The sequence below is a fragment of the Microtus oregoni genome, unplaced genomic scaffold (genome assembly GCF_018167655.1).
Source record: "Microtus oregoni isolate MIOR12 unplaced genomic scaffold, Mior012 000055F_ref0000237, whole genome shotgun sequence".
NCBI classification, from domain to species: domain Eukaryota; kingdom Metazoa; phylum Chordata; class Mammalia; order Rodentia; family Cricetidae; genus Microtus; species Microtus oregoni.
Window position 1 is genome coordinate 8,768,405 of NW_024543831.1, and position 144,179 is coordinate 8,912,583.

Below are 144,179 nucleotides of genomic sequence, written 5' to 3' on the forward strand. Positions count from 1 at the left end.
ATATATTTAAACATCTGTAAGTAAGACGCGGGCCTGCAGAAGACTGAGGCAGGAAGACAGAGTTACGGGTCAGCTTAGGTTGTGTAGCAAAAAACTAAGACAGATTAAAAATTAATAGATGAAGAATAGATCAAGTTAACACCAATCAAAGAAAGCAGCAGTGACTACACTGATTTTTAGATAAAGGAACTTTCAAAGCAGAGAAAGTTGTCAGGGATATTAAAAGGTTATCAGAGGATCTCGTGTTATAGTAAAAGGACCATATTTTCCAGAAGATGAAACAATATTTAATAGGTATGTGCACCAAAGCAGGACACCAAACTATGTGTGACAATATAGTAGCAGTAGTAGTAATGACTGTAGAGTTATGTACAGCTGCTAGGAAAAAAAATCAAACCAAAATATTATAGCTGGAGACTTCAACACTTCCCTATCTGAGGTGGTCACATTCAGATCAGTAGTGCCTGGTTGCATCCACCAGCATCCTCAGTCCACAGGAAATAGTGAGCATCCATAGACTGTACCACCCAGCAACAGAAAGCACATCCTTCTCCTACTCACATAGAACATTAACCAAGAAAGGCCACATTTGGAGCCATAAAACACACCTTAACAAATATCTAAGTCTGCAAGTCCAAGCATCCTCAGACCTGCAATGGAATTAAACTAACAAAGATAGAAAAATACCAAAGTCTAGTTGAATAACACATTTAGCAATGTGTGTGAGCAAGTGCCCTTGCAGTGTGGTTGAGCATCTTTTATGATTATGCCCAAGAGCAGTATAATTGGTTCTTTCCTGTAGTAGGTCGATTCCCAGTTTTCTGAGATTTCCACTGTGGAAGCTGATTTCCAAAATGGCTGTACAAGCTTGCACTCCCACCAGCAAAGAAAGAATTTCCCCTTGCTCTACATCTTCTCAAGCATGAGCTCTTGCTTGTCTTTTTTTATCTTAGCCATCCTGACAGGTGTAAGATGGAATCTCAGAGTTATTTTGATTTGCATTTCCCTGAAGGCTAAGGATGTTGAAAATCTTCTTAAGTCTTTCTTGGCCATTTGAGAGTCTTCTGTTGAGAATTCTCTATTTAGATCTGTATCAAAATTTTAGTTGGATTATTTAGTTTCTTGATATCTAGCTTCTTGAGTTCTTTATGTATTTTGGACTTGCTCAACTATGTTCATAGCAGCTTTATTTGTTATAGCGAGAATCTGGAAACAACCTAGATGTCCCTCAACCAAAGAATGGATAAAGAAAATGTAGTACATTTAAACCGTAGGTTATTTCTGTTAAAAAACAAGGACAGCTGTTAAAAAACAAGGACACCAGGAAATGTGAAGGCAAATAGACAGAATTAGAAAAAAAGTCATCCTGAGTGAAGTAACCCAGACCAAGAAAGTCAAACATGGCATGCACTCACTTATAAGTGGACATTAACTGTAAAATAAAGAACAACTGTGCTGCCATCCACAGACCCGGAGAGACTAAGTAACAAAAGAGGTCGTGGATGGATGCCAGCATCTCCCTGGGAAGGATAAATAGAGAGGATTGTGAGTGGACTGAGGGCAGGTTAGGATGGGAACATGAGTAATCAGGTTGTGGGTTGTGGGGAAAGAGTACTAGAAATAGGGTGCATTTTGGGATCAGATAAAACCTGGTGCAAGTGAATTTCCCAGGAATCTACAGAGATGACCCCAGCTAAGACTCCTAGAAATAGTAGATTTGTAGTCTTAACTGACCGTCTCCTAAGATAAGACTGGGGCCTAACCCAGTTGTCATCAGAGAGGCTTCATCCAGAAACTGATAGAAACAGATGCAGAGACCCACAGTCAAACATTAGGCAGATGTCTGGGAATCCTGCAGAAGAAAGGGGGAAGGATTGTAAGAGACAGAAAGGTCAAGGACACCACAAGCACAAGACAACTCACAGAATCAACCAACCTGAGCTCACTGGGGCTCACAGAGACTTAACCAAGAACCAGGGTGCCTGTATGGGACTGACCTAGGCACTCTGCATGATGTAACAGTTATGTAGCTTGGTCCTCTTGTGAGACTTCTAACAGTGTGAACAGGAGTGGACTCCAACTCTTTTACTGACTTTTGGGACCCTACTCCTGATGCTGGGTTGCCTTGTCCAGCCTTAACACATGGGGAGGTGTTTGGTCTTGCTGCAACTTGACATGCCATTCTTAGTTGATATTCATGAATGGTCTGCCCTTTCCTGAAATGGATGAGTGGATTGAGGGATGGAAATGGAGGGGTGGGAGGTGGGAGGACTGGGAGGAGAGGAGGGAAAGGAAACCATAAATAAATAAATAGATGGATAAACAAATAAATTTATTTTAAAACAACAAAAGAAATGTGCACAAGTCAAGGAATGAGTCTCAATAGAAATTCCAAGTTATCTTTAACTAATTAAAATGGAAAGCAATATGAAAATTTGTGGAGTGCAATAAAAACAAAGCTCATTGAATTCATGCAATTGAACTCATTGCATGCCATGCAGATATTTAAAACAGGAAGGATCTAAAGTCAGGAATATGCTTCTACCTAATGAAACTGCAGGTCGAACAAGTCAATCAGAAGACAAAAAATAATAAGAATTTATATAAAAATCAATGAAATTGAAAACAGAAAATCAATAGAGAAAAAAATCAATAGTCAGCATCAAGAACGAACCCTAATATAAACTACAGACTCTGATCTGGCTCCTCAATGACAGCCAATGCTCCCTGGGAGAACGAGGCCGATAATGGGGGGAGGCTGTCAACGTGGGAGTAGGAATATTTCTATGCTCTCGCCTTTTTTTCTTTACTGTGAACCAAAGTTGCTCTTTAAAAATATATATACTTTGAAAAAGCTTTAAATCAGAAAACTGTAAAAGATTTAATATATTCTAAACCAAGATAGAAAAAGCAATGGGAAGGAAGCAATTAAGGGAGAGTAATCCCCACCATCCCATCCCCATCCCACAAAAATTGAGTGTGTAACCGACCGACAGTGTTCCTGAGAGGGTGGACTTAACACATTAATTGTGGCGAAACAGAAAAAGATTAAGTAGAGATTAAGTAGGTTTTCTTTAAGCTGCAGAATTTATCAAAGCTTCTCATATACATGCCTAATAATGTACAGTGTCACTTGAGCAGACTTTCCAAAACACACTTGGCTCTGAAACTATATTTTCCTAGAGGATCTTAAGGGACTGGTGTTGCATATGGCATGCTTTCTAAAATATGCTGTAAAGTGAAACATTGCTTTTGGAATGTCTTCATCTAACTTCTCAACTTTCTTTTATTTTGTGCACTGTTTTTTAAAATAATAAGCACTTTTGCAAATTACCAGTATCATTCCTATAGCAAATAGGCAAAAGGTTGATTTTTAGCTGTTTTTTTTTTGCCTATATAGTGTGTGCATGTAAGGTGTGTATGTGTAGTTATGTGTGTTTTAGACACACACACACACACACACACGAATGTATGTATGGGTCTTCCCACACATGTAAACACCCCAACAAAGCATCGATGGTTTCCTTCTCTGATATGGGATTCCCTCTGCATGCTGTGAATATGTTTTATTACCATTGGTTAATAAAGAAGCTGCTTTGGGCCTATGGCAGCACAGAATAGGGCAAGGTGGGAATTTCAAGCAGAGATAGAGAAAAGAAGGCAGAGTCAGAGAGACACCATGTAGCTGCTGAAGGAGACAGACACCCCGGACCCTTACTGGTAAACCATGTGTCTCGTGGTAAAATATAAAATAATAGAAATGGGTTAATTTAAGATATAAGAGTTGGTTAATAAGAATCCTGAGCTAGTAGGCCAAGCAGTGTTGCAATTAATAGAGTTTCTGTGTGATTATTTCGGGTCTGGGTGGCTGGGGAACAAATGAGCAGCCTCTGCCTACACTTCTCCCTGCCTTATTGCCTTGAGACAATATCTCTCATTGAACAAGAAACTTAAATTTTTGGCAAGACTGTATGGCCAGTGAATTCTTCTTTCCATGTCCCCAATGTGTTGTGACTGTCAGGACCAGTCAAGCTTTGCTTTTCAAGTGAGTTCTGGGGGTTCAGAATCAGGTCTTCATGCTTGCCAAGAAAATGTTTTCACCCTGTGAACATCCCCCCATCCATTCACTTGTAATTCAAGGAAAAGAAGGGTTCACACAGCCCTGAAATAGAGGAATCATGTTGGAAGGATGCATTCCCATGCACCTCTGTGGAGAACTGTAACACAAGTGTGTAGCCTGAACTAACAAACCTGCAGCCAGTCAAAACACCTAGGAAAAGGGGCAGGAACCCCAAGTGATTTGTGGAAAAGATAAGTGTCACAGATTGGGATTACCCCTGAAGAATGAGCAAGAAAATGACTCATGCAGTGGAGAATGAATGATTAGTTAATTAATTTTCTTTCTGGCTCATGAAGCAATCTAAATTGTGATGGAAAACACATTTCTTCTGCCTTTTTCTGTTCCTTGTTGAGCAATCAAGTTGTTTTTGAAGAATGAAGCCTTTGACCAGCAAGAAAGCTAAGTGGGATACGTCATGTGTCCCATGAAAATGGATTCAACACTGTTCATGGTCACAAAAATTAAAAAAAAAAAAAGATAGTGCCATTGGATTTAGTGACTTAAAATATGGGCTTCAGCTCCTCGACTTGATGCTGGCTCTTGCATTCCAAGCTATATGTATTCTAATGAGTACTTTAATACGCCTGAGTACCAAGTTGTCCATTTATGTAGCAAGCATAAAAATGCAAGTCACTGTGGGGGAAAGGTGGTTTCTTGAAGTTTGTGATATTATAACAAATGTTTACTATAGTCTTTAATACCCAAATCTTTAGCTCCATCCTGCAAAGTTATCTCCTACTAAGTGATTAGATATGAGCATTACCATGTTATTTTGATATTCCAATGATAAATATAATCTGATTTGGCTTGGGAAACAATCCATATTTGGTTCAAATCTTAATTCTCCTATCTCAGTGAATTAAAAAAAATAAGAAAGATAAGGAAAGGACATGACTGCTCCTAGGTGTGGTGGAGGAGACGGTTTATTATAGACATGTGGGATAGTATACAGAGCAAGAGACATAGATATCTGGGGGAGTTCAGAGTAGACATGATCTTAAGTCATGTGAGGAGAAGAGAACAGGAAGGGAGAGGGGGGAGAGGAGAATTAGGTGATTCAGCCAGGAGGCCCAAAAGAGTGGATGAAAAAGATCAGATAACTGAAATGGCTGGATGATATAGGAAGGGCAGCCCAGCCCCTGGGCTGGAGACTTTAGGGTAAGGGGCAGGATACGCCAGCCAGGAGGAACCCTGTAACAGGTAGGGACTGAGGGATGCTGGGAGAACCTGGTGGCCAGGTCCACTTTAATGTGGTAAATAGATAACTCAGCCTTTGGCCCAAGTTTGAAACCTAACACTCATCAACCCACATGATTATTTTTGAGCTTGCCTTTGTGTCTAAAATGAGCATGATGAGGACTGTAAAGAGCACTTGCTGTTCTTGCAGAAGATTCAAACTCAGCTCCCAGCACTCACACTGGGCAGCTCACAACCATTGGTAACTTCAGCTCCAGGGGAATCCAATGCCACTGGCTTCTGTGAACACTGGCATTCGTGTGCACATAACCACAGACACACACGCACACACACACACACACACACACATACATAGTTAAGTTTTTTTTTGAAGGATCACAATAATGCCTATTGCATCACAGGAGACTGAGTGAGATGTATATAAAGCTTACCTGACATATGCTAGGCACCCAGCAGATTTCATTCCCCCGTTCACATTTCCTAGAAAGTCAATGTCTACATTTTTACTCTAGAGTCCACAATCTTGTCCTGAATTATTTCTCTAGCTTGAGTTCCTAGCATATCTCCTCTTGAAATATTTCTTCTTTACTCCTGTCTCTAGCTTGTTGGAAGTATATACTTCAGAATGGAATTGCTGAGTCAAATATAATTTAGATTTAAGTTTTTGAGAAAACACCAAATACACTGTTTTCCAACCCTACCATTCATGAATGAGGACAGAAAAGTTTCACAGGGTAGTTAGAAATATTCTATATGTATGGCCAAGGGAGAAGACAAAGGAAATGTCTCAGATTCTCAAATGTGCAATATAACAGAGGACTTTGTGGTCAACCGTGTGGCACTGTCTGTAAGTGACTGGTTTGGAATAAAGTTGCAGGCCATTGACTGGATTTGAAGAGAGCAAAAATAGGATAGTGAGCTGGAACTATAAAGGCACATGATTGCAGGAATGACCAAGAACTGGTGAGGGGTGGAGCAGCTGAGACGTTAATGAATTCAGCTCTAGACCCAGTGAGGTACGGGTGTTCACAAATGGGTGAGTCTATTAGGCACTCAACAGTGAGCTGGGGTAGAGATAGGGAACTCATTAACAGTTACCCAACTAGTACTATATGCAAGAATATGATATGATTACGACCACACACAGTTCCAAGAATACTTGGATGATGGAGTAAATCCTTGAGTGTTTCTAGGGTATGGGGGAAAAAAAGAAATAAATCTATAAAGATCTTTGATGTGGACATCAGGAAGAAGATAAGCCAGTGACTTTCAAGGAGAAAGCCCTGGTCAAGGTCTGCCACACTGACTCTTACTAGTATTCTCAATTCTTTTACTCTATGGTTCACACTCATTTGACAAACCCTTTCTCTGAATGAATTCAGTCCACTTTCCAGAATCCCCAAAGAGAAACCCTACCTTGACTATGTACCTTGACTACCCATGACTATACCCTGAACATGACTTCAACACAGTCTTGGCTTTGATTAGTCTTTAAAACATATTTAACGCGTTTTACTTACCAGCTATCCTCCAATACTCAGATGCTTCCTTCAGTTCTCTGCAGAATTTACTGATCCCCAAACTAACCAGAGAGATATTTCCTGAGTCCCTAACCTCAATCCGTATTTAGTGCCCTTACTTACAATATGTCAGGCAAGCTTTCTGCCTTACCCACAATTCTTTCCTGCTCACCTTTTATAATAGAAATAAGTAATGTTGTTCTGTATTATTGGCCCCAGCATCTTCAGCTTCTTTATCACCCCCCCCCATGCCTTCCCTTCAGTATTTACATGAACTTACTTGGCCCACCTAGATTTCTTCTCTAGTTTCTGCCTTCTCCTTTCAACTCAGCCGTACCTCTAGACAGAGTAATGCACGTTCATTGTATATCTTCCTTCTCATTTGAAAAATCTAGCCCATTCATGTCCCTCCAGCTGATCTGTAGAGGATCATCAGTACACGCACACATGAGCACACAACACACAGCTCCGGTTGGTAAATACGATAGAAATTTTCCAGTCTTACACTTCTTGATCACTTTTTCTTTTTTAGAAACATTTCCTCTGACCTTGTTCGCTAAATGAAGATTAGCATCTCTCTCGTTCCTCACCCTTAGCAGATCTCGCCTCCTGCTTTGGTAATAGACTCCATCTCCCTCTGACAGGGACTGTTTTGTTTTTCTTTCTATCCTCTGCTAACCTATAAAGAGAAGCCTTTAATCCTCCTCTTTTCTTTTTCCTAGTACAACTTAGTCTCTGGCAGTTTGGCTTCTTGCAGTCTAAGACCCCACCCACTATTTCCCTTCTCCAAAAACTGTTATATTGACTTTAAAAATGAACCCACTTGGTGCTGTACATTTTTCTCTGAACTCATTATCTTCCTCCCCTTCCTAGTTTTTCACCTTCATTGATTTACCAGTTATTCTCAGTGGCGACTAGGTTGTATATTAGATAAAATCATATATCTAGTTGATTTCTCAGAGAGTTCGAGCCTAATGTGGGCAAGTTATTATTTTTTTAGAGAACCCAGAATTATACTAAAATATTCTGATTTTTATACTTGGCGGCACGATTTTTTAAGTGGGTGTATCTGGACTCGCCCTGCAGGCCATCGGTTTGCACCGTGTGGCTAGGGTCTTTGGAGAGCAGCGAAAGTGACTGCTGTGTGCATCTTGGTATTTATAAGAACTATGACCGTCAGCTCATCAAGTGCCCGATGCCATTGTCCTGCATATGAAGAAGCATTGCATGAAGTTTCTTTGATAGTTAAGTTTCTTCGATACTATTCATTCTGATGATTGGCAAAACACTTTGGTTTCCTTCTTAGCATTTTTGTAGGCCTGCTCCTGGTGTTTCCCTGTTGCTAGGTGTTGGCTATTCTGAATATTTTTGCGTGAAAGCTTGTTTTACAATATCCTAGGTGCATCCTGCTTCTGTCGGGCACTGTTCACGCTGTTCAATGGCTTGATCATCAGTGTCATGTTCTGGTGTCACTGTTTCCTACAGCATCGTGTTTCTGGAGCATAGAAAAGTGGTTTGACCATCTATACAATAGAAGTACTAGTTCAGGGTTGTCTCTTCCTCGTTATAACATCTCTTCCACACTAGACAGAGTAATGATGGCGTTGAAGATGGTTTGTATAATATTGCATTTATTCATTCATATAGAGAAGTTTTTGAAAATTGCTGACAGCATATATACTTGGGTGCCTGGAATAGAGACGACAAAATACAACCTTTTCTCTTAAGGCAAGCGAAGATATGACATAATATAGTGTGGCGTGAGTTATTCAGAGAAGATAACCTTTTTACAGGACAAGAAGTGGGCCAAGTGGTTAAGGAGAACATGGGTTCTGGAGCTGGATCGTCAGTTTCCAAGTCACCAGCTAATCTTAGGAACACTGTTTAATGTCCTCGTAGCCTACTGTAGTCTCACATGTGAAATGGAGGGATAAACGGAACCAATCCATCAGATTATTATGGATGGAGGTTATGATATCTGTAAAATGCTTATAGTCTAGCACAAAGTAAACACTCAATAAAGGTTTCCTGTTGCAGAGCAGAAGTTACACTCAGCCTGGGTGTGGGAAGGGAAGCAGTCTGGAGATAGGTAAGGTGGGGAGACCTTTCTCAGGTAGATCCTAATAGAAATCCTGAGGATTTCCAGAATAGGTGATGCCTATGCCCTGGATACTAGACATTTCAGGTTCAGGTCACAGGGTAGACATGTAGGTTGAAGGTTTCCCGGGCTGTAAGAACAGGTTCAAAGTCACGGCGGCGTGACAAGTCAGGGTGGGCTTCTGAAAATATGAAGAATTCAAGGCGGCAGAGAATAGGGTGAGGGTTAAAAAGACACAAGAGACAGCAAGAAATTGAAGTGGGGGTGGGGCGTCAGCGTTTCATACTGTACTATGACATTTTAGATTTGTAGTCGGCATCAAATAATGCTTCAACAGGGGAGTGATGGGATCAGAGTTGGGATCTACTGTCACCTGTTCCAACCCCAATTTCTTGAGTAGCCTTGCCTCAAAACTTAGGTTGTGGGTGGGGGCGTAATTTTCTGTGCCAACTTGTACTATTTAATCTCGGGAATAAAAACACAAATTGAGCAGTGAAAATTTTCCACGTTCGCAGTAAAGAAAAGAGTACCTTGATTTGGGGCACCGGGTCTTTTACCACAGAGGTACGGTTTGAGTGACAGCCCACACTCTGTTGACCCTTCTGGGTCTTTCTCATATCATTTATGTGTTTTCTTAGTTTATTTAATCTAACAAACATTTATTGTGTTAGACACTGCTTTAAGTATTGGGAGTCAACAAAGAACAAAAAAGTCTACATGCTTGCAATTCTTGGAGCTAAGTGAACTATTTGGAGATAAAATAATTGAAACAAAAAATGAGGCAGATTAAGAGAAGCTGGGAGTGTCCATTCACCAACGAATTAAGAGATTAAGGAGCCGTGAGGATGATTTCAAGTTAATGAACAGAACCACAAAGCCCTCTTTAAAAGTGACACAAGCTAGTGGGGGGAGGGGTCCCTTCTCTGCACAAAAGCCACAGCTGTAACTACCCCTTATGCACAGATGTGTGAATGTATGACATTTACGAGATTTATTAAGCTTCCCTTTAACAATACGGTATGGACAGTGCCTAAAATTAGCCTGTGTTTCCGCAACAATTTTGGGGTTTGGTGGTGGTGGTGTGTGTTGGGGAGTGTGGGAGGGGGGCGGTTTGACAGCATCCTCTAGCTTCAAACACTGCCTGCCAGAGTTCGATTTCTTACAATCTGCCTTAATAACAGCCCAAACTGACTGGAACCCCCCCCCCTTTTTTTCCTTGTCACAAAAACAGGCCAAACCCGTAACAACCTAGCATCCTAGCTGTGTCCTTAGTGATTTTTTTTTTCACTAGTTCTGATTCCAAGGAAAGAATGCCACCTACCGAATCATTCCCACCAGCAGCCAGCCCTGCAAAGCGCGAGCACTACTTAACCCTGGTGTGTTCCAAATGCCTACTGATTATTATTTAGTCAAAATAAAAAAACAAAAAAGAGTCACTATACGGGCTATCAGGAAGCTGGGCTCTGAGCGCGGTTATCTGATAAACGCTTCCACATATTGTCGCCTTCTCAATAGCCATGCCAAATTTCAACCTCTTCTCTGCCTGCATTTTCCTTCTAATTGGGCTCTCTCCTCCAGAGTGCAGGCTCCCTGCAGCCTGCCGCCTGCAGAAGCCGGTGGTGCAAACCTGCAAGGGAAGGAAAATTGACTGCTTGCTGCCCTGAGACTGCAAAAGCCAAGGCCGGCCGAGGGTTAACCCAGACAGGCTTAGCTAGCAAGCGTTCGAGATTGCACCCGAAGTCGGGCGATGCCACGGGGGCTTCCAATTTTTTCCGACTCTGTCACCAGGCCTCGGGCGGGGAGGGGGGTGGGGGGTCCCTTCCGCAGTCCCCCGCGAAAGCGAGGCTAGGCAGGTGATCCCTGCAACTCCTTCCAAGCGAGCCACGGTCGCTTCGGCTCCCGCGCTGCAGCTGCGCGGGAAAGACGCGGGCGGGAGCAAGCGAGCGGACGGGCGCGCGGGGCTGCGACCAAAGGCCGCGGTGCGTGGCCCCCGGCAGCGAGGACTTCGGACTAGGCTGGACCCGAGGCGCCCAGCGAGGTTGGTGGCTCCTGCGTCGAGCGCCAAAAGCCGAGAAGCCGAGAACTCGCGGTGGCGCGCACGGGAGGCTAGGGGAGGGCGGCGGGGGCGGGGCGGGCGCGGAGGGGCGGGGCGGGGCTGGCGCTGACGGACGGGCGGGCGGCCGCGGGGAGCGCCTGCAGCCCGAGCTGAGTGCGGCGAGCGCGGCGAGCGCGGCTCGGGCCGCGGTCCATGGCCCCGACGGGAGGAGCGCCGCCCGCACCCGCATCCGTATCCCGGCGTCCGGCCTGAGCGGACCTCGCGGCGCAGCCACCCTGTCCTAAGCTTGGGATTGGCTTGCAGATCTTCTTCATGGAAGCGATGTCTCCACAGCAGGATGGTCTAGGGGGGCAGCCGGGGCGCTCCTCCTCGCTGACAGGGATGTCTCGCATCGCGGGAGGCCCCAGCACCAAGAAGGTGAGCCGGGGAGTGGGGCACGGGCGCGCGCCTTCCACGCGTGCCTGGCGCTGAGAGGGGTTAACGGTCCCTGCGAGGCGAGGCGAGGCGAGGCGGGAGGGGGGGGGGGGCGGTGTCACCTCCCGGAATCCCCTGCTCCCTCTGGTGGAAACCGGTCTCGGAAAGCCCCTTGCCTCCCACAGGTCCCTCTCCACCTCTGATCCCCGAGGTGGCCTTGACCGGGCAGCCTGGGGAAGGTAGGGGTCCGGGAGGGTACACGCCCAGCCCAGGCCTCCAGGGGTGTCAGAGATGGGTGTCGTGGACCACACTGTGGGACCGGAGATTCGTTCAACTGGCCTTGACCTAGGCTGGATAGCGGCGGGTGGGCAGCTTCCGGAGGTATCAGCGGGGCGTGGGGGACTTGGCCCGGAGCCACCTCCTGCGAGGGGACCCTGCAGGAGCCTTTGGGGGCGGCGCCCTTGTTCCCTGTCACACCGTGGACCGGTGTGGGCAACTACTTGTAGCATTTGCTGGTGATTGACTGGTCCAGGGTGCAGAGGGAGGATTTCGATGGAGGTCAGGTGTCTGCAGTACTTTGCCGAGCAAGTGCACTGTGGGCCTAGAGCTTCTGGGCTCCTGGGAATTGATTTGGGTATTCCTGTAGCCATGTCTGTCCCCCCTTCCTCCAGCACAAAACCTTCCGATATTTGGCCATATTTGTTCCTTACGGTGGTACAGCCTTTCCCAGCTTCTCTGGAAACAAGTTGCGATGAGAGCTCATTCTAGATCTTCTCTAACAAATATGTGAAGACGTTGCATTGCTATAATTAGAGACTCAAGGGGATACATGGGCTCCCTGCATGTACGGATTTTATGGCCTTTCATTAATCTTCCCACTAGGATGGTGGGTTGGCTGGAGGTCAGCGCAGAGAGGTAACATCTGTATAGAAATGTATGTGAGCTCCCAAGGACCTTGGCCCTGTCGCAGAGCCATCTATGGGTGTCTGTGAACTTGATGTATGGGCAGGAGTGGAGGCTCAGTCTTTGATGTCTGGAGACTGATGTTTGTCCTTGTCGTTTTATCACCCACCCTTCAGAGATTGTGTGTGTGTGTGTGTGTGTGTGTGTGTGTGTGTGTGTGTAATTCGTTTTTTTCCAAATAAAACGTGAAAATGCCAGGATGTCCTAATTTAGAATGGCAAATGAACATTAAGCAATTGGCATAGATTTAAAGCATTTTCTGTTTTTGTAAACCTAAGGAATTAGGAAGAATCAAGCATTTGTTTTCCTGAAGTGCGGCCCCTCCCCCGAGGCTGATTAAGCATGCTAGCATAGGGGTGGTGCTGGGGAGGAGCCTCAGAGAGTAGCTTTATCATTTTCAAGCCTCAATTGTCCTGTAACTGAAGGGTGACTGTGCCCTTTTTCCTGTGTTCTTTTCTCTTAGCACAGCCACGGTCACAGCACACACCACGGTGTCCTTCATTCGAAAACAGAAAGGACGAGTACATTGCCTCATCAATCTGTACTTACCCAAGACTGCTGAGAAAATTGAATGAATGAATGGTGGCACATAGGCACGATGGTGTTAGCACTTAGTGTACATTTCTCCCGTGCTTACAGTTCACATTGGTTCCCCGTAATCTAGACTGGGTTTCCAACACCTTTCCTTGCTCTGCAACAGCCAAGCCATCAGAGCAGCTACTATCCTCCCAACGTGTCTAGAATGTCTGCCCTCCATCCCCACAGCTGCCACTGCAGTCCAGGCTACCCCATAGCCACCTCGAACTTCTGCCTTTGCAGAAACTGCCCCCTGACAGCTTTCCTGTCTTTCTGTGATCCGTCTGCATTTAGCAGCGCCAGGATGGTTTTTTATTTGACTTGATTGGGGTGTTCATTTGCTTACAGTTCTGAAAGAGATTCATTCTGTATGAGTAGTAAAATGCAGGTCCTTTCCCTGGGTCCTGACTGCTTCTCCCACCCCTTTACACTGCCCCCTTTGGTATGTTCTTCAGCCACATGGGCCTTCATTTTCATACACCAAGTCAAATTCATGGCTATTTTGAGGTTGTCGGTGTTATATTCCCTTTGCGTCTGCCCTGAGAGTTGGCTTCCTAGAGGTCTGTCTGTCTCCTTCCTCATTAAATGGAAGCCACCTCTTGACAGGCTCTGTGCCTTCTGCTTTTTTGGTTGTCTCAGCACTGTACCTGGCATTTTCTCATCTACTTGTTTCTTTCCCATTACCGGCACCCCTCCCAACTGTGTCCTCAAAGCTAGGGCCTGCTTCACCATAGGTGTTTCCTAAGCATTCCTTGGGTTCTGCAAAGCCAAGAACATGTGCAGTGTGGCCCTTGTCCTTAGAATCTGTCATTTAGAGAAGGACCACCAAGCCTTAAAGAAACAGGTAGGAAATACTTTCGGTTTGCAGGTCTCATGGTCCCTGCTTAATTCTTCCATTACAGCTCCAAAGCAGCATGGACAGTATATAAATGAGTGGACTTGATTGTGTTCCAGTAAAACTTTATTTATAAAAACATGTAGCAGAGGCCAGTGAGATGGCTCGTCAACACTTGCTGAGCAAGCCTGGAAACGTGGGCTTAATACCCTAGAGCCCACAGTAAGGTGGGAGGAAAGAACTGATTCTACAGAATTGTCCTGTGACCTCCACACACACAACACATACATCATTCACACACAATAATAATAATACACACATACATACATACATACATACTTACACACATACTCTGTCATTCCTCAGGCCCTGGTAGGGAGCAGTGCTTTTGGGTGGGACCTGGTCAGGTGATGGACTTTTATCTAGTGTCTAGTTCAGTAGCCGCATGTGTCTGTGCAACTCCTGAAGTGTGGATGGTACAGTTGCAGAGTTAAAAGGCTCCCTTGAGTTTATCTGACAAACAATAACCTAACATATTTAGAATTTATCAGTCTAGGGTGTGATGTACATATTCACTTAGAAAACTGACATATCCCTAAGAAATCATCCAACTGCTTTATGTCACTATAGATTAAATGTGCATTTCAACTTACGTGAAATATGATTTTATGTTTGTTTTTGCCTTTCTTTTCACTATAATTTTATCTCCATCCTTCTTTTATTTGTATGTGTTAATGTCTTTCATTGCAGAATGATAAAGATAAAATATTTAAACTTGGAGGTTTCATATTTCATATGTTTTAGATTTTATATATAAGTAAATAATTCAAAACCATTGTGGATGACATTCAGGTCTCAATATAAAATTCAGTCATGTCTCATAAGAACCTTATATGCATAATCTGAAAGTAATTTTGTTCATTGTTTTTAGTATATTTTGGTCTTCACCCATTACAGGAGATGTGGCATAGAATGTTTCTCTCTCTCTCTCTCTCTCTCTCTCTCTCTCTCTCTCTCGTATTTTTATTGAGCTATATATTTTTTTCTCCACTCCTCTCCTTTCCTACTCCCTCTCCTTCTACCCTCTCCCATGATCCCAACACTCCCAATTTACTCAGGAGTAGAATGTTCTCTCATATCTTAGATCAATAATCATCAATAATCAGGAAGTTTCAGGGTTGGAAGCAGTTTTGGATGCCAGGTTGGGAACTATGGATGTTTACCCACTCATCTGGTATCTGTGTTGCTTCCAGTTCGTGGCTGTTAGAAATGAAGCTGCTGAGAGCCCGACACCTCGCACTGCATGGAGCCATGCTTTCTTTGGGTAAATACGTAGGCAAGGGATGACTGGATCATAGTTAGTCATATACTTGACTCTTCAAAAGGCTGGTTGCTTTGTTGTGAAGTGATTTTATATTTCCAGTAGCAGTGTATGGTAATCCAGTTTCCACTCGCCAACACTGATCACCTCTCTCTGGTTTATTGTCATCCCCGGGGGTGTGAAGTAGTGCCTTGTGATCTAGATCTGTACTCCTCGATGATTCTGAGTATCTTCTCAATGCTTGTCATCCACACATTCCCTTTGGAGAAACTGCTCTTTATCTTGCCAGCTTTCGTTGGGTTGCTAGCATTTTTATTACTGAGGTTTGAGAGTACTTTATACATTCTGAATTCAAGTCCTTTATTGGGTATGTGCTTTTCAAAATATTTTCTCTCTGTGACCTGTAGTTTTTATTTCTGTAGCCTTGTTTTTTCAAGAGCAAAAGTTTTTCATTTGGTGAAATCTAACTTGTTCTCCTTTTTCCCTTTAATTTGTCTTCATTGTAATCAACTTGAATTTAATTTAAATTTATATAATGGTATATATTCAGTGGTTACAGTATTGGGCAGCAGGTTTAGAGGGAGAGCTTAAAACAATAACAAGCAATTATTAAATGGCTTATTAAAACACTATCCTAGTAGGGGGCCCACAGCTTTAATCCCAGCACTCAGGAGACAGAGGCAGGTGGATCTCTGTGAGTTTGAGCCAGCCTGGTCAACAGAGTGAGTTCCGGGATAGGCAGAGCTACACGGATAAACTGTGTCTCAAATAATAATAATAATAATAATAATAATAATAGCAAATGAAAAACAAAACCAACCACGATCCTGATTTGAACAGATGTAGGTATTCAGATGGACGCTCTACACTGGACTGTTGAAGGGAAGGAAGGCCTGTTTAAAGTGCCCTTTAATTCTGTAAAAGGAAAAGACTTACATAAAACGGGTTTCAGAACGTGGGGACAGCATCAAGTCCAGAGGTCTTAAGGTGTGTCTGTCTGAGCAACTAGCCTGTAGGTGTTTTATAAGAAGTCAGACTTTTTATTTTATGGCCTCATTTATTATTTTAACCACAAGAATTACCTAGCTGGATAACTTGCCTTTATTTGCTACTCACAAGATTTGCTGGTTTTTAGAGAAAATCCCATCTAAGTTAGAAGACAATGTCTGTTGTTGGGGGGTCTTCAGAAGAACCTACAATAAATTTATGTAGCAGTTGCTAGACTGGGGCTCTCAAATGTAAGTACAATATACACACGACAATTTAAATTCTTCTGGAATAGTATGTTCTTGGGGCATGTCCATATTTGTCCTGGACTGTCCTGGAGCCCTGGAAGCCCATATTAGAGTCACTTCGGTGTTAGGAATGATTTGTGTCGTACTCAAGCGCACTGGCCCTTTGGCTTCGCTTAATAATTAAAACCTGTTTAATGGGTCAAGAGGTATTGGAGTAGGAAGGAGATTTGTCGGCACAGAAAACCAGACAAAGGAAAATAGCTTGAAAAAATAGTTCTAGCATCTCCAAAAGCAGTAACTGCAGTCACACACACTGTTGTTCCCTCTCTGTGATTTCCTGGGTCCAAATCTGTTTATAGCATTTGGTGGGAGAACACCCCCCACTCCCCACCGCCCACCCCCACCAAGAGCTGACTGCTTTAGCCAAGTGTGTGTCTGGTACTGGGCCTTGAATGAAATGCCTTAATAGTAAGCTTCAGTCTTACTCCAGTACCGAGTAAGACAAGCCCCTGTTTAAAGCTGTGTCCTTCTGAGCCCTTCCCTGGTGCTACTCACAGAGTGAATTGCCTGAAGCCAAGGAAGAAGGATCCTTTTGTTCCAGCCACTGCAGCCTCTGGGTAATGTTAGGTAAACATTGACTAGTAGCGACCACTGCTGCCACATTCACAAGCCTTAGTATTTGTGCACCCCTCTGGGTTTGTGCCTTGATGTCTGCCACTTTCTGATGCTTCATAGAAGGAAGGCAGATGTATTTCAGGAGCTCTTCAGCCGGGCCTGATGTCCATGTTGATAGCTCAGCCTATCAACTTGCCTACTGTTGGAAAGCCTGGCACATTCTGAACATAGACTCGAGACTATGTTTCAAAGATCTGTGTGGATGCCCCGCCTCCTGTGTCTCTGATAACTGCTGTGGAAGAGGATGTGTGAGAAATGTCACTGAAAGTTACATCAGTAAACTTAGAAGTCGTGAGACTGAGTTACATTATATACGTGTATATGTATATGCATGTGTATGTGTGTGTGTTGTGCATGTGTGTGTGTGCGGGTGTTCCCACGGAGAGGCTAGAACAAGGCATTAAGGGTCTTCCTTTATGACTTAATAATGCCTTGTTACCTTGAACCAGTCTCACGGACCCCAAAGCTTGCCTTCCTATGGGGTAAACAGACTGGCCAGACAAGGGAACTCCCACCATCTGCTTGTTCCAGTGCTAGAGCTATACACACAGCCGAGCTCATCTTTATAGGTGGCTATTGGGGATTCACACACAGGCAGATCCTCATTCTCGCAGCACCAACAGTTACCCACTGAGTCATCTCCCCAGCTCCAGTTCAATTTGAAGATCGAGTCTCATAGATTAAAATGGGTAGTTATAACTCATAGACCAAAAATTCACAAACCATAGCTACCTAAAGAGTGGGTGCAATTGCTGTTCCTAGTTTTGAAATACAGATTGCAGTGAGGCGATGCTTGCTTCCAGGGACTTCAGCATTCTCTCTGGTTATGGATTATCAGGATCTGCAAGACAAACAGCAGCACCTTTGGTGACCGAAGAGGAGCAAGAATGCTGAAAATGAATTGTTTCCTGTTAATGAATGAGATGTCTCGATTCTTTCATGGCTTGTGACCTTGTCAGGATATGTTGGATTTTTTTTTTTGGATTGTAAATGCATCATAAGTCTGCACCACACACAATTTACTGGGGACATGTAATTATACAGCTTCTATTTTTTTCAACCTTTGTGGTCACTAACAGTGCTACCAAAAATGTATTAAGACAGTGTATCAACATATATATATATATACATATATATATATGAACATACACTTATGTCATATATTTAGTTTTTGAAGACACACACACATATATATATATATAAACACATATACATAAAACACACATTATATATAATTTTGTAACTCAGTTGAAGTATCTTGAAATACACCCCTCATGTCTCCAGAGATATGATAAAATACATCTAAAAATAAACTTGTACTGGAGGAAAAGTTGACTTCCCTGCTGTTTCTGTTGGTTTTCTCCTATTCAAGATTATAGAATTCTACAAGTCCCATTATGTTGAAGACCCAGAGAGCAGACTGTCCATGGTAGTCACAACCCTAATGGTTGTCTGAAACTAGGACCGGGTAATATTTAGGCTTCGCTCTCATATGGGAGACTCTGACACCATTTGGGGGACAGGAGCAGCAGAAGAGGTCACTAACTTCTGCCATTCAACCCGATGGTGCTTGTAGGCAGCACAGCCCAGTTTATTTTAAGTTTCGTCTCGACTGTGTTTTCTTCAGGACAAGTTTAGATTAGAAACATCCAGCCAACAGCAGAAGCAGCCCCATAAGCACTGCGTGTCCGTAGTGCGCTGAGCAACCCTGACCTAATTTTGACAGACACCTGTCACACGGCATAACTGGATGTAGAAGCTGTTTTTAGACATCTGGTCACTCAAGAGGACTCTGAGAATGGAAGGTATGTGTTGCCCCAGAAGCTCACGTATCAAGATCTAGAAAACTCCACTTCTCCACAGCCTGTGTTTGCCTGCTTTCCCTGGGACTTTGTTTGCAGCAAGGAATGCCTGAGAGTCTCTCTTCTGCCTCCCCAGTCACCATTTTACATTTGACCTTGAACAGTAACCACTCCCAGATGGTACCATAGAGAAATCTGCACAGACTCTGATCTATTTCTCTTCTCACTGGTGCACTCCGGATGTTTTTTCTTTTTTGATCTTTGTGTCTTTTGAATTTGATCATGCTGTCTTTTGTCTCTGCATTTGGAAAATAAAAGGATAAGGCTCTCCAATCACTGCAGTGTTTATCATACCTTTAGGCCCTTAGCCCTCAGACAGGTGGGTATTGAGGTGGTCAGACTGCGGTGTCATGGCTGTAGAGGTAACTATCTTCGTGGTGGCCATGACGTGCAACTCCGCAGCAGAACCCTGCTCTGTAAGGCAGAGAGCACTGGTGGTTGACCTGCGTACGTGAGTGCTGCTGGAAGGGAATTGTGGTCAAGGGTTGGAACCAGTGGCTTTGACAGAGACAACGGTCCATGCAGTTCCAACGCTGGTAGTGATGATAGAGCAGAATCCATTGTGGAGAGGGATGGAGGCAGAGAGCAACGAATGTGTAAGGGACATCGTGATGATCGCACTTGCTATAAACACTCCTGGAAGTCTGTGCCCCAGTATCACGCTCCCTTCTGATTCAGGAATTTCATACAGAGGGAGAGAGAAATGGGGGGGGGCAGATATTGGGTCAATTTTAGAGAAAATTTGAAAAATTATGTCATAAAATTTGGGCTCAGATTTAAGGCTGGGATGTCTGCTAACCTAGTGCTCACTCTTCTATATTGTATAGATTCTTGTGTTTGTTTTTGTACTTGAAAGTAATGATTGTCTTGTGGAAAGAACAAAGAGCCAAAAGTAAAATTGTTTCCATCCTAATGTCAGCTGGAATGTTAATCTGTTCACAGTAGTCTTTACTGTGATGTTTATTTGAGCTAAGTGGTGAGGCTGGTTCTGGATGGAACGGTTTGTGAGCAGATAGAATATTATATTTAGCACAAGCTGAATTGACAATAGCTGGGACCATCAGCTTGCCACCGTGGTCAAAAGCTTGTTGTGATAGTAGGATCCAGAAGCAAGGTGCAAGGTTAAAAAAAGTTCTTTTCCCACTGCAGAGCCAGTGTTTTCCCACTCTAATTGTGCAGTGGCTTGAGTACGTCTCCACAAATAAATACTACAGGCATGCAGGGAGCGAGAGAGAATACACAAACCATCCACAAAAGGATTACGAGTCAAATTGGAGTACGCTAGTTTGTAAATTTGATCCAGTGTTTTTCTAGCTGTGAAAATCTGTACTTTAAAATGTTCCCTCAAATCTCTCATTTTAGTGTTATTCTTGTTTACTTTAAATGCTCAAAGGTAATGTTAGCACCATTTCTGTGAAGTTTGAAATGCTTGAATTTTTATCTCTAAACAAATCATGAAAGCTTGCAGTCCACCTCTGACTTAAATTCTTCATCTGATTCCTTACTTTTGATAATGTTTATTTCCGTTTACTCACTGGGAAAACTAAGAATGGCCAGGTCTGGATTCACATGTAGAGGTGAATAAGGCACTGCCATTGCACTTGGTTGACAAGAAATTAAAATTCTAATACAAACCTCTAACAAGAACCTATCTGTAGCGTTTACAAAGAAGGGATTCTTTCTAAAGACCAGAGAGGGGGGGACACCCTGTGGAAACATATTCCTATTGAAGCTTCTTTCAATAGAAACATAAACATAGTTTCAAAGAGTTTAGATGGAGTTACCCTATAATGGGGAAGGGACAACAATGTCTCTTCCAAAAGTATAGACTGTCAGATAAAAAAGCCCAATGCCAGATATGTGGTTTCCCTTTTATGAGCTGTTGTTTGGTGAGGTTCTATAGGCACATTGCCCCCCCACCTCCAAAAAAAAAAACAACATGGACATTGTCATGGCTTTTGGTTGCCCTCCAGAACTTGGTGGTGAGATCCAGTTGCCAAGCACACTACAATACTTGAGTCAGAGACCATGGAGGAGTAAAGCTGCTACCAACCTGGAAGTTTCATCCCTACTGGCTAGCTTTCAATTGGCTGGCAGACGCTATGTACATTACCAGAGAAGAAAGGTAATTGACAGTTGTACCCAGCTGTGAACCTGTGAGCTACAATGATGACTGGCCCAACAACACATGCCTACTAGTGAAATTGGGGCAAAAATGTTATGGGAGTAATCAACCATTTTCTGATTGAATGTAAGGCCACAAAGTGAAACTCATGTCTGCTTCCTTTAATTGTCCCAAGGATCTGTAAGTGGGTAAGTCATAATCCGTAGTAAAAACTCTACTACTATTATTCTTCTAAATGGACATGGTACCCAGCTATCTTCTTTATACCCGGAAATTAGTGCATGTCTCAGCCCTCTTCAGAGAACCTTCTTTGTGCAGAAATAACAGTACAGAGACCTCTAGATGGCCAACATGCAGAGAAGGAAAGACTGTGGCATGGCCAGCCCAGAATGGGACATCTGTCTAATACCTCTTCCCCCCAAACCTTGAGGGTAAAGAAAGATTGGAGGAGCGAGAGGTGGTGGGTGACTGCGTTAGAACAGTGTTTTCTGGACATGACAAGGCTGGTATCCACATGAACTCAGCAGCTGTGACTGCCAGACAAAAAGCAAGCATGGGTGGCGTCTGTAGTCCCACTCCTAGCTGAGTAGCTATTGGAAAACTGGAGGCTCCTAGGAGGAGTTGGGTTGGTTTACTTCAGGGAGCATCCCTTGAGTTACTGCCCATGCTCCAGCAGATGGCCTGCATTCACCCACATGCTGGACTAGGTGGACTCAGTGGATTGGTTTTTTGTTTGTTTTGTTTCTTTAGAGCACATGAAAGTTGGAAGAAATAGTGGTTGGGAGAGGGGAAGAGTTATAGGAAGGGAAATGGAGGCAAATTTGATAATAATTTTAATATTAAAATTCAATATTTTTAAAGAGACAAACACTTTTAATGACCCAGTATTCTTCGCTAGAAAATACTAGAACAGTAGTGGTTCTCAACCTTTCTAATGCTATGACCCTTTAATACAGTTCCTCATGTTGTGATGATCCCTCAACCATAAAATTATTTTTGTTGTTACTCCATAACTGTAATTTTGCTATTGTTATGAACCACAATGCAAATATTTTTGGAGATAGAAGTCTGCCAAAAGGATAGTGACCCACAGGTTGAGAAAGGCTGTACTAAAGGGGAAAGTGTATTTTGTTCTTTCTTTTACTGAATATCTTTTTAAACAATAAAATATGAAGAAAATTTTCTGGACCAAAAAATGTTTTTGAGTTGCTGAAAACGACAGCTCTTTCTTTAAGCTGCCTGTTTGTAAGTTTACTCTCCTGCATGTGTCCACCCACGTTAGCCACCTGAGGGGCTCACGTGCAAGTAATGGGAACCACTCTCCGACCCGACAACTTTTGATGACTCGCCACTAGAACACCTAAGGGTGGATGGCAGCAAACGCTAACAAGTGGGCAGGCCAGTTCTGGAGATCACGGGAGAGCTGCCAAGCCATTCCCACAAAGAGCAGTCAGTTTTCCCTTTCGATGGAGTATACTGCAGGTGGTGGTGGTAGGAATATTCTAACTTCTGGTCATCAGTCAGTTTGCTGGGACAGAGCCTAATGGTTTAGTAGACAGCTAGTTAGATTTTTTTCTTTTAATTTTGATTGACCACACAATTAAAATGCTACACAGTTCACCAGCTTCAGTGTACAAGTCACTGGTTTCTAGATTGGTTCTTTAATTATACATTGGTCTTAGGAAGCTTTGATTAACTCATAAAGGATCAGTACAGCTCTGTTATCTCCCACTGCCTCATCTTCCCAAGCTCAGGACAAACACTAATGTACATTCTGTTTCTGCAGAGTCTTCTTGTCCTGAACAGCTTCTATAAATAGAGTCCATAATATATGGGCTTTTGTGACTGTTTTACCTAAATTAGCATAATGTTTTCAAGGTTCCGGCATGTCATGTCATAGCACCTGTCAGTCCTTCCAAGTAATATTCCATGTGTAAACCTGTAATGCTGTGCTTATTTATTCATGAGCTCAGGAGACACAGAGTTGTTTCTGTAATGCTGCTGTGGGCATTGCTGTGCAAGCCTTTGTGTGGACACACATTTGCATTTCTCTTTGGGGCATAACCTTGGTATGAATTGCAGGAAAAGGTCACTGTTTGTAGGAATTTTACCTATTTTCAAGAGTAGCTTCCCAAAGTTGGAATGAGACAGCGGTGGGTAAGAGTCCTGTGTCTCTGTAATGAGAAAACCTTCTTATTGTTGCCATCCTAGTGTGGATAAAATTGGTAGCTCATTGTGGCTTTTATTTCCCTGGTGGCTAATAATGTTGAACAATTTTTCATGTGTGTTCATATGTCTTTGTAGAAATCATGTCTTTCACCTGATTTCTACTTGGGTAATTTGCCTCTCTTTCTGAGTTGTAATATATTTATATATAGCTATTTATATATTCTAAATACAAGCCACTTAACATAACTATAATTTACAAATGATCTCCATTCTGTGCAAGTATTGAATATTAACGGTATCAGATTTACTGGTTTTGTTCTTTTGTTGCTTGTGGTGTTACATGAAGGAACAATTGATTGCCTCATAAAAGTAACCAAAGTAGCTTGTATTTTGTAGGATTTTTATAGTAACACACATCTTTCATCACTTTTGAGTTAATTGTTGTATGTGGTATGAGATCCAACCCTAACTTCCTTCCTTCACATGGAGTTATCCAGTTATCCTGGTACAGTCTGTTGATGAGTAATGAGTCTTTGCTAAATCCTCAGACCGATTGTTGACCAAGTAGCACAACGTGAGGGTGACGTGGTGCTTAAAGGATAGCTTCCAGTGCACAGCAGTGCTGCTCACTCTCTAGTCCTTTGCAGAGGCCCCTCTACTGAAGATCGTCCCTCCTCCCTCCCTTCCTTCTTCTTTCCTTATTTCGATGGGACCTCACAGTGTAGCCTCTAACTCACAGCCATCTTCCTGCTGTAACCTCTCAAGTGAAAGGATGATAGGTGTGCGCACGATTCCTGGGTGTTTGTTTTCTTGTCTACGTGTTTGGGGATGGTGGTGTTGATGTGGTGAATGCCTGGACTTTAAAATTCACATCACTCCCCTCCCCTATTTATTGAGTTCATCTATGCCACACATTACACTGATCTTTGGGAATGTAAAGTCAAGTTTCAAGAGATAATTGCTGAAGAAAGAGGGCAAGTTTGGAAGGGAAGGTAGTGCCTGTTCTCTAGAAAGCGGCAGAGAGATCGTGTCAAACAACAACAGAAATTGTATAACTTTTGAATAGCACATTAAGTGAGATGGGAACACAGAAAGTTGAAAGTATGATGAATTCGACTGATTGAACTGACTTAGGGTGGGAAACGTCTTGCAGATTAGTTGGCAACATCACTTAAACTTTGAGTTATTTTTGAAAGACAAACCAAAACATGAATTACATGCTTTTCATTCCCATCTGCAGTTGTGACCTCTGTCCGTTTGCTCTTGGGCAGAATAGTTTTTTTGACCTGCCAAACTAAATATAGCCTCAGAGGAGACAGCATAAAAATCAAAGATTTCATTTCTCCCTAATGTCCTTGCTTGGCTTATCAAATAAGTGGCTGCTTGCAAAGCGGGCCAGGTTTTAAAATGCAGTCGCTATTTTCTTTTATACTTTGTTGTAAGATCGTATCCTATTTGGGGACAGTGTAGACAGAGATGCTAGTTCATGTTTGTTTGATTTTTAGCACACATAAAATTCTTGTTAATTTTGGAGTTGCTTCACGAACCTAGATGGGTGGTAAAATATGAAGCACAATTTCCAAAAGATATATACAGTTGCCTTTTAATTGAACGTATGTTTTATGCATTTTTCTTTTTGAACATTTTATTTTTTAAGATAAAAGATTACTTTTCAAAAATATTTCCTTCCCAAATTGCGTCCACTACTATGATGTCACCTCACTCTAAAACTAAAACACTTCAGAAAAAAATAGAATATAATGATAAGTGGAATAGTAATTTGTAAGCCAACAAAATATACAGTGTCTGCAGTTTACTGTTGGTTTCTCATAAAACCAAGTCATGATTGACCCTGGAATAGCTATACCTTTTGTTGGTCTAATATGGCCTGACCTGACAAGCTTACATGACTTTTTATATTTATAAAGGAATAAAGTCTCATCTTCTAATACGTTAAATTTTGTGTTGTTATAAACAAATAGAAAATTCGAGTCCTTGTTACCTAAGAAAAGAGCAGTGATTTTGTAGTATCAGAGACCCCATAGACCTTTGGTTTTCATATACAAGCAAGGGAGAACTATGGATTTTGAATGAAATAACACCTAAGTCAGTGTATCTTCTGTTATATCAGCTGCTCCTGAGACTTTTATTACTTCTGGACAAATGAAATCCTGTGAATCCTAGTCATGTATTGCCTTTTCTTTCTTTCATTTCATTTCTGTCTTTTCTCTCCCTTTTTTCTTTTTTCATTATTTTTGCAAATCCATGGAGAATATCAGAAATAAAAATATTTAATGCCCTAGAAAACTGCAGTTCAAGTGTTCTTGTTTCCTAGACAATAGAAACCCATAGAAGGGATTGGATTGTCTTGGATTGACTCCATCAGGAATAAAGTCTGAGACGTTTATCAATAGTAATATGTGTGTATAATCTGATTTCATCTCTTTCAGTATGGCTCAAGCTGGATGAGGTGAGTTCAGTCAGTGTTTGACCCTTCATGTATCTAACAGTTGGTGTTACCTAGAACACCATCTAATCACTGTGTATACAGGCATTCTTTCATGTTGTTTTCAAGAAGAAAAAAAAAATCTGTATCTAAAGATACCTTTACCAAGGAACATTTGTAACCATTTTTTTAATTACTTATTTGCATGTTTTACAACTCTCTCAGGAAAAAAAAAAGGTCCTTAAATCAGATAGTTTCTTAATCATCAGATTCTTAAGGAATCCATTTCAGAATCTTTGTAATTCTCTGAAAAAGTTAGTTCACAGCTTTTGTGAATTTAATACCCATTAGCCAAGGGTCACCTTTGAATCTCGTTCCACTGCTCTTTCCCATTCCCTGTCTTTCACATGGATGGATGCCCGTTCCTATGTGTAACAGCGCTACACTAACATGGAAATCACTTCTGAATGAAGAATCTCCCTGTTATTTTGTGTGTGTGTGTGTGTGTGTGTGTGTGTGCGCGCGCGCGCGCGCGCGCTAAGCTCTTTCTTCACATTTTATTTCATTTTATGGCTCTTCTCTGAATTCTTTCCAAATGTCTTGATCAACCCAAATGCAGAGCTGAGAATTAGAAGTCATGTACGAATTAAGAACTACTCTAGGACTTTTGTCTGCTGACGGTGATGTTAGAGGACACCAGTAAGAAGTTGCCACAGCAGCAGGCCTCAGGGGTGACCCCACAGAGAAGGTCAGCAAGCCCTCAAGGTCAAACAGGTAGCGGGGACTCCAGGAGGGCCAGCAGGATTGTCCACATTTTAAATACCACAATGACAGAAATTAATCATGAGAATCAAGATGGGGAAGAAGTATCAAGACAAAGCCAGAGTGGAGTCCTCAAAAAAAATCAGAAATATATTTGATGAATAATATTAACCTATAACTTCATTAGTAAAATGAACCCAGTCTTCCAGTATTGAGTCTGTTCACATAGGAAGACAGTCACTCAGTGGCAGTGGCAGATGTGGGGGGGGAGATTTGAGGGTATAGTATACAGATAGGAGACAATGATGATGTGCACCCCAATAATGAGGCCAGAGTGCCAGCAGCATCAATAATTTGAGAGATTCCCTAGGAACATCATGAAGTTTGGGAGTAAGAGTCATACTAAATAAGTTTCTTATTCAACTAGATGATGATTCTTCTGCCCCCGTGTTATCATCTTACGTTTTATTTACCACCTAAGAAGTGGTTGATGCTTTCATGAGACATAATGAGATGCTGACCCTGACCACCCACTTAGCTTTGTATGGTTTCTACTAGAGCCGTGTCCAGTTTTTAAACATGGCAGTTCCATGGTCTCAGGCAGAGGAGAGACCTCTGGCCATGTTGGGGAGAGGTTATGGCAGGAAGAATGGCTTTTGCAGTACGGTTTGAAGTTTCGTCATGGCTGTTGTGACTCATGTTAATCTCACTGGTCAGTCTCTAGAAGCAGGCTCCAGCTGTATCCATGTCTGTTAACACTCATAAGCTTCAATTAGAGAATAATTATCTGGATATCCCATACTGAATAGATCCTCCTTCACCACAAATTTTTGGTTAGTAAAAATAGAGAAGTTGAAGTATCAAGTAACTTACTACTTGTAAATTTTCTAAATGAAAGATGAATTTTTCTTAAAAGTTACAGAGAATGGGTGCACTTAAAAGGATGAATACCCATTTGTGTAAATATTTAAATGTAAAATAATATCAAGAGTTGATTGCATGTCAGTTTAAGAGTCTGATTGCTAGACTGGAGAGATGGCTTGATGGTTAAAGGCACTGGCTGCCCTTGCAGAGAACCAGGACTCAAAACCACTTGTAACCAGTCCAAGGAATCTGATGCCCTCCTCTGGCCTCCATGGCCACTACATGTGTATGGTCTGCATAGGTACATGCCAGCAAATACTCATACACATAAAAATCAATAAATCCTGCTTTTAAAAACAGTCCTCTAACCACTATGATTTTGGCTTTAACTAATTCTCCTTCATTTTATTTGACCTCTCAAAATCTTTTCTTCCACTGAAGCCTGGTTGAGAACACATCATCACCATAAAATTGTGTCGAAATTATATCCCCCAATGTTAGCTTGGAATATGAATAAAATGGTCCATGTCTACCTAGCATAGTTGTTGCCAACCTGTGGGTCATGTCCCTTTGAAGGTCAAATGGCCCTTTCCCAGAGGTCAAATATCAGATATCCTGCAGCTCAGATATTTACATAACAATTTATAACAATAGCAAAAATTACAGTCATGAAGTAGCAACAAAAATAACTTTATGGTTGGGGATCACCACAATGTGGGGAACCATGTTAAAGGGTTGCAGCATTAAGAAGGTTCAGAACCGCTGCTCTAGCATTTAGCATGTATACAAAAGGCTGTGATGTTGTTTTTCCTTATTCCCTGACCATAAATACTGCCTGTGCCTCATGTTGATACTTGTGGTCCTATTTTAGATGTGGCAACTTTAGATCCTTAATGGAGGTTGTAGACTCTTTGATAGTCAAGACAAAGCTTGCTAAATTAGATTGAAAACCAACATTTACTTCCTTCACAAGCCATCTGTTCTTTATTTTTTTTTTCTCAACAGAAAATGAAAACACTAGCAGAAAGGAGGAGGAGTGCCCCGTCCCTTATCCTGGACAAGGCCTTGCAGAAGCGGCCAAGTACGAAGTGAGTACAAGGCTTCACATTTACAGCTCCACCGTGCTGGGGGCTTTGTGTCATTGATGAGGTTGTCAGGTAATCTCTCTGTAGGCCTGAGGGTTATTTATCAGCACCCGCAATTTCTGCTTGATGATAGACTATGACCTGGGAAGTTTCCTAATAAGATATAGATAGATTTAGAAGTAAAGCGTCTACCTGGTTGCTTGTAAACCGAACATAGTGACTTTCACACCACACAGCTCACAAGGATGGAGGATCAGAGTCTATTTGGAAAAATTAGAAATCCCAGTATTGACAACGGAATGTTTACATTGCACCCCCAAATTTGCTTACTGTTTATCACAAGGTAGGACCTATCCATGAATGAGGTAATTTTTTTACCAATTACATTTGTGAATAAATAGACCATACTAAGGTTATTTTCTTTAAGAGGTTCTTATAGACAGTACTGTAAGTTAGTAAAATTTGAACTGGAAAGCTAAACTAAATATTAAAAATGGCCATTTTACTTATTAAATCTACTTTTCAAGGAGGATTTTAAGAGTCTTTTATAATGTGTTCAAATTTAATTACTATTTAATCACCAATTTGAGGCTTGGGGTTTTGTTTTATTTTTTGGTTTTTGTTTGTTTGCGTGTGTGTGTGTGTGTGTGTGTGTGTGTGTGTGTGTGTATGCGTGTGTGTGTGTGCGCGCATGCATGTGTGGGTGGCCCACATGTGGGTATGGGTACATTTGTGTGCATGAGTGTGTGTGGAGGCCAGAGGTTTACACTGGGTATCTGCCTCAGTCACTCTGTTTACTGTGGCAGAGTCTCTGAGCACAGAATTTGCCAAGGCAGCTGGTCTCACTAGCCATTGTGCCCTGCCTCACAGTTGTCCTGTCTCTGCCTCCCATCCCTGGGATTGCATGCAGGCTGCCACTGCCACCAGCTTTTTATGTGAGTGCAGGGGATCTGAATTCAGGTCCTCGTGCTTGCCTGGGAATCATTTTATCCAGTGATCCATCTTCTTGGGTCCCTAATTCATTGATTTTTTTTTTAAATGGCATTTTAACTCACAGACACTTTTTTCTTTGAAATACAACTATGATGACTTTCTGCTAAACCATAAATCCATGTGAAGAAAATCTCCATAGCCTGTATTTAAAGTGAGGGTATAACTGTAACCATTTTACAAGTGGCATGCTAACTTAATAAAGCATCTATTTCATCATAGCAGGTTTTTGTGAAAAAGATACATTTCCAATCCTATTTAATGAAATATTCAAAACACTTAGGTCACTTTTTTTTTCTCAATTCTCAAACTAAGTCCTTTTTGACTTGTGCCCTAAATGCATACACTGCGGTCAATGGGTTAGTAAAGAAAGATAAACTCCTTTATTCAATGGGTGCCTAACCACAATTTAATTAGGGAGACGCTCTTCAAAGTAAAAATGCAGTAGAGTACTTCATTGTCACTTGTGACTTTAGATATTTCCTTTAATATGCTTCTGTGTTAGTGTGGATAAAAGGAAATGGCCTCATCCTCACGGTTTGGTCCTGGTACCTAGGAAACACAGGAGCGGGTCTTTTAGGGGAAGTGGAAACAGAGAGAAATGCAATTCTCAGTATAGCACTGTCTAGCTCTCTGCATACAAAGATAACCTTTCACAGGGTTTTAAATGAAGTTTATTACTGGACACTTGTAGGCTCGAAGTGTAGTGGTGATCTCTGCTAAAAGAGGCCTTGAGTTCAGTGTCAGCAGATAGACATTGTCTTCAAGCCCAGACAGGCATTTATATAACATTGTACTGAAACTTACAAACATAATCAGCTCCCTGATGGTACTAACCTCTAGGGGGCACTTGGAATTGTGTGGAGGTTGGCTTTGCTGAAAAAATGCAGAGGGCAGCAAGCACAGAGGGTGACAGACAGAAGGCATCCAGCCAAGTGGAGTCTGGTGCTCATGTCCCTTGTGAATGTCCCACATACAGCGTATTTATGGAGAGAAAAATTGCAGATGTTGTCCCTACCTAGGATCTGAATGTTTCATATAGAAGCACCGTATTTTATTCTCTTTAACTGATACTACGTTTTCCAGAAATGCAGCTGTGTTGTACAGCAGGAGATGATTACACTTTGTACCCTTTTGAACCATTTTTTAAAAAAAATCACTTGGTAGTACCACATTTGGGGGTATTCGTTTCATTAGAGGGTTCTTAAATGTAAATACATACATTATAAGTAGATGTAAACATTTGAACCCTAGTTGTGCTTTAGTATAGTCATGCCTGAACCTGTCCATACCGAAGAGCATGATTTATAATTGCACTCTGGTCTTCTTCTTTATTGTGATCAAGGTTCTGATTACTATTTTACAATTAAATTTACATGCCATTTTACATTATAAAAGAAATTAAAATAGATGTGTGCGTTTATATAAAATAGGTGATCCATATAATAAAGGGACATCCAGTTTAGTAGATTTAAAAGCACAAATAGAAATAAACAGGTAAATGGCAGATCAGAAGCCGCATCAGTGCAAAGGAAAATAAATTAGGGTGTAAATTGATGATTGTTTGTTTAAGAAAACAGATAAAGTCCACTTGGACTTTTCTTCACAAGCAGGAGGCAAGCTTCAGTGCCCAGTTGTACCACACTACTTAGCTTAGCTAGAGTCAGCTGTAGCTACCGAGGAAGTTCTCTCACAGGCAGGCAGCGCCAGAGGCAAGAGAGGCGAAAATGCTACCAGGTACTGACCACAGCCTGCAGAAAGAGAGGGCTGTGGAGACAGAACCAGAATGTGGCCTAGGAGCCTAACTCCCAGGAAGGAGATCCTCACCAGAGAGGGAAGTGCACCTCCCTGACGGTTGGTCTAGGATCACTGGAGAGTCCTGTGGACCACAATGCAGCTGTCACAGTCAGACAGGCCTTCTTGGCCCTCTCAGAGCCTGGGAGGAAGCTCTCTGTGTGGAAAGAACAATCCCCCAAATCTCAGAAACAATGAGGGAACTCCACAGGGGATTCTGGCAGAAGCAGACTTGGCCACAGAAGCCCTTCTCTTCAGGAAGGATGCATCGACACAATGTGTCTGAATTACTAAGGCTCTCTTCCCTCCTCCAGCCCATGAATTCTGACAAGAAAGACGAGCCAAGGGTAGACAGGAAGCTTCTCTCTCCAAATGTAGTCACAGTACCTTATATTTGATTTAATTGCTTACTTTTATCATTTAATTGTTATTACTTTCTTATTTTAATTGTTATGTTTAAAGCTTGTATTCACCAGAAAGTGCTTAGGAGCACCCTTTCTCTATACTTAAAAAATCTTACCTTCCCTATTTTCTGGTACACTATATATTAAGCCTGTATTGTATACATTCCATCTCATTCTCACTCTTCTCCATTTTTCTCATTGCCAATTCACTTTACCAGTTCCCTGTTCATAGTCTTAGCTCTAAAATAAATACTATAAATTGCATTTTCCCTAATCAGTACCAGTATCCCGCTGTCACTATTTCTGAACCTCGTTGGAGACACAAGAGAAGTGCACATGTCTCCCTACTGCATATTAACACGGTAACTGCTGTCAGATCCTTTGTCATTGCCAAGGTCTTCCTCCTAAAAAGCAGTGACAGTGCCAAGTGAAGACAGCTCACCAGGAGGACCCAGGATAAACCAAACAAATGGAGAAGGATAAGAAATCTCAGGACACATCCTCCGAACAGATACACAAAACACAACAAGCAAGACAGTAATCTACAATGGCAGCTCCACAAACTCACCGCCTCTGAACACCAAAACCTGAACTAAAGTCTCAGGAGGAGCTCAGAGTCCTGCTCTTAAGAAGGACTGACGACTGCAGAAAGGACCCCGGGTAGATACGTGAAATCAAATCGGGACCTAGAAAGGAAGTTAGCACAGAGGATGAACTGCTCTGAGAGGAGAAATTCAAACACATGGACGAAAATTCAGAAAGGAAATTGAGACTCAAAAAAGAACCTGTGTAAACAAGTTCTGGAAATGAAAGAATCATCAGATAAAAAAACAAAACAAAACAAAAAACACACAAAAGCCTGGAAAGCATCATTCAGAAAGCAAGAAGCATGGCCCTGCCGCAGCCAGGGGCTGTAATGATGTCTGAGGTTCCTGTTACCATCGAAGGCCATGTGGACGCCCGGGGCCTGGTGCCATGTTGGTGTCTAAGGGCCACACTGCTGCCGGGCCCTTGCTGAGCTCAATGGCCTGCACAGCCACCTGGGGCAGTGGTGATATCCAGACCCGGCTGCTGCCAAGGACCCTGTCTGTGTCTGTGGTTCTACATGTGGAGGGTCTGTGTTGAAGTCCAAAGCCCATGTTGCAACCAAAGGTCACAGGGAAGCCCAGGGTTGGGGCCGCAACCTCTGGCCCTTGTTAGTATCCGGGAGCCATGCTGCCACCTGAGCCATCCCAATCTGTTGTCCAGGCTGAGCTCCTGCTGAGGGCCATGTCCATGGTTGAGCTGCAGCTGATCTTTGTTGATGTCTGTGGCCTGTGATGAAATCAGGGCCATGCTGCCCCAAACTTTGCTGGCCCTGGGAAAACTAGCTCTGCCTCTGGCTGGACACTGCAGCAAGAGAGGTGGCCCCTGCACTATGGAGAGATGTCCCTATCCCTCATCACAGGCAAGGGAGAACTGATCCTGATGACATGGGTGTAGAGGAGCTGGCTCTGCCCCATCAGCTGAAGCAGGTGAATCCAGTAGCCTGAACTGACCAGCTCAGCTACCAACCGAGGGTTGGCCCACACTAAAATCTAACCCATATAGCACCTCCTGGAGCTCATGAAGAGACAGGTCCTGTGGAATGATACCCATAGGATCTCCATGAAATGGGACAGTTGTGGGATATCCCAGGAGAGTTTTCAGTTAGGATCCAGTGATTAGGATATACCAGAAACCAGAGGCTTTGAAACAGACCAATGACTCATTGCAATGAACATTTGTTAGTCATGCTGATTGGACAAAAGGATATATACTATGTGACATAACCACTGTCAGTACCACCAGAACATGAAGAGGTGTTGTTCAAGAGTCAGGAAAGGAGAATCAAAGAGGGTTTTGTTTTGATCTTGTTTTTGTTTGTTTACTTGCTTGCTTGTTTTTTTTTTTATTTTGGTTTGATTTTAAAAAAATTTTCTTTTGGGATGTTCTGCATGGGTAAGGGGAGGATTAAGGGGACTGGGAGGTGAACAGAATTGGAGTACATGATGTGAAATTCCCAAAGAATCAGTAAAGAAATTGTTTAAAAAAACAAGAAAAACAGATTTCAGGGTGGTGGAGGATGAGGTCAAGACAACAATCCACTCCAAGGTATGTGAAGACAAAACCTGATGAACATGACCAGGCTTTCAATAACTTTGAAACAGGTTCAAGAGAACAAACCTAATAACTCCTGAGAAGAAAAAAATTGAGATAACATCTAGAGACATCAATTAGTTTATTCCATAAAATTTTAGCAGGAAATTTCCCAAACCTACAAGGGAAAAAGTACAAACACAAGAGGCATTTTGGACCCGCATTAGGCAGAAGGAGAGGAGAATCTCTCTACCATGTATCATGATCAAAATCTCAAAAAAAAAAAAAAAGAAAACCAAGCAAGAAACAACAATAAAATCTATAAAGGAAAAACACCAAGTCACATACAGAGGCAGAAATGGCAGCTAGCAGACATCTCTCCTTAAAGTTCTCATTCATTAGGAAAGCATTATTTCTGGCCCTGAATGTAAGTGACTGCCAACTAAAATCTCTATATCCAACAAGGTCACTACTTAAAACTGAGAAGAAACGGGAATGTAACACAAGTTAAGGCGCTTCATCACAGCCAAATCAACTCTGCAGAATCTACTTAAAGCAATACTACACACAGAAGAAAAAAAAAAGGCAGTTTTTGCCACAAGAGCATAGGAAAACATAATTTCATGAAAGGGATAACAAAGGAGAGCCAGGAAGGCGTCATCCTGCTCAACACAGTGAGACAGAAAGCTCTTGGTTCTAACAGGTCAGGAAGACGAGAGCTACTGCCAATCCAACCAGAACATCAAACACAGAGACTGTAGGAAATAGCAGGGCTTGCTCAAGAATCACCTTGAGGACAAATAGCCATCACTCATCAGTTAAAAGACAAACACAGATTAAATTATAAAAACAAGATCCAACTGTCTCTTGTCTCCAATAAAAGACACCTCACTAATAAAGTCATTGAAAAACTGGGAGTCAAGGGTTGGAAGGCAGTTTACCAAGTGCGTTGTAGCCATTAACAAGCTGGTGTGGCAACTGTCATTTTGGGTGAAGTAGGCTCCTAACCATTGTGAATCAGGTAGTGAAAGGCCACTGCATTTTATTTAATAAAAGGAAACAATTCACCAAGAGTGCATATAAGCAACTTTTACCAATTGTTAGATCATGTGTCAGCATACCCAATTTTATAAAAGGAATACTGAAAGGCATGAGAGGTCAGATAGGTCCCAGTATGGTAATAGTGAGAACTCCAGTACCCAATGCTCATCTTTACATCAGTCTTCCAAATTAAGACTGAGCACAGACACTCCAGAGCTAACATACCATAGATGGACTGGATTGCACACATGTCTAGAGAAGATTCCCTTAACAATTAGGGGATACACATTCTTGCCAGTGGCCCATGGAACCTTCTCTAAAATAGTTACATTAAAAACCACAAAAGCAATCTTTAGCAAATACAAAAATGTTAAAATAATTCCTTGTATCTTATCAGACCATCAGAGAGTAAAACTACAAATATGCAGTAAGCAAAAGTCACAAAAATTATGCAAATCTTTGGAGTCTGAAGAGTATACTTTTGAACAAAGAATGAGGTCATTGAGAAATCTAGAAAGAAATTTTAAAACTTCTGAAAGCAAATGAAAACGATAGCACAACCTATCAGAACTGGTGTATAGCCATGAAAGTCCCTGAAGGAATGTGTATAGCCTCAAGTGTTCACTTTAAAAAAGAAGAGGAAGAGGAGGAGGCAGAGGTAGAGAAGAGGAGGAGGAGGTAGAGATGGAGAAGGAGAAGAGGAAGAGGGGAAGAAGTAGCAGCTTATGGAAACAAGAAGCCAAACTCAAATATGGCAGATTGTAGACAGGGACTGTTCCTTCGTTCCTGGCTGCCCAGACCAAAAATAATCATTCAGAAACTATATTAATTAAATTACTGCTTGCCCAGAAGCTTAAGCAAATTGCTAGCTAGCTCTTATATCCTATCTTATATTTCTATTAATCTGTGTATTGCTATGAGGCTGTGGCTTACCAGGCAAAGTTCCAGCATCTGTCTCCTCTGGCAGCTACATGGCTTCCCACTGACTCCACCTTCTTCTCCCAGCATTTAGTTTAGTTTTCCCGCCTAGCTCTACTCTGCCCTATCACGGGCCAAAGCAGTTTCTTTATTCATTACTCAATAAAAGCAACACATATACAGAGGGTTTCCCACATGGGCAGATGAAAAGAAATAATAAAGGCTAAGACAGAGATAGGTATTTTAAAAGAAACTGGCTGGTCAGATTGCATTCACAGCTGGAAAATGGAGAGCTGTGAACTCACTTCCTCTTTATTCAGTTTGCTGTTGGAGTGAGTCTCCCAGGTTAACACTTTCTGTTCCTCAGAAATGATCAGACGTATCTTTTCCTGGCGCAGTGGGCTGTTTCTTGTGGCATAATCTGGGGAATTATTAGAAGGTTTTATTTGATGAGCCCTTCATGTTCTAGTGGGCTCTGACAGGGTGGAACTGGTTTATTTTGTTCTCGAAGAATGGCAGATGCACGTGCTTTCTTCATTCCAGCTTGACTTAATTTGCTCATTTCAGTTTTGACTTGGTTTTAGCTTTCCTTTTGGCACCAGAAGAGCACAGCCTACCTAGTAGATGCTGAGTTATAGTTTTTGTCCCTGTCCACAAGGATAGCAGGCTGTGCTAGGGTGTCATTGCTGTATTAGACTGCATACTTCTCTACCTTGTAAAGCTGAGAGCTAAAGTTCTCTAGAATACTTTTGGCAGTGGATGATTGATTTTCCTTTAGAACAATGAACAAAAAAAAAGGAAGCCAAGAAATAAAGGAAAGAAAGAAAGTAGTTGCTGTAATTGAAAGACTTTACAATACAGATTTAAAATAAGTGAAATCATAGCTATTTTTCCTGGCTTGAGCTCTGACTCTTCTTTGGCAAGCTCTTCCTCCTCTTTGAGCTTTACTTTCTTTATCTGTAAAACCTATTAACATAGCTATTATAATACATTTTACGTATTATAGTTGCAACATGAGCTTTTGTTAAATACACTTATCGACATATATAAATCCTTGTAGTCCCAAGCCACATACATGTCTTAGTAGCTGATATAGCTATAGAGCTTGTCTTTCCAATTTGACTGAGTGATGAGATCATATTTTATACTCTTCAAAATCTGTATGTTCAGTGCATAAACATTAGTTGAATTCAATACATAATTCCTTTCTTGTCTAGCTGAGTAAGAGCCCATGACTGCCTAAGAAAATCTAGAATGGTCAGTACCGGGAAAAATCCTGATAGGAATGGCAATTCTTGAGTAATTAAATATATGTTTATTCAATGCTTGCCTATTTATAATGTCCTCTGACTCAAACCTACATGAATAAGGGTCCCAAACAGGAATATGTCAAGGGAGAGGACCAGAAATAAGAAATAAAGAGGTCAGAGAGCTGGGACCAAGAGATCTTCCATAAACACCAGCTTATGCCATGCAAGTTTATTAGGAAGTACAGCATTTTAGATACCATTTCGAAGGGGAAAGTGGGCCAAGGTCAGCAGAAAGCTAAATCAAACAATGCTGGCAAAGAGAATACAGGATACCTCAGACACAGTTGCCGATAGCCATAGCCCTTCAGGGCAGAAAGCAGGGGTTCCTGGGACTTGAGATCTTAACTCCTTCAAGGCCTTGGCCCCACCTCCAGACCAGCCCTTGCCAAGTCTGCTCCTGGGCAAGGGCACACAGAACTAGCATTCCCTTTGTCCTTTCATCAGGGCCTTTGAGAAAGTCTTGGGTTGGCCTGGCTCCCAGCAGTCTGCTGTCAGGGGCCAATGCCATTGGTTCTGTTCATCATTCCTACTATAAGAAAACACAACTAATGGATTCTAATGCCCTGCCCAACTTAACCTTGGTAGAGCTACCTGTTCTTTCTATGTCTTGGGGCTTCTCCTTATCATCAATTATATCAAAGGATTAAAGGTCAGAGGAAGTTAGTTGACTGAGTCTTTCATGTTCTTTCTAACCAGCCTCCAATTCTACAACTTTTGGTTTTAAAATTTCCCTGTGTTTCCAAATGTAGTGATGCACACCTTTGATTTCAGCACCCAGGAGCAAAGGCAGGAACATCCCTGTGAGGTGAGGCCAGCTTGGTCTGCATAGAGCGCTCCAGAACAGTAGAGTGAGACTCTGTCCCAAAGGAACTCTCCCTCTCTTTCCCTCTCTCTCTCTCTCTCTCTCTCTCTCTCTCTCTCTCTCTCTCTCCTTCCTCCCTCTCGTCTGTGTGTCATGTATGCACGTGTATATGGGTGCACACACCTATGCATGAAAGATCAGAAGAGGACACAAGAGTATCCAGCTCTGTTGCTCTCAATCTTATTCCCTTGAGACAGGCAGGGTCTCTCACTGGAACTGGAACTAGGCTGATAGCCAGCAAGCCCCAGTGATCTATCTACCTGTCTCTGCCCTACTCCCCTACTCCCTGCAGTGCTGTGGTAACAGGCACATGGAGGTGACCTTACCTCCTTAAAGTTTTAAAAGTTCAAATGATTGTCTAGGGAGGTAGCTCAGTTGGTAAAGGGCCGACTTGGTAAGCCATATTTATCACCACACACTTGTAATCCCAGCTCTGGGGAGGTGAAGACGCTTGCTGGCCAACTAGTATAGCTGAGTTGGTGAACCCTGGGCTCAGTGAGAGATGTTGTCTCATAAAGAAGGTAGGTGAAGAACAACTGAGGAAGATAGCTAACCCTAACCTCTGACCTCCACATACATACATGTGGGCATTAGCATACACGTGGTATCCCCCTTCCCTCCAGTAACTCAGTAACATACAGAATAGAAATGGTATGTGCGGGTCTTGCATCTCTCCCATTTATATATAAAACTTTTTTAACTTAACTTTTAAATAACTTTAAAAAATGTTTCATCCACATGTATAAATTTGTTTTTACTTAACCTATTTCCTTTAATACATTTGGGCACTTCTTAAAATCTCTGAGTGTGTGTTGCACTAGGGAGAAACAAGTAGTAATCTCTCTCAAAGGAAAGGCTGAACATTTGTTTCTGTGGGGTCTCTGGTCTGTTCTTGTCAGCCAGCTTCTACAGTGCCCTACCCAGTGACTTCTGCCCCTTGGTCACAGGCATGTCTGATGTCATCACTGCATCAGAATTGCACTGTGTGACCAGTAGGTTTTAGCAGAAAGTGCTGTTGCCACTAAAATGAGGTTATGAAGACTGACCTCCAATCTCGAATGCTCTCATACTCATCCCTGATTTGATTTGGGGGCTTGAGAGGAAAGTCATGCATTATCAGCCCTGTGGGGAGACCCCCAAGGAAAGAAGCTACCTCCCCTTTCTAACTGAGAATGAAGGGAAACACTACTATTTCGTCGGAAAATGTTTAGTAGGATTTATCAGTGATGTTATGTAAGGGTTGTATTTTCTTGTCTGGAAACATCATGAATTATTATGTTAATTTATTTAATAGCTAATATGCAGAGTTATTTAAGCATTCATTGCTTTTTCTGAGTTGGTTTTGGTAATTTGTGCCTTTCAAGGGATATGTCCATTTCACTCTTGTCACCAATTTAATCATAATATTTTGTTTTTGAAGCAAAATATGCCTTGATTTTTTATTGGTTTTATTGTGCTATATATTTTTCACCATTCCTTTCCTCCCCCTCCCTTTCTGCCCTCTCCCATGATCCCCACACTCCCAATTCACTCAGGAGATCTTGTCTTTTTCTACTTCCCATGTAGATTAGGTCCATGGATGTCTCTATTGTCTAGGTTCTCTGGGATTGTGAATTGTAGGCTCATTTTTTTTCTTTGCTTTATGCCTAAAAGCCACTTCTGAGAGAGTACATATTATATTTGTATTTCTGGATCTGGGTTACCTCACTCAATTTGATGTTTTCTAGATCCATTTATTTGCCTGCAAATTTCAAGATGACATTATTTTCTTCTGCTCTGTAGTACTCCAATTTGTAAATGTACCACATCTTCTTCATCTGTGTTTTTGGCCAGAGGGCATTTAGTTTGTTTTCAGGTTCTGGCTATGACAAATAATGCTGCTATGAACATAGTTGAATGCATGTCATTGTGATGTAATTGATCAATACCAAAAAGTGGTATTTCTGGGTCTTGAGGTAGGTTGTTTCCTAATTTTCTGACAAATTGACATACTTATTTCCAAAGCTGCTGTACAAGTTTGCACTCCCACCAGCACTGGAGGAGTGTTGCCTTTACCCTTTATCCTATCCAGCATAAGCTATCATCAGTGTTTTTGATCTTGGCCATTCTTACAGGTATAAGATGGAATCTCAGAGTTGTTTTGATTTGCATTTCTCTGATGGCTAAGGATGTTGAGCATTTTCACCTTGGTATTTATAAAGTATGCAAAAACAGCAGCTATACCATTTTCATTTCTGATATTGATAATCTCTTATGCTCTTTATTAAGCTAAAGGCATTGTTTTATTTTTATTTTCGAAGAACCAGGTTTTAGCTTTGATGCTCTTCTCTGCTGTGTTCTTTGGGCTTCATTGGTTTATTGTTTTCTTAAGATTTAAGTAACTTATGTAATGAAGCATACACAGCCTGCAATGTGATGAATTTTAATTTGCTATACAAACATGAAGCCAACACCACAGTCAGATAATGAACAATGAATTACATGGCCTCCAAAGGTTGGACATGTTCCTTGTACTCATCCTCTCATGATTGCTCCACTAACACTTAGGCAGTCAGTGGTTGGTGTAATGTCACAGAGTTTCATTTCTCTTTTTGAGACTTTAATAAAATACTTGTTTTTAAAAAGAATAAAGGGAAAATTGCTGTGGGATAATGCTTTTGTACACTGTAAAGATTTGTCACTCATATTGGTTTAATAAAATATTGATTGGCCAGTAGCCAGGCAGAAAGTATAGGTTGGGCAACCAGGCTAAGAGCATTCTAGGAAGAAGAAAGGCAGAAATGTACTCACCAGTCAGGTCAGATACATAGAAAACAAGATGAGAATGCCTCACTGAGAAAAGGTACCAAGCCACATGGCTAAACATAGACAAGAATTATGGGTTAATTTATGTTGTAAGAGCTAGTTAATAATAAGCCTAAGCTAATGGGCCAAACAGTTTATAATTAAAAAAAATACTGTATTACTTTTTACTGCTGAGTAATATTGGAGTCTGAGCTCACCATTGCTTATGCCTTTTAATATGCTGGTAGACAGTAGAGGTATTTCTAGCATGTACCAGTTAAAGTTGCTTTGCACATTCATGTGCCAGTATTTCCATGTATGTGCATTCCATTTTGTTTTTATTTTTAAGTATCACTAAGTTTAATATCTGTATTGTATGTTAGGTGTATACATTAAGAAACTGTCAAATTATTTTCCAAAATGGTTGTGCTTGGGCCTGAAAAATGGGATGGTCAGTAAAAGCACTTGGTAGAAGGAAAGAACTAACTCCAGAAAGTTGTACTCTGACCTCCACCTGCTTCACATGGCGTGAACATATTCCTATGGGTATATGTGTGTGTCACACAGACATACACACACACTCAAAAAAGCAAACATAATGACTATACCATTTGATTTTCCCAGTAGCCACATATGTACCTATCTTTGTCAGCACTGTCAGCATTAGATATGGTCAACCTTTTAATATTGAGCATTCTTGTGTGTTATGTCATTTTATCTCTTATATATTTTTATTTCTCTGGTTATTCATAGTATTGAGCATCTTCTTATCAGCTTATTTAATATCTGTATTGAATTTGGTAGAATTCTAGGTTACGTACCTTAATTTTGATTTCTGTTGAATTGTTTGGATTGTTTTTGTGTTTTAAGTGTTATTTATATGTTCCAAATACTATCCAGTATAATGGCCACCACTGACAATATAATCAACTGAAATACCATAGATTAACCTCCCCACTCATGCCAGCTACATCTTAAGACCTCATTGGAATGCGAACAGTTATACAATTCTGATAAACTATTTTCATAATCTCCATATACCAGATTTTTGCTTGGCATATGCTTTCTGAATTTTTTATCCAAATATAGAGATAATTATTTTTTCCCTCATAACAACATACTTCAAAGAGCCAGATTTTAAATTTTAATGAAGTCCTGCTTACTGCTCATTTCTTTTACACCTTTGTGCTATGTTCTGTCATTTCCTTTTGCATTTCTTGTGCATTATTTTAGAAAAGTTTACATTTAGGACTACGATCCACTTTGGATCATTTTTATATATCATATGAAATGAGGGTCATATTTTAGTTTATTGCATATGGTTATCCAGTGACTTTCACCACTCTTTTTAAGAAAGTTCCTTTTCCTTGCTCAGTTTCCTTTCCTCCTTGGTCACACAGTCATTTTACTTTATCTAGGGCATAACTCTTATACTCCATACCACGCTTGCTAATATCACACCTATCCCAGTAGATAGGTGTGATATTAGCCTTGAAATATTTCAAGAGTCAGTTACAAGTCCCTCAACTTCACTGTTGTGTTTTTTTAAGCTGTGCTTTACTTTGTTTTTCCTGTTTCTTGTTGATTATTTTAGAACCTATGCTCATCTGTAGCAGGAGAGCGCGGGCCGCATCCCCCCCACCCAGCTATCTTAGCCCTCAAAATAACCACACAGAAATTGTATTAATTAAATTACTGCCTGGCCATTAGCTCTGTCCTCTTATTGGCTAACTCTCACATCTTGATTAACCCATTTCTATTAAATCTGTGTATCACTATGTGACTGTGGCTTACAAGAAAGATTCTAACCTACATCCATCTCAGGCCAGAGATTCATGGTGTTGTCCACACACTGCCCTTCTTCCCAGAGTTCTATTCTGTCTTCCTGCCTACCTGAGTGCTGCCCTATCAAAAGGCCAAGGCAGTTTCTTTATTCAACCAATGAAAGCAATACATAGACAGAAGAACCTCCACACCACTCATTCATGTAAATATGTTAATCTGCTTGTCAGTTTTGGTAAGATTGTTGCTGAGATGATAGTGGTAGCTTTTCACTGATAGTAGTGTGGGCAAAATTAACATTTTTTACTTCATTTTTGAATGTTTATTGTCTTTATACAGAAATACACTTGACTTTTCATATTGCTCTTATTCTAATATATTTCTAAATTCATTTATTAGCTTGAGTTAGTTTTTTATGACTTCCATGGAACTCTACATAGACTAACTGTGCCACCCATGAACAGAGCCCCATGCTGCTTCCCTCTGATCTGAACGTCTTCTGTCTCTAGTCAGAATCCACAGTGCAGTGGAGAGACTGGTGTTAGTAGACATCTTCCTTTCCTCCCTGGAAGTGAGAGGAGACAGAAGGCATCCCTGCCATTCCTAGAATGCTTGTGATGAACGTCCAGCTCTGTCAGATGCATTGTAAGCTTCACCATCTGAAAAGTCTTATAACCTCCTTTTATTACTTCATACATTATATTGGTTTTATGTGAAAGCAGCCCTACATGAACAAAACCTTCCTATATCGTGATATAATACCATTTACGTGACTTACTGCTGAATTCAATCTGATGAGTACTTTTAGTGTTTTATGTCTATATTTCTAAAAGATACTGATCTGTTGTTTTCTTTGCTGGTACTGCCTTTGGCTTTAATATCAAAATAATGATAGATTTGTGAATAACTTGGGAAATATTCTTTTCCTTTCAATTTTTTGGGAGATTTTATATAGAAAGAAGATAGTATCTTTCTTAATGTTTGATAGAATTCATCTTTGAAGCTGTTGTGGGCCTAGAAGTCTGGTTTGTATGTACGTGTGTTTTGGAAGTCTGTGATTACATTAAGTTTCTGTATCAAGAATATCTGAACCATTTCTTTTTCAGTAAGCTATAGTTTGTTATATAGTTAAGGAGTTTTTTCCATTTTATCTAAGTTATCAGTTATATAGCCATGTTTGCCTCATAATACTCTTATCCATGTAATATTAAAATAGGTAGTCACATTTATAAAAATTAATGCTGAATTAATTATGTATATTATGTATTATAATGTATATTTTATACACATTAATAAGATATATTTTATATGCATAAATTATGAGAGTTACTGAAATTTTCTTCAACTGTACTGTCTTCAGTTAACATTTGCATATCATAATGACTTTAAGAAGTCAAATTCACTAATTTGCAAACTTCATTCACTGTCTTTAAACAGCATTTTTCAGTTAAATTCTGAGTATGAATTTCTTGTACTGCTGATTTTGTCCCAGTGTTTTCCCCCTTTTGTCTTAGATAAACACATGTTTTTCATTTATTATATAAAAATGAGTTTAGGGTTATGTTTGTGCACCTGGTCACTGAAATGGACTAATTCTTTTTGGGCTTAGGAATTATTTGTTTTTATTAAAAGATAAATAGATGAAGACAGGAAAATAAGATGAAAGTCAACTCTTAAGGTCCAGCAAACACCAAGAGGGTGGGGTGACTTTGTAGTGGAATACCCTGCTATATTTGTGTGAGTCATCACAGTGTGCCCTGACATATCTGTGTTGAAACTGTGCACACTTCTGAACTGAACATCAAAAGTCTGGAGTCGAGAATCTCCAGCATAAAAACTGTTCTATGGATGATATATTATAATTTTACATTGTATCACTTCAAGGTTCACATTAATTTCAGGCTGTCTCATCTGGCCAAGGGAACCTCATATTCTTTATTAAGGTGTTTTTTCCTCCTTTGTAATTCTCAGTTTCCAAATTGATATTACAACATGTACTTTTTTTCATGTTAATTATGGCAAAAGAAATTTTTAGTTTTCACATGATTTTTCAATGTCAGTAACTTAATTATGCCATTGTATGTTCCAAGTTCTATAAGTATATTTCTTTATTTTAACCTCAGTAGACAATAAATACTCATTAATTATCCTAATCTATAGAAAAGAAAGCATTATACTCAATTTAAAGATTAAAGTGCACAAGTTAGTAAATCCTAGAGCCAGGATTTAAATTCTGACTCAAATCTCATACTGTTGACTTGTTGTGCTGGATAGTTTTATGTCAACTTGACACAAGCTAGAGGCATCTGACAGGAAGGAGCCTCAGTTGAGAAAATGTCTCCAAAAGATCAGACTGTAGGCATGCCTGTAGGGCATTTTCTTAGTAATTGGTGTGGGAGGGTCCAGCCCACTGTGGGCAATTTCACCTCTGGGCTGGTGCTCCTGGGTTCTATAAGAAAGCAGGCTGAGCAAGCCAGTAAGCAGTACCTCTCTATGGCCTCTGCATCAGCTCCTGCCTCCATGTTCCTGCCCTGTTTGAGTTCCTGCCCTGACTTCCTTCAGTGATGAACTATGATGTAGAAGCATAAGCTGTTGGAGGCCATGTGGGTCCAACACAGATTCCCTAACTGGACTGGAACGGAGTCGCGAGAAATAAACCAACACAGCTTACAATAAGCCAAATAACCTTTTCCTCCCCAGCTTGCTTTTGGTCATGGTTTTTCACCACAGCAATAGTAACCCTAAGACAGTTGTGGTCATAAAAAGAAAACTTCAGACATTCTGCCCATTGTTCAAAGGTGCCTCTTGAAAATACAGAGATGAGTCCAGGAAAACAAAGGTATGATTTTTGTCTTTTGTAACTGGAAAGATTTTCTAAGGTATTTATTTAAGATCTCTTCACTGCCCTTTCATTTTATGAAGGGGAATTTGAGGGTGAGAGTCTGACTGTTTATTTATCTCATGATAGACCACCTGGTCCAACAGCTTCTTAAAATAAACACTTGGAAGTTTAATATTAATTACACACTGTTTGACATATTAGCTCAGGCTCATTATTAACTCTTATAACTTAAATCAATCTATTTATATTAGTTTATATTTTACCACGTGGCTCATGACTTGTTACCGCACATCTTGCTTCTCTGGAAGCTGGTTGACTCCACTTTCTTTTTCCCTTTATCTTTACTTGAATTTCATGCCTGGCTCTATTCTGCCTTATTATTGGCCAAATTGGCTTCTTTATTAACCAGTGGTAATAAAACATATTCATACCATACAGAGGGGCATCCCACATCATATAGACATGAAAGAGTAGATGACAAAGAGACCAGTGTGATCAAGCACAAGGCATTCATAGGGTATATAGCAATAGTTTCTGTTTCGTTTTCTAGGTCATTGAAAATGTGGGTAAACTCTTACAATTCCAAGAACCGGGGAGAGGTCAGGATATTTGTCCTGAAAGATTATGCTCCTGGAAATAGCAGCCCCATCTTTCTGTAGAGATCGTGAAAGGCTACTGCAGGTGGGCTTTCTAAGTAGGCCCCACCACTGGGATCTAATGAGAATGGCATGAAGAAAAGGCTGACCTGCTGGCACTTTCCACCCATCCTCAGATCAAGCCTGGAGACCCAAGCACTCTGAAAAGCTGGCCAAAGAGCACTTCATCTTTCCTTTTAGCCCTTGAGTTGATGTGCCTGTTCACATCTGTTCCCATGGTCTGTCTGTAAGTCAGGATAGTTTGCTCTTTTCTGACCTCTCGGTAACTGGGAAGTACTCTACTCTCTGAGCAACCACACGGAGTAATGAACATTCAGAAAGACGTCTTCTCATTGGGAGCATCGTCAACATCACCTTCAACCCAGCACCATGGTAGGGCACTGCCCCATACTAAATCAAAACTGTCCAGAACAGTAAATACTTAGTGTTTTAACAAGCTCTTTCTGTGGTTCTGATGCAGAGGGAAATTTGACAGCCACTGTCCTAAGTCATTGTGTAGATGAAGACTTCCCGAGCAGTGGCTAAGCCTTGGCCAGGAAATGAGATAGAGATACTGGCATATTAAGTCTTTGAAAAAAATAAGAACATAAGGAAACTTTCTGTGTATATTGTCCTCAAATTTCTTTTTCCTAATGCAAGTGAATAGGTTTATCTGAAATTCTTGAGAGCAAAACTACTTTAGGTTTTTCAGATTTCAGAAATTGTGGATTTGAAACTTTGAAATAATCAGATGTTTGAGGATGGACCACAACTCTAAACATAAAATCCATTTATGTTTCATGCACCTTGCATATATTGGCCTGAAGACAATAGGATAATGGCTTCAGTGCTCCTGAACTCTGCTGTTGTCTGTCATAAGGGGTCAGGTGTGAAATTTCCCATTTTGGTATCACTTTGGCACTCAAAAACACAACAGAATTTTAGATACAAGTGTATTTTGGATTTCAGACTTTGGACTAGGCTCATGCAATCTATATTATATTTGGTGCCTTCATCTACTATGAGTCCTAGAAGCAGGTTTTTATTTGACTCACTCATCCTCTAAAACAATACCTGGCCGTTGTTCATTTATTTAACAAAGATTTTAGTGACAACTGTGTATCAGGCACTTTTCCAGGTGTTTGGGTATATAAATGTAAGATTTCTGCTTTCATGGATTTTAAATTCCAGTAGGGGAAAGTGAATAACAAATAGTAAAAGTAGACTAGGATATTAGAAAGTGTTATCTGATAGGAGAAGTTAAAACAGGTCAATCTGAGAGTGAATAATTAGAAAAACTGGGGAAGATCTCTTTTATCAGCCATATGGTTGCCAGTCCCAAAGAGCTCTACTGGTACCAGACACTGGGCAGAACAGATGTCAGAGATAAGCACTCTCACCCATTCTCAGACCTGAATTTTCTGTAGCTACGATCCTCGATGATATCTGCCTGGTCCCAAGGAGGCAAGGATCACACACACAGAGACAGACAGAGACAGAGACAGAGTAGTTTTATGAGACTATATAAATGTAAAACTCATCATTGTAATTTATTTAGCTGACATTACAGTATGTGTGTTTCCTATGATCTAATATTTCTAGGAATATTGTGAATATAGACAAAAACAAAAACCAAAAAATACCCCAGTGGCTTCATGGAGCATACATTAATATTCCAATCCAAAAAATAACTAAACCAATTATACTGCACATATATAATTCTCTCAATCCTACCCAGTCCAGATGTCACAACTAATCATTGACTGATAGACTGCCATTACATTCTCATTCAAACCACCACACCATGTAATCCATCTCTACCACTCTTGCATATATCCCCACAGTCCTACTAAAATGATACTTGTACATCCATGTTTGTTTCTATACTTTTGGGAATAGCTCAGAATGAAACCAAGCGAGATGTCCACTCAGTGGAGACATGGATTAGGAAAATGTGCTACACATACACAGTGGGGTTTTATTCACCTGTAAAGAAATGTGAAATCATGGCTTAGCAGTACCAAAGAGCTCCACAACAGCCCAGAATGGACGATAACAAAGGCTTATTTATTGGGAGATAAACTCACAGTGAGGGTGGCGATCGCAGTCCTCTGTGTGTGAGCTGGGAACTGGAACTGCATCCAGCAGAAAATGGGTCATACACGCTTTTTATCTGCACTTCTAGTACATGAGACCACACCCAAAGCAGAATGATATCTTAAAGACTATCGGCTGAAGGAGTTTCCACAACACATGACAATAGCAGAAAATGAATGCAGCTGGAACTCATTAATTAAACAAAATATGCCTAAGTCAAAGACCACATGTTTTCTTTTATATGTGATCCTGTATTTTTAATATCCATCCTCCTTTCTGTGTATGGAGGGGGCACTGCTTTAGCATTGTGAGCTATACGGTCAGAGAAAGCATCCGATGGCATTGTATTAACAGTTTCAGAGCCTGGAAATAAATAAGGCCCACAAGTGTGTTTGCTCAGTTCTGCCATCCCGGAGCTATACGGTCAGAGAAAGCATCCGATGGCATTGTATTAACAGTTTCAGAGCCTGGAAATAAATAAGGCCCACAAGTGTGTTTGCTCAGTTCTGCCATCCCGGGTGCAATGTGTGCTCTCTGCTTTGGTAAGGTAATGCTGTCATCTTTGTAATGAATAACTTTGAAAAATTACCAGCTGAACTGTCAATGGTTGTTTTGTCTAGCTTTTAATCTGTGCTTTTCACAGGTTTTTAACCTAGCTTTTCACACTTTAATAAGCATCAGCAATCATTACAGAATTCTACTATTCTCTTATTATTAACATTTTTTAAAAGTTGGGTAAAATAGAAACTAAACCACCTATTAACATTATGTGGTCACTGTGATTAAACTCTTGATAATTTAAACATAAGGAAGAGCATTTTGAGAACGACAATTTTAATATGATGGTTGCTCATTGACTGATTGGCAAACATCCTTCTCAAGAAGTGTGAAATCCGGAGGCTGGAGAAGGCACTGAGTGGTTAGGAGTGCTTCTGGCTGCTCAGAGGACCTAGGTTTGGTCTCCAGCACCCATATTAGGTAGCTCACAACATTCTGTGACTGTAGCTCCAAGGTAACCACGTGATGCCTCCCTTCCTAGGGCACTGTCACCCATACACACACATACATAATCATAATTGAAAATAAGAAACAAATTATTATTTAAGGTCTGAAATCATTGCTGATTCCTCTGTGAAGTGTGTGACCTTGTGTTTTCCTCTGTTCACCCTTTATCTTCCCACATAGTTGTCTGGAATGACTTTCTGACTCTTCACCTCCTTAACATGTGGATTATATGTTTTACTGTTATATTATTGTTTTATATATAATTACAGGACTTTCTGTAAGCGAGTATGGGTGTTACAGCTCTTGAACAGCAACGATATCCTGACTTATCAGGAAGCCAGGCTATGCTTAGAGTTGCAATAGGACAGTTCTGGAGGGGTAGAGCAGCAATAGGACAGCTCTGGAGGGGTAGAGCAGCAATAGGACAGCTCTGGAGGCTGGAGCCAGAATAGGGACAGCTCAGCCCTGGAAGAAAAGGTGTCCTAACTTGTCGGGAAGCCATGCTACCTCGAGCTGCAATAGGACAGCTCTGGAGGCTGGAGCCGCAATAGGACAGCTCAGCCCTGGAGGGAGAGGTGTTCTGGCTTGTCAGGAAGCCAGGCTACATGAAGTTGGGATGAGGTGGAGAATGGTCTCCCTATAGGATGTAGCAATACCACTCTTCTCCTGGAAAGCCACTACAGCCGAGGTCTGCTCTGTCCCCTTAAGGGAATATCTAGCAGAGTTATCTGCTTCTTCTTTGGCCCAAGATGTTACTTCTGCTAAAGGTGAAGCCCCTGCAGAAATGTAGCAATCTCCACTGCTCTGGCAAAAAGTTGATACTTTTTTCTGCTCAGTCTTGCTCAACCTCCCTAAGGGAGCCTCCCAGCAAGGTTCTTCTGTTTTAGTCAGCCTTGCTCAGCCTGCCCCCAAGGGAACGTCCCAACAAGGTCTTTCAGCTCAGTCCCCCAAAGGATATCCCAACCAGGTTCTATTCTGCACTGGTGAATGAAGATCTTCACCCAAGACTCTTTTGAGAAAGAGATTTATTTGGAAAGGAGGAGTCCAGGAGAGCTGCTGTCTCTGCCAGGGTGGTGAAGGACAGCCAGCAACTGAACAGACAGAGGGACTTGTATAGGGCTTCTTAAGGGCAGCAACTGAACAGACAGAGGGACTTATATAGGGCTTCTTAAGGGCAGCAACTGAACAGACAGAGGGACTTATATAGGGCTTCTTAAGGGCAGTGTTTTCCCAGGGAGAAGTTTCTCTGCTCAGGAACTGGTTAATTTTCCCTGCTCAAAGATTAGTTAGTTGGTCAGGGGCAGAGATGACTCTGATTTCTGGGCCAAACTGTGTTTCTTTCACTGGTCCTTTTTAACGTTTTGGCTCTAATTCCAGGGCCAGGGCATATTTCTTTAACTGACTGATTCTAGGAACAAATATTCCTTTGACACTAGTTTCAGAGTCAGGGCATGTTTCTTTGGTTTGGGTTCAGGGATAAGGTGTTTCTTTCCCTGGCTCTGGTTTTAGATCCAGGGCGTGTTTCTTTTACTGACTCTGGGTTCACAGTCAGGATGCTCAGAAATTGTTTGGTTTCCTGCTTAGAAATTGGTTTGTTTTATTTCTGTTGATCAGGGACAGAGTTGGCTCTGGTTTCAGATCCTGTGTGTTTCTTTCCCTGGCTCTGGAAGAGTGGGTTTCTTTGGCTGCCCCTTTTACCCGATACTTTCAATACAGATTGATGATAGCCAACATTTGCCTGGCAATTTTAGAGTATTATTGTTTTATTTACTGTGTTGGTGACAGTGAATTGAAGTAGTAATGATGTAACTAAATAGGTTAGGTTTATGGAAGGTAAAGGAGTCATTTAAAACTGCAAAGTATGATATCATGTCTTTAGGTTTTGTTTGACTGGGATGCCCCTGTGCTAGTGCCTTGCTGACCTTGTCACTGTGGCTGTATACTATATTTTGAAGTTAGATAATGTGATAGTTCTGGCTGAGTGGTTAAGAGCACTACGGCTGTTGAAGAAGACGAGATTGGTTCGCAGCACCTGCATCTGTGTTCTTTCTGCATATTTCTATGGTCTTTTGTGTTTCCATACAAATTTTAGATTTTTGTCCTATTTCTGCTAAAAATATCATTGGAATTTTGATGTATGTTGTAGAGTCTATATATTACTTTTTTGGAATCAAAAATATTCACAGTAGTAACCCTGGAATATGGAAGGTTTTTCCATCTTTCATTTTTCAGCACATTGAAGTTTTCCTTGTAGAGATCTTTTATCTCCTTGGTTAGGTTTATTATGAATGTGCTATTTTTACTAATTTTGTTCTTAGCAGGTTTATTATTGTACATGAATTTTGGTATCCTACAACCTTACTGAAAATATTTATCACATCCAAAACTTCTATAGTAAAGGACATGGATCTTTGAAGAGTAGAACTGTGTCATCTGCAGCTTTTTGTTCTTTCTCTCTTTGTTTTCTCATTGTCCTATGTAAGACATAAAATACTACATATACTGCATAAGAATCAAATGAGGAGGTGCCCTTAACTTTTACATTTAAGGGAAAATGTTGTCAGTTTTCTCTCATTTAGTAAAATATTGACCACTGGGTTTTTTCATATTTAGCTTTCATTATGTTAAGATATATTTTATTTATTACTAATTTCTTCATAACATCACAAAGTGCTGTTAAAACTTTTCTAATATGTTTTATGAATATATAGAGATAACCATGTGATTTATGTCTTTATTAGTACTGTATATTACATTTTTTGAAGATGTTGAATCAACTATGTACTTCATAGAAAGAAAGCAATTTGGCTCTGTTGTATGATTTTTTTAATTTTTCATTATTCCAGGATAATGTCATACATGAATCCAGTATCTTTAGATTACATTTATCCTGGGCTGCAGAGATGGCTCAGCCATTAAAGGCTGGGCTCACAACAAAAAATATAGATTACATTTATCCTGAAATCCTCCAACTGCTACCAGATCACCCCACCCACACCCCATTCCCAACTTCATGTCTATTTCTTTATTTACGCATGTGTGTATGTCTATGTGTGGGTATGTGCATATGAGTAAAATGCCTACTGTGGTCAGAGGTGTCAGATCCACTGGAGCTGGAATTATAAGCAATTATGAGCCTCCCATCATGGTTACTGGGAACCTGTCTTTGGTCTCCAGCAAGAGGAATTCACGCTCTCAACCACTGAGTGATCTCTCTAGCCCCTTCCTGTTGTTGGAGGCCAGTTGTTCATTTCCCAGCTGCCCAGACTCCTGAAGTAATCACACAAAACTATATTATTTGCAATACTGCTTGGCCAATAGCTTAAGCATATTTCTGGCTAACTCTTATATTTTTTTTTATTGAGAAAAGGAAAAGAAAGTTTCCCCCTCCTCCCAGCCTCCCATTTCCCTCCCCCTCCTCCCACCCTTCTCCCCCTCCCCCACTCCTCTCCCCCTCCCTCTCCAGTCCAAAGAGCAGTCAGGGTTCTCTGCCCTGTGGAAAGTCCAAGGTCCTCCCCCCTCCGTCCATGTCTAGGAAGGTGAACATCCAAACTGGCTAGGCTCCCACAAAGCCAGAACATGAAGTAGGATCAAAACCCCGTGCCATTGTCCTTGGCTTCTCCTGAAACGACCCTATCCTATAGCAATACTGACGAATATCTTGCATATCACCGTAGAACCTTCATCTGGTGATGGATGGAGATAGAGACAGAGACCCACACTGGAGCACTGGACTGAGCTCCCAAGGTCCCAATGAGGAGCGGAAGGAGGGAGAAGATGAGCAAGGAAGTCAGGACCACGAGGGGTACACCCACCCACTGAGACAGTGGGGCTGATCTATTGGGAGCTCACCAAGGCCAGCTGGACTATGACTGAAAAAGCATGGGATAAAATCGGACTCTCTGAACATGGCGAACAATGAGGGCTGATGAGAAGCTAACTCTTATATCTTAAACTAACCCATTTCCATTAATCTGTGTATTGCCATGAAGCTGTGGCTTACCAGGTAAAGTTCCGGCGTCTATCTACAGTGGGGCTAAATGGCTTCTCCCTGACTCCACCTTCTTTTCTCCCAGCATTCAGTATAGTTTTTCTTGCCTACCTATATTCTACTCTGTGCAGTCCCAAGAAAGTTTCTTTATTAACCAATGGTATTCACAGCATGCAGAGGGGAATCCCACATCATCTTCAAAAAGTCAAGAGACCCTGGACATCTAGATGTCTAAAGAAAAAAAGATAATTATCCAGATAGAATCAACAAACAAAGAGAATTATGGCTTATGAGCACAGGTCATCTGAGGGTAAGAATCTCTGAACATAAACTAGAATAATAGTCATGATTCACTTAAAAATCAAAGCAGGCTTTGGAGTTGGACAACGGCTCTGTCCTTCTCTAAATCCAAGCATGTTGTTAAAAGAAAAATTCAGAGTTTCTGTCTCATATCAGGAGCCATCTGGTATGGGTCAGAAAGAAGAAAGAATTTAGAAAAAAATTTACTTTTTTTCACACCTATTTTTGTCTCTATTGTATCTTTCATTGAAAATATGTCTGTATAAATAATGTTTAAGTTTTCCACAGTGAAAAATAAATTTTCCTGCAGTAATTTTTGAAGTTTCCTGGAAGAAAATGGGGCCCCACAACAACCACTCCTGTTTTGGGTACCAGGTGCTCAAGATGGTTCCAACTTGGTTAACTGAAATGGTGCACCTCTTTGCAACATTCTGGCCAGAACTCCAAATAGAAACCTGTTGAGGGAGCTGTGGGCTGCATTCCTACCACCCCAGCTCCTGGCCGCCTGGCTAGCTTATACCGCGAAATAACAATACACAAATTGTATTCATTTAAACACTGCCTGGCCCATTAGCTCTAGCTTCTTACTGGCTAATTCTTACATCTAGACTAGCCCAGTTCTAATAATCTGTGTAGCCCACGAGGTGGCTTACCAGGGAAAGATTCTAGCCTACGTCCATCCTGGGTTGGAGCTTCATCGTGTCTGCCCCAGAGAGGAGAGGAAATGGTGTCTGAGCTCACTTCCTCTTCCTCCCAGCATCCTGTTCTGTTTACTCCACCCACCTAACGGCTGGCCTATCAAATGGGCCAAGGCAGTTTCTTTATTAGCCAATGACCTTTCTCCATCAGAAACCTCAGAAAAATCCTACCAAATACTCAGAGACTATTTGCAGACAGTAATCTTGAAACTTAAAAATCGTTTTACTTTCACAGGATCCCATAGAAAGAACATCACCCCCATGACAGAATTAATTCTGGAATTAATTCTAGAAGACAAAGTCCCCTCTCCCAACAAAGTCTGCCTCAGGGTTAAGGACATCAATTAGGGGTTGATTATAATTAGTATAGGGTTGAGGGTTGGCAGGGGAATTATGTAGGCTCAGGGATCTCTTTAGAAGAAAAAAGGAAATCGGATTGGGTAATAGATTAGTGTGAGCTTACTCACAATAATAATAATAGTGAGTAATAGAGTGAATACTTGTGAGCTATTATTTACAGGCAATTTACATTGGTATAGATTCTTGTATATTGATACAAACTTAAATTATATTAAATATGTTCCTGTTTTTTATCTATAATATTTGTATACCTAGGCAAAGTTATTTTGACATATTATATGCATGCATGTATCTACCTCTGCTTTAGACATTTTGTATATTGATATAATTTTAGGATATATTTTATTATATCATATTACCTCTGATCAAGATACTTATACATTGTTTACATTTTGAGGTCATTGGCCTCATTTTTTGCACAATTGTTTAAAATTGTTAAATATTCTAATATGAAGTCTTAGTCATTAAGCTATATAGGTATTAAGAATTATAGGTCAATAGTCATCCATGTTTGTCGTACTTATAGTTAGAATAATCTGGTTCTTTAGATTATAGAGATTATATTCTGCATACATAGGTAATCTTCAACCACTTCAAAGAGCTGTAGAATATGGTATTTAAATAACTTAGGGTTCTGTTGACATGAGACACGATTCCTCCTGGGAGTACTAATCTATTCCTGAGAGAATGTTAAGCACCAGAGACACTCCACTTGGAGTTTGTTTTCTTCTTGGAAAAATTTACCTTTGGGCAAGGAATTGCCCATGCCTTGACCACTGACAAAATGCATGATGTCCAGACAAAACAAGCAGGATACAAGAAAAAGGACTGTCAAATCTTGCCAAGACAGGATAAGATGGTTTTGAAAATTTTCCTGCCTCTGAAAATGGTCTGTCAGTTACTCTAGGCCTTAGCCAAAGTTGGTTGCCCCAGCACTGCAAATGAGACTTTGGGTGATTGCACAGGTAGACAGTTGTCTCTGTCATTTTTTGCACATTTTGAAAGCTGCTTAATTGTACTTCCTGCTTACTCAAGTAATATTATTTCCCTTCTCAGGTCTTCGATAGGGTTGAAGACTAGATAGTCATAGTTACTTTTCTCTCATGTCTTGGCCAAGTTATTTATAATACAAGACTTAGACTCCTTAGGATAGAATAATTTGAAACATTTATCACATGTTTCTTGTTATATTGTTTTTGTTAACTGTAATTCTAATTTTTATACTTGGTATTTGTTCTTATTGTATATAATTTTGTATTAGGCTTAGAACTCTTTTATTTAAACAAAAGGGGGGGTGCTATAAGAAATCCTTCAGCCAGTTTCTTTAAGATACCTGTCAATTTGAGCGTGGCCTCTTATACTATAAATGCCAGTGTAAAGCACCCACTACCTCTCTCTTCCGGCTGCTGGATTCCCCGTTCAAGCAGAGGACTGTGATTTGTGAGTCTACCCTTAAATAAATAACCCTTTATTATACTCAATTCTAAGCTAGTGTGGGATTTTTTTTAGCGTCCATCTTCACCTTCCTTTATTAACTCATTTAGTGCAATTAGTACTGCCCATATGCACATCAGTATAGGGTGCTAAAGTTGCATGGGTATAAATGTTGTAAATAATTCTATTAAATGATAGCTGAAAACATTTTATTAGAATAAATACAACTTCTGTTCTATGTTTCTAATTTTATTTGATAACTTTTCAATATTTTCCCCCAAACTGTAAACAATTGTCTTGTAAAATTATTAGTGAATGAAAATTTGATAATACAAATTGAAGTAATTGGTTCATATAAGCCCACCAGAATTATTCTTTTCAAGGTCACTTGGAGACCATTATAGTGCTTGGGTAGCTAAATTATGAGCACTGGACACCCCAGTCTCCCTCCTTCTTGGTTTGAACCCCAAAACTCAATACTTGAAACTTCTCTCCATTTCTCCTCACTCTTATATGAATCAGTACATTTTTATAGCTTTGGAAAAACTGCTTTGATAACTAACTTAACGTGTCAAAAGCCAGATTCCTTGACTCTACCTCCACTGAGCTGCATCAATATTCCCAAGCTCCAACTATATCTCCAGAATAGAACAATTTCTTGCTGTCTTTGCAAGCTCTCCTTTTTGCATGCTGCTGCAATACAATGCACCAAACAGATACACTTATGATGAAGTTTAATTCATAATTAGGTAAAACAATATGTTAACAACAGCTAATAAATAATAATTATTTATGTATAATGTATAATTACATTGATACATTATAAGAAAAGCTATGTGAATGCAGGCTTTCAAAATATCTTCTTTGCTGCCTTTACATATCTTGTGACATTGCGAAATGATACTGTATCTGTGCGATACAATGAATGATTACAGGCATTTTGATATAGCATCAGTCTATTACACAAAGGTGCCTGAACACTGCACTGCAATATTGTGACATCAGTCGGAAATGAAGACAAAGTGGCTAACAATATATAGTGTGGATACACAAGAGGAAAACATAATTCACAAACCAGATTAGACGAGGTGGGGCAGAGCCCGTTTTTAACACACTACTCAAGATGGCGTGTAGTTTACACTCAGAAACTGTTTGTTCCTAGAATCTCTGATTTCACAATTTGGGGTCAGGTAACTAAAACTATAGAGCAAAACCATGAAGACAACAGTTTGTTATGTGGTTCCTCCCCGTGCTTGCTAGTCTTAATATGCCAACTTGACACATACATTAAAGTTATGTGAAAGAAGGGAACACCAATTGAGAAAATGCTTCCATAAGATCAGCTTTAAGGGATTTCAACTTATCTTTTGATGTCTCAAGAGAAACCTTAAGACACTGCTTATTCTGGAAAGTGCTGCAGGAGACTTGGGCAGAAGAGTAGTCAAAGCTTCCTGCCAACCTCATTCTTCCACTCCCTGGATCCACTCTAATTGAATCACCTCATTTACATATTAACTAAATATTGACATTTTGCCATAAATGACCTGGAGATCATAGATAGCTTAAGGCACTGCCAGTAGTGTACTACCTTAAAGACTTTATCATTTGTGGTGGCGCACACCTTTAATCCCAGCTCTCTGAAGGCAGAGGCAAGCGAATCTCTGTGAGGTCAAAGCCAGCCTGGTCTACAGAGCGAGTTCCAGGAGAGGTTCCAAAGCAGAGAGAACAGAGAAACCTTGTCTCGAAAAATCAAAATAAATAAATAGGCAGAAAGAAATTGTTATCTATACACAAAGGAGTATGCTTATAATTCTCACAGTTTGGCAGACTGAGGCAAGAAGATCACTTGAGACCAGGAGTTCAAACTCAGCCTGGGCAACATAACATAGCAAACCTGCCTCAAAAGAAAAATGAAAGAAATTCGGGTAGTGTTTTTAACTTTAGTAAACTCATAAGGTACAGCAGAATGACTTAGAATGAAGTGTGCTGACTTGTTCCTTCCTACATGCCATTATATAACTGTTATCTCAACCAATCCACTCCAACGTTAGAGAATTGAGTCACTGTGTTGGTGATCTGGCTCATTGTTGAATCGGTAACCGTTCTAACATGTGGTTCCATCATAGTGCAATCAGTGTATACGTAAGTTGCTGAAGTCATTTAAATGTGTTTGCATTCCTGATTCAAGATGATCCAAATTAATGTTACTTAGTTCATAATGGAGATAGATAGTATTTTTAAGTCAACAGGCTGCATTAAAGGGACAAGAATCAGTTTGGCTTTTTATCCAGTCCTGCATTGAGGCTGACTTGCTTCTTGTCACCCTTTCTTTTTTGCAATAGAACTATTCTTGCAAAGTTACCATCTCATTTGAAGTTCTGTAAATCATATTTCTTTCTGTTAAGCGGGATGCGTCATTGTGTATAATTAATGGTTTATTAAGTCTTTAAAGGCAACAATCACAAAAGCTTTTTCACTAATGTCATGCCAGTGCCTTGAACCTGGCAACTTCCTAGTCATTGTTGTTGAATCACTTCTGTGTCAAGGCTGTAAAGAAGTTATGTGCTTTATTCTTTGGAAATAGTCTTTCTATGTGGGGGGTCTGATTCTTATTAGTGTGACTGTTTATTGGTGTCCATTTTCCTTCATTTCCTTCTTCCATCTTGCTATTCTGTTTTACCTGTGCGCCTTCATTTTTGAATATTCATATCATATTACTATACTTAGTATATGATATACTGCTGATTGTGATATATCATAGATACTACCTGACTCTAATCATTATTTTTGCTGATTAAAGTATTCCTTCATATGTTTCTTGTTCTTAAAGGCTCTTCTCATTCTGCTTATCCATTGTTCCATCTGTCCTTCCATATCCTTTTCCTGACTGAATCCATTTTGATTGTGATACTAACATTATCACTGGGCTTTTTTGCCATAATCGATGACTAAATTCATGCTCTGTTCATTATGTTGTCTAGTTAATTTGGAGATATATTTAGCACACTGCACACTACCACTTCATGGAATTTTTTTAGTAATTTGAGTGTGACTTTTATTACAATGATGAGTATTGAGACGCACCGTCACCTGCTTGTTTACCCATTAGCAAGACATAATTGCTTCAGGCTATATTTTCAGATTTTGTTTTATTGCTGAAATGTTCAATATGGTCACAAATATCCCATAAACAGGTTTTAATCCTGAATGAGATAGATGGCTATCACTAGTGATTTTGTAGCCTCATTTCAATGGCTATGTTCTTTTGTTTTAAATTATATCTAGCCTAATTTATTCTGAATGGCTCAGCAGGGATGCCCCTGGAAGATGATATAGATAGTTGTATCCTGGCATGTTATAACCAGGTTGAGCCTAATTAGAAGACAGTTTACATTCTAAGCTCACGTGCACTCTGCATTTAGAAGGTACGGTCTGATAGAAATTAAATGCAGAGTGAATGAAGGAGTCAGCAAGAAGTGTAGTCCAGTTAAGGGTCTACTACAAACTGCAGAAGCGGTTATGAGGCCCCGGTCTATATAATGTATTTTTTATTAGCATGCTCTTAAAACATTAAGAGGAAGCAAAGGAAGGGTGCTTATCCATCACTGGTGCGGTGTAAAGTGGAACCGCTGCTGTGGTGAAGTCTGGTGGCTCTTCGGTAGGTTAAGTATAGAATTGCCATATGATTCGGTGCTTCTGACTAGAAGCATTGTATATGTATCCGTACACTCAACATAGAAAATGGACGTTTTCATGGCACCATCAGTCATACTAGCCAGAATGTTCAAACCACTGAAGTGTTCCTCGGCAAATGATTTTTACAGTATGTTCATACAGTGTAACATGTAGTAATCAACACTTGACAAGCTACAGGATGAACCTTGAAACTCTCATGCTGGCCTAAAGAGGGAGACAGAAAAGAGCACATACAGTATGGTGTGATATATGCAAGTAAGGCAGACTCATGGAGGGGCAGGGCTAATGAGCCGAGGCTTAGGACCTAAGGCTTCCCATAGGGCTGATATAAATGTCTAAGAACTAGATAGTGATACTGTTTGCACATTGTGCTTATTGTAAATACTAATGAATCTTACATTTTAAAATTATTAAAGTGCAAGGGCTATAGAAAGAGCTCGGTCAGTAAAATGCTTCCCACACAGGCATGAGGACCTGAGTGTGACCCTCAGCACCAATGTTAAAGGCCAGGCCTAGTTCTGCATGTTTCTAACCCCAGTACTGCAGAGGTATAGGTATAGGGTTCCTAGAGCTTGCTGCACACAGAGTGATGGGTGGATTCCCAGGTATGGTGAGTCCAGGCCCCAGTGAGAGACCCTACCTACATCAGGGGACGTCTAGCTCCCACACACATACTCTGCACAGCTTGCATATGCACACAAATACACAAATTGATATGAAAATTTTTATTTGTATTTTGCTATAATTTTAACAGAACTCAAAATTACGTCAGCATTTAAAAACAGCAACACTTAAGGGAAAATCACTGATTTAAGTACTTTGAGAGGCCCAGAGGTATTGTATACTGCATAGGACCTCAGAAATATAGCAAACTGCATAGGTAGTAGAGAAGGAAAGTGGCAAACTGTGTGTGCAAAATTTACTGTTTTTGATACCTCTCTGTGGTCCAAACAAAATGATCGTGAGTCAGGGCAAGTTCAAGGTCATTGTGAGGAATTTTCCGAGACACTGCCTCAATATAAGAGTGAACAGAGGGCAGGGGACGTGGTTCAGTGGTAAAGTGTTAGCCTAGCAAGCACAAGAACGGTTCAATGTCCAGAAGGCATCAAAGAAAGAAAAGATGAATAAGGACTGGACAGTAAGGCTTATATTCTTGTAAATTTTATTTTCATTTTATCTCTGCAGATAATTACAGTTTAAATTGTCTATATTTTTAATAATTGTAAATGTGTTTTTTCATCTTTTTTTTTTCTTCATTGTTGAATTGCAACATTTCTAACCTACATTTACTGTGACGGTTTCCCTCTCCCTGAATTTCCCTCCTCTGTTTTTTCCCTATATTACAAACACAGCCTAAAAACCTGCGGTGTTTGGGGTAAAGGCTAAATAAGATTCTTATAAAATGGAAAATGTCCTTCCCAGTTTTGTAATTGAATACTCCTGAACTTCCTTGATATAGAACACATGGTCTTGATTGACACACTTCCTTTTCTTGGAGTACCCTTCAGTGTTTAGTGATCTGTCTGCCCATCCATCCTTTAAGACGGGGCCCTTCAAGAAACTTTCCTAACTCATGCAGTCTCAGATAAAGGCCATAGGTTTGCTGGGCCTCGGTACCCTAGGTGTCTCTCACAGCTCATAGTTTACTTGTTGATTCCTCGGTTGGATTACTGACATCCTGACACCAGGGACAGTATCTGTCTTCCATGACTAAACACGCAGGTACCCAACAAAGCAAACTTTAACACTGTTGCATGCCTTACACGGTATTCACAATAAATGCTGAGTAAGACTATTGAAGACATAGAGAACTGAATCTAAGCCAAGAGCTGACAAGCAAAGACTGATTTAAGAGAGTTTTCATGGTAGACATGACATTTGGAATGGACTGTGAAGTAGGGCAATGGCTTGAGGAGGCAGATTGTAGTCAATCGCTACTGAAAAGTGATTTTGTCCTAGTGTGCCAGGACTTGGGCTGTATGGGTCCTATGTAGTATATTGATTATCACTTATGAACACATGTATTTCCCAGAAGTGTTCCGCAGTTTTGTCTGTTTTGTGGCACTTTGTGTTGGGGGTGTGGGTGGGCCATGAACAGATGAGACAGCACTGTGTGGAGGTCAGAGGACAACCCCAGGGGTCAGTCCCTTCTTCCCTGGGCCAGCCTCTTTGCTGCTTGCCTCTGCGGTGCATGCAGGAGGCTAATGGACCAGCCAGCATTTGGGAGTTTCCTGTGTCTCCCCCATCTCTCTGTGGGAGTACTGCTATCACAGGTGTGTTCTACCACACCCAGACTTAGTGCGGTTCTAGAGATTCAAACTCAGGAGCTTATACTTACACCCCACGCCCTTTACTTCCTAAGAGAGCTCCCCAGCCACTCCTTTGTGATGTGATTTATATGTAAAACTTTATCTAAAAGTCGGAGTTTTTTTTAGCCCAATAGCAAATATTAGGAAATGTTACTATGGCCAGGTTTCAGAGAAGTTACATGGTTTTAGCAACAATTAGGTCTTAAAAATCTCTTTGCCACTCAGAAAGAGCTTCATAAATGCTTTACAATGGTGTGTTATGTGTTAGTGCACAGGTCTCAGCAGGTTAATCTTTAGACCATTTGCAGTACTTAACTTAGATCAGTTTAGAGATCTGTTAATTATAACTGGTAGATCCTATTCAGGCTATATTAAGAGTTAAATAGAAGGCTTACTGTTCCCATTTCTAGGCATTGATATTACCCCTTCCCATTTCTATATTACAAGAAACTAAAATAATCACATCTCTTTTGCACTCAGAATAAAATAAATATTTCATAACTGTTTAATAATAAATACACTTTCAGTAGAAAACACTAAAATTCTATTTTTTAAAGACACAAAAGTTATGTGTTTATCCTTTTAGATGAAAGTTGTTTCTAATTATTTGAATGCTAAGTGATTGGGTTTTTTTCAGATGTACTACAACATGTATGTTAAATCAAGGCTCTCTTTGCTAGGTCTTGAAGCCTTTTGTCACACAGAAATCTTTAAAATTACAGACTGTCAACTTGCATGTTGCTAAAGTCACGCAGAAAAGATGTTTTTTGTGGGTTCTTCCCAACAGGAACACTAAATCATATTTGAATGTATATTAACTATGAGTTAAATGTTTTTATTCTCTGTGGAAATCCTTTGTTTTAAAAGAAAAACCATTTTAAAAGTCGCCTACATTAACCCTTGGCATAGGCTAACCTCAAGGAAATAATAATAGCTCCTGAGTTGTTTCAGGTTAGTGGCTGTTGTTCCTAAAGTCTCAGCTTTAGAAGTAACCATTTAGATCAGGGCTTAGGGCAAACTATAGCCCAGACAGGTGCTTTGTGTACAATATTACAGGGCCCCAGCCTCCCTTATCCGTTTATGCATTATCTGTGCTTGATTTGGCAGTGTGGGGTTTGTGAAGACGTCTTCACAGCATGAGCTCCCTTATGGCAAGGAGCTGCCATCCAGAAGAGGGTGAGGGATCTCCTGGGGAAAAGGATGGGGCAGTCGTGTCTGAGGGCTGCAGGTGCAGTTGGTGTTGCTGGGAACATGGCAGAGGTAGCGAGCTCTGTCTCAACTTGGGCTCTCATAAGCAAAGACTCTTTAGTGACCAGCAGATCCTGGGTGTGCAAAGCAGGCTGGCTAATAATGACTTGTGTGGGATAATTTTTACATTATTGTGTAAAATGGTTAGCCTTGGCATTAGTCTCAACCCGCAGTGAAGAATAAGACCACCCAAGGACCCGCATATAGCAATTATATACTGACGAGAGAAGGTTACCTTCTGGGGTGATGGTTTTCCGTGTCTGGGTTTAGTTCAGATTTTACAAGTGAATGCATTTGCCAAAACTTGGTGGATATGCACTGAAGATTTGGTCTCGTGTATTTTATTCTTGCATAAATCTTAAGTTTTAAGCGAGACAAATTCTAAGTAAATATTGGGCTCTAGTTAATGACACACATCCTCCAAAGTGGCTAAGGCTGAAATGCCGAGAAGGAAATTAATTAATGCCCCCACAGTAAGAAAATGGACTAGGATTTGACGAGCCGCTGTGATAAATGTTAATGCTAATGTATAGGTTGGATTGTACATCTACTTATTATAAAGGTATTTCAATCTTAAGATATTTTCATAATGAGGCAGCAAGAAACTGCTGTGTGCAGAAGCAGCCGTGAGACCAGCGAAGACACGAAGCCATTACTTTAATGAGTTCCATGTTTCATAAACAACTGTCAGTCATGACTACAGAAACCTTTGTCTTGTGGTTGAGCATCTGACTGACTGATTCATTGCATGTGGTCTGTTTCAGAGACAGTCCTTCTGCTAGCATCGACACGTGTGCGTTTCTGTCATCATTCATGAGCTCCAGTCGGACTCTGCTGATTGATGGGCCAGTGGAACTTCAAAGAGGCCTGCAGAGGCAGGAGCGGCATCTTTTCCTATTCAATGACCTGTTTATTTCAGCCAAAATCAAGTAAGTAACTGGTATATACTGCGAGTAATCATTATAAAGTTTAATTTCCTCTGACAAAGACCACATTCTTCACTCGGTGCTTACTGTAAGAACGTCTGGCATGTATTAAATGCCTAATATCTTTTTTAAAAACTGTGTTCATGTTTGTAGATAGGTGTTTTGCCACATGCGTGCAGTGCCCGTGAAAGTCAGAAGAGGGCATCAGATCCCCCTGGAACTGGAATTACAGACAGTTGTGAGCAAACATGTGGGTGCTGGGAGTTGAAGCTGGGGCTTCTGGAAGAGCAGCCAATGCTGCTAACCACTGAGACAGTGCTCCAGCCCCTTTAGCTAGTATCTTTAATAAGGTGCTTGTATTTTTAAGTTGTTTATTAAGTGTTAGTTTAGGTCCTGTTTGTGCCATAACTCAAGTAACATAGTAGGGGCAATGAAGAATATGTTCCTCCAAAGCCGACATTCTATGGTAAGTGATGTAACAGTTTGCCTCTTAGTGTGTGTATGAAGAGCTGTAGATAGTGACCAATACTAGGAACAAAACTTAGATGCTGAAGTAGGAAGTAAAAGAAAAGGGCAAAGAATTTTTAAAGGATAAAAAGCAACTAGCCATTAAAGACTTTGAGTGTGTGAGCTAAATAACAAATTCCTCCGAAACACACCGGCTTAAAACTACCAGTGTTTCATGGAGTTCAAGTCAGGACTCAGGATTATTTAAGTGGGTGGCTCTGGCTCAAGCCTCCTGACCCTGAGGGTTGACTGGAGGATTCATCTGGAAGCTAGCACATCAGTTCCTCGCTGGCTGTTGGTTTCCTTTTATTTGGTCTCCTCCACAGTACTCCTCATAACATGGCACCCTGCTCCCTTCCGTGAACACTTTCAAAAGTGATGACACTGTCATTCCTGACCTGTGCTATTGGCCAGACAGAGCAACCTGGGGGACAGATGAAAGGGGACTTTACAAGATTACATCGAGACGCAGAGACTACTAGGGGACACTTTAGAAGTTTAGAATCATAGGGAGTTTGGAATTTTCAGTTTCAGTTGGGAAATGCCATAATATGATTCATGTTTTTAAATATTTACTCATTATAAACAATTATTTGGAGTAAAGGCAAGAATAGAAACAAAGAAACTTAGTCTTCTTTACACATCACTCCTTCAAAGACCTTACTCTCACTGAGCTTTTTATTCTCTGTGGTAGAGGAACTGGGGGTGGCTGCCCATGTGCTGTGTCTTTGATTTCATTGCAGCGTTTATTTCTCAGATGGTCTGAATGGTAGGAAATCCATTTTCCTGGGCCTTCTCCTCATAGTTCTCAGTGCCTTCTAACTACTTAAGCCTCAGACCCATCACAAGTATTAAATTTGTCAATTAGGTCAAAATATATTGTATTTTAGTATAAAGGGTCCAAGGAAGACTAGGAAGGAATTGTCAAAAAGCAAGCGCAGCCTTCTTAAGGTAGCTCACATTCTAGGTCGTCAGAGCTGAATGCTAATTGTGTTAGCTCTACTCTGTTTTGTTGTTGTTAGGGTTTCCTTTTCTTTTCTAATTTAGGTTCTTTTTTGGTTATAAATTTTTAGTGTTTGCAAGAATATACTAGAAAAATTAGTGGGGGGGGGGAACACTTAAGAAGTAAAATTTAAGGTAATCTGTACTTCTAAAGCCACAGTCTTGACAACCATTCTATTTGAAAGTATATGGTAATTTTTTCTGTTCCAAGGCTCATTTTCAGTATCTAAGTTGGAAGTGCTTAACATTTTATAAGTCGTATTTTTATGTCTATTCATTGAAATAATTTTGAAAGTAAGCAAGTTGCAGGTAATTAACTTTTATGACAGAAATAAACTTAAGTTGGGTTTTGATCCAAATGTAGTACTCATCATAAATAGTCACTTTTTAGATATTTGCTGCCATTAATGCAGGAGGCATGAGAACAAAGTTTGTCGAGTGTTTTAAAGATCTAAATAATCGTCCACATTATAACCTGTTGTTCCAGGGACAGGAGATAGGGACAATAAGACATTCTTTGCCCTCTCATAACAAATACAGAACCTCCTGTAAAACTCAAGAAACAAAATAACAAGAGCATCCATTTTTGTTTCTATCTCACTAGATATAACAACAATTTTAAGATAAAAAATAAAATCAAGTTGACTGACATGTGGACAGCAAGCTGTGTGGACGAAGTGGGAGAAGGCAACACGAACGCTCTGAGGTCCTTTGTCCTGGGCTGGCCCACAGTGAACTTTGTGGCCACTTTCAGGTAAGAACCGTGGCTTGTCCTTAGGCTTCCCTCAGATACTGGAATGCTGTCTAGGACAAAGAGAAATGGTTTTACCAATTTCATGCCTCATTTTTAAGGAAAGTACTCTGCTCTGATTGTGTATTGAGTAATTCTTCCTTTGCCAGTGAAGTACTCAAATGACTGGCTTTCCATCTGAAGGCTACTTGATCAAAATATGTAAAAATTAGTGGTGAATACTGGAGACTAGAAGAGTAGCTCACCTCGGCTTAGCTGGTAGGTTGTTTTTGCTCTGTGAAAACATTTGGAAGAAAAAGAATGTATGGGGTTGTGGAAGTAGAATCCAGTGATCCATCTAAGAACCTTCCCATCTGTAGTGTCTAGGGTTTGTCTAGGAACCCTCCATTCATAGTGTCTAGGGTTTGTCTAGGAACCCTCCCACTGTTAGTGTCCAGGGTTTGTCTAGGAACCCTCCATTCATAGTGTCTAGGGTTTGTCTAGGAACCCTCCATTCATAGTGTCTAGGGTTTGTCTAGGAACCCTCCATTCATAGTGTCTAGGGTTTGTCTAGGAACCCTCCATTCATAGTGTCTAGGGTTTGTCTAGGAACCCTCCCATTGTTAGTGTCTAGGAATTTTTTTTGAAAACACCTTCACTGAAGCACTGTTTACAAACTTGACAGTTAAGTTTGAATAAAGGGTAGTTTTTAATGATTTGTTTACTCTCATCTCTTTAAATAAATAGCTTTTATGTGACACAGATAATGTGTCAAAGTACTTTGTATGCTCAGTTCTGATTTGTGATGTGGTAATCATTAGCATATTTACCACGTTAAAAAGTGTAAATTAGTTTCCCAAGACTCACACTATCCAGGGGATCCCACAGCCTTGTCTAGCCTCTGTGAGCGCCCACATACATGTGGCATATACTCACACAAGCATACACAACTATGCAATTGTTATGTTCCATGACAAAAGAGTACATAATATGCCATCTGACTGCCAACCCTGAAAGATTGCTTATATGAAGATAGTTAAGCAATAAAGTTAAAACAAATTACAAATATGTATTAAATATTATTTCTGGAACAAGAAAATGTTTTCAGTTACAGAGACTAGAAATATTACTTTTAAAGTTTGTGACTGACAGGCTCACATAAGAATAAACTGGCTGCAATTTTAAAATTAAAAATCAAATTAAGCAGTGGCAATAGAACATATTAATTTATATACACTCATATTAAGCAAAAGGTTTTAGTAATTAAAAATAAATTTCCTTTGGAAAATCTACTAAATTACATTTTGCCATGTGCATATGAGATGAAAAACATGTTTTCTGACAGTAGATTGGCTTCTGGGCCAAGGCACTTCCATCCATCTGCCAAATCTTGCTTTGATCTCAAAATTAAGCATTCTTTATATTTTTATGAGTGACAACTTAAACTGAAAAAAAGCACTTGCAGAGAATAATTAATTTTACAGGTATGAAAATTGAGGCTCTGGGTAAGTGGCTGCCCATGATCATCTAGCTTACATAAAATTTTAAAACCAAATATTTCGTTTTCAACTTAGATATTCTTTCCAACAAATAAGCCTCCTTGTCCACAACCTGATACCATAGGTGAAAGAACAGTGGCATTAAAATACGTCTGCCTTGGATCCACCTAAGTGGATTCAATAAACCTGAACTGTGTGATCTTCCTCAGGGGGCTGAAACACCTGTAGCATGTCCTCAGTGGTTACATGAAGCTCGCAGCATGCGTGTACAGCTGCGATCATGACACTGGGCTATTGATGCAATTACCTGAACCTCAGTGGTTATGTGAAGCTCGCAGCATACATGTTCAGCTGCTTCATAACTTCAAGCTGCTGATACAGTTACCTGAATTGCCAGGCTTTAAAATGTTGGCCTCAGTATTTTCTATGGTTTATTTCTTTCCCATATTCTTTTATTGCAGCTCTCCAGAACAAAAGGACAAATGGCTCTCTCTCCTCCAGAGGTATTTTTTCAGCACACATATTTTTAATGTTATTAACCTGTGGTGAAACCAAGCATGCTACTACGGAGATGGACCCTGATGATGCCCCTTCTTCTCTTTAATGGAGATTGACATTTATCTGCAAAATAATCTATTGTTCAGGTTGTGCACCCGCTAGAACATACTGTAAATAGCATTCTCTCATTACAAGGACTTCTTTCTAGGAAGGGGAACACAAGGGTCACATATTAGAGCACATTAGAAAGAAATGAATCGCTGATGACTTCTCTCTGTGCAGGCTCCAGGCTGCCAACTGGAGGTAGTCATTTCTTCAGAGTGGATTTTAATGCCTCATATTTGCAAGTTTTATTCAAAGAATCTCAAAAATTGGTTATTATCCCTACCTTTGACTATACCAAATAAAATGGCCAATGTGGGTTTATCAGTTAGAGGCGAAGTTCTTCCCTTCTTCCTTTTCCCTCCCCTCATTCGACGCCATAGGATACTCAAGATTTACACCACGCCAGGCAGCAAAATGAGAAAGGAATTCATTGTACAGTAGTAGCATGTAGTCAGGAACTCCCCAGCAAGGTGCAGACCTGCTCAGAGGAGGAAGGAAGGCTGGAAGGACAAACCATCACTCAGAGGTACCTCTCCCTGGTGTGCCTCCAACACCTTGTCATGGATGTCCCATTGTTTTGGGGCCCATGCCTAATGACCTGGGTGAAAATTCTCTTTCAGCCTATCATATAATCTGATTGTGCTGAGTCTTTCATATGTCCTTCCTTTCACTCCACAAAAGAGCATAAAAGTATATTGACAATATTATCAAAATAGGTTGATTTTTTTTATGAATCATTAGTGAATCCCATCTGACTCAGTGTTTTCGATTGTTTCATTTCATTAGATACATCAGTCTTGAAAAAGAGAAGGACTATCCGAAGAGCATTCCCCTCAAAATCTTCGCCAAGGACATTGGGAACTGTGCCTACGTAAGTGTTTCTGAGCCAGAAAATTAAATTCCAGGTCCCTGAATCAGATAGTAAGCATTGTGGATGAAGAAAAAGAGCAGGCAGGCTGACAAACTGTGTGTGCTACAGAAGGCAGGCATTTGGAAGGACCATGGTAGGATTTTTGTACATCTAGGTGTGTCTTATATGCGTGAAAAGCAAATGCTAGAGAGAATGAAGAAAGAAAAGTTCAAATTAACTGCAGTATTTATTTAACATTCTCCCTTGGCTAGATGCTTGTCAGACATCTCTTCTCATGCTATGAGTATGTGTCTGGGTCCTCTCAGGAGCAGCTGCTGGAGCTTGTAGTGACCCCACAGGAGGCATTTGTTATTAAGTAGTTCTTCCAAGTTGTCACTTCAGTTGGGTGGTTTTGAAAACTCGTTCTCTGAATTCTTATGAATTAAAACCCTGAGATTAAGAACTGGATCAGATAGAGGTGACATTATCTCGGGATCGCCCTGTTTTTATGATATATAACATCAAGTTGTTAGCCTCAGTTATGTATTCGTTGTTGGCTGAAATTGTAACATAAGAGCCAAGCCATTATCAATCATGAACAAGATGGGAACTTGTCTTTTCGTGATGTTGTGGACTGTAATACTACATGGTAACTCTTGGTCACAGTCACTGTGGGCATGCAATGTAGTTTGGGAGGGTTCTGTTTTAGTCAAACAAACGAAAGTTAGACAAACATTCTGCCCAACTCTTAAGGGCCAGTTCTCACTGCTTAAAGGATATACTCAAATCTTAGGACTAAGAAACCCCAGATCTCCTCCAGGAAAATAGAGAAATCAAAAACAAAACAAGCAAAAGCCCTCATGTGTTTCTGCTTGCTTTGATATGATTGGTTACATTATTTATCACATTTAAGTATAGAAAATAACATGTTTAAACAACTGATGTCCCACTCATTTTTGAATAAAAGATTCGAGATGTAGTCCTGGGTAAGTCAAGGTACAATGATATTCTCAGGTTCTTCCCTGCATGGTGTCAGCATAGAGTCTCTGTTAGGACTCACACATCAAGAGTGAACCCCCAGTAGGAATGCGTTCATGGAAGTAATGCTTTTATTCTTAGCCTTAAGTTGTATGTAATTCATGGATGAATTCCGCTAAACTCAACACATTTTTAGTTTTGTCTATTTCATATTTCGCTAGGCAAGAATCATGGTATGCTGTTTTTTCTGTGCCCCAGAAAGGCTGCAGGGAGATGCACTCCCGTGACTACTGTGCTGAGTATACATGTACCCAACATGAAAACAATCGCCTGAGACACTAGCTACACAGGAACATGAGCACTTTGCTATGTAAAAGAATTTATGACAGAGTTTCTTAAATTGAGTGGTTGGATTTTGAAACTTGGGGAGGGGCAGCAGAGACTTTTCTAAATGCTGTTTTAGATTGAAGCCTGGCTTGTGCCATTTTTCTGCCACTCTGGTAGATGCCAGCCATTGGGTCTTCCCAATCCTCCCTTTTAGACTCTAAAGCCTTTTCGTATAATCTTTGGAAGTAAAAGAAACTCATGGAATCTGTGTACATGTTTTTCAAAAAACTGGTTGAATTATAGTCTGTTCTATCAGATAATTGATAGCTGAAAAATCTGTCGCAGACAGACAAGTGATAAATATCAGTGGATCTCACCTTTTCTCTTTTATGTTGTTTTATTTGCACTTATGCAACTTATTTGCACCGTGTAAATAAGCCCTGTGTCAAGGGCCAGAGCACTACTTGCTAGTTTTTTCTAATAATTTTCATATGTTCTTAAGTGTGTGGCCAAGCTGATTTTCAATAGTTTGCATTGTATGTGAGCCTTTTGGAGTCCAGTGCACTTTCTGGTTGTTGATGCTGTAGTTGGTTTCTCTCTTCTTCATCTCAGATGTCTTTCTGTTAGTGGAGAACTACAGTATATGGCCCTATCCAGTTGGCAGAATGGGTTTCCTAGCACCTTGGCTTTTTCGTGGGCTCATCTGTTTTAAGCCATCAGAGGACTGTAGCACTGCAAACCACAGTAGCTCCAGTGCCAAACACTTAGGAAGTTCTTATTCAACACATCTTAAATCCTTTTAGTAAGTAGTTCCCATCCTGGCCTCTCCTTAACTGATTTCATACCAAAAATAGAGTAAATGGAAGCCATACTATGAAAACAGCACTCAACAGGAGGAGGTTCAGCTCTGTCCCTGCGACTATTCCCACTGGGCTGTAGAAATCCCCTTGTAGCGACACAACAAAGGAATATCCTTGGTGGTGTGTATGTGTGTGTATAAGGCTAGGAGTGGGGTTCACATTCTCTGATGGAGCTTTCTGAAGCACTTTTATTTTATGGGCCACATCCTTTCAGAGAAAGGATTAAGTTATTCATGGCCATAATGTACCAGAGAACGAACGTGGTTCTTCGGAGGCTTTGTGCTCCACTCTGTCCACGGGAGATCAGCGTCCACCTTTGGGTAATCGCCTGACAGTGATCTGTTCACCAGCTGGGAACTCTTCATTTGTGTCTGTATTTTCCCTCCACAGTTCAAAACCATAACAGTAATGAACTCAGACACAGCGAATGAAGTTATCAACATGTCACTACAAATGTTGGGGATAACTGTAAGTTACTCCTGCCAGATTTTTTTCTTTATATAACATGGTCTTACTGTGTAGCTTAAGTTGGCCTAGAGCATTTGATTCCTTTGCATCCACCACCTAGATACTCTTTTAAACTTTGGTATTTTGTATTCAAAATAAGGTTTAGTAAATTAGATGTAAGTATGATCCCTTCCATCATGATACAACCAATAAAAAAGTTACCTTTGCCCCCAATGTAAAAGCAGGAAAACTTGTATGTTATCATGAATATGGAAACTGGTCTATCTTAACACCTCTGAGACCTGAAGACCATCATGGTTAAAGTAGAATTTTAGAGTAATCATATATATTTTTATCACAGGTCCTGCATACATACACAAAAATTTTGGTGAAAGGTTCATAGGAAAGTTGTAACTTCCTTTACTCCCTTACCTCTGTTCCACTGTCCATCACTTCCTTGATCTTGTGATGCTACTCTTATCCTAAGACTCAATCCCCAGATGATTACCAGTTCCCGAGGTTTTGCTCTGTCATAGCTTTTGTGCTGACTGGCTTCAAGTCCTAAGGATGACAGCTGTTTCCTCTTAAGAATTAGTAAATAAAAGCACAGCTTTGAATTCTGTCATAGATTTGAAGAGCATTACTGAGCTGACCATGTTGGTCTGTCTCACTTTGAACCTGACCCTTAGGTTTTTGGGGTGAGTTGTGAACGTTGTTAGTAGGAACAGTCAGAATACTGAAAATGAGATCAGGGAGAACTAGAGAGCTCCTCCCTTTGCCCCTACCCCTGCCAGCACCCCATGGAAAGTTCCTCTGTTAACTGTGGGGCTTTATTTGTAAATGTACTATGATATAAGCCATCAGGAGGCTCAGCTGCAAAGTTGCTCGCTGCTGAGCCTGATGACCAGAGTTCCATCCCCAAGACCCTCTTGGGAGGAAGAGAGCATTCACCCCTGGAAGTTATCCTCTGGCATCCATGTTTGTTGGCACACTGCTCTAGTGTGAGTGCCCTCGCACATTTGTGTGCACACAATAAATGTGATACATTTTTAAAACTTTATTATGACATGCTACACTTAAGACATCATATTACTACTTGTTTTAGATTTGCTCTTACCCAGACTACTAAGCCCATAATTATAAAAGGAGACTACTTTTTCATTTCCCAGCCACCCAGACCTGCATAATCACACAGACACTATATTAATTGCAACACTGTTTGGCTGATGGCTCAGGCATATTTCTAGCTAGCTCTTATATCTTAAATTAACCCATTTCTATTATTTTATATTTTACCATGAGGCTTGTGGTTTATTACCTCTTGCTTCTCTGGTGGGTATATGGTGCCTGCCTGACTCCACCTTCTTTCTCCCTCTATTTCTGCTTGAATTTCCCGCCTTGCTATATTCTGCCCTGCCATAGGCCAAAGCAGACTTTTTAATAACCAATGGTAATAAAACATATTCAAAGCATACAGAGAGGAATCCCACATCACATAATGATTCAAGGCAACCAAAATTTGGGACTAAAAAATATGAACAGTAGCCGGGTGGTGGTGGCGCACGACTTTAATCCCAGCACTCGGGAGGCAGAGGCAGGTGGACCTCTGGGAGTTCGAGACCAGCCTGGTCTACAAGAGCTAGTTCCGGGACAGGCACCAAAGCTACAGAGAAACCCTGTCTCGAAAAACAAACAAAAAAAAATGAACAGTAAGACTTAGTAATATAGTTAAAATGTAATTAAATTTTATATGCACTGGATAAAGTTGGTATTTCAACATTGATTTCTAACCTACATAATCATATTTTGGAAGAGAGTGCACAATTTTAAGTTAAGAAGGAATATTAACTACTTGATGGTGCATTTTCTCAGTTTTCTCCTTTAAAATCTGATTGTTCATACCAAAAAAAATGTAATTAGTAACTGAGATTATTTTATTATACCCATTCTAAGATATAGCATGCAATGTTTCTGACATTGCCTAAAATTTGATTTTTTTTAGATTGTTCCTCTTCTGTGTGTGCATGTACTTGTGGCCAGGAGCAATGTATGGTATATACAATAGCCAAGACCCTAAGAACACTAAGGCCAGGACTTTAACTTAGTTACAAGTTAAATTTGCAAGTTAATAAAGTTGCAATGAAATGCTTACAATAGACTTGGGTACCTCTATTCTAGTTGCACGTGAGAATTTTGCCTTGTTCTCCTGAAGGATTCAACAAAGTCCACATAGTATCCTTTTTTTTTTTCAAGAGGGATTTATAGTATTGTTGGATTATAAATCACTAGTGAATGATTTTACTGTTTTCCATGACTGGGCCTGTTCTCTAGAGAGAATTCTTATCCTTTCTGTCCCCAGGACTGGATGGAGTTGTTCAAACTGAAGTCAATGCAACTAGCTATCCACCTCCAGAAAACCTCTTGGTTATTCTCCTGCTCAGAAGCCACTGGGTTAAACACTGGCCTCTGTGACCTGACTTTAGTCTCACAGACAACCATGTTTATGGTTTTCTGGGTAAGAAGGTTGTCTTGCAGGGACACATTGGATGCTATTCTCTGAGACCATCTGAGAATCTCAGAAGACAGGATCAGCCTTGTAGAACCAGGAAATGTAGCACCCTTGGTGGAAGGGCTTGCTTAGGCTGTCACACTCTGTGGACCACTGGTAGGAAGGGTCTAATTCCATTGCAGTTTGTGGGGTCCTAGGTCAACACAGGGGTTGTGGGCACGGGAGGACCACTAGTGATGGATCCTGTTTTTGAATAGAGTAGGATTTGACTGTAGGAATAAGCACTACTATCCCCCAAACCATATGTACCCCATGAATCTAAATAACATAAAATGCCCAAACTCTCGCCATTCAAGTACCTAATGTAAGATTTGTTTTGGTGTTTCTTGATCCCAAGGGTTCCGAGAGAGATTACCAGCTGTGGGTGAATTCAGGAAAAGAAGCAGCTCCGTACCCACTTATCGGTGAGTGCCGGTCACAGTCTAAGGCGGCAGCGTGGTTCCTTTGCTCTATAATCTCAAGCCTAAATGTTACTCTATCATGGGTTTACTATGAGCTAGACAATGGGATCTTTTCTCTCGGGCTGCTAAGGACTGTAGTTGGGAAACATATATTTTCCTCTTGGCCTGTTCACTTTATGAGCAGATCTTGCCAAGCCTTTTATTGGGGGTTTCTTCCCTGTGAGAGAAGAGTGTCCACTGGAATTCCTCTTGATTTGTTTTTCAGAGGCTTGGGTTGCCTGTTGTCATTCCTGCCCCTGCTCTGATGACAAGGCTGCCTCTATACAGAGTACTGTGTGTGGTATAGTGGGGCATTGTCACCCATCCCCGAGCATGTAACATCTGCTCTGTCCCAGAATTCCCTTAGCACCACAAAGAAAGTGACACTAACCCACTTTAACTTCTAAAGTCTTCATTGGCTAGTTTACCAGCTAACTAGTAATCCCCTTTACTAGCTCTTTAGCCAAATTTCCATTTGTTTTTAGGATTCTTTTTTTTTTTTTTGCCTATGAGATGAAACAATGCCTCACTATGTAGTCCAGGCTAGCCTGAAATTCAAAGCCCCACTTTCTGAGGAACCATTAATACGTAGATTATAACTTACCTTATTTCAGCTATTGATTTGAAAATATTTATTGGTTAGTAAATTCTCTCTAACAAATAGTGCAATTAAAATAAGGTCTGGTATCCATTTGAGTCCTCTAACAATAAATCACTCTCTGCTTGTGGGATCCTGTGCAATGTGTGTTGTGCGCATCATTTTGTTCCGTCCTTTGTCAGCAAGGTCACTCCTGAATGGGTGAGCACTTCAAGTGGTGTGAGTAGTTAAAACCAAACTTTTCTATGAAATGTTTGTGTACTCTGACATGCAGGTAATAGGAAGCCACCATGCATGCTGAGGGTAAAACTGACTCCCTCAGACTGGTTTGCTTTTAAATGTTATCATACATGCAAGAATGAATAAGCAACAATAAAATGTTATTTTAAAAACAAAATAAATATTTAAAATAATTTTATTAAGTTAGAACTAAATAGGTGGTATTTTAGGCATAGAGCCACTTGAAACTTCACTGAGTACTACAACTCTACACGATGTCATTGCAAACTTTTGCTAATATCATTTACAAAGCCATGTACATTAGTTGGTGATCACTCCTGTAGACTGGTTTTGTAGTATTGCTGTTATAGGGGTCGTCCTGCCTTAGTCTCTGGAGGTTGCTGTAATGTCTAAATGTCAGTATCATACCTGCCTTGTATACCTGTGTCAGGTGCCAAGGAAGGGATTGCTGAATTCCATTCAGTGATTATAGGTGACAATGTACTATCTTTGCTTAAACGATCTATATCATGGCAGGATTGAAGGATTATACCACAGCAGTGAGTTTACTGGGAGTCTAACCAACAAAACTCAGGTCATGGTCAGATGTGCAAGGTTGATTTTTCCTTAGTTTGTAAGTTCGTTGCCGCATCTGTATTCTGAAGCTAGTACAGTTCTTTTGACTGTTGCCTATGAACACTAACCTCAAAGAGAAATAATTCAGAGGCACTAGTCCCAGGACTGGAAACAACTAATCATCTAACTAACAGAATAAGAAAACGGCCCCTGCCAGGCAGTGGTGGTGCACTCCCTTAATCCCAGCACTCAGGAGGCAGAGACAGGTGGATCTCTGTGAGTTCGAGGCCAGCCTGGTCTACATAGCAAGTTCCAGAACTGGCTCCAAAGCTACAGAGAAACGCCGTCTCCAAAAACCAAAAAGAAAGAGAGGGAGGAAGGGAGAGAGAGAGGGAAGGAGGGAGGGAGGAAAGAAAGAAAAATGGCTCCCACACAGATGTGCTAGATAATAATCAGATGAATCTTTGGATCTTTGGGAGATTGGGGTGTGGTCTTGTTGTTTTGTTTTGAGACATGGCCTTGGTAGCTCAGGTCCTGTCTTGCACTCACTAGAGCACCCAGACTGGTCTCAACTGCAGTGATTCTCCTGTTTGGCTTCCCAAGTGTTGAATTTCAGTCATGAGCCACCATACCTTTATTTTTGTGTTCAGGAATACAATGAAGGGGGCAGCTCACAGCTCCATTGTTAGGTTGTAGTGACCCTTACCAGACAGGCATCTTTGTCACTATTTTCAAACATAATGTTACCAACTAGTGTTTCCTTGTTTGAGCTATACAGTGCTTGTATGACAGCCAAGGCAAATATTGTCCACCATGAACTTAGAATACAGATCACTAAAGATTTACAGACCCTTTGGTGTCAAGGGAGAAAATAAGACACTCTTAAATAATCTTAGATGCAAACCTAGAGAAGGTCAACTATGCAATTCATAAACTGATGTCTGCAGTCCTTCTAAGGGTTCTTTGAAGATTTTTTTCCTCCTCTCACCATTCAGCTGCTGTGAGACAGCCACTCTGATTCGGCAGAGCCACCTGCACTAGGCAGAGGCCCCGTTATAGAGCAGGCACATGGATCTTTCATTGAACAAAAGGACTCTTTATTCCGGATGTCCCAGGTGTAAATGACTGTTCACTCCAGCTTGCAGCACTTGCTGGTGGTACTCAGTCGGCCTGAAGTCTGCATTTGGTCTCCCTCTTTGTAGGACATGAGTACCCTTATGGAATTAAAATGAGCCATCTCCGAGACACTGCCCTCCTGACACAAGGATCCAAAGACTCAGCCACCCCATCCCAGCTCCAGGAGCCTTTCCTCATGGAACAGCTGCCACGGGAGATGCAGTGCCAGTTCATCTTGAAACCCAGCCGCCTGGCGACAGCCCAGCAACTGAGCGGTGAGTTGCCCCCCTCCTTCATAGAACCCTCTTTCAGCAAAAGCTTGCATTCCTGAACACAGATTTAGTACAAAGGCAAAGACCCGACTTCACCCGGATGAACTTACAAGTGCGGGTTTTCAAAGAAAAGACAGGATCTTGGAAGCGGAGTCTATAACTGAGCATAGGCCCTGCTGGCTCACACTCAGAAACAAGGGGAAATCATCTGTCCCCTCTTCGCTTGCCAGCCTTTCCCCTTTAACCTTATGCCCATTGCAGTCAAAGGCCCAGGCGATGCTGCAGGTGCATCAATGCCTTCTTTGTACTGTAATACACTCCTCTGTGTTCCCCCTAAATGATCACATTATAAAAGGGAGCCTGTCCGTGATGGGTGTCAGAAGAGTGTGATGCCCTGGCTGGGATCTTGAGCCCAATAACTATGTGAAGACTAATATGATTTCTCCCGAGGTCTCCCCCTTAGTCTGCTAATCTGACATGAATTCCCTGTGAACATAGCTGTCTCGTTGCTACCCCATAATAAAGGCTGTATTATGGTAACTGTGATGTTCAACAGAAGGGCATTATAGTTTGCCCTGACCCAAGCTTGCACTAACGCTCTCAGTCTGAAGCAAGACTGTATAGAGAAACAAAAGAAAATTGAAACCCAAAAGTATAAGTGTGATAGGAAATTGATAGTGTACTTCTATGTCTGCCTTTGTCAGCTGGCCCAGTGAATAGTGACTTGCCTTCTGCAAATGAACAGACTCGAGGAGTAAGAGATTTAAAGAGAAGGCATGGACCTCGAGAGATCAGAGGCCACCCTCCTTCCTCATGACAGATTATTGGCATCAGCTGAGTGCCAGATGAAACTCTTCATCTGTGTTCCAGTTCCTGCAGCCTGGGGAAAATGCGCCTTTTCACTTCTCTCCATTTCTGACCCTACTTTAAGGAGAAATGTGTGTTCAGTTATCCAAACTTAGAGGGAAGTAACAAATCAGCACTCATTATAAAGGTTCTCCTTGCTTTTAGTGTTAATATGCTTTGTGACGGTCTTTTCAGTTGAGACCGCCTCTAATATGTTTAAATTCTTTGATTTTTCTCATACTAAAACACCTATAAGTTTCTAAAATAATTGCAGTCATCAGGTACAAACTCAGTCTGAACCCAAGTTCTGTTTTATTGGGCTAAAAAGTGTGTAACTGTTCTCTTATTCTGTTGTTTGCTCGTCCTGTCTTCCCTATCTCTAAGCCCATATTCCTCCTTCCACTGGCCTACCAAGCCAACTCCTCCCCTCACCTACGAGTCTACCACTTTCACCATATCCCCACGTATGTGTGCTTCTGTATGCGTACATGACCTGAACCCCATGCTCATCACAATCTGTCTTGAGGAAGACCTCAGCTCCTTTACGCTTCCCACCTTTCCACATACCTAGTGCAGTTGCATCTCTAGATGACTGCTGAGCACTCTGAAGAAATCGAACAGCAGAAGGGCAGCTTGGAATCATTAATAACCAAAGTCAGACAGGCTCTCATATGGGCTGGGCCATCTGAATCACCTGGTTTTTACACATCTCCACACACAAGTGAACCTTGCTGTTGTCTGCTGATGGCCTGGCAGATCAGACAGCAGGGGTTGATCTCACCAACGCCAGCCGTGCAAACATGCTTAAATTCTAATCGGTCATCATTTTCTCTCCTGCAATGGTAAACTAAGTCTGGCATCCTAAGGCTGTATGGGCACGTCTTTGGGTCATTCTGAGGGGCTGCTTTGGAGATATTGAGTCACCCACTAAAACAAGGCCAGGTATTGGTCTCCATCCCAGCCCCTGGAGCATCTTAGTCCTCAGTAAATACCTGCTGACCGCATGGGCGTGGGAATGGCTCTCTTATAGATGAATTTAAAACTGAGCGAAGGAGAATATGCTGCCACTCCTGCCTTTAAACTCATGGTTTTCCAGTGTTTTTCTTCCTTAGAGTAGTTCCTAAGGTTTTTCATCTACTCTGTCCATTGGCCTGCATTCTTTTGTTTTTTTGGAAGAGCGTACTTGCACCACCTATGCTCAGGGTACCCAGGTGAGGGAGAGAACAACTAAAGTACATGCTCCCAAGGCACCCACATCACCTCCTCTGCAGCTACCAACAGCAAGTGCACTTCCATGTATAGATTTGGGTGTTGTGTGAGTAGGGATTTCATGAAGTGCTGCTTAGGAAGTCTCTGGCTTCTTCTGTAAGGGGCCTTGTTTTGGCCATACAGAGTATTGACAGTGAAGTTCTGAAATTATGTGCCTGTAATCTATTTAATAGAGCATGATGAGAAAATTATTTGGATGCTATGTGAGAAAAACTAATTTACACAAATTTCATATTGGTAGAATTAAAAATCTAAATTCAAAATCTAATCAAACACAGTGTCTGCCAATGAGAAGAATTAAATTTCAGAGGGAAGACATATCATTTTGCTTATTTGGGATTTGCAGTTCTTGACCTAATCATAGAAGTTGAATGCAAATATTCTTATCTATAATGGAACTTTTATGTCTCATCTTAAAACATTTCACATAGCTAAGTTTTGCTAAATACTTATGCCATTATAAAAGTATACTGGCCGAAGTTAATGCGAGCTCACTGACTCCGGACTGACAACTGGGGAACCTGCACAGGACCAAACTAGGCCCCATGAATGCAGGTGACAATGGTGTGGCTTGGGTAGTGTGTGGAGCCACTAATGCATGAACTGACTGTGTGGAGCCCACTTTCTATGGAGAGATACCTTGCTCAGCTTAGACACGGGGTGGGGGGCAGGGAGGTTGGTTCTGCCTCAATGAGGTGATGGAACAGACTTAAGTTGACTTCCCAGGAAAGCCTTACCCTCTCTGAGGAGTGGATATGGGTAGGGTGGGGAAAAGGGGAGGGGAGGAAAGGAGAGGAGAGATGGGGAAATGGAATTGGTATATAAAAAAATTAAAAGGAAAAGGGAAAGTATACAATTTTAATTGTGCATCTTTCTCTCTTGAGTGGCATTTGTAGAATTTTATTAGATTCTTATTCTTTTGACAGTTGCTTCTCAGCATTTCATTGCAAATCAATCACCTCAGTCACACAGTTACATGTGGAAATTTTTTTTGCTCTTACATCAAAGGTTTCTAAGACAAGGAAGGAAGAAGAACTACTGCTAGAATCGGGGTGAGCTTAGGAAGTCACTGCTGTCATTGCCTTCAGATTGGTTTTCCTGGGACAGTTTTCTATCCACACACTAGTCTGCTTACGGCTTTAGATCAGAGCCAGGTGTGGCGGTGCCCATCTGTAATCCCAGCACTCTAGATGCTGAGGCAGGAGAATTACGTGTTAAGAATACAACAGTAAAGCATCTAGACATTCTACCCACGAGATTACTGGCCTGTGTGATGATATTTATGTTACCAAACATTGTCTACCTGAACCTTTGTGTTTTATGGACCACCTCCTCAGACCACAAGCAGCACCGCACAGCTTAGCAGGGTGGGAATGCAGCCTCGCCTAGCTCCTCCGTCCCAGACCTCGCTGCCCCGCTGTCTGTGCCCACGAACATGACTTCACCTCATGAACAGACCACTCTCCACCATAGCTGTGGGCTGGATGGTCAGTATTCTCACAGCTTCCGTTGCTGTCTTTCATGTGAAACCAACATGCCACCATCGAGATTGCTTTCAGTACCTACATCTTCACTGTGATACAGAAAATATGAACATACGATTCCATCACCTTCCTTCCCACCTTGTGGGGCCCAACTCATAACGTAAATCAGAATTTAAAAGGAAACTGGAGGGTAAGGCAGGAGAGCTGCAGATCCAGACACTACACCAAGCAAAACCATCCTCCGTCTTCACGCTCTCTCACATGACATCGGGCTGGCAGCTTGACCTGTACTCGTATAGCTTATGTTGTCAGTGCATCGAATTGGCCCATCCTTACCCAGTTCACATGCTGTCTCTTACTCGTGGCTCTTGGATCCGCAGAATTCACATTAGCCTTAGGAATTGCTTACTCCTAGGAAGTAGCCATATTGCCATGGTCTCTCGTGTATAAAATTTTTTCTGATATTAATGAGGAGATAACAATGGAAGATAATTTCTCTCTGTTAATATTTTATGCTTCCTGGCTTAAGTAAGCCATAATTAGACACACAAACCTCCTTATCTGCATTTCTGAGAAAGGCCTCCTCTCGTTAACTTAAGGAAAATATCCTCTTCTTAGGAAACTGAGGTAGGAGTGTTAAGAATTCAAGTCTAGCCTGGTCTGTATATCATGAGATTGTGTTGCTCATGCCCGCCAAATGGAGTGGAGGTTGGTTAAACTGGTTTCAGACACTTGGACAAATTATGAAAACACTGATAATTTTAAGTTTGCTTATATTGAGTTTATATCATGGAAGAACCTTTTTTAAAAAATCTAGACTCAAAGCAGTTAAAAAAACTAAAGTTAAAACAGTTGAAAATTCAAAGATTGAATAAATAAAAGTTCCTCTAGAAAATTAAAAAAAATATGTTAGATCCCTGAAACTTGCCCTTGACACCAATGAACAGCTCCACTGTATTGAAAGGTTCCAGATATAAACATCAAAATTATCTGAACTCAAGACCCAAGTGTCACTTTTAACAAACCTTTGTCCCTTCAAGGTCATTATCCCTACTTTGCCTCTTTATCTGTATCATGTACAACACATAAAAGATCACCTGTGTCCTTAGTCTGTGAGAGCATTTATCCCAAATCTTTTGCTCAGTGTCAGGAACAAAGCAGAATAAAGACTGAATGGTTTAGTTACACCTAGAATTCAGACATTGGGGTGAGCAGTTTGGGTGGACAGTGGGGTTCTGAGTGTGCTCCGAAGAGAGCCGTCCACACTCCAGCCCAATCTGAAGCACATCTGTAGCACTACAGGCCACTGCCCGCATCTGCTCAGACCCGTGGCTACACTGCATGCGAAATGAACTGTATAGACGACGGTACATCACAGGACACTTTGTACTGTTCCCCTACATGAATGTGCTACTCTGGGAAAATATTAGTTGTGTGGCCAGAAGACAGTTAGTTAAAGCTTTTTTTGTTATACACTCTAAAATTGTATGAATTCAATTAATTTTTGTAAGTACTGAGTTTCATAATGTAAATATGAAAAGAACCTAGGAAAGCTAACTTTACGCTTAGTTCACTACACATCTGTGTTGGCCTTATGGCAGCAGCGTCTTTTCTTTTGTCATCGCCTTTGTCTTTTATAAAGAAAGGAGTACACACTAAAAAGCTGGAAAAATAAGCATCAATCATTTTTTTCCTCAGTCCTGGGGAACCTGAAGTCTCACATTAAATGTTATGCACAGCAAACAGGATGACTGTCACTGCAAACATGTAAGTGCATGGCCCAGCTGTTCCTGGATCCTCCGTCTGCATCCATAGGACAGTGGGTGTGCAACCTGGTGATAGAGCAGTCTTAAGTATGTGAAAGCGAAACATCAGATGGGAGAGTTTTGAAATGTGCAAACCAGAGAGAAAACTACTCAGTATGCATATTAGCGTTCATCTTCTGTGGACATGTGCACAGGGTGGGAGGCAAATCCCTTCCTGGATTTAGGGAAGAATTGGTTCTCTTTTCTGTTTTGCTGTTCTGTTTTTGTTTGGAATGGAAGCTAGGAAGATCAAAGCAGGAAGAGAGCACCAGAGCCGAGCAGAGGAATGATATTCTTTTCTGTCTGTGTACTCCTGACAGCTGTTAAACCCATGGAGAATGGGTACCAAGAAACGTTCTCTACCAGGAGGAGCCGGCCTGGCATCAGGGTAACTTTAACAGAGACCCACAATCATGCCTTGGGCAATCTTTTTCAAAATTAGTCTAGTATTCCTCTCCATAGGTCTTTGACAGATAACATCTTTTCCTATTTAAAGCTAAGGAAATAGGAAACTCTAAATGGTTGTGTGAATCAGCAGTGTGAAGTAGGCTCCTGACTCCATTGTCAAGAGCACTTCACACCCCACTGCTTTCCTACTTGGCAGTAGCATCCTACTGCAGGAGCACAAGGAAGATAAGTGTGGGTGATGGTCCATAGTCAGGATGCTGTTTAGTAAAATGTTGCTCATTTGTTTATCAGCCCACAATCTGTGTCATAGTTGGTTTAAGCAGATTATTCTGAAGAAAGAAAATGCTGAGTTACTTTATTGTTAGATGATACAAAGTGTTCTTTGAAATTAGCATTTGATACTGCAGACCATGTTCTCCTTGGATTATCTCCTGTTTGTATTCTGTCATTAGCCCGTGTTGGCAGCAGAACGTCACTTCTGAATAGAAACACTCTGAGCCAGCGTCTAGTGACCAGTTCCCGGTGCCCTCCCTGGAGTAGGCAGTGAAGGGTGTAAAGGCTCTTCAGATCTGAGTTCTGTGACTTTCATTGCAAGCCTTTTGAATCTGCATCACGAGTGCTTGTTTTAGGTATTATCCCGAGATGTGAGCAGATTTTACCTGTGGGTATTTGGGGTCCCACTCTGCTTTCCTCTTTACCTGTCACTGGCTATGGCTGCCACTGTCTTAAATCCCTAGGTCTCCCAGCCAATCCGAACAGGTCTCTCTCCAGATGTTTCCACCCTACCAACCTAGAGCCTGCTGGGTTCCACTAGTCTGCATCCACACTGCCTTAAACACACTTTTTGAAATTGTGTATTGGAAAAGCTGCATGGGAAATTTTGCAGTTACCGAGAAAGGGAACAAATATAAGATGTTAGCTTCCTGTCTCTATTATCAGTCGGATGAGACATCCGATCACAAAGCACTCTGTGTTTCTAGAAACATAAAAATGACTCCTCTTCTTCTCCCTCATCTCTCCTCTATCCTGTCATTCTCTCCTCCTCTCTCTTTTTTAATTGTAACTGATATCACTCTTCTGCTTTTCTATATGCCTGTCTCATCTTTAATATGTGTGTGTGTTGATAAAAAGTACTTTCTGATTTAAGTTGTATAGTTCAGAGAGAGAAGTGGTTTTGTTGTTGTTGTTGTTGTTGTACAATATTAGAGATGGAACTCGGGGCCTTGTGCATGGCAGTTACTCTATCACCGAATGACATCTTCAGCCTAAGAAATGTAACTTCTCTATATTTTAAGTTTTAGCACCAAGACTCAGGTCAGCAGGCCAGTGATCTGCCCCATAAAGGGATAGAAGAAGCCACTGCTTCCTTAATTTGCCAAATATTTATAATGGACTTTCACAGCTGGCATGGCCTCCATAAGCACTTCTCTGAGATAGTGTAAGGAATAAAGTACAAAACAAGCTGCAGAAATAAGACTGAATGAATCACAAGCTCCCCTCCTGATCTCACTTCTTAGACTCCGGCCAGAAGACGTTTAAAAGAAGGCGCTCTATCATCAACTGGGCTTTTTGGCGGGGTTCCAGCACTCACCTGGACAACCTGCCCATGTCACCAACATCCCCTATGCCAGGACAGCTCTTTGGAGTTTCTTTACCAGATATTTGTGAGAATGACAATCTACCAAAACCTATCTTGGTAAGTGTCATTTGGGTCTGTAAACTAGGGGGAAAGGATGTTGGTGAAGGAAAAGTGCTGTAGGGTAAGTCTGTCCCCAAAGTGGAAAGATCATAAACACCCTCTGGTTCAAGTAAAAATCTCTACCCTTACTTCAGAACATAAAATCAGATTTCATCGTGGCAGAATCTTGAGGGAGATGTAGTTAGGAAACAATCCAGTCTACTTGTTTTAAAAGAGCAACAGAAGCCCACTCAGATAAATTAGTATGTTGTCAGAAAACCCACAAATCCATTTTCCTTTGTTGGTCAGAAAGCATCATCTTGTTGCTTTTTAAGGTTTATATCTCATATGTTTAAGCATCAATATACATTCTCTGGGATGGAATGGAAAATGGCTGCTAAATTTGAATTCTTTCCAAGTGATAAAGAAAATAGTCTCTACTAACAAGATTTGTTATGTGTCCTTTCCCCCCAAGCAGTCTACTCCAGTACACTCCGAATCTCCTGCCCTGTCATACATCCATAAATGCCAGGCACTGGTGTAGGAGGTCCTTCTGTTTATGTGTTGCTTTCATTGGTTAATCAACAAAGAAACTGCTTGGCCTGATAGGGCAATTTAGGGAGGCAGAGAAGACAGAACTGGATTCTGCAAAGAAGAAAGCAGAGAGAGAGAGAGAGAGAGAGAGAGAGAGAGAGAGAGAGCGAGCTGTTATGGAGATGCCAGGTCAGACATGCTAAATCTTTCCCGGTAAGTCATGACCTCATGGTGAACACAGATAAATAGAAATGGGTTAGATCAAGATGTGAGAGTTAGCCAAAAGAAGGCTAGAGCTAATGGCTAAGCAGTGTTTTTAATTAATACAGTTTCTGTATGATTATTTCGGGTGTAAGCTAACCAGGCGGCCAGAACAAAGGGACCCTCCCCCTGTAACAAAGCACTATGATAGATGCTTTATTACCTTGTTTATCGTCCACAGTGAAGTTACCTTCACCACCCTTATTCCGTAAACCCAAAAGTAAGGCTCAGACCCTAGCCTAGGAAATCAGAGGCATAGCTTGCTTCCTGATTTCATGGGCTGTTTGTCTCCACACACCATTGTCTTCTATACTGGATGCAGAAAACATACAGATAGAAAGCAAAATTGAAGAATACTTAAAATCTATTCTCTGAAACTTTTTAGACTATATTCTTACTAACTATAGTCACCAGGTTATACATTAAATCTCATGAACTCACATTTTCTTGAACCAGGTGCTATGTTTCTGACCTCTGGCTATAACCACTCTATGTTCCAAAAACATCATTTGAATTGTTGTAGCCATCCATCCAGCTCCAGTCCTTCTGGCAGACACAGAAGGCTAGTCCCTACTCCTGTGCTAATGTGTATAAAGTATCATCTTGGATTATGTCCTTTGCTTCCTTCTAGGATATGCTTTTCTTTCTTAACCAAAAAGGCCCTCTCACCAAAGGCATCTTCAGGCAGTCGGCCAATATGAAATCCTGCAGAGAACTGAAAGAGAAACTGAATTCTGGAATTGAAGTCCCCCTTGACTGTGAGTCAATCTTCGTGATAGCGTCTGTGCTGAAGGTAAGGAGCAGAGCGCTCATCCACGGTGTTCCCCAGACTCAGAGTTCATTCCACAGTAACATCATTTCTGGTTGCCGAGAGCCATGGTGGACTTAAGAGTCCAAAAGTGCTAAAAATTTTCACAAAGCCAACATCGGAGTTTGTAGGCTCCACCACTAACGTGACATACAGGATAGGCTCTTGTTTTTTTCTCTCAGGATAGTCAGCTCATTACCACCCCAGGCACAAAAGCAAACTTCAGTTAAACTGTGTGACATACTCGGAACACACAGAGGACATTTGGCACAACAAACATCCTGCATCTCTGAGTCCCTCACTCTCTGCCTTCCTAATGAAGACAAAGTTATCAAAAAACTGAACTTGTATTAAATGTTTGTAGAGTTTTATTAGTTTACCATAATAAAGTGACATTAGCTTTAAACTAAAACAAGATGCTGATGCCACCTAAAGTTCCCATCCATTCCTGTAACTCCTCATGCATTCTAAGAGGAAAGCAGGGATGTTGGGCCTTTTGGCCTTCACCACAGTTCTGATATAGTCTCTTCCTCGTGGTCTTAGAAATGTCCTATTATTTTGGAAAAGAAACAAGAACTGAGCCATGAGCAGAGCTTTGGCCACAGCAAGAATCACTGCAGGCCTACCTCAACTTCCATTTCCAAGAGGGTCTGGATGCATTGAGCCAAGAGTAGAGAACGCCCCAGTGACATCTGAGGTCCTGAAGCTTAGGAAAATATGGTGGACAGGGCTTGTTTTGCCCTGCCCCATCTGAGTAGCCAGCTGCTGAGAGAGTCAGCACCATGGCTTGTGAGATCCATGTTGGATTTTTTGTTGTTGTTTTGTTTCGGGTTTTTTTTTTGTTTGCTTTTTATAGTTGTTTTTGTTGTTGCTGTTGTTTTTCTAGACAGGGTTGCTCTGAATAACAGTCCTGGCTATCCTGGAACTCACTTTGTAGACCAGGCTGGCCTTGAACTCACTGAGCTCCATCTGCCTCTGCCTCCCAAGTGCTGGGATTAAAGGCGTGCTCTACCACTGCCTGGCCCCGCATTATTTCTTGATGACCGTGTCTAAATTCTACCGTGGGCTTTAGCAGAAACAAATGCCATTTTGGAGAATGAACTTGGGCCATCTGATCTTCTGTGCAGTTTTTATTACTTTTCAATCCCAGGATAATACAGATACTTGATATGCTTGAGCCTTAACCAGACAGGTATGTCAAAGACAAACACATAGCATAAGTTCTTCCTTCTTCCAGAAGTGTGTTCTCTCTCCTTAGCTTAGGCAGGTCAGCCTGTGTCATAGAAGAAAATTCTCTTACTGTCTACTCCACAGCACCACACTTGTCAAGACTCTCTGCGGAACTGAGACTATTCCAAAGAAGCATGGCCTTACCCCAGGTGTGCTTCAGCTTGTAGGAAGATCTGTGCAAAGGCAAGCAGATGATTGAAGGCTCTGGTTAAACGGCTTCCATATAGCTGAAGTCTCGTCACTGTGTCAACTGCTTGTAGGGAAGAAGATAAAGCTTGAGCCTTTGTTCTCCTTTTTCTGTATATAGCTTCAAAAAAAAAAACAGTCTGAAGTCATTTACTTACCAGGTATTACTTAAATATAAGTTTAGCTCTTCAAACTGTGATTGAACAAAAATCGCCTGGGATGGTGTGACTCTGGCCCTTCCTCCCTCAATGAAGCTCAGCAGTCTACAGATTCATCCCACAGGAACCAGAAAGTCCTGTTGGCTTAGGAAGGAATTTCATTGAACACTGCAAGTCCATCATTGGAATTCAGAGTCAACTCTCCATCCTCCTCAGCTGTGATGTTTGCATTTTCTAGTGTGTTGTTCCAGCTGGGGAGAGTGCTCTGCCACAGTGCAAGTTATCTTTCAAGTATGCGCTTAAGACTTAATGATGTTTTTCTTTAAGATGGATCCCAAGTGTCTTTTTTCAGTGAGATTTAAAAAGAGATTTCTAATAGCTAACCTATTTTTGAAATAGATTTTACTCCTTCTAACTCTGCGGTGCCACAGCTGCAATTGATCTGGGATTATGAAAACAAGAGGCAGCTTTTGTGAGGGTGTGTTTGAGTCACAGTGTCTGGGTGCATTTATACAAATAAAGGAAGGCAGAAACAGCCAATCTTCCTTAACTGCCAGAAATGAAAAAAAGAAAAACAGAAGTGAAGTAGTCAGCACAACTACAAAGTTTGCAAGATTATCTTGACATGCGGTTAGAGTTGACCGGCTTCCCTTGCCCCGGTTAATAGTCCATATGACACATTTATAATCGTTCAGTAACGGCCTTTGCTGTGCTGACCTACATATACATTGTCATATATGCAAAGTGAGCAAGGGTCTGTTCCTGCCCCAGTGGAACCCGTAAGCAGTGAGTGAGTCCCAATAGTTAGCTAATTCATCTTACCACATTATCACAGAAGCATCGAGCTGTATGCTGACTTTTAAAAGCTGCAGAGACAGTGGTTATATCTTTAAAATCCCTCATTCAGACTTCTACCTGTCTCTGGTATAAACAGGTAGCTGTTGTAGGAAGCTGCTTGTTTGTTCCCAGATGCTCAGCTCCAAAATAACCACACAGAAACTCTATTAATTATAACACTGCTTGGCCTATTAGCTTATGCATATTTCTAGCTCACTCTTACATCTTAATTTAACCCATTTCTATTCATCTGTGTATCGCCACGTGGCTGTGGCTTACCGGTAAGGTTCTGGCATCTATTCCCGGTGGTGGCTACATGGAATCTCCTTACTCTGCCTTCTTTCTCCCAGCATTCTGTATAGTTTTCCCCGCCTATCTGCCCTATCAATAGGCCAAGGCAGTTTCTTTATTCATTAACCAAAGAAAACAACACATATACAGGACTTCCTACATCAGGTACCTGTGAAGACAGCCAGCCACATCACTAAACTGAGTTCTCCCTGCTTGATATTGACGTCTCAGCCTACAAGCTTAGCCTTGTCAGTGACATTCCAAAAGACAGAGACAGGTGGCCCAGAACCATTGCCAGTGCTCTCTACGAGAACCAATTCAGCTTGTTTTTTAGCTTTTTGTAAATAAAGACACCCCCCACCCCATAGCAAACACCTGTGGTCATATCCTGTTCATGCCATAGTCTGGTTCTTCTACACCCATCCCCACCAGCGGTCTTAACAGAAAAGATAATGTAATATGAATATGTTCATTTACTGTACATGAGGCACACAGTGCTGACCCTAGTTCCTGGAACTCGGCTATTGGATGCTTTCTTCCCTTCAAACACCTAAGTGCCTTTCCATGGGGTATAACAAGAATAAGCCAAGTACCTTGATGTCATTGTGCACCATCACTGGAATATAATGTTCTAAGGTATAATCACTTGCTTTGGTTCATTTCTATATTCCAAATATATCAAGCAGTATACAGCAATTGGGAATAAGTACATATGTACACATAGAGCGTGGGATGGATGCCAAATTACAAGCCTCACAGATAACTTGGTACATTTCCTGGAACTTGCTATTTTAAAGAAGGGGGTGGGATTTGAGGTGCTGTATTGCCATATCCCATCACGTCAGTTTGCTAAAATGTCTACAGGCCCGAAGCTTCTGCTGAATAGGGTGCCTTCTATTTTTTCAATGGTAGTCCAGAATTGATTGCTCCAGTCTGTCCCCAGAACAATGTCAGTTCACACGCTTCCATACAAACAGCTCAGTGGAGGGTACACAGGGTTCTTTTTCCAACGTGTATTTTGCATGAGAATGATTTGAATGTTTGTTTTTATTTTTTCCCCCACTTAGGATTTTTTGAGAAATATCCCAGAAAGTATTTTTTCATCAGATCTGTATGATCACTGGGTCTGTGTAATGGATCAAGGAAACGATGAAGAAAAAATTAACACAATTCAAAGGTAATGATCTTGAATATGAAAAATACTTTAAAATACTTACATTTTGTAAGCTTTTCTATTAAAATAATAGCAGTTATCAGATACATGGGGTATAAGAATACAGTTATATATTTGCTGCTTCCGTTGTTACTGCTTTCTCTCTGATTTTAAAAATTACAGTGTGTGTGTATGTGTGTGCGCGCGTGCACACGCGTGCGAGCATATATGTGTGCATGAGTGTAAATTGCAGAAGTCAGTTCTCTCCTACCATATGTAGGTCCTAGGGATCAAACTCAAGTCATCAGCCTTGCCAGCAAAGAGCCTTGACCACCTAAGCAATTTCAATAGTCTCTAAGTTGGTTTTGATTTCTTAATCCTTTTTCTTGGTGCTTGGAATTGAACCTGGGGCCTTGTGCATGCTGGGCAAGCACTCTACCACTAAACCACACCCCAAGCCTTTTCTCAATAATCTTATTAACATGATATAACTTATTGTATACCTAAGTTATCTAAATTTGATAGGAGCTGAAATTTATTAGTGCATTGGATGCTGGTTCTTCATGTAGGGGAAGTATCTCCCTCACTAGTTGAGTCTTCATGTATTCGTATGGTGACTGGAGTCCTGCAGAGAACGTGATCTCTTCCCCTCTCTCCAGGAAGCCGGGAGTCTGGTAGAATAGATAGGTAAAATGGATGTTTGTAACAGCGTGACCATTGCTACACAGTATTTGGTGAGTATGCTGGAGTGCCACAGGAAGGGAATTAACTCCTTGAAAGGTATCTTAGGAAAGGGATTGGCAGCATCTCAGACTCATAATAAAGTGTGGTGGCTCGTACCTGTAATCCAGCACTTAGGAGACTGCAGCAGGAACATTCCTACCAAGTTTCAGATCAGCCTTGGCTGCAGTGTGAAAGAGACTCAAACAAAACCAAAAAACCTGCAGTATCTAAGGCCATCCACTGAGATTCCTTGTAGACTTCATCACTGCATGCATGTTCCTGATATCTCCTGTAAGAGAATAAATAGGTAGGAAAGAAGTGTACATTCGAAAAAATGCAAATTCTAGTTCATGAAAAGCTTGGATCCCAAATATCACTTGTTTAGATTTAATGTGGAAGTATGACACTTAGGCAAATGGGGTAAACAAACGCTTTTGTTGAAAGTAATTCCTGACAGTACCAGTACGATGTTCCATACAACCCCTCACCACGGATTACAGAACACCCCAGCTTTTAGTCACTGAGTCACAAGTACGCAGCTACAAAATTGGCTTCTCTTCTGGGCCAAGGGTGCTGATCAGTCAGCTGTCCTTCTGTCAGAATTTAGTTCCATAGCCAAGCATTAGATGTCCTTCTGTCAGAACTTAGTTCCATAGCCAAACATTAGATGTCCTTCTGTCAGAATTTAGTTCCATAGCCGAGCATTAGATGCACCGCTATCGCTTATCTACAGTCAGTGTGCTTAGTGCCCTACAGAACGCATATGTTAGATGCTTTATTTCCTGCTGAATATACCCATTATACTGAAGAAAGACCTCTGCTATTTGGGTAAAAGGTGCCAAAGTACCTTATTTCCTCAAGTTGTAGGTTCTTATAGAAAAAGTAACATACACACACACACACACACACAGAGGGGGTGGGGGGAAGTGTGTGTGTGTGTGTGTGTGTGTGTGTGTGTGTGTGTGTGTACGTGCGTGCACACCCGCTATGGATGGTTGTAAAAATAAGTTTTGTTGAATAGTCATTTAAAACTACTTTTTATAACTTACATAAAATAAGAACAGTGGGAAACATAATCCTTTCAAGCTTGACTAACCTGAGAATGATGGGTTTGGGGCACAGCTGCCTCTGGAATCTGGGTGGGAGAGCATGGCTCCCAGAACAAACCTTGAAGTCTTCATAGCTAAGCCTTGGATTCTCACCAAGAAATATCACTTTTGCCTTCCTGCTTGGAAGTAAATGAGTACTTTAATCTTATCAGGATGTCTTTTGTGGGTTTGCTTGGGAATATTACAAAATGTTGCAGGAGTTGCCTGAGTTAAAACACATTGTACTACTTTTCTTGGAGTTACAACAGGCAACATAGTTTATGCACTCTTGTACATTTCCATTGGGTTATGAAGACAAGACCTGAGAAACAGTTGCCAGTGTGCCTCCTGTCTGAGTGCCCTTGCTTCATACCCTCCACCCACCTGAAACGCTTGTGTGTCTGCACTGTGCTCTTGATGTGCCTGTTTGGTCTGCATGGTTCCCCATGCAGGTGAAGTGAGGGCTGCCTGTCTTTACACGTTTCTTAATAAAACGTCCTGCATTTTTCTGTCTTTAGGCTATTAGATCAGCTTCCCAGAGCCAATGTTGTTTTCCTAAGGTATCTGTTTGGGGTATTACACAACATTGAACAACATTCCTTATCTAATCAGATGACTGCATTTAACTTAGCAGTGTGTATCGCTCCAAGCATTCTTTGGCCTCCTACTTCCTCCAGCCCAGAACTAGAAAATGAATTTACAAAAAAGGTAATGACATTTTTCATTTTATGTCCTGAGTCCTCAGTCCCTCATTCTGAAACATTTGAAATTCACAATATGCTGAAACGCAGTTTCTTAAGGAGCTAAAGTAGACTCTTTGTGTGGGTTTATTGACCTGTCTGTCTAGTAGACTATAGCAAGGTGAAACATATAAAAACTTTAAAAAAATATCAATTGTTACCTCACTTTTCCCTTTAAGGAGGCTGAAGAGTAGGACTGACTCAAACCACACGTGGTAAGGAAGCACTCCTTTACAAACCAGGGCCTTTGAGTTCAGACAAGCCAGAGGAGTTCAGCTCTCAGTGCCAACTTTTACCAGCTACACAATCCTGAGAGAAGTTGCTTACTGTTTTTTTTTTTTTTTTTTTGTAATGATGCAGTAGGGACTGAGATCCCACCCCTGTAGGGCCTGGCTGTTGATCAGGGGCTTGGGGTACCAGTTCCTTTCAGTCATAGCATGTCTCAGCTGCTGAGGCAAAGAATCTATAGGTCAGCTCCTGTCCATCTCAGTGGCAGCACAGCCCCTGTAAATGCTCCTCTCCCCATAGGCACCTCACTTAAGAAGGATAATAGGGAGCCATGCTGAGACTAGTCATGAGTAGCCCAGGTTTGCATGCTGTCTGCCTGTCCATCTCTTCCTTCTGTACCCACAGAGGAGCCCTTGTCCCAAATTATAGCAAGTTGCCCTTTATACAAGAAATCCTTGTGTGTCTCTATTACTGATAGTTGATAAATTTTAATAACAAAGTATGTTTCTCCCATCCCAAACACCGTATGGAGTGAGAATGCTTGAAATTGCCTTAATTTAAAAGATGAAATTAAGGATATAAAATGTTAAGACTGCGCCCAAATCATAGATGATTGTAGTCTGCTGCCTCAAATTCGGTTCTGTGCCCAAACTACTCTCTAAAGCACCATCAGTTGGCAGTGGAGCTTTTATACCATTTTGATTACTTCCCTCTATTCGTTTCCATTTTGTGGCCAAGATTAGGTTGTGCATATGAAATGTGACAGGGGAGCTATATGAATAATAACGCTTGGATTCTTTTCATTGTGCACAGGTTTCACTTCTTATACAATTTCTGATTGAAAATTGCTGTAGGATATTTGGAGAAGAAATCACTTCTCTCTTGGGGGATCTCCCTGAGAGAAGCGACAGCAGAGAACACACCTCAGGTACTGTGGAGGACACCTTTTGTAAGAGCTCGATGTTGTCTGTGAAGACGTGGAGACTGGCTGTCTGCGAGCCTCCGACCTGGGACACTAGGACCCAGGGCTTGCATTCCTTCCTCGGAAGGCCTGATAATAAATCACTGTGATGAGGTTAAGATGTACTTGGGTTGAGGCCTCAGTCTACAAGTTGTACCCTGGAGATTTGAATCCTTATTTTAAATAAACAGAAGAACTCTGCTGTATAGAACTTCTGCTGTTGAAACTAGAATCAAAGGTCCAGAAAAGCAGGGAAGTCCTGGTTTGGGGTGCTTTTTACCCTCACCACCATTCCTAGTGGTCTCTAAGATCTCAGAATTCTAGAGTGCTCTTAGCCATTTTGAAACATCTAGCATCTTTGAGGTTGAGGATGGGGAGAGGGTCTGAATTTATAGACATAAAACCTCCAGAATATGAGTTCCTTGCCACCAATTGCTACTATGCGTCTTCCAGTCTATAGTTCTGTGCCATCAAACATCAGTATTTCATCTATAAAATATGAACAATATTTACCCTTTCAACAATGCTAGAGTCACACAAAGCAATGGTTAACTTGAGAGAGCTTTATGAAAGCTTTCACAGAAATTGGCATGTGTTTTGTGTAACTGTATGCAACACTACCCTGTCAGAATAGAGACTCCTACTCAAAACCCAGGTCAGCCTGACCCTAGCTCATTTACTTCTTATTATTTCTTCATTTTATGACGTAACTGTTGCTTTGAGAAACTTCTTAAGAAGAAGTCACTTTATTAGAAACTGAGATGATGCTAGCATCCACACCTCCGGAAGATTTTTGTCTTCAGCACTAGCATTTGGGATAATGGAAAGATTTAGGCAGTTAAGATAGCTTAGTGCCTAAAGGTGCTTACTCCCACCACCACCCCCATAAGCCTGAAGGCCTGGGTTTGATTCTCTATCACTGGGCGCCATCATGGTGGCATGAAAGAACCAGCTCCAGCAAGTTGTCCTCTGACCTCACGTGTGCCTTCGCCTCATGTGCTGCTGGCTCCCTCTACATACAGAATTTTACAGTTTTTAAAGATTCTTTTCTTCTTGAAGGTAGAAATTTGAACTCTACACATGACAATAAGTATGGTTTTGTTTAATGGCAGCCCAGGCTGGATTTGTAAGAATGCTAACTATGGTTTCATTTCTGTCCACAGATACGTCTTGTTTCCAAATGAACGACTCCTCTTACGACAGCTTGGAAAATGAGCTCAATGAGGATGCTGATGCTCCGTGCAGTGACCTGGTGACAAAACTTGGCCAGGGGAGCAGAAGCATGGACTCTGTCTTAACCCTCAGTGACTATGACCTTGAACAGCCTGAGGTGGAAGGCCTTTTAACTCTGAGTGATTTTGACTTAGATCAGTCTAAAGATGAACACATTCAAATGAAACAACCTCTGGAGTCCAAGCCTGTGAATGTTTTTGTACCCTATAGGAAAGTTTCACTGGGGGAGCACACTAGGGCCCCGGCTGGCCCAGGTACACCCAGCTGCCTGCCTGTGGCTGCAGCAAATGCCCCCAAAGTCCTGCGGCGGCACCGGCGCTGCTCAGAGCCCAGTATCGACTATCTCGACACAAAGCTCTCTTATCTCCGAGAGTTTTACCAGAAAAAGCTGCGCAAGTCCAGCTGCGATGCTGTGCTTTCTAGAAAGGATGAAGATTACCTAAAGCAGACCCAGCCCCCGAAGAAAGGGGGTAAGATGTGTTTTAGACAGAGTTCAGTCACGGGCACTGACATCAGCAAGAAAAATGCTACTAATGAACACATTAAAAAGAAAAGCTTGTCTGGACACGAAGGAAATCAAGTGACACCATTAGCTAAGTCCAAGCCAGTGGCCATTTCTGTGGCCTCTTACAGTCACGCATCCTCCCAGGACCGGTCCAGGAAGCAACCCTTTGATGCAGATACATGCGGATTCTCCCCGCCACACATGGGAGATGCCAGCAAGAGCTCGCAGGTACATCGGCGCTGTTCCGAACCCAGCATAGATGACCAAAACTACAAACTGTCCTATCTCAGGGGGATCTATTCAAAGAAACAACACAAAAGCAGCTGGGAGACGGGCCTCTTGCATGAGGAAGAGGACTATCTCAGAAGGCACAAGTCTTTGCAACTCGAGGGGCAGAAGCTCATCAACCAGAGCCTGGTCATGGGGATTGAGGTGGGCAAGAGCAGTGGCACACACCAAAGCACTGAGAAGGCCTTGCCCCCAAGACTCAACCTCTGCCCAAGGGCTAGCTATTCTAGTTTATCTTCCCCAGGCACATCCCCATCCGGCTCCTCGGTAAGCTCCCAGGACAGCGCTTTCTCTCAGATCTCTGAACACTCTGTGTTTACTCCCACCGAAACTTCCTCTCCAATAGATTGCACTTTTCAGGCTCAGAGAAAACAGGAAGAAGAGCTGTCCACTGACTGTGACAGTCCCGCCCTCGTACCGGGAATACCTGGTCCCTCCGCGGGGCAGGACAGCAGACATCTAACTTATTTAAGAAAGAGTCCCGTGGAGCAGCCGTCACACATGCATTCTGTGACCGTTCACCCCAGCGCGTGGCTGAGAAGTGGTTTGGTCACTTTGAAAAACTGGTCCCTCAAAAAGAAAACAAGAGCAGCCAGACCAGAAGACAGGAAGATCTGTTCCCTGAAAGAACCTTTGGGGTTCCCTCCACATGCTCCTGGTACTCCAGAGGCAGCCCCTCTTCAAGAGAGTCAGGATGACATACACCTAAGGGCAGATGAAGGACCTGGAGTTGCACAGACGGCCCGTGGGTGCGGTTTCTATGCCTGCCAGGACTCTGAGCAACACTCCACCTCTCCATTCCACCTGCTGGAAGGCAGACTCAAGCTTGGTATGAAGTTGCAGGAGGGAGAAGAGAGCGTAGGGCAGCACTCTTCTGACAGCCCCTGGGAAGGAGCCTCAGCAAATCTGGAGATTGTGGAGGATGTGACCAGCCCAGATACAGAACCTACAACAGCCTGCGATGCTGGGGACAGACATTTAACCAAAGACAGTGACCTGCAATAAGAATATTATATCAAAATAAATTATCCGATATCTTTAAGAACAGGAACCGGGCTAATGAAAACAAGGATAGTAATTAGTATAACCCCCTTCTCTAAGACACCTGGGGTAGGTAGCATGAGGACAATCATTGCTAATACGACAGTTTCTTTGTTAAGATTATGTGGTAAAAGCTGGTTTAAAAGTTTCAGCATCTAAAGTTCCGAAAGGCTTTCCCATTAAAGCATTAAGTTAGTCCTTTTCTGAGACATTAGGATCCTGACAGAAGGGTAGAAGAGGTGTCCTTCATTTAGGCCTCCTTGTCTCAAGAGTCTGTGAGCTAGCTGTCTTGAAGGACCAGAGCACTTTAAATGAAGCCGCAGTGACACAGAGAGGAACAGTAGAGAGAAGCCATCTTTATGCCATGGAACAAGCAGGCAAGACAAGGGGCTCCTGAGCCATTCGGGAAAGCGTGTACATTCACTAAGGAAGCCATGTAAAACCTGAATCCAAGCCCGTGGCTTTCTCTAGTCATGTGTCGTCACCAGGGTCACTTTATGGACCAGCTCGTTGATAAAGACAGAGTAGAGAAAACCAATGGTTAAAGAGCTACGGGTGCCAGGACAGCACAGCTTTGTAATTGGGTGGCTTGGTTAATTGTTTTTCTGTTAGGGTTGAATTTATTCACATCTTGAAGAAATGTCGATGTAAAGACAAAGAAGGACGTTTGCTCACTTTGGTGTCCTTCACACAGTGCCTGTGATAAAAAAAAAAATATGTATCTTATCCCTATTTAGAAAGGGCCCTGCTGACAACATTTGCTCTAGTAATGTAGAAAAATAGCCATATAAGAATTAGAGAAATGATTTTTTAACTTTCCCTGGCTGACTAATCTCAGAGGCAAAGCTACAGAGAAACTAGAGATGCCATCTTTGATGCCATGTTGATAGCAACATTTGTGTAATCAAGAAAAGCTGCTTATTATGCTGATGGTCATTCAGAAAATGTGTGTAGAAATGCATCCAGGCAGAAAGTTGGATCCTTCAATACTTAAGATGTCACAGAAAGGCCGCTGACTTAGACTTAATGGCAGGTTATCACGTGAAACTTTTCCCTATCAATCACCCCGCGTTTTGATTACTGGCAGTTTCCTGAAATGACATTGCTTTCCTGGTTCCACAAGTATTATCTGTCAATATGGCACCTCTGCGGAGATGTTTCTTTGCAGCACTGCTTGTCAGAGTCAACCAAAAGGAGCGCACGAACAATTGTTAATTATCCTTTCACTCTAGAGATCGCTATCGATTAGAGATTGACAGGATGTAAGGTTATTATTGAGTAGAACACACAACAAAGATGCTGTTGGGCTGTCTCCCATGCTCACTGCCTTTCTTGCCAAAGTTCTCCATCTTTTCCAAATGGTTTGTGGATTATAAATATTAAAAGTTTAGACGCCAGAAATTTATCTTGAACATCTCTCCTCTCTTTTTACCTTCAAGGCTACACCCAGCATGTTTTCTTCCCTAGGGGTAAGATCTTGTCAGCCAGAATGAAATGGATGATACATCCTAAAATAGATGTGCATCCTCCTTCATTTGAGATACTCACCTATTAGAAGTTGCCTGAGTCTACATGATCTCATGAATCCACTGTAGAAAGGACTTTTCACTCAAAAACTAGTTTATCCCAAATTATTTTCCCTGCCAGCCACCAGGAAACTCATGGCAGATCTTGTTCCCTTCTCCCAAACATTGCATTGCGGGTTGTAGGATAAGAACCTAAGTATTAGCTGTAGAAGTGCCACCTACCTCTCAGCGGCATGGCCCTGTTTGCCCTAATCATAATTAACTTTTAGAACTCTGTGTCCAAAGAGCTTCTTCATGACACTGGCAATCTCAATCAGCTGTGAACTAGCCACCACTTCCATGCGAAGACTCCTAAGTATCCATATGTATCTTCTGTGGTATTGATAGATAAAGTTAGCAGGACGACCCTTCCCTTTAGGGCATACTACTGTCAGAACTGCAAGAAGTGAATGAAGATCCTAGGACTTCGAATGTCTCTCGGGAAGAAATGCATCCTGAACACACTAAAGAGTTCTGGCTTTTCTTGTCCTTTTATAATGGCCAGTAGAAAATTGTCCACCCAGTTTGAAGCATAGAAGAAAATAGTTGGTAAGGTTCTCCATCAACCATTCCGACGCTGTTTCCTTATATGCTCCCGTGATACTCAATGTGAATAGTCTGTTAATATTGCTGTAAAGTATTATATGATTTGAACACAGACATGTCATTTTATTAGACTCCATCAATCTATAATATATTAGACTGATTCTTTATCTCAAATGCTATGAGTTTGTATAATATATCTTGACAAATTTTATTACTGTGTTATGTAACAAAATGTGTATTTTTGTACCTTGCAGAAACTGCTGCTAACTTTTAAATTGTTTGGTTTTCAAGGCACTGATAATGGGCATGAACAAGTCCATGCTGTGTGTTAAATAAAATGTCATCCTGCAGTTAACAGGCCCACAGAGAAACGCTGACTGCGGAGAGTTCTTTCGCTCGGCAAGCCTGAGCACCCTTTGAACATTTCATACACAATGAGTTGTGGCCTTAAGTTTTTACTCATAGTTTTTCTAGGGGAACAAAAGAGTGAAATTGTTTTTCCTTTTTATATTTTTAAATCTTGTTTACCAAATAAGTTATGCTTTATACATAACAGTCCCCCATTTTTTCAGAAATTGTGTTTTTTCATTGTATTTCTGTAGCAATGTGGACTAGTTTGTCCATATGCTAAAAGAAATATCAGCTCAATTTGATTAATTTGATTGTGTGTATGAGATTATTTCATTTTTAGGCCATTCAGTTGACTTTCTACACACACCAGATATCTGTGCTTTGGAGGTAATTTATGAAGTATGACATTTCTCATGACTACTAGATCCCTGACTTGAGCTTTATCACGTGGTCTCTGTATAAGTTCAACTACTGTTTTCAAGGAATTCAGCAGCTAGAAAAACAGATGTGTTAAGTAGGAATGACAAAAACACTTTCACAAATGGTATTGATTGTATTTCTACAATGTGCACACACTAAATTCTATCTAAATTTCAGAGAAAAATAGAAACTTACGTTTAATGAGGACTCAATTGAATATTTAAGTTAAATATTTTCTTTATAGTCTACTTTGCATGTCATAACACTGAATCAGAAGGTTCTAATTTGTCAGCCCAACAAAGATCTTTCTGTTTTTTTTTTAAAAAAAAAAAAGCCTCCAGTAATTTTTTTATACTGTGAATAATAAATTTGGGTAAAGCATTTGCTTCAGTTTCTTTCATTTTGGTTATGAGGTCTTCTCATAAGCAAAGCTTCCTGTGAAAGGAAGAAATCTCCCAAGGTCTGTGCTGCCAGCTCTAAGCCCTTCCTGCTTCTGAGCTACCTTCATGGCGCGTTAATTCCTTTTTCCTTTTTCACTCCATTAAAACCCTTGAAAACCATCTTTGTACAATGTGAATAGTTATGGTAGAACTGGCTGAAGGCTCTAGTCTGAGGTTTGATTCGCAAGCTTTGGTTTTGAAATCTCGTTTACACACACAAACTGTTGCTACTATTGGATTAGAATATTCTCTGTGTGCTTATTGGACAACATCACACAGATGTTTTTAGATGACTTAGAAGTGTTTCTCAGTAGTTTAATTTGTCAAGGTAAAAATAGTGTTTAGATTTTTTTTACCTCACATAGCAATATAAGATGCAGGCTTGTGGACATTAAGATTTCAGTACTACTTTTTTTCATCTGTGTTTTAGATGACATTAACTCAAACTTAGAAATTATCTTTGCAGAGTCTTGTGTAAGAACTAAATAAATTGGCTAAAACCTTCTGAGATAGTCTGTTACTCAGAGAAAATAAAATGGGTACTATAACTATGAAGAATTATTCTTTCTCCACAAGACCCAGGGACCAAGATTATTACTGCCTATAGTTTTCACGTGTAAAGGAAATATTTTATAGCTTTCCCCCCAAAGTGGAATAACTGTGAGCATAGGATATCAAAATACATGAATGCTAAGAAGTTTCCTGGATGGCACAATAACTCAAGAAACAGAATGTCAGTGACCTAAAAAAGCAAGACTTCAGGGAAGATAATCAATTAGAAAACATCTCTATGATACTAATGTAGAAGAGGAGTTGGGATTTAAAAAAAAAAAAGATTTCCTATTCCAAAAACACTTACAAGAAAAGAAATCAGCCTTAATGGGATTTTCTCCTCAAAAATAATAATATTAATAATAATGGTTTCAACAGGACAGGGTCAGCAGTAGCTACCAAGGGAGTGTTCCACTCATTCCCAGACACAGTCAAGGATAGAAGTGCAACCTGGAATGAGCTACCTAGGCTGTGGAGGTGCAGCTAGGGCTGAGTAAGTGCAGTGTGTGCAGAAAGCCAGAACCAAAGGAGCTTCAAAGATGGAGACAATTGTGGCAAAGAAGTCTGAACTGAGATTCTCCACAGGCACCATGAAGTTGATTGAGGTCATTACACTCACACCACTGCCTGGGAAAACCACAAAAGGGCATTAGAAGTGTTCTGAGAGGGAGGCATGCCTTGGAATGGAGTGAAATAATCTGTTCAAAGAGATTATAGCAGAAAATTCCACAAACCTGGAGAGAAAATGGACATTCAAATGTAAGAGGCCTTTTTAAATACCATGTAGACATAATCAGAGAACCACTACCCAATAAGCCATAGTCAACATGGTAAAGTTGCCAATCAAAGAATGTTTAATGCCATAAGGAGAAGACTCTTACTAGTTAGTGTTTACCATAGGAATAGCTGCTGCTGTCAATAATAAAATTAAGAAATGTATGGGATGATTCCAGTCATTGATAAATCCAGAGAAGGCATCTAAAATTACTAGAGAAATAAGAACATCTCAAGATATCAAGACAAGTACAAAGTAAGGCATCTCAGTCTAAGCCAGCAGGAAGAAAATACTTAGAGGAAAACTACCTAGAAGAAGGTTTCGTCCACCAGAGCGCCAAAGAAGAGAGTAATATTTCCTGAAAGGAAGAATGAGCAAAGGAGAGCTGGGAAGTCCCACACCAAGTCCAACAGAGTAGACCAGCAAATAACTAGTCCATACCCCTAAAATAAAAACAGGAAATAGCAGACTCAGTAATGGCATTAAATGCAAGTGGTGTCAACTCAGCACATAATGGGTATAGACAGGATGGATTTAAAAGCACAGCACAGCTGTGCTGTCTCTGTCTCGCCCTCTGGGGCGAGGGGTGGGGGCGCAAAAGGTGAGAGTAAAAAAATGAAAACTGACCAAGCAGGTGGGTGTTAAACCTGTACAGCCGTTCTCAAATCTGGTAAAGTGGACTTCAAATGGAAACCACTCAGTAGCTCAGCATTCCTTATGGATAAGAATTTATCCAGAAGACTGAATCTCTGCACTCAATGTTGCAGCTCCTGTCTCACAGAACCAACACCATAAGGCATAAAGGTAAGACAGGTCATACTGCAGTCAGTGGGTAATTTAAGTAGCCTACTTTCCTGTTTAAATAGACCTCCCAAGCATAAAATTCAGCAGAAAAAAAAAAACTTCAGAGCTACACTATATCAGTTGAATTTAACTAATTTACAAATTTCCAACAGTCATGAAGTACATGTTCTCAGCAGAGTTTATAAACTGAATAAAATGTGTGTGTGTGTGTGTGTGTGTGTGTGTGTGTGTGTGTGTGTGTGTAATAATGACATTAGGGCAGTAATCTATCTCCCGGGGGCTGGGCGGGGGGAACAAGACTAAAGAAAATTGCTGTTAAAATTCTATTAAATTCTATTAAACTTAAGGAAAAGCTAAAACCTTCTCAAACTGCAAACTGTGCAGGAGAGATGTTGCCAAATTCATTCAACAGAACAGCATTCCCATGATAACAAAACTAAATGTGGACAAAAAGGAAAACACTGACCAATCTCAATGAGCATACATAGATGTAAAACTTTTCAACAAAATACTTGCAGTCAAATTAAAGAACACATTAAGAATATCATACAAATCATAACTAAGTTAATTTACCCCCTATATACAAAGTTCACCCAATATACTCAAACATAATATGACATTTTAAGACTTAAGTTATAGTTACATGATTTCTGTGTTAACAGAGTCAGAAAAAGATATTTGAAAAAAGTTCAAAATTCCGTCATGATAAAAGGTCTGAAAAAGCTAGGGACATAACATAACAAATTATGTTAGAAAACTAGAGTCAACATAGTTATGAGGGGAACAAAATACTTCCTCTAAAATCTGGAGATGGGTCCCCACTCTCCACTCCGTAAAATACTAAGATACTTAGCTACAGCACTAAGACGAGAAAGAAATGAAGGAAATATCAATAAGGAAAGAGAAGTTAAATAACCCAAAGACTGTTCCGGAACCCTTAGTTTTCCTGTATATCAATAATGAACATGCTAGAAACTGTTCCAACCACAGTCGCTTAAAACCATAGGGATAAACCAACCATCAAGGTGAAAGACTGTCTTAGGGTTTTCCATTGCTGTGAAAAGACAAAAAATCACAAAAGAACACAAATGGAGTCACAAAGACACAAATGTTAAAAATCGCCTTAAACATCAAGGTGATGCTGAAAGTGTCACAATAGCTGATCTCGAATTATACTGCAGAGTTAGAGTGTCAAAGACAGCACGGTCTTCTGCACAAACATAAACGTGTAGGTGTAGCCCAATAAACTAGAACACAGGTCCAAAAAATAAACTCAGTGTTTTGTTTAAAAAATAGGTTGTTATGCTATCAAAAACATATTGTTTAAAAATATAGTGTCTTCAACAAATAACACTGGGAGAATTAGATAGCATGCAAAGACTGAAATTAGATCCCTCTCTTTCATCCTGCATTTTGAAAATCAATTCGATGTAGATAAAGGACTTTACAAAGCCACCCATGCTGAAACTGCTGGAGACAAGAATAGGGATGATGGTTTAAGATCAGCAGAGGCATGAACTCCTTGAAAATGACTTTGAGCACAAAAATTGGCTCCAAGGACTGACAAAGGAGAGATTACATCATATTAAAAAACCGCTTGACAGACAGAAAGAGTGAATGGAAAGCAATCTTTGACAGCTGTATCTCCAGGGCTTGATAGATACCATATATATAAAAGAACTACAAAAATTAAGCATAAATCTTCCAGTCAATAAATGGACTAATGAACTGAATAGACAGCTTTCAAAAGAAGAAACAGAAATTCCCAATAAATATTTGCAAAACTGTTCAACATCCATAGCCATCAGGAAAATACAATTAAGACCACTGTGAGATCTCAGCTATTTCCCATCAGAACTTAATATGAGAACTACAATATGACCCAATGACACCACTCCTGTGTGTTTACCCAAAGGATCAATTTTTCCCTCAGAAACGCCTGTACATCCATGTTTAATGATACAATATCCACAATAGCTAAAAAGTAAAACCATCCTAGTTACACATCGACATATAAATGAGAAAGAAATGTGATATATATACATTATAGTATATTCAACATTAAATAAGAAGGAAATTGTGACGTTTTGGGGAAGAAGGATACCACAGCAAATCATTAAGTAAAATTAGAGAGGGTCAGAAAAATATCATCTTTTCTATAATACATGAATCCTTTAAATTTATCTTATGTATAATATACACATGTATGTTTATGAAATTTATATAGAAACACAAAACTTTAAATATCCAAAGTACTTGAGCAGATATGAATCCTGAAGGTTCTTAAATACTTGATTTCAAATCATAGTATAGATCCACAGTAACAGCAGCAAAAACTCACAGCCTCCATCCTCCCAAAGGACAGGACAGAGACTGCAGACATAAATTCTGGATGAATCAAAAGCTCTCAAGACCTTGGAAATGACTAGAAGAAAAGGCTGCAGAAATGCCCTAACATCCTTGCTGAGGTAATGACTTCCTAGACAGATCTTCAGTTTCTCAGGAAATCATTAGACTTGATAAACTGGAATTGAATCAAATCAAAAGTATTTAAACAGCAAAAGAAAAAAATCACCAGAGTGAAGACACCAGTCACAAAATAGAAGATCCTAGCCAGCTGGTTTTCTGCAAGAGGGTTGATATTCTTTATATAAGGAACTCAAAAAAAATAAACAACAATCCAGTTTAATGCGTGGTCATATTGTATGAAGAGACATTTCTCAAATCATAGCAGAAAATTTCCCAAATCCATGGAAATGTCCACCTAGGCTTCCAAGGCATTTAGAACACCAGCTAGACACACCAGAAAGAACCTTCTCACACCATACGAGAGGTAAAACACTAGAACACCAGAAAGAACCTTCTCACACCATACGAGAGGTAAAACGCTAGAGAGCAGGTGCAGCTCCCAGCACCCATGTCTGGTGGCTCACAGTACCTGTGGCTCCCGATCCAGAGGATTCCATGTTCTCTTTCGGCTTCTCCCGACACATCTGTAGCATGCATTCACACAGGTGCATATACACATACATAAATTTTTAAAAATTCAAATCTAACATATTTTGAGACAATAAGCATTCTCATATCAAAAAAAAGCTCAAAGAAAAATAAGATCAGAGCAGCTGTTGATTTAACTAAATATAGGAAAATATTTTAAAAATCAAATACTGTAGATAGGTTCGTTAATTGAAGAAAAACAAAATTTGCAATCATCTACCTAGGATTACAGGTGACAGCCACACCTGGCTTGCTCATGGGTGCTGGGGATCTGAACTCAGGTTCTCACACTCATGGGACAAGAACACTGAATTATCTCCCTGCCCCACAGGTCAAGGTGGCGGCTTTGTTACTTTTAATTCTCGCATCCTTTTGGCCAGAAGAAAGCATCTTTCTTTTAATTAGCTCCCAGGAACACAACGAAAGAGCGTCGGAGGAGGTAAGAAGGAGAGCCACGAGCACAGCGATTATTTAATGAGGTAGATGGTAGAAAGAGCCGGAGGGAAAGGGATGCGGAGAAGGAAGATGAAGCTGACAGGAGCCATGGTATGGTGAGGAAATCTTGGGCCTGGTGTCCAGGGGGACTCCCTGAGGCAAGCAGCGACTCTGAGAGCATCTAGGGCAAACATATTCCTGGCAATGTGAAGAAAGGAGAAATTGCCCAGACGTTTAGAGCCATGGACGCATGTGCAGATGAAGAATCAATCTGACAGTTTAGGTATTTTTCCTTCTGCTGCGTCCAGGTTGTGTCAAAAGATTAAAAGAATTCGTTGAAAATCAGCCATTAGAAGTGACCTAAGACACCTTCTGGCCAGTCTCAAATGACCCGTAGAGGCCACATCTGGCAGTGCTTCCTCAATTAGGAAGTAGCAGGGTGTTTCCTGTTTCTCCACGGCCCACATTCATCCTCACATTTGCTGACTCAAAGAGCAGGTCATCCAATGCTTGCTTGGAGACTAGCGATAGATGAGATGCATCTAGGTGGAGACTCAGAGACCGCCTTCCCTTGGCCTTTCTTAAACGCCACATCCTTTCTACACTGAGAATCGGATCCCATCAGCGTTAGCTTCCAGTCCTCGCAAACATAAGCACAGCACCCTGGCACTTTTCTGGCCTCTATAAGATATTCGCCCAGGGCATCCACCGGCATCCCCATGGACTCAGAGCTGTGGTCGTAGACAGAAACCCTTGGTCCTTTTAAGGACAGACACAAAAGCAGTGCTCAGTCCTAAGCAAGTCAGCCTCTGCAGAATGCTTGCCTTCCCTCCGCACGGTCTCAAGTGCAGGTTACGTACGATGGACAAGTCTGCATTCTAATACCTCCCGGTGCCATGTGGCACCCGTCTATTGGCCTGGTGGTCTCTAAACAAAACTGGAGCATTGGGCTTTTACTCTTCATGCAGCTTAGGGTACCATGAGTCTGGGTGGGGCAGTGCCACCTTCCCCCTATCCCTTAGGGGGTAGGGTGCTTTATTCTGAGGGCGAAGGAGCATAGAAAGTGTACCACTGTTGCGCAGTCTAGGTCGTTTCCCACGTTCCCCGCGCTCCCCTTCTCTTTCAGAGCGAACAGCTGAGGCGCTGACATTCACCCTAAGTCTTAGCCTGCGAGGGACTGGCTAGTCTAAAGGTAAGCCAGACCCAAAAAGAGGAACATGGGATGTACTCACTCATATTTGGTTTCTAGCCATAAATAAAGGACATTGAGCCTATAATTCGTGATCCTAGAGAAGCTAAATAAGAAGGTGAACCCAAAGAAAAACATATAGGCGTCCTCCTGAATATTAACCTTCATCAGGCGATGAAAGGAGACAGAGACAGAGACCCACATTGGAGCACTGGACAGAAATCTCGAGGTCCAAAACAGGAGCAGATGAAGAGAGAGCACGAGCAAGGAACTCAGGACCGCGAGGGGTGCACCCACACACTGAGACAATGGGGATGTTCTATCGGGAACTCACCAAGGCCAGCTGGCCTGGGTCTGAAAAATCATGGGATAAAACCGGACTCGCTGAACATAGCGGACAATGAGGCCAACAAAGGCTTTCTCTCAGAGTCTGAGATTAAGGAAGATGAAGGCCCTAGGCCGCCTATCTGTCTACATTGGGCATATTGCATAATGGTAGCTTTCTCCACATCTGCCCGGCAGCTTTGTAACATAACACCAGTCCATGGCTTCTTATCTTTGCTGTCTTTCTTGTCCACCTCCCACCTTTCCTTCTCCGCAGCTGTACAGAGAAAACTGAGCCAGTCCTATTTTGATGCCTCAAGTCTGGACCTTTTCCCTTAGCGCCCATTGTTTGCTGAGCTCGTCATTCAGAAAGACCTTTAAGCTGCCCATGCCCCGCCCACACCTTTAGCTCCTCCCTCCAGCAGGTGGCAAGGCTAGGCAGTCAGGCCCTCAGCTTCATAGGCTCTGAAGGCCCAACGGGGTGAGACAGAGCCCGGATGTGAATATTTGCACTGGCATTTTTCCCAGTGGCTAGATCAACTCAGAATAAACGAAAACTGAAACAGTCTTAGCTTTCAGACGTTTGAAGTCTCTTTTAGAAGGAAGCCTTGGGGTCTTTCTCCCCAGCCCAGAAGAAATGTCATTGTCTATGCATGCGGAAACAGACTAGATAGGCCATCTGCTTGATCCCAGTGTTAGCAGCAGTGGCCGCCTGTCCCGGCTTGATAATCCTGGGTCTCAAGCATCCAGAGCCATTAGCTCAGTGGTGTGGTGTGATGTGGTGTGGTGTGGTGTGATGTGGTATGGTATGGTATGCTATACATGGTTACCAAATATACCAAATTTAGAAAACAATGTTCTGCTTCCTTCGTTATCTCTGAGGAGGGAGGTGGAGAATATGAAGCAGGCTGGGGGAATCTTGTCTTTCTGATTTCTGCCATTCTCGGTTATGTTCTCAAGGGTGTTTCTGTAGAGCGCTGAACTTTCCTGGCCACAGCTTGTTTGAGCTCCTCAAAGGTAGGGAAAAAGGTTCCCATAAATTATTCAGAAGAAAAGAAAACACTTAAACTGTATGGGTTATTGCAATGTTGATGCCCTTTACTTTAGACTGTGTTCCATTCTGACAAAATAAATCACTTCAATCACAGAAGCAAGACTGCCTGTGGGAAAATATGTTTATAGTGTTTTGTAACCTTTTTTATTTGTTCTGTGAGAATTTTCTAGGTGTAAATGTTTTAAAATATGATGGGGTATGAATTTACAAGAGGGACAGAGCTGGCCCCGCCCCCTGACCAGCTGCGGCACACAGAGGAGTGGCCCGTGCACCTCACCTGTACAACACTAGAGCTGGTCCTAGTGGCATAGCTGTGGATGACCCAGCCCGAGAGCTTACAAACAAAACCAGCCCTGCCCCTTGCTGCAACTGACAGAAAACTGGCAAGCTGACCGTCTCGGTGATGGCCTGAAGTTGCAGGAGCTCCATGACACGGGATAACAGTAGGGTGTCCAAGAGGAGTCCCAGTGAGGACCCAGTATCGACAGTGTAGCAGGAACCAGAGAACTCAAACCAGACCAATGACTTTTTGCAATAAACACTTACAAATAAGGATGTATGGGCTAAAGGGTATACTGTGTGACTCACTGTGACACTCTACAGCTTCCACAGCGAGATCTTTTTGTTTTCTTTTTTCTTGTCTTTTAGTTTTTATTATGTTTTATCTTTGGGGGGGGGGGTTGCAAGGGCAGAGCGGGGATATGAAGGGATAGAGAGATGAGTGAGATCGAGATGCATGATGTGAAACCACAGAATCAATAAAAAGTTAAATTAGAAAAAAGTCATTGAATAAATATTCATTGATTTATTTTTAAGAAAAGATGGGGGATATTTAAAGTAGCCAGTTGAGGGGTGAAAAGACTAGCTGTCTTTGCTAGATACTTGGGAGTTTGTTCTGAGTCCTCATGGGTTGTCAGCCTCCAGCTTTCAAGCGACCAGCCCACTACACAGAGCTCTGACTGGAATCCAGCTCTGTGGACTAACATGCCTCAAGAATATTTTTCTAGAAATGCAAATAAGTAGCGAGAGTCAGATTTGAGTTTTGCAATCTTCTCTTCCTGCCTTTCCACAACGCTTCAGAGCGTATGGATGAGGGGAAAGGGTGTTTTTAAGAAAGAGTGGCATGGGATGGAAAAGGAAGTGTGAGCAGGATAATGGACTGCTGTGGTTTGATGGGCATTGAGTAAGCCTGTGCCTTCTCACGGCCATGCTGCTGTTCTCTTGTGCTACTAAAATGTGAACTCACCATCACATTGCGTTCCATTGTCTTTGGTCCTTTTCGAGCTCCTTGTTCTACTCTGTCTCAGGGCTGAAAAGAGCCTCTCGTGTAAAAATTAGATCATCCATCAAGGAAAAACAGCCAATTGTCGAAATTAAATATGTCTCTTTGCCAAATGATAGCAGTATGATGATGAAAAATATGGCAGTACATCCTGTCATCCCAGCACTCTGGAAGCTGCAATAGGAGATTCAAGACCTGCCTAGTCATTTTGAAATCAGCCTGAACTGTATAACACCCTATACTCAGTTGAAATAAAAGCTGATGAACAGATCTGCCACAGACTGCCAGACTTTGGGATGAGATATTTTCATAGATTATATCTAACAAATCTAAAAGTAAAGAATTCATAGACACAATTGACTTTATAATGTTGTCAAAAGATCTGAAAAGACACTTTCCCAAAGGAATAAGCAAATGCCCAGGGAACCCTTGGCGGATGCCCAAAATCATTAGTTTGAAGAAAATGCAAAAGTGGGTGGACAATGATTCTCCCAGAAGACATGGATTATTAAATGAAAATCTCAGTACCAGATGTGGGATATCAACCTGCCAGCTGTTGGGCAAGGAGGCCCCAGAGACTCCCCAGACACGGGCTATTGCAATGGTGAGACCCTATTGCTGAAGCCATTCTGGAGTTCCACAGCTGAAACTGACCTGGAAACTTCCTCCCCACTGGCCAGCTTAAAAAAGAAGGTGTTATGCAGGCTCCTGGAGGAGCAAAACCATCAATGATCATACTCAGCTGTGGATCCTGCATGCTACCATACTCAGTACCAGTCAAGACATGACTGCCGGTGCAATCATAGTGGCTGGCATGACTGTTGCGGGATAACCAACCACTTTCTGACTGCATCTGAGACCTGCCTCCTCCACAGGAGGAAGCCATGTCTGATACTTTAAGCCTGGTCCAAAGCCCATGGCGCATAGATCATAGCCTCTGGGGGAAGGTGAGTGGAGACCTACTCCTGCTATTTTGCTAAACTGGCACGTTGTCAACCTGCTTTCTCAACATTTGCTTAGACCCATTAGTGCTGCTCTCAGCCTTAGTCAGAGAAGCTTCTTTTTGCAATGGACAGCAATCAATGCAGAGACTCACAGCAGGATCAATTGCTAAGAATAAGTAAGCACTGAGCCCTCAGCCCTGGATGGGACATCTAAATAAACCCCCTCAAGGCAGAAACATCTTCTGGAGGAGGAGGTTAAAGAATTTAATAGCCAAAGATTGGGAAGAATTCAGAAATGCTGCTGCCTGAGCTCATTATGGTCATAAACTCACAGCAGCTGTGGTTACTTGCATAAGACCTGCATATGATCAAGCCGGTCAGCATTCCAGCCAGCATGGATTGGGAAAGAGACCCAAAGGGGTGCTCCCTCTAGCGGGGGAGCTATTGAATGATGGCTGCTAGGGGAAAGAGTTATTATTTGCAGGGAGGGTTTCTTGTAGGCTTCCCATGCTTATGTGGATGGCCTCATATCCAAGAGCACTCAAGGAGCACTCTTTGGAGCCAAAGGGTCGTTTTTTAAAAGAAAAGTACATGAAGAAGGGAGGAGAACTTGTTGAGCGGAATCCAGAAGGAGAGGCATGGAGGAACTGGGGGTGGATATGATCAAAATGCATTGTGGGGGGAGGTCTGGGGGTGTGTGCACGCAGTTATTAAGGCTGTTTTTAAAAATCTCTTAATTTTAAAAAGAAAACACAAATGAAAATCCACAATGAGGGCACTCCAGTCTACAGAAACATCTAAAATAAGACTGATAATGGATATGGAGCAACTGGAACTCAGACATCACTGGATGAAATCACAAAACAGATACCTACTTTGGGAAAGTAGACATTTCTTATGAAGGAACTATATCTAGAGAGTTACTTAATAGGAATGAATATGTATCCATACAAAGACTTGTACAGAAAGATTCATTCAGTCATAAAAAAAACCAAAACTTAAAACAACTTGAATATTACTTAGAGGAAAATAGATAAACTATGGACTGTTATTGAAATGGAATACTACTTAGTACTAAAAAAGGGACTGAGAACTGATATATACAACATGATAAAGTTGGAAACACGCTAGATTGAGCAAAAACAGGCCCCAAAGTATACATTCTGTGTCTTGGTTACGGATGTATTCCTGGGATGGAATACCATTGCTGTAATTTAAACAGTGGCATGCGATAGAAAGATGCCATGTAACAGGCCTCGGGGGAGGGTTTTTTTATTGGTGAAAGTAAATGTGAAAGGGGGGGAGGGGAGAGGGGAGGGGAGACAGGTCTCTGAGAACATAAGAGAAGGGAGGGAGGGAGGGAGGGAGGGAGAGAGGGAGGGAGGGAGGGAGGGAGAGAGAGAGAGAGAGAGAAGGGAGGAGGGCAGGGCCCTTTTTAAAAGGGAACATAGTGAATGTACACAGTAGGTGCTCTTAGTGGTTGCAGCTGAGGATCGTTTTCTGTCAGGACCCCAAGGGCAGGCCAGTGCAGATGCCTGAATACTGACATTTCTCTCTTTTTATTTATTATAAAAAGGAGAGGCGTTAGAAAGGGGTAGCGGGTGAGGTGTGGATGAGGACGTCATGTTCTCGAGACTACTTCCTGTTGACCTGGGGGCGTCATTCATCTGACGACCCCAGAAAACTGGGGTGCTTCCCATGACCTCCTGGAGTAGCTGGCAGTTTCACTTCACTGTCCAGGCTCTGTGGACCATCAGGCACTGCTTGGACCTGGCAAACTTCTTTGGGGTACTGCTGGCTCTCAGCACCCAGAGTGTTTGGTAGCCCTGTGCCCCTAGCGCTATGACCAACAGCTGATAGTCCTGCAACCATAACTGAAGGGCAGGGAGTGGGGAAACGATGGCACAGTTCCCTTGAGTGCGGCAGAGAAGACAGACCATAGGGTCTCCAATTCTTAGCATCCCAGGAATTCAGATAGGTCAGTCTCAAGATGACGCCGGCTGATTTGTGTTCCCCCAGACTTACAAAGCAGGGACCAAGGACACTGAGCCTGAGAAAGACACAGTCACCTGCTACCAGTACTTCGAGAAAAGCCAGAAGGCCAGGAGAGGACTGTGCTCGAGAAAGGAAGCCTCACATCCAGGGGAATGGTCAGGGGAGACCCAAATGCCAATATTGAACAGAAGGTGAAGCCTCCGGTGAGCCAAAAAGCAGATTTGCTGCAATTGGAAAGGAGTGGACCTGTTGAGGGTGGGGCAGGGGGGTAGGGTCCCAGCCTATAATGAGTTCTGTCACTGAGCAAACATACTGCACACAACAGTTAGTGTAAGAGATTTATTGGGGAGAGGGGAGCAGAAGAGTGAAAGGGTGAAAGGGTGACCCCTCCTTCCATCCAGCAGGATCCCTGGCAGAATGTTGCAAAGGCCCCGTAAAGTTTCAAGATATAGAGTGCTGGGAAGCAGATTTTTGGTAGGCTTATTCCCCATGAGTGAGACAGAATGAGATACAAACTTTTGATCAAGCGAGAACTGAACAAGAAAAACACAAGCTGCCCCAGAGAGTCGTCGTCACTCAAGGAGCGGCCCGCAAAGGACCCAAGGATCCAAGTGAGTCATCACGCGAAGGGTGGGGGCCAGGGCTCTGAGCCCAAGAGAGCTGTGGCTGCCTGGTACCAAGACTTAATGAAGTCAAAAGGCAAAAAAAGAAAAGAAAAGAAAAAAAATCATGCTCGAGAGACAAAATACCTCACTCAGGAAATAGCAGAAGTAGAAAAAGGGAGGCCCTCACCAACCATGCTGGTTTTGAGGGACCCAGCGATCCAGAGAAGCAAGGCTGTCATATGTGGACCAGGCTCCAGGATCCTGACATGCCTCAAACTGCCTGCGGGAAGGAGGAAACACGAGGAGAACCTTTCCCAGTCAGGGAACCAATGTTGTAATTTAGAAAAAAGAGGCACATGAGAGAAAGATGCCGTGCAACAGAGTTCATGTGGAAGGGGAATGTAAAAAGAGGGAAGGGGAACTGGCTCTAGGGACAGGAGCAGCAGAAGAGAAGAGAAAGAGAAAGAAAGGGAGGGAGGGAGAGAGGGAAGGAGAGAGAGAGATAAAGACAGAAAGACAAAGAGGGAGAGAAAGATGGGGGTGGGCAGGGCCCTTTTAAAAGGGAACGTAGTGAATGTGCACAGGAAGTGCTCTTAGTGGCTACAGCTGAGGACATATCCTGTCAGAACCCCAAGGGGAGGCCAGTACAGATGTCTGAATACTAACATCCAGTACTTGGATACTAGTACCAAGGCAACTCACAGAAGAAGGCATCTTTTGGGGGCTTTGCTTACAGTTTCAGAGAGTTGATCCATGAATATCATGGTGGGGAGTGTGGTGTCAAGTGCACAGGCATGGTGCTGAAGCAGCAGCTAATACCTCGTATCTGAGCCCCAAGATGCAGCAAGTTACAGAGAGAGAAAGAGAGGGAGAGACAGAGAGAGATTTACTACTACTGGTCCTGGCATGGATTTTTTAATTCTCAAGGCCCACCCCCAGTGACACAGCTCCTCCAACAAGGCCACACCTCAATCCTTCCAAACAGTTCCAACTGGGCACCAAGAACCCAAACATAATGGGCTTCTAAGGGCCTTTCTCATTCAAATCACTACTTGGTCCACATAGACCTGGAGCCAAATTATAAGGGAAATGCATTCCAAAGTCCTAAAGTCTACATTCTACCACCAAGTAGCATGATCGGGCCTGTCACGACAATACGCCAGTCCTGAGTACTGTCTTAGTTACCGTTCTACTATGTGATAAGGTGCCATAGCCAAGGCAACTTATAGAAGAATGCATCTAATTGGGAATTTTCTTAACGTTTCAGAGGGTTATTTAGTCCATGTTGTGGCAGTTAGGCATGGTGCTGAAACAGCAGCTAGAGCTTATATCTGATACCTCAGGCCAAGGGTAAAGGATAGTGGGAAGGAGAGGAAGGGGACAGAAGGGAAGAGGGAAGAAAGGAGGGAGGGAGAACAAGCAGCCAGTCTGGCATGGACTTTTGAAACCTCAAAGCCCACCCCCCAGTGACATACCTCCTCCAACAAGGACATACCTCCTGATTTTCCCCAAACAGTTCCAGTAACTGAGGACCAAACAATCAAATATATGGTCCTATAGGGGGCATTCTCATTCAAACCAGCATGCTCCATGAGTCCCCGTATGTGAAGCTCAACAGCAGAAATACTAGTGTATAGCAAAGGTACAAGGGGACTTCTAGGGTGATGGACATGTTCTGCCTTATTTGGGAAGTAGTTACATATGTGTTTTCAAGTGTCAAAATACTTCTAACTTAGCCAGCTTCCTACTGTACCTGAGGCAAGAGGATCTAAATTTGTGGCATCCTTCAAGACCCTCCATAACAAAACAAAGTCTTCCAACTTAACCTTTAAGATCTCTGTATTCTACTATATGTGAATTAAATCTCAATAAATTTTAAAATAGAGTCTACTGAGTTCATTGAAAGTCATAGCCTTATTCAGTGAAGGATATTTTCCCCTCTAATTGAAACTTGAGATCTAAGCTAATGAATGAACTCTGTAAATAGTACCTGACATAAGGAGTAAAAGCTATGAAGAATGTGGTGACCCCTTATGTGTTATTTTTATCTATGAAAACACACAAGGGTATACCAGAAGTACTTGCCAGTCACCCACCAAAAGGAATAATACAGCATCTGTCTCCAAGCGGTGGGTGGTTTAGCTCTTTAAGTCACCGTCATGTTAGACAAGGACATACTTCACTGTTAGTGTAGACCAGCTCTGAAGACAAACTGGCTTCTAAATTTAGATTTGGCAGGACCACCCACAGAGGTTGGCTTTAGACTTTAGAAAAGATTACTCAAAACAGAGCTTCCAGACATATCTATTATATACAATCAATACATTATAATTTAAAAAAAATTGCTTACAAAAAGCACAGAGAATATGTATATCAGGTGGGGTACAGGTACTGCAGACAAAGCAATTACTCTGAATTCTTTAGTCATCTTTGAAACCCAACAGACCCTTCCTTTCAACGGCAATGATCTCCTACCTCACTGGGAAACTGTCCTCAGTGCCCAGATCTGTACTTAGCAACCACCACCATCTCTCTGCATCCTGACCCAAACCAGTTTGACCTTCCACCCACACTTTGCCCTCTGGGACCTTGCTCCATCAGTCAGGCAAGGCCCTCTGCTCTCTTACCTTGCTCTGGTCATTCAGCAGCTTCCATCCTGTTCACAGACTTTTGCTCTCTCAAACTGCCTTGGATAGGCAAGCCCTTATCCAGAGTCATGCAATTTCCATGTATGGAGAGCCATGTGCCTGTGTTAATTACTTCTTTGTAACAATTACCTGACAAGAAGCAACATAAAAAAGGTGGGGTTAATTCTGACTCAGAATTTGAGGGCACAGCCCACCATGGGAGAGAAGATATGCCAGCAGGAGTGGCTTTTAGCTGACTGGGGCTTGAGTATCAGTGGACCAAAAGGCAGAGAAGGGGGAACGCCGGCATTCAGTGGACTGTTTCCTTTTTCCATCGTCAGTTAGCTCTGGAACCCAGCCTGCGGAATGGTGTGCCACCACATCCGGAAGTCCCCCTCTCCCACCCACCCAGTCAATCCTCTCTGGAAACACCCTCACAGACACACCCCCAGATGTGCCACACAAATGCCACTGGTGGTTCTTAATCCAGTCAAACGGACAGCTAAAATTGACCACTGGAGGCTCTGGAGTCGTGGGCAACCCTGTACCACCTAACCCAAGTTCTTACTCTTTTTTGCAGACAGTTTAAGAGCATATACTCTACTGGCTGCCTATACTGCTGTTTTCCCTCTATTACCTGACCTGCCTCACCATGCGCCATACTTCAGACAGCCCAATAACCATCGATTTGCCAGGAAGATAGCTTTCTTTCACGGGGTTCAAGATCTTAGTGATCTAAACGTTGATGCTCCTAAGATGTGTCCTGAGCCCTCTGCTCCCCTTCATGTTATTTCTTAAATCTGAATACAGTTCAGGTTCTGGGAATTTCATCCTTTCATCTCCTGGTGAGGATGCGGAAATCTTGAGATACTGATGAACCATACGTCATCTGCATGTCATAGAGCTGCCTGGAGCTACACTCCTGCACAGCATGCACACAGAGATTGGCGCATGTCCATTGCTGAGATCTGATATGGATTGTGGTGATGAAAATACCTTGTTTTCAACATTGTAAATCTAAAATACTAGCATTAGAAGACTCTGGGCAAAGGGCTTGGGGGAAGTCACTGTACCTTTCTATGCAATTCCTTCCCAGAAAATCTATATTTCAAGATGAAAATTAAAACCTAAAATAGATACATATATTTTTATGAAGTAAACACACACCAAGAAAAGCCTTTGTTGACTCTCCGCTTTTCACAAGACAGAATACGAAATTCATTTGCTCTACACTCAAGATTGCACAGTGAGCCACACAGAGCCTTTGCAGTCTGTGTCCAGGTCCTCTCCCTTAGACCTTGCATTCACTCTCTAGATGACTATTGACAACCCACGACGGACTGAAGCATTATAAGCATTATAAACACAGCAGTGACCCTCAGAAACTTGGAACAGCCAGTTAAGCAATAAAGCGAGTTTTGTCACAGCTTGGGATTGTAACTGACAGGCTGGCCAGTCCCCACTTCCATTCCGTTCTGCTCACTTTGCTGGATATGCGCTTTCCTGTGTTTGGTATCCTCCGCTCCCCCATGCCATCAATTCATTCAATCATAAACAAACATACCCCAAGCACCTCCCTGCGCCCTGCTGCAGCTGCACTGGAGCTGCAACTGTGAGCTATGAAGCAGGGCCCCTGCCCCAGGAGGTTCCCATTAGGGAAAGATAGATGATCCACAGCCAGCTAGGAAAACACAAAAGGACAAGATTTAAGAGAACGATCCAGGGAGTGGATTAGGCTCGTGAGCCAAGCAAGCATTCCTCCAAGCAGGTGTTATCTAAACTTAAACCTATATAGCAAGAAAGGACATTCAACATAAAGGAGGAAGTGGGTTCACAGGCTTAAGAAGGGAGATGTTTGACCTCGTTGAGGAGTGGGAAGGTCAGTGTAGTGAGGCAAAGTGGGAGGAAAAGATAATAAAAGTGGGGGGAAATCAGAAAGGTAGGCAGGGGATAGCTGCAAATGGTTCTGGGAATTAGGACAGCGCAGATGCTGCTTGGATTTAGCCACAGGCTCTGGAAGGACTTGAGCAGGATTGCACAACCACATTCATCAGTGACAACAGTCGCCCGCTGTGCAGAGCAGGACTGGAGCTGGAAGAGAAGAGAATCAGAAACAAGCTAGGGTCCAGAGATTCGGAGGCTTCTCGAGAGCCTCCATGCGGCACTGTTCTCATGGCTGATGTCTGGTTTATGTCTTGCCTTCCTGACTGAAGAGATGCTGACAGAGCAGAGGGAGCAAGCATTATTCCCTTGTGCCTACCGAACTCAGTCATTTCTTAAATTAATTGGTCATGTCCAGCTTGGGGAGAAAGGAATGTAGATCCAGGAAGGCTCTAGAAAGTAAATGGCATTTGAGGTTCCCCACTAAGGAATGGGGAAAATTGGACATGTGGGACTTAGGAGGATGGAGAGGGTACCATGTTGAAAGGGGAAATGGGAAACAATGGCTGTGGGGGTGGGCGCAGCAAAGCTGGGATCAGCTGGGCGGGACTGGGCAGAAGAGAAAGTAGATTGAAAGACGAGAAAACTGGGTTGGGGCAAGATTACAATCGTTTCTTAAAAGGTTTTAATCCAAGGACAGAGGGGAGCTGCTAAGTGTTTTTGAGCAGAGGAATGAGAAAATTTCGAATTCTGTAAGAAACTTAAAATGAAGCTCCTGGGATACGGAGGGAAGAGAACCAGGAAAGGCCAGAATGAGCACTGAGTTCAGGGCAAAGGGTGATGAGTGCCTGGACCAGCCTCTGCTCTTCCCCGGAAGCAAAGCATGACCTCCGAGAGCCTGCACCCACGCCATCACAGGCTGTGTGTCTGTAAACTGACAGCAGCTGGTAAGGTCGCCATGACTTGTGTGCCTCGTGTCTGCTGTGGCAGCTGAGTATTTAAGACTCTATGGTAATTTATAGTTGCCGAATCTGGGAAGTTCGAGCAGGACACTGGCGTCAGGGAACCATCACCCGGCACAAAGTTGAGAGAAAGCCAGCAAACCCTCGGGCCCTTTCATAAGCCCCCTAATCATCTTGGAAGGGCGTCAGCTGTTAAAAGTTCCGGTTTGCCATTAAATTTTAGCACCTGCGTTTGGGAGGAGGCGCGTCGTTTAAGCCATAGCATTTCTTCTGAAACTTCGTGGTGGGTGGATAAAAATTGTTCCAAACGAAGTGAGCAACATCCAGAACCTGAGCAAACTGAAAAGGACTAAGAGACATCAGTGAAAGGCAGACCAGGAGCCCAGCAGCCCCAGGAGAGGGGTGGGTGGGCAAGGCAGGCCTGGCTTCGAGCAGGGGGTTGTTTCCGTTTGCATTTATCTCCTCTTGGTCTCTATCTGCAGCGACTCCCAACTCCTACCACCGAGTCGGGACATCTGCTGCACTGGGTTATTTTCCCATGAATGCGTTCAGCTGCTGTACTCCCCACCGTGGTTGGTGTGTACTTTCTCAGTCACAGGACAACTCTCTCCCATAATGCTTGGCGCACTGGGGAAACAGAACTCTGACTTGGCTTCCTCGCTCTCCAGCCCACCACCGTTCCTCCCATTGTCCATTTCTACTTTCTGAGCTCGGAAAAAAAAAAAACAGGAGCTGATTGTTCTTATGCACTAGACAGGGTTTTTTTTTTTTTTGTAGCACGCAGAATGTGTTTTTCTAACATTATTCAATCCACACAGAAAGTCTATAAAATAGGTGAGATTATCATTCCTATTAAACAGATGAAAAAGCTAATAGGCAGCCTATACACATACCTGTGTGGTAACACATAGCCCAGAGACTGGATTTGACCCAAGTCAGTGACCCTAAACATAGGCCCTATCCTTCAAAGTGGCGGTGTCACCCTGCAACCTCGTTCTCAATGTCAGAAGCAGCAACAACAAACTCTGGACGGTGACGTAGGAGTGTGATGTGGTATTCATTCTCCTGCATTTCTCTATACCTTTGAAATAGTTTATAATTAAAATGTTGCTTTGAATTTTGCCTCCTGCTCTTCAGTGGCTTGAATTAAGACTTAGAAAAGTTTTGTAAAATCAAGATGTCCAGATTAAAATAACCTCAATAGAAATGCACCCCCCCTCAAAATTAAATGTGCTAGAGATACATTAAGGGTTAAAAATAAAAATCATTTTCAACACACAAAAGCTAGAGAGACATGGCTTAGAAATAGCTTTGGTAGAAAGAAGCCAGGTGGAATGAGGAAAGGATGGGTTGGGATGGCCAGAACAGAAGCATGAAGCATGAGTATTGTGTCTGTTTTTGATACAGAGAATTTTGCTTCAACCAGCCAGAGGCCTGTGGTTGCAAGCAACAGAAACTTATTGGCTGAAGCAGAAAAGTGGCTGTGTTAGAAACCTCTGCTCAGAGTTCTCAGGAGGCTGCAGAGGCAGAACGGGCACGGCAAGCACCTAGAGGACCAGGTAGCAGTGACATGAGGAGGGGGGGGAGTTAGCTAACAGACAGGTTTGGCAAAGGGTGAGTGCCTACCACAACAAAGACATGGCCAGGGCCAGAGAAGCACTGCTCCCAAGCTGTCTGGACTGATATGAGCCAAAGCTCTCAGTACCTACCTTCTTTTTTATTAGAAGAAGGAGAAGCAGGAGATGGAGGAGGAGGAGGAGGAGGAGGAGGAGGAGGAGGAGAAGAAGAAGAAGAAGAAGAAGAAGAAGAAGAAGAAGAAGAAGAAGCAACACTGGTCAAAGTTGACCAGTTTAGGACAGACATCTGTGTATCTGTGTGAAACTGGCTTCCACTGAGCAGTATGACCAGGTCCAGTGTTCTCCATCCTAATTCCAGAGTGAAATCACACCTTGCAGAGTTCCCTGGGTTAAACAGCATAGCTCATCTACCTTCCAGGCACCAAGAAATTCCAAACAGCCCAGGAGGACCAGAAGGGCTGTGAACTACAGTGGAGATCTGTCTCACATGGAGACTTAGTTTTAAAGTCAGCTTATATAGCACAAACTAAGGCAGAAACTTGATATTTACCTCCCTAATCCATATTTTCCTTTTTTTCTGCACTAATCAAATCCAAGGCTAGTCAGGGTAACAACACGCCCCAGTTAAGGCTAATACTCCCCAGTCATTCTTAAACATACATGTGGACAAGGTCACATAAGTCATTGGGTGGAGCTCCTAGGAAAGCATTTTGAGTGGTTTCTTTTGTCCTTCTTGTTTATAATGTGGATCATATTGGGCCATGAGTTAACCTTGAATAAGAAAATGTACCGACAATAATAAAACAAAAAGACAGGCCTAGTCTGGGTGTTTACTTCTGATGACCACTGGGCCACCTGCCCTGGACCTCTACTATGGAGAGGCCATGTCACGCCCATGCCATGTTAGTTCTCTCTCTCTCTCTCTCTCTCTCTCTCTCTCTCTCTCTCTCCCTCTCTCCCTCCCCCCGGGTGTGTATGTGTTATATGTATGCAGATGAGTACATGCATGCATGTGGATGGGCCTGTGTGGAAGTCAGTTTCTATTGCCCACCTCCTTATTTTTTGAGACAAGGTCACTCGCCGAACCTGGAGTTCCTCTACTGGCTGGCAGGCACATGTGCGCCAGGGAACCTGTCTCCTGTGCAAGCATGATAGCTAGAAGGAGTTATGGTCTCTATGTGGGTGCTGGGGACCCGAACTCAGGTCTTCCCTGTGCACAGCTGTCATTCATTTACTCACCGAGCCATGTCCCCGCTCCTGTTTGACTTTTCTATTGCGTGCATCTACAATTGAACTTTGATCCTTTCAAATGATGAAAACTACTTATGCTTATCACCAAATATGAAAACACTTTGAAAGACAGCCCTAGACATCCTCTCAGGAAATACAGAGGAACTGGGACTGGAACTCAGTGATAGAGGGCTTGCTCAGCATGTGTGTGAAGCCTAGGCTTAAAACCAAAAGCCACCATTGCTGTGGAATAATCCTTTTGTACACTTTAAGGATTTGTTGCTGTGGTTGGCTTAGTAAAGTAGCTGATTGGCCAATAGCTGGACAGGATAAAGTTACTTGGGAGAATCAAACTGAGAATGATGGGAGGAGGGAGGGCAGGGTCAAAGGATTGCCAGCCAATGCATAATGAGTCAAACACACAAAGTGGAATGGAGGTAAAAGTCACAAGCCTCGGGGCAACCGATAGATTAATAGAAATGGATAAGTTGTAAAAGCTAGTTAGTAATAAATCTGAGCTATTTGCCAAGCATTTATAATTTATATTAAGTCTCCAAGTTAGTTATTGGGAAGAGGCTGCCTATTATTTGGGAGCAGGAAGTTGAGACAGGAAAACTCTCTCTACACACCATAATGCATGTATTTTATGTGCATGTGTGTATACACTGAATATATGTGTGCATATGTATATACATATATGCATTTATATATACGTAAATATATACATATGTACTGTATGTGTTGTTAAACTATTTTGAATACCACATCCCATTAATATTACAATTATTACATTAATTTTAAAATGCAAAGAGAAAGAATGCTAAGCACGGTGGCTTATGACTATAATCCTAGCATAGAGGAGTCTGAGGCAGAAGGATTACCATAAATTTAAGACCAGCCTGTGCTACAGAATGAGACCTGTCTCAAAATAAAACCCAGTTTTTTATAAGGAAAAAGAATATTGCTATAATATGAGAAGGGCTTCTCAGTACAGGGATGTACAAAAATAATTAGCATAACTATACATAAATGCCCTTCCCTAAGGGGGAAGAACTCTGGTTGACACTAATAAACTAACAAGTTTTGCTGCTGCCTTGCTCATAAGGGGAAGGTGGGTTTCTTACTTCAGAGAGAAGAGAATGTTGGAGCAGAGATGGCCCAATCATCGCCACCCTCCTCACTTTGGCTGCCTTCCCAATCACACATCTAGTTTTAACCCTCTACACTGTGTCCCCAACTGGAGGAACTGGAATAAGAAGACGTGAACACCTTAAAAATAAACACCAATCGAACATTTTCCAGGATTCTAACAAGAATTCCAACTCTAGCTTAAGAGTTCAAAACACAAGAGCTGGGCTGACAGGAGGCTCAGGAGGTGAAAGCAATTACTGGCAAGGCTGAGGCTGAGTTCAATCCTTAGGTCATGGCGTAGAAGGAAAGACTGATTCCCACAAGTTATCCGCTCACCTCCACACACGTGCATGGCAGGTACAGGCACACACACATGCACACACACACACACACACACACATGTTCTAGTACACACATAAATGAATAAATACATAAAAAAATAAGTAAATAATGCAAGAGCTGAGAGCTACTTTTTCAAGGGCATACTAGGAGTCTAGGATCCAAACTTGGGTGAGAAGCAAAGAAAATCCCAGGGAGTGAGCAGATCCATTAGAACAAGATAAGTCAAAGACAGCCAAGGGAATTACCATTTTGTTTCATCTCTGCTTCAGCTTGACCCCTTCCACACCCGGCCAATAAGTATTCCATGTTCCTCGTTAAAAAGCCAGGAAAAGTGCTGAGTGAGAGGTGCCCTTATGATGGACACAAACCAACCTCTGGCCTCAGTTGTTCCCAGGTTAATGGGAAGAGCAGCCCTGTGCAGCCCCACCAAAGCAACAGCTTCAGAAATAGGCGGTGAAAGGCTGCGGTGAAGACAAGGTCAAGGTTGTTCTCAACGATGAAACCTCACATGGCAGAACTTGAAACTGTTATTCAAGAGCATCCTATGTTTAAACACCTCAATAAATCTTTGTGAATTAATTAATTGCCCCTGCATATGTTTTTGCCTTGTCCTAGTGACTACAGCTTCTTGGCTGTCTCTTCCTAGGTTGGGGTACAAGATAAATATTTGCATCTGAGATGAACCAGCCTTCATCAAACAACATCAGGTCCACCTAGTACTCTGGATCAAACAGCCACTCCTCAAACGCTAATTCAAGAGGATTTCACCTGAAAAGCTTGGCCCAGGCCCATGCTTCCTCCCTGGGCCTTCTCCCTACCTACCTACCCCACACTTGGCCCTGGTTAGCTGTGTCCCTAAATCATGCTCTTCTCTTGTGGCGCATGCCTGTTCCCCACTCTCTTATTCTCCCCACTCCTCCCTCCCTTCTGGAGGGAGAGGTGCAGCATTCTTGTGCAGACAGGAGGCATCCCACAGAGCCAGCACAAATTGGCTGCCCTTTCCCGGAGCACCGAACATCTTGAAGATATTTGTAACTCTACTCGCGACTGGAGGATATAATTCATTGCTTGCTGAATCAAAGCCCGCCAGCTGCCAGGGGATTCCAGAGACCATTTCTGTGATTCAGAAACATAAAAACAAAAGAGAAAGGTTCAATTCTCATCCTCTTCTCTCATCCGTACACAAACGTGTACTCACAACCAAGTCAAGAGCTCCATTCTTCAATAAGTCACATAATTCTCTTTGTCTCCAGCCTCACAACCCTTGATCTTCAAGAAAAGATGGTCCTACCTGTGTTTGGGACACACAGATTTTGTGGGTGCAAATCAGGTACAAGCCAACTACAAGGTTAAAAGTGAAAGACTGTCCTTTAGAAAGGGCTTGTGGGACCTCCGCCAAGACGGGGGATGCATACTCTCTCTCCTATGCAATCCATCATCCTTCAGTGTGCATGATGACCGCTAAGAAGATAGGAGAGGCTCGGTGGCTTTCTCAGCCTTACCTTTCCAGCTGAGGGGTGACAGGGCAGAGCTGATGACCAAGGCCTCTTCAGTGACTGGACCTGGGGACCCGAGAAAGAGGGTTCTTCCTCGTCATGGAGGAGCAGTCGCTGATCTGGTCATTGTTGCTTTGGTCTGGACTCTTCGTGTGTCTCCTTCACATGGAAGTTGGACAAATGTATATCATCAACCACATTCAACAGATTCCTTCTAAAAAAAAAACCTCCTGAAGATCAATAACAAGCAAGATTTGGGTGTTCTGGAGCATGCGTGCCTATAGTCCCAACATTCAGGAGACTAAGGCAGGAGGACCAAGAGTTCAAGACCAGCCTGGGCTACGTACATGGAAAGTTCCAAGCCAACTTGGGATACCTAGTGAGATCTTGTCTCAAAACAACAATATAGTAACAAGTACTGCCATATAGTGGAGCAGAATTATGTGACTCACATTGAGAATTTCTAGGGGTATAATTCCAGTTGATCCTTCTGGGAGCCCTTTAAGGTAAATTATTTTGCTTGTCTCATTTCTTTACAGATGATGGACATGAACGCCAGATTATGTGATTTGTCCAAGGTTAAACAGTTGCTGAGTGAAAGATACAAGATTCGAATTCAGTTCAGTCTGACGTAAATGCCATTGTATGAAGTAACCTACTGCTGCCTCTCTACTAAGCTCAGGGAAGTCTCATGACGTAAAGCCCCTTGAGGGACTGAGGATGGAAGCTTCTATTCCTCTGAGCAAATGGCAGCTTGTCTCTACTGAAGTAAGGGTAACTGTGGAAAGAACACAAAGAACCCAGATGTGTGGATCAACTGTGCCAGCAACCAGCTTATGTCTTTCCAATTCAGGGTGGGTTTGTTTCCTTCTTGGCATTCCCAGTTCCTCACTTTCCCACCCCTTCTATGTACACTTTTTTTTAAATTTATTTATTTATTAAAGATTTCTGTCTCTTCCCCGCCGCCGCCTCCCATTTCCCTCCCCCTCGCCCAATCAAGTCCCCCTCTCTCGTCAGCCCAAAGAGCAATCAGAGTTCCCTGCCCTGTGGGAAGTCCAAGGACCACCCACCTCCATCCAGGTCTAGTAAGGTGAGCAACCAAACTGCCTAGGCTCCCACAAAGCCAGTACATGCAGTAGGATCAAAAACCCATTGCCATTGTTTCTTGAGTTCTCAGTAGTCCTCATTGTCCGCTATGTTCAGCGAGTCTGGTTTTATCCCAGGCTTTTTCAGACCCAGGCCAGCTGGCCTTGATGAGTTCCCGATAGAACATCCCCATTGTCTCAGTGTGTGGGTGCACCCCTCGCGGTCCTGAGTTCCTATCCTGAGTGAGGTAAGCCAGACCCAAAAAGAGGAACATGGGATGTACTCACTCATATTTGGTTTCTAGCCATAAATAAAGGACATTGAGCCTATAATTTGTGATCCTAGAGAAGCTAAATAAAAGGAGAACCCAAAGAAAAACATATAGGCATCCTCCTGGATAGTAACCTTCATCAGGCGATGAAAGGAGACAGAGACAGAGACCCACATTGGAGCACCGGACAGAAATCTCAAGGTCCAAATCAGGAGCAGAAGGAGAGAGAGCACAAGCAAGGAACTCAGGACCTTCTATGTACACTTATGCACATATATATGGTCTGTTTACGGCGTGTGTTTTCTGCAACCCACTGACGATCTTTTGCAGAATGGTAGGAAACAGACTCATGAGAAAACAGACAAGTAGGCACACAGAGGCCAGATGTGTGGTGAACATGTGGAGGGATAAATGGATGGGTAGACTTTCAGATATGTGAACTGATAAGTGGATAACCAGGGGATAATTGAGTAAGCCAATAGACAGACTTACAGACAAATAGATGGGCATGGTTGTGCTGACACACATAGAGCCTGGCTCTGATATCCCTGTAAGTAGCAGTCAGCTTCCATACGTGGTCAGCAAGGGGAAGGGAGGGATGGCTTGATATCCACCATGGACTGCAGAGAAGTTGGTTCGCTTTCTCTGCCAGGCTGTACTCTGCTGCTCTCGTTTTGGGGCTCCCCCTCTAGCCATTCTCTCTGCTGTCTACTTAATTGGTATTTCCACCACTGGTTTTGTCTTTTGTGAATGGATTTTCACACTCCTCTCCCACCTGCTACCCATATCCGGAGGGCAAGACACATGTTTCTTTCCTGTCTTTTCTCTTTATCTCAGGGCGCTGTTGAGGACAGGAGTGGATACTGTGTTATAGAGAGCATCATGTAAGAAATCCGTGGGCTTCTCCATCAGGGAGTTTCACTAGCTCTTGCAGACGCTGACATAAAACACATGAAGTCCTAATGACATCATCCACAAACAGCTATGAGTGTTCACAAAATATCTCAGTACCTCACACAGGTTATATATTGGGCATTTACTAAGTATATTAGCACATGACAAAGTAAATCATGTAGAGGGCTCCCTGCTGACTTAAATAATTTGCATTTAATAACTCAATACTCATCCCATACACCTAGAGGTAGGTCTTACTATTAGGCATATTTTACAGATAAAGACCACGCCAAGCAATGTTAAACTATCTACTCCGGGTCACACATCAGTGAAAGACAGAGGCAAGGACCAAGCCTGAGTTGACTTCTAAGCCTGTAGTCTTAACCTCCACACTACGGGGACAAGTAGGATGGACTCTCTTGACTTTGTAGGAGATACTTTGACAGGTTTAGTCAATGCCTTCTGCCTCGCTTTGCCCACACAGTCTCTCTCGGGTCAGTCAAGAGATGCTGGAGTCCAACACAAAAACACAAGCTGACCCACGCTTGTTCAACCCGTGAACCACCTGTCAGCCTCTACTCCACTCCCAAAGTCACCTAAGTAGAAACTCCAGGTCCGGGGTGAGTGACAGCACTCGTTGATTTTGTGCTTAACTTCAGCGAGCCTCCAGTTCCTCATCTTCAAGGGGGAAGCCATTCCGCCTAGAGCACTACACGGAGTTGTTGAGAGAATACAAGATGACTTATTAGATGAACAGGGCTTTGCCAGAGTCGTTGGCAGTATTCTGCACTGAGGTCCCTTAGAAAACATGACCTAATAGAGTGATTCAAGCAGGCTTCCCAAACGCATTACAGATCATTGCTAGGAAATGCTCGGTGGTGTTTGAGTCCATCCAGCCTGAAAGGTTACTCTTCAGGCCCGTGAGTAATCCATCCTTATATCACTTTGGGCTCCTGGCCACTTGGTGGGGCGCCAGAAGCGCTACAGGCTTGTTCCATTCAAACTTGGTTTGACCACAATCATATTAAATATTAAATCATCCAGTGGCCATAGCAGAGAAGAAAACTATGTCAGTGGTTAGCTATTCTGCCTTTAGTTGCTTCTCACAACAATTTCCTAAGCATTTCAGGCACTTAATGCTGAACCCAGTCTTAAAAGAAATGACGTCAAGCCTGAAGGAACTTCGCCCTAATTTTACTAGAAGTGAAAACAAGGAACCTAGACCCAGAAACTGTTTCTTCATGCTCTTAGCAAGCAAGAGACTGCAGAAGAAATGCAAGACTTCTGTTCTTGAGAGATACAGATGTTTTTCAGCTGGAATTCAGGTCTTTTGTCACCTATGCCATTCATGACACTAACCCCTGGAGCTTTCTCTCCAATTCTCTTTCGTCAGACACTTCCTCCACATGATCAAGAACAGGAAAATTAAGCTTAATGTCACCCGCAGAGGGATAGCCGACATTGTGAGCCTTCTCCCTTGTAGAGAGCAGGCTATATCTCACCTGCAGTCTTATCCCACTTGAAGATATCACCATGATCTAAGAATAAGAAGGCAATCAGAAGCATCTAGAATGTGAGACATTCCAAGACAACTAGCCATGACCTTGTCCATGCAAATCTTATAAGAACTGAGGAGACTGAAGAGATAAAACTAAGTGTAATAGTTGGAGTCTAGATCTCCACAAAACATTTCAGAGATAATTAGGGATATGTTAATTTGAAGTCCTCAGGATGAAGTGTCCTTAAAGCAGCTCTTAAGAATAAGAATAGTCTTCAACCTATCTCTGTTACCATTATTCCACCAAAGACTATCCCTTATCAATATCATGTTCCCTGCATTTCATAAACAGATAGATAGATAGATAGATAGATAGATAGATAGATAGATAGATAGACGCATGGATGATGGATGGAAGAGAGAGAGAGAGAGAGAGAGAGAGAGAGAGAGAGGATGTGTCTCAGTAGCAGAGTTCTTGCTTGGTTTACCACTACAGGTAGGTAGGTAGGTAGGTAGGTAGGTAGATAGATAGATAGATAGATAGACAGAAAGACAGACAGATATATGTATAGCTTGGCACAAAAGAATAGGTTAAAATGGGAATAAAACTGGCAATGACCAAGAAGAAGAAATGAAACAATTCTGAGATGAGAGCAGCTGAACCTGGCAACAGAAGACAAAGTCCTTCCTCCCTCATCAAGGAAGCCCCTGAGGACATCATATTCTACTCATCCATATATTCAAGAGAAAATGTTTGACAGCAATATGTGGGGTCAAGAGCTTAGGAAGTGGTCCAGGTGAAAAGGCAGTCAGGGCTCACACACAGAGGGTAGTGTGCCTCCAATGTTCTGGAACTTCTTCTAAGGTAGAGCAATGTGTTTCACATTGACTAGTTTTAACCTGTGACAAGAGACACCTAGAAACCTACTATCTTAGTTGGGGTTTCTAGGGTTGTGATAAACACCATGACCAAGAACATCTTGGGAAGGAAAAAGTTTAGTTCGGCTTACAACTCTCAGGTTACGGACTACCCCAGAGGGAAGCTGGGGGCAAGGACTCAAGGCACAAGCCAAAGTCGGGACTACAGAGGAGTGCTCTCTGCTGACTTTCTCCTCATAGCTTGCTAAGTTTGCCTTCTTATATCATCCAGGATCATCTGCCAAGGGGTGCACCATCCACAATGGGCTGGGTCCTCCCACACCAATCATTAATTAAAACAATATCCCACAGACTTGCCTACAGGCCACCTTAAGGCCATCTTCTCAGTGAAGAGCCCCTCTTCCCCGATATATCTAGATTTTTGTTGACAAAAAGAAATGAGCACACCTACCACCCAGTCCCTATGACAGTTTTATCTCCACTGTCAGATGTAAGCACATAGAGGAGAGGTACTATGTCCAGCTGGTTATAGCAATCAACTCCAGTAGGGAGGCAATCAGCCCACTGTGGGTAACATGATGCTTGTCTATTGTTAACTTTTATCCAGTGTTCTGATCTTGCCATGGCTCACCTCCTTTTTGAAGTATAATCTCTCTGTTTACCCTTTAGTTATCACGTGATGGAAATAGTAATAATAGCTATTCCTCTATAAAGATTTTTATTCAAGGGCTCATAGCCACCCATCCATAGTTTCTGAGTCTCTTAATTTATGGTTGGGAACAGAACCATGGGGTATTCTTTAGTTGAGGGACCAGCTACCACAGTGTCACTGTCAGAGAAGTCACTAATTGAATATGGAATATGAACAAGGTGTGTGTGTGTGTGTGTGTGTGTGTGGTGTGGTGTGTGGTGTGTGGTGTGGTGTGTGTGTGAGAGAGAGCACTTTGTGTGGGTGGGTGTGACATATATGTGTGCTATGTGTGCACAATTACATATGTGTACATCGTATGTATACCATAAACATACATTTAGGTCAAAGGACATTAGATGTTCTGTTCTATATGCACTTTATTCCTTAAGACAGAATCTTTCTCTCAAACTAGAGTTAGGCTGGCAGCCAGCAAGCCCCTGAGATCCTCCAGCCTCTACCCCCGACAGGGCTGGGCTTATAGGAGTGTGTTTGACCACACCTGGATTTTTACATGGATGCTGAGGAGTCCAACTCTGGTCACCATGCTTGTGAATCAAGTGCTCTTACCCACTGAGTCATACTTCTAGCCCAAGAACCAGTTCCTGGAAAAACTATGGCTGCAAAAGCTTTTTCCTTTATCAGTGGTAATTCAAGATAAGATTATAATAAATGAAAAAGAAAGAAAGAAACACTTCCATGAGAGCACTACCAAGATAGTATGGCAGAGAAAAGATCAGAAAGATGTGTGTTATAACTTGTTGGGATGTATTGTATGAGAGAATAATATATTGTCAACTAAAAAACTAAAAAGAAAAATTCATCCCTTTTAGACAGTTGTGCTAGCCTCACTTAGTACTGAAACCATGACGAAAGATATAAAGTACACACTCAAGACAGACAAAGCTAAAGAGAAAGCTGATATAAGCTTTGGAAGATGGCTTGGTTCACAGTCAAAGTCGGGCAAGTTGAGTTCACTTCCAGCCACTCACTGTGAGCCAGGCAGTCTTCAGTAAACCTTGACCTTCCCAGTCATTTTTTAAAAATATTTATTTATTTATTTATTTTGTATACAATATTCTGTCTGTGTGTATGTCTGCAGGCCAGAAGAGAGCACCAGACATCATTACAGATGATTATGAACCACCATGTGGTTGCCGGGAATTGAACTCAGGACCTTTGGAAGAGCAGGCAATGCTCTTAACCACTGAGCCATCTCTCCAGCCCCAGTCTTTAAATAAGAAGACTCAATGACAAGATCTTTTCTTGCTCTGATATTTAATGTGCTTTTAAGTAGTTTGTGTTCTTTACTGACTACAACTGATGAAGAACTCCTCCATGGGGATTTCACTATCCTAGTGATAACTAGAAATGGTACCCATAATGTGAGCAGAGCTTGCCTATGTGGGAGTTTGTAGACATCCTTCAAGGTGTACCTAGTATGCTCACAGAGATCCTATCTACTGCAATCCATTCTCACTATAGCACCTGCTTCTCCTCTCTCCTTTATTATGTTGTCTTAACTCAACCCAGGAAAACCCAAGGCACAACTGGTTCCAAGCAAAAGCAAAACAAACGAGAAGTTCCATATTGAAGTTCTGATGGAGGAGTTACTTTCATTGGTTAATAAAGAAACTGCCTTGGCCCATTTGATAGGCCAGCCCTTAGGTGGGTGGAGTAGACAGAACAGAATGCTGGGAAGAAGGGAAGTTAGGCAATCGCCAAGCCTCTCCTCTCTGGGTCAGACGCAATGAAGCTCCAGCCCAAGATGGACATGGACGTACATTAGAATCTTCCTGGTAAGACACCACCTCGTGGTGCTACACAGATTATTAGATATGGGTTAAAGCAAGATATGAGAGTTAGCCAGTAAGATACTAGAGCTAATGGGCCAAGCAGTGTTTCAATGAATACAATTTGTGTGTTGTTATTTTGGGTGCAAAGCTAGCCATGTGGGAGCTGAACGGGACGAAAAGCAGGCCCGCAGCTCCCTCTACAAAGTTCCCCATAAGGAGAAAATATTTGCTGTGTGGATTAAAGTAGCAATCAGGGCTAAAGAGATGTCTCTGGTTAAAGGCAGTTGCTGCTTTTATAGAGGACTCCAGGTGGGTTCCCAGTACCCACGTGGATGTTCACACCATCTGTAATTCCAGTTCTAGAAGATTGTGGACCCTTTCTGGCCTTTGCGGCACCAGGCACACATGTGGTGCACAGACATCCATGCAGGCACAACTCTCACACATAAGATAAAAATCAATAAGTAAATATTTTTAAAGTAGCTATTGGTGACCAAAGACTTAAGTAGATGGGGTGTAAAAATCAACATATTCTAGAAAAGTAAACCATCTTAGACTTTCTGTGTGATCCCTTATTCATCTAATGGTCATGTTTTGACAGCCTGCTGGAATTCCAACTATCTCACTCACACTTTGGAACCACTTCTCTGCAAAGAAACCTCTGCCCTCCCTAATGGTTCCCTTTAGGCTCATTTGTAATCGACCACCTACCATGCACGCATAATGCCTCTAAGAGGAACTCTCAGGCGTATGTTCAGTGAAACATTACATTTAGCTTGCACAGTTTGGACCATAATGTGGTATTGCTGTTTCTTTTTATTTTTGTTTTTTTTTATTCATACATCATAATTATGCATATTTACAGGATGTATATGGTACGTGATCATCTTCTTTAGACTCCCAACTAACTCTAAACAGCTTGCTCAGACATACTGAAAAAGAACTTCTGACATTATAAAAAATGTGCACCATTCCCGTGCTGGCTTGGTACCCATGATCACTTGCACATGATGATGATGGTGGTGATGATGATGGTGGTGATGATGATGATGGTGATGATGATGATGGTGATGATGATGATGGAGGTGATGATGGTGATGATGATGGTGATGATGATGATGATGATGGTGATGTGATGATGGTGATGATGATGGTGGTGGTGATGATGATGGTGATGATGATGGTGATGTGATGATGATGGTGGTGATGATGATTTTGAGATAATTTTCTATGTCTCTTTACTTATGATAAGTATTAATGTCACAAAAGAACAGAAATTCAGGATCAAATGGTTCAGTCTTTTCTCTAAGCATCCTGACTGAAGCTGTCTATTTCTTCATTGGATATTAATGCAATAAATCTTTTATTTATTGATGCAGTCTTCTTTTAATGAGTCATAACTAACTAATTTGTTGTTCTACTTCATCTTTTATCCAATGAGACCTAAGAACTATACATTTTGGATTGTCTAATTATCCTCAGACTCATAAAACTTATTTCCTTAAATGTAAAATGCCTTCCATACTTTTAGTGAGTTGGCATGGCTCTTTGTACAAGACCCAAATTAAAGAGATTCCTTGCAAATTATACTCTTCTGCTTCAGGTTCAATTTCTTCTGCCAAATGAACAAAAATAGTCAGTGGTATTAAAAGTGATTAAAAGATATGCCAGGATTGCAACATTCTATCTGTGCATTTCCTGCTCTGAAGAAGCATGGTCAGCTATCTCCACACCAAGTGGCAGTCAGCCATCTCTGCACCAGATGGAAAGGATGAGGCTTTTGTGAGAACTTCAGTTCAAGTTTCTGCTGGGAAACCATGGGAAGTCTAAGCCTTAGTCCTTCAAAGCCTACAGCTCACCAACCTATTGAGATAATGGAATCTCTCTTGGATAGCCCAAATGGTTTCAAGTACTTAAGCTGTAAAGCCAGAAAGACCTCCATTCAAATCTTGACACAGACCTTGAGAAAGTCAGTTAAACCCTCAATCTTAAGTTCATGTCTAAAACAGGACTGATAATACTGTTCACATCATAGGACTGTCAGAGAACATTACTGAGGTAAGAATATATGTAAGATGATAGGAGTAATGCCAGTCATATAAGTAGGTCTTCATAGATACTTGTGCATATATGTGTATGTGTATATATATATATGTATGTGTGTGCACACATACATATATATACATTTATTTCCTTTCTCTTGGTTCATCATGTCCTGAATTTTGCTGTCTCTGATCCTTGGCTATATTTTATTCCTGTTTTTTCCAGGGCCTGGATTTTTAAGAAGGATCATTATAGCCCAGGCACCTGGTGCAAGTGTTAAGAGTTCATTCACTACTCTACGCTGTACTGTAGTGGTGTCCTGTTTAATTTGGTGAGTCACTATCATAGGTTCAGGTGCCAGGGACTAGTTTTGAACTTGCTCTGTAGACCTGGAACTTGCAATCATTCTACCTGCAGCACCCCACATAGCCAGAATTACAGGCCTGTACCAATGGCCTCACAACCCATGTTTTTATACTTGCTACTTTTTCTTTATTAGTCAAAGAGCTGAGATAGGGACCCAGAAAAAAACCCATCAGAGCTCTGAGGGAGAAATTAGGAGCTCTCTCTAAGAGGCACAGTCAAGCAGAACAGCAAGTGAGTCCTGCCCTCCCTCAGACTGTGCCCAGAGGCCGACCAGAAGCGTGTGACCAGCCAAGGATCACAAAGGCTGCTGAACAAAATGACCCAGAGGCTTTGAATGCCTCCTCTTGTGGCTCTCCCTCTCTATTGATTAGTTGATCACTCTGATCTCATGACTAAGCATAGTAGGTCACCAAGACATCTCCCCAAGCTATCCTCAACATGAAACACCAGAAACTGGCTTAAACATGATACGTGCACTTGAAAGAGTGTGATAGCTCTATAAGGAACAGGCTTCCGGAAGCTAAGAAACATGTTAACAAATGGCAATGAGGTCGCCTGTGTCCTCTGCACCATATACTATCATAGAGCTTTTATCTCCTCTAGAGCTGAGGATACACATAAGCTGTTTGGTGGTGTTGGCATGCCTGACCTGTGTTTCTCATTGGGGGAAAATGGCTACTATGGATCTAGGGGAAACAATTTCCTCTTTTCCTTTATTTTTTTTTACTTTTAAAATTGTATTCATATTCGCACAATGCTCAAGAAACTACCCAAGTGTCCACCATGCTCTGATTCCTGTGTAAATCCACAGGCTCTAATGAGCCAGCCTCTGTGGCTCCCACGTGCTTGATAGATTGGCTCTTAGGCTGGCGTTGCACCAAGAATTTCTCCATCTGTCCTTGCCAGAATGCCTGTTTCCAATTACGTGAACCTCTTCAGTAGAAGGTAACTCCTTTTTGAAGGGGTTAAATCAAAATGTGGCATTTGAAAAAGTAGCTTTGACCTGCTGAGCATGCCCAAGGATAAAGTGAGCTTGAACCCCAACCTATGGCCTCCCTGGATTTCCTCCCAAACAGCAATGGGCTCACATGCTACACGAGGAGTTTGTGCGTTAATGCTCCATTTTCTCCCATTTGCAGTCAAGATGGGGTTATTCTTAATAGAGAGAATTTTCTGTGGACAATGTCTTAGGCAAGTGACGGAAGGCTAGAAGGGCAGGGTAGTTCACATACGCTCCCTTGCTTTTCCAAGGCAATCTGGAAGTAGGATTCCGAATTTGAAAGTACAAGGACATGAAAGCCCTCATGTCAAATATGCTGATGAAGGGTTTTTAAATGGGGTGACACTCCCCTTCCATCTTCCAAGCAGAGTCCTTGACCTTTCTACCCCTCCCAGCTCGGTCTCCTTTCTTCCCACCCTCTGACCGGCTAAGCTCTGGAATCTCTCTACATCCCCCTGCTTCCCAGGCCACCCATATTCCCTTATTAAGACTGCCACATGCGCTAAGGGGAAACCGGGGAGGTACGGAGTTTCCTGGTGCAGAGGCCACAGCTTGCCGCTCTTGGCTGTCCCTCCAGTTAGGAGTTTCGTCCCACTGCACTTTGCTCCTGTTGTGTGTAGGCCTAGGGCCAAAGTACTAGGGCCAAATTCAAAGTCAAGCTAATCCTGGATCCAACTCCCTCTGACTGACAGCTTCCGCTGTGAAGATTTTTTTCATTCTGCTTCCTAACAGACTCAAGCTCCATCCCCCCGCTACTGTCTGTCAGCCAGCCACTGCTGAAATGGGAGACACCCTGCTGTAAGGGCTCCAAGGAGAAGAGGACTGGGTGGTGATAAGCTTGAAAACCGTGCATTTGATGGCGTTTATGGGTGGATAGAACACCCCATCTTGGATATTGGTTAAACAATAATTCTTGGAACTAAAGTAATTTCATTTCCAACACTAAAGTAACTTTTCGTCTACATGCTTGCCCTCCTGCTCTATCAATCCACAGTGATGGCCAACCATGAGAGGGGTTTATCTGTCGGCTGACCTTCTTTAAGCCACCACCTACCTTAATTCCCTAGCAATGGCCAATTGTAAGTCACAAAAGAAGACCAGAAGTCAGTCCCTTTCGCCTTTCCCTCTTTTCTATCATTGAGCTGCCCCTACCTATAAGAGGATGTGGGCTCCCGGGTCCTTGTACTGAACAAGACCCCTTACAGGCCTTTTGCACCAATAAAGGCTGTGCCATTGTTAAATCCCTCATCCCCTTGTGTGTCTCTCCTGCTTGACAGCCCTAAAGTAAAGAAAAAACTGTTTGTGGAGGGTGTTGTGAGAACACCCTTGGAAGGGAGGACCTCACAGTCTGATGCTGAACTGATACAAAGTTAAGGTGTCTATCACAGTCAGACTGTGGGAATGTGAGTGGGCCCAAGTCAATGGCGACACCACAGAGGAACATGAAGCCACCATCCCTGTCCCATACAATGAAAGATGTTACATTTCAGATTGGAACTCAGTCTTACGGACAAAAGGAGTCAGGGGGAGTTTTAGTCAGTGTCTTGCATCTTCCAGAGATGCTTACTGAAAGATACCGTGAGAAGCAGAGAAACCACTAGGAAGCTCATAGAGAGACAGTAGAGGCCTTCAGAATCAAGCTGAGACTCCTGAGGCATCCAGCTTCAAAGACTGGGCAGCTACCAAACCCTCAGCATTTTCATTGTGGAGATGATGATTTTATTGGTTGTGCTCTTCTAGAGAACCCTACTATGAAACAAGACACCAGGATGTGGTGAGCTACCCAGGCCTGGGGTTTAAAAGGAGAGACACAGTGATGTAATTGGGTTTTTGTTTTGTTTTGTTTTTGCTTTTTACTCTTTTGGTTCTTTGCTCTTTGGGGGGCCACCACCCAGCTCTCAAATAAATACATAGAAGCTTATTCTTCCTTATTACTGCCTGGCCTCTGCTTAGTTTATTTTTAGCTAACTTCTTAACCTAAATTGTCCTATCTACCTTTTGCCTCTGGGATTTTGCCTTTTTCTATTTCTGTATACATTTGTTTTCTTTTCCTTTTTTTTTATTTTGTGGAAATCCATGCACAGGGGTGTGTGCCTGTAGTCTCAAATCTGGAGACAGGAGAATCTCTGGTTCACACTGTCCTGTCAGTCTGGCTGAGTCCGTGAGCTCCAGCGAGAGATACTGACTCACAGAATAAGGGAGGAGGTATTAACCTTTGCCCCCATATGTGTGTATGTATGTATATATGTATGTATGTATATGTGTATGATGTATATACACACTAATATATACTTCCTTTTATTTAGTAAATCATGACTGTTTCCTCTGTATTAGTCAGGGTTTTCTAGAGTAACATAATTTATAGAATGAATATATGTGTATGTATGTATATATAGATATACATACATACACACATATATATGACTTATTAGAACAATTTCCAGGCTACTCTTCAGCTAATCCAACAGTGACTGTGGCTCAAGAAGCTGTTCAGTCCACGAGGCTGGATGGCTCATCTGGTCTTCAGTAGATACTAGGATCCTGAAGAAGTGTGCTCTAACGCCATTGAAGGGATGAACTTGCTATACAGAGAAAGCAGGCAACACGCAACAGCTTCCTTCTTCCATGTCCTTATATAGGCTGTCAGCAGGAGGTGAGGCCCAGATCACAGGTATGTCTTCCCATCTCAAGAAGTGGATCTTCCTACTTCGATTTAAGCAAAATAAACAAACAAACAAAAAACCTTCACTGGTGTGCCCTCCATCTATGAATTTTAGTTCATTCCACATGTAGTCAAGTTAACAACCAAGAATAAGCATCACCCTCCTCCATAACGTTTTCTGTATTGCTCTCTGAGGTCAATGGCTCTCCAGCAGACAGTCTATTAACTGTTATATAAAATGTGGTCAGTGATAGAAGAGAAAGGTACATTTACTTAATCAACATTTATGAAAAATGTAAAATAATACAAATCTCATCTTCCATTTATAATTTCCTCTTCCATTGAATAGATGCTATTCATTACTTAGAATGGGTGGAGTGGTGCTTCGGGTACACCTTGGAATAAAGAAATCATTGCTTGATTTAGAATTCAAACTGAATTTTGTCCAAGTGCACTCACCTTGAAAGTCAGGCTACATAGAAAAATTGAAGGCTTTCTAAGCCTCTTTTTAAAAAATATTTTGATTTTATGTATATGTATGTGTGCCAACATGCATGTACAGTGTATGTGTTCCTGCTGTCCTCAGAGGCTGGAACAGGGCTGTTTGACCCCCTGAAACTGGAATGAATTATGGCTGTTTATGAGGTACCCTGTCGATTCTGGGAACCAAACTCAGGTTCTCCACAAGAGCATCAACTGCTCTTAACCACTGGGCTCTTTTTAGAAATGCCATTATACAGCAAGAATTAAAACTTGCAAGGACAAAGTCTTATAACTAATCACCACGTCAAAGATTGTGTGTGCTGGAGGCAGAGCTCGGCAGTAGAGCATTGACCTAGTACACACTAAGTTATCTTTCTTGTCTTCTTACTGGCTTGCTGTGTTGTTGGGTAGCCCCTGTCATTCTCCTCCTCTCCTTTTCTCACTCCTCAATCTCCTCCTCCCAGATTTCGCCTCCTATTTATTCTCTCTGCCAGCCAGTCCCACTCAATTCTCTCTCCTGCCTTATTAGTGGCTGTTCAGCTCTTTATTAGACCAATCAGGTGTTTTAGACAGACAGGATAACACAGCTTCACAGAGTTAAACAAATACAACACGGAATAATTCAACACATCTTTGCATCATTAAACAAATTGTTCCACAGCATTAAAAATTATAATACATCTTAAACTAATATTCTACAACACAGTAATGTCCAGATTTATGGCTTAGGAAGTTAGTGCTTAGTTAGTATCTCTGCTAACTTGTTGGTCTAGGAAATTCCAGAGAGGTAGAATGATTGGCAGATCTCACAGCGAAACTGACTGTGAACATGCAGATGGTGAGGTCCCTGTAGGGGATACAGGTAGATTCGCCCAGTTCCTAACCTGTTGTCTGAACCAGGAGTTCAGAAGAGCGGTAGTCTATGGATTGACTACTGGACTCCAGAATTCCAGCCAGGCCTTCTGCCCTGCTACTTCATAATGTTTTTGCCCAATGACCCCAATTAGTTGGAATAGTCTGGAAATCAGATTCCCAGGATAGCATGGCCCTTACTGCCTAAAAAAACAAACCCCTGTGAAATTCTCCACCCCACACAACCACGTCTGCCAGTTGTCTACAATCTACAGAAAAGAAATAGTGATTGAATTCTTCAGAATTCTGCAGCAGGGAAAGGTAAGATTATCTGCAGTCCAGACAATCTAAAAAGAAAGTGCTTTGGGTTTGATTTTTTTATGATGGTGCTATTTCAGATATGAAAATATCAGATATGAAAATTTCCATGACCCAAAGCAGAAAAAAATTATGTGCAAAGTTCAAGACTAGAGAGTATTGAACACATTCAGAAACTGCAAGTAAATCATGGGGATTGGTAGACAGAGAAGAGAGCCTGGAAAGTCCTATAAATCAGGGAGTTTGAAGCAGAGAAGTAACAAAATCGGACAAACTCAGGAAGATGATTCTGACTGCAATATATAGGGACAGCTTGAGGGAAGAGAACTGGCCTGGAAAACAGACACCAAATAAGAAGCTGATGTGATAGTCTGGCAGGAGAGACTAAGTGGCTGGCACAGGGTGGCAATTTTGGGACAGAAAAGTGGACAGACTTGAGAGGTTTGGTGGTGGTGGTGGTGGTGGTGGTGGTGGTGGTGGTGGTGGTGGTGGTGGTGGTGATGGTGGTATGTGTGTCTGTCTGTCTGTATCTGAGAGTCTAAGTGAATGTGTGTGTGTGTGTGTGTGTGTGTGTGTGTGTGTGTGTGTATGAGAGAGGGAGAGACAGAGAGACAGACAGAGTGTGTGCGTATGTGTGAGTGTGTGTGTGTGTTTGAGACAGGGTCTCACTGTGTAGTTCTGGCTAGACCAGAATTCACAATGTAGAACAGGATAGTCTCAAATGTATAAGATCTGCCTGCCTCTACCTCCCAAGTACTGGGACTAAAGATGTGCACCATCATGCCTGCTCTGAGAATATATTTAGAACATAGTAGCAATAGTGTTTGAATAGTGTTATTATTTGAATACAAAATAACCCACATGGGCAGTGAGGTGGTTAAGAGTGTTAACTACTCTTTCTGGGGACCTAGCTCAGTTCCCAACCCTCCTACTAGGCAGCAGACAGCTACCTGTAACTCCAGTTCCAGGGGATCCCATTGCCCTTCTCTGGCCTTCATGGGCACTGCATGCATGTCACACACACGCGCACGCGCACACATGCAAACACATACAAACATCTTTTTTAAAATGTTGAAAGGAGGATAAAAACTGAAAAATGATTTCAGTAGAAATTTACCCATTATTGATCATAAACTATAGATCAGACAGCTTCTTCTTTAAAAGTTGGTGACCTTACAAAGAAGGGATTACATCACCTATTTTACAGATGGGGAAGGTGAGACCCAAAGGTAAAAATCTCTATCATGAGTATTACCTATTGCCAAATAACAAACGACCAAAGAATATACTACTTTAGATCCAGGATAAGAATTTATTTCCTCCCATCTGTGCAAAATTGTCGGTCACTGACTTTAGAAAACACACATTATTTTTGAGACATCCATCTCGTGTGGAATATGACGTTGAGATCAACTTGGGAAGTAGAGTCTTCTCTCAGCTACTGAGAGGTTTGTTTTATGTGGGAAGGAGAAGTATAATAATGATCATTTTACGGAGAAAAGCAGAGGCTGGTGGCTTTACTGGCAGGCTACCCAGCCACAGAAGGAGCTACCTAAATTAGAATCCCCACACAGCCAGGAGCTGAGTTCCTTGCTTGTGGTTTAGTAGGTAGTGTATTCTCTTCCCACAGACAGGGGCTGGCTTTACCCATGCTCCTCAGCGGGGACCAATTCCATTGTTCAGTTCATTCTCTAGGTGTGACACAGGCCCAATGGTATCAATGGTAGCCCCACGATTTTCCACCTCAGTGCAGTTCAAGGTAAATGTTCAGGGTGCACCCCAGGGGTTGTAACCTGGCGGCCACACTTTGAAGGCAACTTTCAAACTCTCACCCCTGGGCCCTGCCCCATCCGCTAAAGCTGAATCCAGAATGTCTGAGATGTGAGGCTCAGGGGCCCACAGTTTTAAAAAGCTCCTGTAGATAAATCCATTGTATGACCAGAATTGGAGCGTGTGCTAGTATTCTTATTCTAGAACATTCTTTCTCTCCTGTATTTGCCCCCATACTACCCTGAGACCAAACACTTGACTTTAGAATAACCTTAAAAACCATCACCTTTGCCCCTTCTCTGGGCCTGGCACAGCGCTTGGCTTGGTACAGAGTTGGTGGTCTGAGCTTTCATAAAAGTACCATTAACCCCCTCCTATGTCTCTGGTTTGGTCTAAAACAGCAGTTTAGACCCTGAAGGCACAGAGGGTGCGACAGTCCCAAGATTCTTCTTGTGACTTTTTCAACACTTGATTGCCACGGAGGTGGGGGTGGGGAGGTGCTTGTTAGTGGTGCTTATCCTTGGCTTGAGATCCACCTGTGAGCATTGCTGCTCAGAGGGAAAGGTATCCTGGCAGTCGGGAGCCAAGGGTCAGGGTGTTTTCTCCTTTCTCCTTGGCCCTTTCCATCCTACAATACCCAACAATTACTTTTGGGATTTTTAAGACATAAAACTTATCACCTGGAGTCAGGAGACTCCAGGCTACAGAAACATCACAGATGAAAACCGTCAAAGATGGCAGCACAGTGGCACTCCGCTTTCTGTTGTTTTTAAAGCAATAACCATCTCAAAAGCTAGCGAGACCAGTACTTCAAATTTTAATCTATGGGATAAAATTAAATGAAAAACAGCCTAGGGAGGCAAGTATTATTGGTTTGAAATGATTTTGGTCAATGATTAGTTATGGGGCTAAGTAGATGAAAACAAAGTTGAAAAGGAAACCTCCCTCGCTCTAAGTTTTTCTGCTTTTTCATGTTGTATTTATTACACATCACCTTTTCAAAAATGGAATAAAATGTAATCAATTATCCTGTATAGAGCAGAAAGAATGGCCGAAGATTAATGAATTCAATTTATTAGTGTTTATTTTGCTTTTCACGTATGAAGTAACAGGAAGCTAATGTCTTCCACATTGCTAAGCGAATTCACAGAATCATTCATTCTTTGCTTCTTCCCCCCCACCCCCTTAATAGCTTTCCTGTTCCCTTTTGTGTCCCCATCTTCTGTCCTGGACCCCTTGATTGGCTTCCTGAGACACTGAATAGAGGAGTCTCCAGGAGGTCCAATGCCCAAGGGCTGAGCCAAGGGAACATAATAAGCCAGGAAAAATAGGAAAGAATTCAGTGTCAGATGGAAGACTCCCAGTCTGGGCAGGGAAAAAGACCAGATTAGAAAACAATCAGGTTGGCATTTTCCTGACCAAAGGAGCTTGTCTCTCTAACAGATCTGGCCAGCTGGGCAGAACGATCTTTAAGGGAATCAGAGAAGCCAATGTAAGCGAATTGCTTGGAGGCAGCCATTGTGAGAGGAGTATGAGGGGCTTCCCACAGGAGAAGCTGCAGCTGCCCCAAGCCTCTCTCATCTGACTGCCCAAACTTCCTATTCCTCTACCTGGGAACTAGGCCTTTCCTTGTTGTGTGAATGGCAGAGGGGAAGCTGATGATCACAGATAAGATTATATCTCAGCTCATGTGTATCAGGCCCTTCTAACAGTGGGAGGAAGGGAGCACGGGAGCCAGCTTTGACCAGACAAGTCAGTCAAGACCTTGGATCAGAGGCTGTGGCTTCTAGGGACCATCCTGGGAACTGAACTCTTGGCACAGGCAGGTCATAGCCTTGTGGAAACGGGACCATGGTCACCACCTGTGGGCTTCACTCAGAAGATGTGAATACAGCTAGGCTGGTGAGCAGGTGACCAGGGAGCTTGGACTCTCCACTCCTAACACACACTGGCGGGAAGAGATGCAGGAACCCTCATCGCTCACCAGTGACCTCCTTTCCTCTTGCAAAGCTCATCATCGCGTGCTGCAGGTTCCACGGAGGCAGTTGTGTGGTAGCTGCTGCCTCCTGGCCATGTCTGGTACAGGGAAGAGGACAGGATCTGGAGCCAGTCGGTCAAAGAGAAGAAGTCCAAGAGCCTGTGATTGTCACTAAGGGCTGAAAGGGTCACAAGAGACAGAACCAGTTCTGGGTAAATTTAGTCCACGGGAAACTTACATGCAGGGCTGTAGCCAGTATGGCCCCTGAAGTCTATGACACAGGAACTTGGCAGCCATCCTGAAGCCCCTCCCAGCCTCTTTCACCATCAACGTGTCTCTCCTTAGAGAGCAGGGAAGGAGAGAGTTCATGTCTCTGCATCTGGGGGAACCAGAGCAATTAACATTCCTCCACTGTGGCCACAGCTTTCTAAAAGCGGGTTGCTGGTGGGTGAGGGTGTCTTCAGGGAGGATGGGTTTATTTTGGGGCCCACTGTTCAAGGTACAGTTGGTCTTGTCAGACACGTCACAGCAGCAGGGGCTGTTCCGCGGCATTCAGAGGCAGGAAGTGGAGAGATATGAACGTGTTCAGCCAGCTTTCTTCTAAGTCAGTCTGGAACCCAAGCCCAGGAAATGGCTCTCCCTACTTTAAGGATGGATCTTCCCACCTTAACTAACCTGCCTGGAGATCTGTCTCCTAGATGGCTGCAGAGTCTGTCACCCGGCTAACATTAACCACAACAGTGGGGGAGCATATTGTGAGCGTGAAGAGATTGAGCTGAAGGTTACAAAATCCCAAAACATCGTGACTCTAGCAACATCAGATAAACCCTTCCCTTCCCCCACATCTCCATTTCCA

General features: G+C 41.9%; 1 protein-coding gene across 1 annotated transcript; it reads left to right on the forward strand.

The window, feature by feature from the left end:
• The first annotated feature begins 11,126 nt into the window (after nt 1-11,126).
• Nucleotides 11,127-101,030, forward strand: Arhgap20 (Rho GTPase activating protein 20). Its single transcript, XM_041638505.1, has 15 exons — nt 11,127-11,408; nt 28,244-28,326; nt 63,706-63,870; nt 65,981-66,130; nt 68,067-68,108; nt 68,995-69,079; nt 71,614-71,691; nt 74,577-74,643; nt 77,275-77,463; nt 84,790-84,968; nt 86,377-86,538; nt 90,323-90,432; nt 92,738-92,927; nt 94,001-94,115; nt 95,312-101,030. The coding sequence occupies exons 1-15, from the start codon at nt 11,304-11,306 to the stop codon at nt 97,177-97,179; spliced, it is 3,588 nt and encodes a 1,195-aa protein (XP_041494439.1). The 5' UTR covers nt 11,127-11,303; the 3' UTR covers nt 97,180-101,030.
• The last annotated feature ends 43,149 nt before the right edge of the window (nt 101,031-144,179 follow it).

Bases quoted from the DNA above. Each gene is read 5' to 3' on its own strand.
- Arhgap20 (XM_041638505.1), top strand. From the start codon at position 11,304: ATGGAAGCGATGTCTCCACAGCAGGATGGTCTAGGGGGGCAGCCGGGG. The intron at 74,644-77,274 runs GTGAGTGCCGGT...CCCTCTTTGTAG, and splicing joins AGCTCCGTACCCACTTATCG to GACATGAGTACCCTTATGGA. The intron at 86,539-90,322 runs GTAAGGAGCAGA...TCCCCCACTTAG, and splicing joins TGATAGCGTCTGTGCTGAAG to GATTTTTTGAGAAATATCCC.